This window comes from Aotus nancymaae, unplaced genomic scaffold, assembly GCF_030222135.1.
Source record: "Aotus nancymaae isolate 86718 unplaced genomic scaffold, 86718_ANA_hifiasm-v0.15.2.pri h1tg000003l, whole genome shotgun sequence".
Lineage (NCBI taxonomy): Eukaryota > Metazoa > Chordata > Mammalia > Primates > Aotidae > Aotus > Aotus nancymaae.
Genome location: NW_026988414.1, coordinates 65322756 through 65466139, shown reverse-complemented (window position 1 = coordinate 65466139; position 143384 = coordinate 65322756). Strand labels below are relative to the sequence as shown.

At 49.7% G+C, this 143384-nt stretch overlaps 1 protein-coding gene, 1 non-coding gene and 1 pseudogene across 2 annotated transcripts; 1 reads left to right on the top strand and 2 right to left on the bottom strand.

Annotated features, from left to right (window-relative positions):
* Window positions 1-2509: 2509 nt before the first annotated feature.
* On the bottom strand, window positions 2510-4839 carry LOC105716634 (mitochondrial proton/calcium exchanger protein-like; annotated as a pseudogene).
* A 26377-nt stretch (window positions 4840-31216) lies between these two features.
* On the bottom strand, window positions 31217-113825 carry SMAD6 (SMAD family member 6). Its single transcript, XM_012451376.3, has 4 exons — window positions 111936-113825; window positions 104287-104343; window positions 99827-99904; window positions 31217-33098 (listed from the first exon to the last, which is right to left on the bottom strand). Exons 1-4 carry the CDS (start codon window positions 112744-112746, stop codon window positions 32560-32562), a joined length of 1485 nt encoding a protein of 494 aa, XP_012306799.1. The 5' UTR covers window positions 112747-113825; the 3' UTR covers window positions 31217-32559.
* Window positions 113826-118421: 4596 nt separating this feature from the next.
* LOC135277265 (U6 spliceosomal RNA) lies at window positions 118422-118528 on the top strand. The gene has a single exon (XR_010344883.1). It is a non-coding gene; the product is annotated as a U6 spliceosomal RNA (small nuclear RNA).
* The last annotated feature ends 24856 nt before the right edge of the window (window positions 118529-143384 follow it).

The window sequence follows — 143384 nt, the reverse complement described above, 5'->3', positions numbered from 1 at the left end:
TAGCCAGGGAGTATTTGAAGCACTTTCCACGGAATGTCTTATTTCAACCTTGTAACACCCTACCCACGAGGTAGTTACTATTATTGTCTCTACTTTACAGATGAGAGACCTAGACCTGAGATTCAGAGAGGTTAAGTGACTGAACCAAGGTCACACAGCAGGTGAGTGATGGAGTCGGGATTGTATCCCCTGTCTGTCAGGCTCCAGAGGCCCTGTTCCCTAGACAATGACTTGATCTCTGTCAGATATCAAAGCCCCCTGATGTTGCCGGGATGCCAAGGACAGCTAGCCAGTGGTCACTGTCTAAAGCCATGGAACTCTGTAGAGCTGCCCTGCTTTCTTTTTTCATTAATAGGCTTTATTTTTTAGTAACAGTTTTAGAGAATAATTAAGCAGAGAATACAAAGTTCCAGAATTAACATCTTGCATCAGTGCGGTACATTTTTTGCAATGAATGAACCAATATTGATACATATTAATTGAATTCCATAGTTTACCTTAGCGTTCCCTCTGTATGTGGTTCAGTTCTATGGGTTTTGGCAAACGTATAATGTCACGTATCCAACATTATGGTATTATAACAGAATAGTTTCACTGACCCTAAAATCCTTTTGCTTCACCTATTCATCCCTATCCCTAAACCCTGGAAATCATTAAATTTTTGAGTCCGTAGTTTTGCCTTTTCTGGAAGAGTTAAATCACACAGTATGCAGCCTTTTCAGACTGGCTTCTTTCACTTAGTAATACGCACGTGAATGGCTTCTCGGCCTTTGGCTAAGATGGATTGCGATAACATGCATTTGAGCTTCCTCCAGGTCCGTTCATGGCTTAATGCTTCATTTCTGTTTACCGCTGAATAATGTTCCATCGTAGAGGTGTACCACAGTTTATCCACTCACTTACTGAAGGACATCTTGATCGCTTCCACTTTTTGGTAATTATGGACAAAGTTGCTCTATAAACACTAGTGTGAAGGTTTTTATGTGGACATATGTTTTCAACTCAACAAGTACCTAAGAGTATAATTGCTGGATTGTGTAGTAAGAGCGTGTTTAGCTTTATAAGACACTGCCAAATTGTCTTCCAGAGTGGCTGTACCATTTTGCATTACCACCAGCAATGAAGAGAGCTTCTGCTGCTCCACATCCTGGCTAGCACGTGTTATTGTCAGTTTGGATTTTGGCCATTCTAATAGATCTGTAGTGGTATCTCACTGTTGTTTCAATTAGCATTTCCTTAGTGATAACTTATGTTGATCATCTTTTTTTTTTTTTTTTTTTTTTTTTTGAGGCAGAGTCTTGAGCTCGTTACCCAGGCTGGAGTGCAATGGAACGATCTCAGCTCACTGTCTCACTGCAACCTCCACCTCCCGGGTTCAAGCGATTCTCCTGCCTCAGCCTCCTGAGTAGCTGAGATTACAGGCATGTGCCACCATGCCTGGCTAATTTTTGTATTTTTAGTAGAGATGGGGTTTCGTCATGTTAGCCAGGCTGGTCTCAAACTCCCAACCTCGTGATCTGCCTGTCTCAGCCTCCCAAAGTGTTGGGATTACAGGTGTGAGCCACTTCACCCGGCCTCTTCTGCCATTTTAAAATTTGACTGTCTGCTTACTGTTACATTTTAAGAGTTCTTCATATATATATTTTGAGACAGGGTTTCACTCTGTCACCCAAGCTGGAGTGCAGTGTTGGTCATCACAGCTCACTGCAGCCTCTACTTCCTGAGCTCAAGCAATCCTCCTGCCTTAGCCTCCTAGAGTAGCTGAGACTACAGGCATGCACCACCATGCCCAGCTAATTTTTGTATTTTTTGTAGAGATGGGGTTTCACCATGCTGCCTAGGTTGTCTTCATATATTTTGAATACAAGTCCTTTATCAGCTATGTGTATTGCAAATATTTTCTCCCAGTCTGTGGCTTGTCTTTTCATCCTCTTAACAGTGTCTTTTGCATAACAGAGCTTTTACTTTTAATGAAGTTCAACTTAAACATTTTTTCTTTCATGGTTCACTGTTTGGGTGTTTTTTTTTCTGAAAACTCATTGCCAACCCAGAGCTACCTATATTTTCTGTTATCTTATGGAAATTTTATAGTTTTATGCTTTACATTTAGGTCTGTGATCTATTTTAAGTAACTTTCATGAAAGGTGTAAAGGTCTGTATCTATATTTTTCTTATTTTCTTTTTTATTATTTTGCATGTGGATGCCCAGTCATTCCAGCACCATTTGTTGAAAAGACTATTTTTTTCTCCATTAAATTACCTTTGGTCCCTTGTCAAAGATCAGTCGACTTGACTGTATTTACATGGGTCTATTTCTGGGCCCTCTATTCTGTTCCATTGACCTATTCATCTATACTTTCATGAATATCACACTGTCTTCATTACTGCAGTGAGTTTTGAAGTCAAGTACTGTCACAAGTCCTCTGACTTCTTTTTCAGTAATTGTGTTGGCTATTCTGTTAATATCAAAAATAATTCACTGAGATTTTAATTGGGGTTGCACTGAGTCTATAGAACAAATTGGGAAGAGTGATCTAATGATATTAAATTTTCCTATCTATGAACATGGAATATCTCTCCATTTTCTTTTGTCTTTTCCTTTTTCTTAATGGAAGCCTCTCACTTATTTCAGACAAAGTATTAGACTTGCCATTAAGAATTACCTCAAAGTGATCACTATTACAGTCATTACCACAAAAGCTAGTGAAGCAGGATGGAGGCAGATACTGCAGAGCCACCAACATGTCCCAGAGCCAAGACCAGCCCTAATTCTTCACTTCTGTAGACTCTTTCTCAGCCTTTCCCTTGGCCTTCTTCTTCTCCTCCACCTTCTCCTTCTTTTCCAGCATTGCTACAATCTCAGGCACCTGACTGGTAGAGATATAAACATCTTCTTTGTGCACCAGTTCAATCACCTTAATGAGACTGTCAATGTTGAGCTTGCCATCCTTATTTTTATCCAGTGTTGAGGCCAAGCTTATCAGTTTGTTTTCTGGAATGTTCTTAATTTGCTTCATGTTGCTGATGAGCTCAGTGATACTGATGACTTTCTCCCCTACTACCCCTGAGCCCTCTGCCTGGCCCAGCTTGCCAGGCCTCTGATCCATCTCCAGCCTGTGCAATCAAGCAGTCTATCCACCAGATAATCTGCTGAACTCTCTTTGTCAGTCCCTTGCTGGCTTTAGATTTTTCCATGTATTTTTCTTTGCTGGTCTCAACTTCCTTCTTGATCTCTTGCAAGTCATCACTATAGTCCTGGACATCCTCCTTCAGCAGCTCCAACTCCTCCTTCTCCTTGGTTAGGGACTTCTTTTGCTCCTTCAGTTTAGAACAGGCATCGTTAAGCACATCTATTTCTTCTTTAGTCATTTCCTCTTCCTTCAAGACCTCCAGCACAGGGACAGTGTTCTTCAGGGCCTCTGAGGTCAGGATCACATCAGGCACTTCTGGCTGCTGGTCAGCCACTGGCCTCTCAGAGGTGGCTTCTTCCACTTCCTTTATTTCTTGGGATAGCTTCTGCAGCTCCTTCTCCCTGTGCTCCTGCAGGATGGCTGCCTCCTCCTGTAATGTGGCCTCCAATTTCACTTTATTGTCCACCTGCTCACCCTCAACCTTGGCCACTTTCACCTGAGCTCTCTTCACCACTATCTCCAGAAGAGTCTGCAAGGTGGATTTGAGCTGGTCAGCAGGAGAGAGGGTGTCTGGGAGGCACATAGCTCGGGACAATAAGAGCAGTGATGTGGGGACCTCTTGATGCAAATGCAGGTCCAGCCACTGCTTCAGCTGGCTCCTCAGATGATTTTCCAAGACCTCGAGGGCCTGCATCCCTCAAGCTCTACCTGCCAAGAGCAATTCCTTGATATTCAGGCTGTCTACCCCTTCCTCAGCAATCAGCTTGTTGTTGGCCTTTATAAACCTCAACCTCATGGTAAGCTGGCAGCATAGGAAGTTATTGATACCTATGGCCTGGAGATCCAGCAGCTCACACAATGCCACCCTCTGCTGGCAGGTGAGGTTATCCAGGGTCAGCTCACCCTCAAATAATTTGGAAAAACGCATGATTTCTTTCTTTGTTGCTAGGTCTTTCCTGTTTCTTGGATCTTCTGGAAAAACAAGGAAAAGTCTTTGGCAGTGCTCCCCGCCATAGCTGCTCCTTGATGGACTGGGTCTCAAATGTGGACAGCAACGTGTTGGGAAAGACTTTCGCTGCAATGGGCAACAGGAACTCCATGAAAGACACCACCACGAAGATCAGGAGCAGGACCCCTAGAAAGAGGTCAGCATAGACCCCGGCAAACTGCCTGTGCTCCCAGCTGGTCAGCGTGTGGCCACTGAGAATCCTCCAGAGCGTGCATGCGGCGACCCTGGTGTGATCCAGAGAAGGCGAAAGTCCTGGTAATAGTGCTTCAGCCCGTCCAGGACCCTCCACCCCACAGTTCTCACCAGCACCTCTGCAGCGGGGCTTACGTGGGTCTGCCTTCCTCCAGCTTCCTGTTCTTGTCCTTGGGGGCTTGACTACGGAGTCGTTGCCAAGATGGGGAGATGAATGCCAGCAGCGCGCAGGAAGGTCCTGAGGTCCCGTGACCACCAAACATGGCGTCGCCGTAGCCACTGTGTGCCAGCGCTCCGGCCTCACGGGGCAACCGCTGAGGTGACGGCCTCTGAAGGAAGGTACACCGGGTAGGCGGGGATGCAGCAGTCAAATGGAACATTCACGCGGCTTGTCAGCCCGGTGATGTTGGTCCAACGGAGACCTGGTGCACGATCCCCCAGGTTACCCCTCAGGGCAGCGACGAGGGCCGCCCGGCCCTGACAGCTCCTCAGTAAGATGGCTGCCATGGGCCACCTGCAGCAGCTTCCTCCTCCTCCTCCTCTTCTTGCTCCTCTGAGGCTCCTGGGCCTATGTTGTGCATCAACTTGGCTCGCAAGGATGGCTGACAAAGGCTGTGGACCAAAAAAAACTCCAGGACCCGGCATCAAAGGCAGCCAAGCCACTCACAGACTTCCGGGGGCGAGGTGGGCAGAACAGGGACGGGGAGGGGCGACCAGGTTGCCGTTCCCACTGGGCACTTCCGCTCCTGCGCACTCCAGTTCTTTAGGTGGTTGATCTTTCATTAGTTTTATCATTTCCTTGTGTAGCTCCTGTAGACATTTTGTCAGATTTATACCTAAATAATTCTTTTTCTTTTTTTTCCTTTTTTTTTTTTTAGTAAGTGTTACTGCATTTTTAACGTCAAATTATAGTTGTTCATAGCTGGTATGTATGAAAGCAATGGACTTCTGCATATTAACTTTTTTTTTTTTTTTTTTTTTTTTTTTTTGCAGATGGAGTCTCTCTTTGTCGCCCAGGCTGGAGTGCAATGGTACAATCTCAGCTCACTGCAACCTCCACCTCCCGGGTTCCAGTGATCCTCCTGCCTCAGCCTCTTGAGTAGCTGGGATTCCAGGCACACATCACCATGCCTGGCTAATTTTTGTATTTTTAGTAGAGACGAGGTTCTGCTGTGTTGGCCAGGCTGGTTTCAAACTCCTGACCTCAAACCCACCTCGGCCTCCCAAAGTGCTGGGATTACAGGCATAAGCCACCATGCCCAGCCTGAGTTTTTATTTTAATTTTACTAGAGCTGAACTGTGTTTAAGGTTTGCTATGGCTGTCGGTGCCAAAGGCTTTAGTTTCCTCTAATTTCCTTGGTTGGTAATTTTCTCCATGGTTAACTTTGGGTTTCCCTAAGAACTCCTTCTTAAAGAGTCTGTCTTACAGCTGTTTCAGTTGTAATTCATTGTTATGATACTGAAGACCTGTTGTGGTGGTGGAAATATGATGCTGGGGAGAGAAGGCATTCTATCCTCTTATTATTAAATCTTAGTTTTTTTAGTTGGCCTGAGCCCCTGGGCTTTGACCTTCAGAAGTATTTTTTGGCCCCATTAATTTTTCCCTTCTCCTTAAGTGAGACAGACTTAAGGCTGGAGGGGAGGCCTTGGGTCGTCTAACCCCAATCAGGGGAACCAGTCAGACAAGGCTCTGGTAAAGCAGTTTCTCTGGAGGGCTGGCCTTTGTTACTGGGAAAGCTCTGGGGGTATTTCAAGATGGTTATTTGCCTCTTTCTGTCTGGAATGAAGTTTTGTTTTGTTTTTCTCTGATCTTCCCAGTGTCAGTCTGGTGGGGTTCCTGGAGGTAAAACCCACTTAAGTATTGAAGGGAGACCTACAACTAGGCCCCCAGAAGTTTTAAATTTACAAATAAGTCATTTTTAATTTCCAGAAATTCATCAAAATTACCAACACTTCAAGTGTTCCCAACAGTTCCTGGTTTCTGCTTCAAGTAAGCCCTGATCTTGACTGTATTCACTCATCTCCCCAGATTTCAGAGTGGCAGTTTGCCCTGTGACCTTAATTCTCTGATGAGGATTAAGAAACATTGTTGACTTTCAGTTTGTTCAACTTAATTCATGATGTGAGGATGGGCCTGACAACTTCCAAACGCTTTATACATCAGAGCTGAAACCAGAAGTACCCCCTGCTGGCGTTTTAACATATCTGCCAAAGACCTGCCTCCCAGTCATGGGACAGAGGGACAGAAAACTGCAGGGGAAGCAAAGCCAGGAGGAGCCAAACCCATGATAGGTCCATTCAGTAGACCTGTCCCACTGCCCTGCACAAAGGAGGCCCAACCAGGGGAAACCAAGACCCTAGGGAAGGAGCCATAAGCTTCATGCACCAGATCTCTCAGACTCCCCGTTCCTCTGCCAGCCCTGGCCTCTGGATCCCCCTCTGGGGCTTGGGTTGTTTTGCAGTGGAGGAGGAAGCATAGGGCACATGAGGGTGGCTGAGGTTAAGCCGGCCAGGCAGACCCCACCAAGCATGAGCTCCACCCCTCACTAACTGCAATACCTTGGCTTGGTCACTGCCTTTCTGGGGCCTCAGTCCTCATCTGTAGGATTATAAAATAACAGCACTATCCTGGTATAACTGTGGCAGGGAGGAAAATGCCTGGCACTGAGCCTGGCACACCTCAGTGTCATACAAACACATTTCCTTCTTTCCCCTTTAGGAGTCACCTCCAATCCAGTATCCCTGCCTTCGCACCGCTTTTCCTGACTCCTCCCATGTCAGCACCACCTTCCCTTCATCCCACCCAGCCCAAGGGCCACCCAGAGGAGGGAAAGATGGAAGGCTGACAGCAAGTGGCAAATGTTAATGGTGTTATGTGCCAACCATTCTTCTAAGCATGCTGTGTGTATTTGCTTAGATATATGCACCAAAGGAAGGTATGATCTAGAAAAACTGTTACCACTATACTACAGAAAAGGAAAATCAAGGTGCAGAGAAGTTTAGCAACTTCCAAGATCACAGTCAGTAAGTGGCAGAGCCTGGGTTAGAACCCAGAACCCATGTTTTAGGAAGAGACATAAAGGAAGTGAAGATCCTCCACCCTGGGAAGTGGCGACTCAGCAGGGTGAGAGCATCCCACTCGCTGTACTAGTTTGGCTGTGGGGTTTTAAGGGCTGGAGGCTTCCTTCAGTGACCTCAACTTCCTGGGTTAACTGAGGGGATGCTTGTGCCAGTGAGGAAGGCAGAGCCCCTGTGGAGCTGGACTGAGCATGGTGCAGATGCCAGATCCCCGTTGTCCTGTAGTGGGATGGGGTCAGGAATCTGCCGGCGTACCTGACCCAGGACTTCTTGAACTTGAATGTGCCCACAAATCCCTGGGGATTTTATTAACATGCAGATTCAGATTCAGCAAGTCCCAAGTTGGGCCCATGATTCTGCCTTTTTTTTTTTTTTTTTTTTTAAATCTGAGGCAGAGTCTCACTTTGTCACCAGGCTGGAGGGCAATGGCATGATCTCAGCTCACTGCAACCTCTGCCTCCCAGGTTCAAGCAATTCTCCTGCCTCAGCTTCCCAAGTAGCTGGGACTACAGGTGTGCTCCACCATGCCCAGCTAATTTTTGTATTGTTTTTTTTAGTAGAGACGGGGTTTCACCATCTTGGCCAGGATGGTCTCGATCTCTTGACCTCGTGATCCACCCGCCTCGAACTCCCAAAGTGCTGGGATTACAGGCGTCAGCCACCCTGCCCAGCTGATTCTGCATTTCTAATAGGCTCTAATGCATTGTTGATGCTGCTGCTACCGGGACCACATTTGGAGAAACAGTTCTCTGTGGGACCCTGTATCTCTCACAGGCCTCACTTCCTTCACTTGTCTTCTGGCTTCTCTCACTCCGCTTGCCTGATTTTCCAGTTCTGAAGCGATCGTTCTCCCCACTGCTGCACCTCTCAGGTGGCAGGACAGCTTCTCAAGGGCATTTTAAGAAACGTTACCCTGGGAATGGCCAGCCAGATGCCATACTAGTTAGCCAACATGGACCAATCTATGAGCTAGGCCTAGTACCATCCATCACTTCTGAGATCCCAGAACTGTGGCTTCTGGTGAAAAAGCAGCATTTATATCACCTGTAAAATGGAGAAATAATCATAGAACCTGAACTCAATAGGTTGGCTTGAGGATTAAACGAGTCAACATATGCAAAGCCGTCAGCTCAGTACCTGACACACAGTGAGCACTGCTTACGCCTTAGATCTCACTTTGCTGAATGACTCTTTAGCAGATGTGGGTTTGATGTTGGCCCGCAGATGACTGCATGCAGTCGTCCTCAAACTTGAGCATGCATCAGAATTGCCTGGAGGGCTTGTTAAATACGAATCGCTGAACTGCACCCCAAGGTTTCCGATTTAGTAGGTCTGTAGTAGGGAGCTGAGGATTTGCACTTCTATCAAGTTCCCAGGTGTTGCTGATGCTGGCCCAGGGACCAACTTTGAGAACCTCTGATCTAGGAGCAACTCCTGCCCCTGCCCTACAAGGAGCCTGAAGGCCAGCGCTGGCAGTGCTGGGCCAGGTCACACCCAGAGTTAGAAGCCCTACCAGCCAGGTGCCCTGGGCTCCAAGGACACCAGAGAGGGGCTTGTCTGAGGCCCGAGGTCCCTCCACAGGCCTCTCCTGCAGGCCCCCTGCCTCCTTCCTGGCCCAGTGCCCTGGCCCTGGGAAGGCCCCTCCGCCCAGCTTTGTTTGCATTCCTGGAGCCTGCGTCAGCCTGGGCAGTGGGCGTGTCCATACGGGCTGGCCTGGAACAGCTCTGATGGCTGGTCCTGCACTCCAGGCCTTCTGGGCTGGGGCCACAGTGGCCATGCAGGGCTCACTTTGCAGGCTGGTGACTCATGCTTCCTCCCGGATTCCGGGAAATGCCTTCCTGCTGCTGCTGCTGCTGCTGCTTTTTTCTTGTTTAATGAGAAGTTCTCTGCAGACTTCCATGACAACCTCAGGATGGGGAGGCAGGGGGAGGAGGAGACCAAATCTGTTCCCAAGAGGGGCCCCAAGAATTCCCATCTCTCTCACACATGCGCACATGCTCCCACCCTGTTGCCAGCCCCGGCCTGAGCCCCCAACCCACCATGGTGCTTTGGTCCAGGAGGGCCAGCCCCAGAAATGCTTGCTTTTATTAAAAAGGAATGGCCTCACAAAGGCACAACTGTAGGAAAGGTTGTAATTTGCCCAAATAAAACTTAATTTGATCCATGAAATAGCTGTGGTTTATTGTGTAATAGATGTGCTATGTGTTTCAATTTAATAGAAGCCAATATAATAGGGGGCCAGTGGGGACCTCCAGAGGCCCACCTCTTCCCCTACTCACAGTAGGGCCACACAGCCCACCCCAATGTTGAGACCCTCCACCAGGAGAGGATGGAGAAGGGCTGGCCATAGACCTCTGGCCCAGACCACGGAGGCTCGTGGGAGAGACAGCCTGGGGACAGAATGAGTGCGAGCACTTGAAGGGGAAAAAAAAGAGGAAAGAAATGAGAACCACCCTTTTTCCAAAGCAAGGCTGCGGGTGTGTGAGTCTGAGGAGGGGGCCGTGGGGGCTGAGTCACTTTCCTGTCCACTGCTGGAATTTGGAGGGGGGGCGCCTCTGCTAGGGGCTGTGGGAGAAAGAAGCGTGGGTCTGTCAACATACAGGAAGTGTACGAGGAAGAGTATGCTGAAGAGTGTGGCGAGTATGTTGAGGGGATCCCTTTGAAGAAGCCTTCAGCGACGGTTCCTGGGGTGGTGGGCAGCTGCTCCGGTCCCCAGAGCCTGTGTGTACAGCCTGTGCTCAGGCTCAGAGCAAAGGTAGTACAAGCCAGGGGTAGGAGAAAGACAGGAATGGGGCTCAGTCAGGTCTGGTGAGGCTCCCAGAGATGGTCCCATCCAGCATCCCCTGCCCCCAGCCCACCCTGGTGGTGCGGACTGAGGCCTGGAGAGGATGAGTGAACGAGCTCAGCTGGCCCTCCTCCCATACATTCTTAGTACGCACTTAGATCAGGGACCGGGGTAGGGTGGGATGCCAGGCTGGCTTTACAGGACCCACCTCCAGGAGTGCGGAGCCACTGACAGAGAGCAGCAGGGGAAGGGACAGCAGGTGTGGCTCTAAGCATGTCATGTGCATCATCTCATTTAATCCTCATGACAACACACTATGGTAGGTATTGGTGGCCCCATTTTTCAGCTGAGGAAATTGAGGCTGGGGCAGTGGCTTGTCCAAAAATCACAGTGACCCCTCAACCCTCTGCTGCCTCTTGTGAGCAGAGACAGTATCTACTCCATCCCCCCGTCCTTCTGGATTCTGGGACTCTGACCCCTACATGTAAGTTACTCCTCATTCATTCTTCCCATTGGGTGCTTTTCTTAAAAAGGCCTTTATGTGGCTCACTATAACCTTGGGCAAACTTCTGAGCCTCAGTTTTCTGATTCGTAAAATGAGAATTGCATGCATCTCACAAGGGCTATTCTAAAGGTTAAATGAGATACCACAAGAAAAGCACCTTAGCCAGGGCTTGGCATTCAGTAGGTACTCACAGGTACTCATTAAATTCATCTGTTTCTAACAACCCCCATTGAGAATATCATAAGCCAGGTAAGTTCTGGATGTTAATTTGAGAGGGAGAATAACGGGGATTTGAATTCTAACGCTGCCATTTACTCACCAAGTATTGGAACAGGATCTCACCTTACCTCTCTGAATCTCAGTTTCATCATCTGTAAAATAGGCATAACATTACCCATCACAGGGATGATGGGACAATTAAATGAGATAATGGATGCCACATAAAAGGTGTTCAATAGGCCGGGCGCGGTGGCTCACGTCTGTAATCCCAGAACTTTGGGAGGCCGAGGCGGGCAGATCACCTGAGGTTGGGAGCTTGAGACCAGCCTGACCAACATGGAGAAACCCTGACTCTACTAAAAATACAAAAATTAGCCAGGCGTGGTGGCACATGCCTGTAATCCCAGCTACTGGGGAGGCTGAGGCAGGAGAATTCACTCGAACCCAGGAGTCGGAGGTTGCGGTGAGCCAAGATCATGCGACTGCCCTCCAGCCCGGGCAACAGAGTGAGACTCCATCTCAAAAAAAAAAATGGTGTTCAATAAACAACAGTTGTTCTTCATCATCATTACTGCTTTCTGAATGCTATTCTGTGGGCTGGCCTCCAGGGCCGATGACCAGCGTGTCTAGTGTGATGTTCCCCCCTTAATCTTGCGCGTGTTGGCTCCTCTCACGAGTCTGTGTGTGAGCTGGGGTTTCTGTCCTGAGGCTGAGAGAACCCTCGGTGTCCTGTCTGCCCCAGAAACAAATCACACATGAATTCAATGACTGAAGGAACGGAAAGCAGTTACCCTGGAAGCATTTGCAGGACACAGTCTTCTCTTTTGTTCTTCCAAGGAAATGCCACCGCACTGCCAAACCCACTGTTGGGCTGAGAAGGGCGGGTTGGGGGGCAACATGAGGGGGAGAACTTAGTCAGGGACGGCGGCAGGAAGCCTTCTCTGAAAGCCACGAGAGGTGAGATGCCCCCAGCCCTTCACGAGGACCCTGGGCTGCTCCTTTCCTCACCTGCTGCCCTGACAAATCCCACCAGTGCCCACTGGACCACAGGGAGGCCAGGAGACCCAGTTAGAAAGCTGGGCTATGACCAGATGTGGTGGCTCATGCCTATAATCCCAGCACTTTGGGAGGCCAAAGCGGGAGGATCACAAGGTCAGGAGTTCAAGACCAGTCTGGCCAATATGGTGAAACCCTGTCTCTACTAAAAATACAAAATTCACCTGGCGTGGTGGTGGGTGCCTGTAGTCCCAGCTACTTAAGAGGCTGAGGCAGTAGAATCACTTGAACTGGGAGGCGGCAGTTGCAGTGAGCCGAGATCATGCCATTGCACTTCAGCCTGTGTGACAGAGTAAGACTCCGTCTCAAAAAGAAAAAAAAAAGAAAGTTGGGCTATGGCTTGTTCATCGAAAGCTGCACACCATGGGACTTGTATGAGACTGGAGCCCTTGAAGACTGTGATTCACCCAAGGCCACAGCAGATTTGTGTGCATGTGTGTGTGCGCATGTGTGTGTGTGTCTGCACCTGCTATATCCATATGTCGAGTGATTTCCCTTCATCTCAGTACTTCACAGGGTGCTACAGGGATCAAGGGAGGCGGTCATGTGCGGAAGTCCACTATTAAATGATACAAATGTGAGGATTTATTTATTGTCTTTTAATAGAGTCAAACTTCAATTAAGCAGAGTACTGGCAGCCAGAAATGTTTAATTGAGATTTAATGGCAAATCCTTTTTGTTCAACATTTTTCGTGGAGAAACTTTTTATAATTATAATTCATAATGAAGTTTAATAGAATGAAAATGATATATGATCTGTGTAGGAAATTTCAAAAATGTGGGAAATTATAAAAGAAAAATGATACAAAAATAATTCCCAACTCCAGAACCCAGATGTATTCACTGGTTATTATTTTATACTCATATATGCAAGCATTTATATCATTAAAATCATTATTGTAAATTTGTATGCATATATATACCATTTTATTATGCCAGGGACTGAATTCAGTGCTTACTACGTTACCTATGTATATATGTATAAATGAAGTATCACATTATATACATGTATGTTTATCACCTGCTTTTTTTTTCCATTTAGCATTATGTAACGATAATTTTTCTTTTTTTTTTTTTTTTTTTGAGATGCAGTCTCTTTCTTTCGCCCAGGCTGGAGTACAGTGGCGCAATCTTGGCTCACTGCAATCCCTGCCTCTCGAGTTCGAGCAATTCTCCTGCCTTAGCCTCCCGAGTAGCTGGGATTACAGGCACTTACCATTACACCTGGCTAATTTTTGTATTAAAAATCTTGGCCAGGCTGGTCTTGAACTCCTGACCTCGTGATCCACCCACCTTGGCTTCCCAAAGTGCTGGGATTACAGGTGTGAACCACCGCGCCCGGTCTCTAATGATAATTTTTCTACATAATGAAAAATATTCTAAAACATGATATTTTTATTTGTAACAGGAATACACGTGTATGGTAAGGTAACTAGTCCAGAAAAATAGAAAGTAGAAAGAAAAAAGCCTACTTGTACTATCTCTCCTCCCATTCCCCAGACGCAAGTGCTAGTGACAATTAAGCACATGCTTAAAAGTTGCATAATATTTTGACAGATAGATGTGCCATAGTTTCTGTAATTTCCTATTATGGGACATTTAGACTGCTTCAGAATTTTTTCTGTTATAGGAAAATGAATATTTCTCAGGAAAGATCCCCAGAGGCAGCCTTGCTGGAACGAAGGGCACAAACATTTTTAAGGCTTTTGATCCAGATTGAGAAACTGATTTCCTGAAAGCAGCTGCCATTAGAGCCCCATCCGCATGGAAGGAGAACATGCTTTTTGCCCATCTCATTTTATCTCGGCCCCACTGAGCATGACTTAAAAAAAAATGCTTTGGCCCAAGTGATCAGTGAAAAACAACATCTCCCTGTTTTAATGGAATCTTTCGTTTCCTACTGAGATGAAGCATTTTTCCCACATACTTAGCCACTGAAATTTTCCCTTTTGATTTTGTTTTTATATCCATTGCTCCATTTTTTTCTCATTCTGGGTGTTAGACTTTTTTTCTTTTTGATTTGTAAGTGTTCTTTACATATTTCTTTTTATTTTCATTCTATTTATGATATGTTTTGATGTACAGAAGTTTCTAATTGTAAGTATTCAAATATACACATCTTTTCCTTTATAATTCCTTCCATTACTGCTGTGCTTAGAGAAGCCCTTCCCATCCAGAGATCAAAATCATGAACATTTTATGTTAGCTATTTTATGATTTCATTGTTTTCACATTTTGCAGTCTCATCCATCTGGAATTTATTCTGCTCTGTAGTGTGAGGTGAACATGGAGTTATTCGCTCCCCTCCCCATCTCCCTCCACCATCTCTTCCATTTCCCCAGCTCCACTTCTTAAGCAAAGCTGCCTTTCCGGGGGAGTTCTGTGAAGTGCAACAGCTCCAGGCACTGCGCCGTCACCATCTGAAGACCCCTCAGTCCTCCAGCATCACCTACATTTACCCACCATGTGCCACCGCCCTCGCCTTCTCCTGGGGACACAGATCCCAACACAATACAGTTGCCACCCTCGGGCAGCTCCCAGGCTAGGGAGACAACAGGCCTGTGAACAGACAGTCACAATAGCATGTGCGAAAGGCTGGAACAAAGGCAGGGGTCTGGGGGCTGTGGGAGCCCTCGGGGAGGACTCAGGGGTTACCTGTGCCAGGTGAGGGGAGAGCCTTTAGGGGATGCGTCCCTGAGGAAAGAACAGGTGAGCAGGAGCATTATTAAGCCAAAATAGTAAAAGAATCCAAGGCACACACCAACAGGTAACCCCAGGGGATCACAGTGACTGGGCTTGGGCGGGAGGAGACAGTTGTCACTATATGCCATTTGGTCCACTTGCATGTATCTCTTAACAAAGACATGAAATGGGGCTGGGTGTGGTGGCTCACGCCTGTAATCCCAGCACTTTGAGAGGCTGAGGCAGGCAGATCACAAGGTCAAGAGATAGACACCAGCCTGGCCAACACATGGTGAAACCCTATCTCTACTAAAAATACAAAAATTAGCTTGGCTTGGTGGCACGCGCCTGTAGTCCCAGTGACTCGGGAGGCTGAGGCAGGAGAATCGCTTGAGCCAGGAAAGTGGAGTGAACTGAGACCACACCACTGCACTCTAGCCTGGCGACAGAACGAGACTCCGTCTCAAAAAAAAAAAAAGACATGAAATGTTCACAACATCACCATCTTAAATGAACAGAAAGGAATTTCTGTTCTGCAATTCAGCAATGGAGTGGGTGAAGGGACTTCTAGGAAGAGCATAAGCCAAGGCTTGGGGTCACAAACCAGGAAGGTGTGATGGCTCAGCCTAGGCAGGGTGAGATGCTGCAGACTAGGAAGGGCCTTCCATTCCCTGGGAAGAGCTCGGACTTGGGCGGGCAGCCATGGAATGCTTTGCACCAGCATTGTCTTGGCCAGGGCTGCATTTTAGAAAGACCCATCTGACTGCATTACAGAAAGAGGAACGAAAGTCACTCCTGGGGTAAACAGAGGGACCCAGGATGAGACAGCTGTGGTGATGTCACAGAGAGACAATTATGTACTCAGGCTGCCTTTTCCAGCCTGAAGCTCCTCCTGGAAGAAGGTGAACCTGTGGACATCTGGCATTTGGTCACTTTGGGATCCTACCACGGGGAAGGATTCTGGGCCTTCTCTGCCCAGGCCCCAGCCTCAGTGTGCTTGGTTTCTCTGGCGGTGAGAGTTAGGGGGCTAGAAAAGCTGAGGAGCCCCAAAACAATTAGTCTCTGCAGCAAGAAAGATCTCAGGCCAGACCCTGACTTGGTCTCTTATTTCTTGTGAGAACTTAAACAAATGACTGAGATCCTGCCAGCCTCATTTTTCTGTATCTGCACAACACGACAAAGGGGTTAGTGTGAGTACCCAGCGTGAAGTATCCGATTAGAGAATGTATATAAGGTTCCATGTGCATGGGCTCCCGTTATGTACATGTAAAGTACAATACCACTGCTCTCAAGAGGAGGAGTGCTTTAAAAGGAGAGTCTAGGCCAGGTGTGGAGGCTCACACCTGTAATCCCAGCACTTTGAGAGGCCGAGGTAGGTGGATCACCTGAGGTCAGGAGTTTGAGACCAGCCTGGCGAACATGGCAAAACCCTATCTCTATTAAAAATACAAAAAATTAGCTGAGCATGGTGGCACGTGCCTGTAATCCCAGCTACTTGGGAGGCTGAGGCATAAGAATTGCTTGAACCTGGGAGGCAGAGGTTGCAGTGAGCCAAGGTTGCACCACTGCACTCCAGCCTGGGCAACAAGAGCGAAATTCCATCTCAAAAAAAAGAAGGCGGGTGGGGAGAGTCTAGAAGATGCACTGCTTAACTCAAAGCCATATCTGGGATTTCAGTCACAGGAAGGCAGCTCATGAGAAACCCTGGCCCAGACTCTGATCAGCCCTTTCCACTCTGCTCTGTCCATCCCAGGCCCTCTAGCAAGACTTTCATTCTCCCCTGGGCCACGCCTCAGACCACATCACTGTCCACATCAGTACCTCCCATTTTCCAAAGCGCTTTCCTGTTCCTTAGCTCATTTTCTCCTCACCACAAGACCTAAGCATGTCTTAGATCCATTTCACAGATGAGGCAATGAAGATTCCCCTATGAGGAGGGGGTGTTAGGGAACCCACCAGCCGCTCCATGCTCCCCCAGCCTTCTAAGCCTCCCAAGGGTGGTTTCCAGAACGAAGAGACATGAAATGCCACAGGACAGGGTCTGTGGGGCCCATGAAAGAATTCCAGCAGTTGGCCAAGCATGGTGGCTCACATCTGTAATCCCAGCGCTTGGGGAGGATCACCTGAGGTCAGGAGTTTGAAACCAGCCTGACCAATACGGAGAAACCCCGTCTCTACTAAAAATACAAAATTAGCCGGGTGTGGCAGTGCATGCCTGTAATCCCAGCTACTCAGGGGGCTGAGGCAGAAGAATCACTTGAACGCAGGAGGAAGAGGTTTCAGTGAGCCAAGATCACGCCACTGCACTCCAGCCTGGGCAACAAGAACAAAACTCTATCTCAAAATTTAAAAAAAAAAAAAAAAAATCGCAGCACCTTGAATGAGGGAAAACTACTGAGGCTGAACTTAGGGAGCACTGGAACTGAAGTCACGTAGACCTGGTCCCAACCCGTGCCAACACTTGGTTGTGTGACCTTAAGCAGTCGCTTGACTTCTCTGATCCTTTGCTTCTCCTCTGTAAAGCAGGCACCGTCTCCCAGAAACAGAGGCATTACTGTGAGCAGAAAACAAAAGGTCTGATGGTGCAAGAGTTATCTCTTACCTATGTAACAAATTATATGTCTTTGAAGAGACTGCCTAAAGGCAGTCGGTCCAATCTGTCCTGTTTGTCTACACCACCAATCAGGTGCCATTCATCACTCCATGGGATGATGCATGCTCCCCCCGCCTTCTACGGCGTCAGAAGAACGATGCGTGTGGGGTGGGGCAGACATCTGTAAGTGCTGACAGGCATCTCGCATGGGAGGTGCAGGAGCTGGACCATCTCATGCTATTTCCTATAACTTCTTAGTTTTTCAGTAAGGTTAAGGGAAATGGCGATCAGATAATGGTCAGAGCCGTCTGGTGGAGGATGATCAACCCAGCAGTCATTTAAATGCAAGGCACTTGCAACAGTTTGGGAGAGCTGCACCAGGTCGTCTTCCGCTGTGAGAAAGGCTCCGGGATCTAAAGTGTCCACGCCTTCCCAGGTGCTGGGGTGTTGCTTTCTTCCACCAACCCAAAAGCACCGTGTTCCATTGCAGGAGCTATAAATTCACCTTTTTTCCAGTTGTGCCTTACTTGTAACCACGCCTTTCTTTCAGAAGGGTCAGGTACAAAAGCAACAGGATATTTGTAAAAAATTTAACCAGAATTCAGTTTGAACTCCCAAGAGACCAGCATGGGCAACATGGCAAAACCCCATCTCTACAAAAATATAAAAATAAGCCCGGTGTGGTGGCATGTGCCTGTGGTCCCAGCTACTCAGGAGGCTGAGGCGGGAGGATCGCTTGAGCCTGGAAGGTCAAGGCTGCAGTGAACCTCTTGGCCAAGCTATCAACCGTAGGTTGTATCAACTAGGCTGGCCATTCAGGGGAAGTCAGAAGTACAAGGCCCAGGAATTGCTAGAGCAGAATCTCAAATTTTCCAAATGTACCTTTTTTTTTTTTTTTCTGAGACAGGGTTCTCACTCTGGTGCCCGGGCTGGAGTGCAGTGGTGCAATCCTAGCTCACAACAGCCTTGACCTCCCCCAGGCTCTCCCGAGTAGCTGGGACCACAGGCATATACCACCATGCCCAGCTAATTTTTGTATTTTTGTAGAGATGGAGTTTTGCTATGTTGCCCAAGCTGGTCTTGAAGTGATCTGCCCACCTTGGCCTCCCAAAATGCTGGGATTGCAGGCACAAGCCACCATGCCCGGTCTCAAAATTGGTCTTTATAACGCCCCTACCTTTTTCATCCTGGTCCTTATCCAGGAAGTGGCCTAGAGTAAATAATTCCTTTGTGGGGTCAGCCAGAATCAATGACCAAACTGCCTTACTCAGTTGTGTAGACTAGATGGTGAAACAGAGCCGGAAACCTCCGCCCAAGTCTTGAGGAGGTTGTTCCAACTCTCAAGGACAGTATTGGATGCCGGTGGATGGCAGGAAGCATGGAAGGTCATCGAATACCTTGATGGTCAGCCATTGTTGAGAGCTTTCTGCAATCAAACACACATTCTGTTTTTTTTTTTTTTTTTTTTTTGAGATGGAGTTTTGCTCTTGTCGCCAGGCTAAAGTGCAATGGCACAATCTCAGCTCATTGCAACCTCCGCCTCCTGGGTTCAAACGATTCTCCTGCCTCAGCCTCTCTAGTAGCTGGGATTACAGACGCCCACCACCACGCCCAGCTAATTTTTGTATTTTTAGTAGAGACGGGGTTTTACCATGTTGGTCAGGCTGCTCTCGAACTCCTGACCTCAGGCAATCCACCCACCTCGGCCTCCCAAATTGCTGGGATTACAGGCGTGAGCCACTGCACCAGGCCCAAACGCACACTCTTATCAAGCTGTAAATTGTCCAGAAAGCTGAAAACATGACACAGATAAGTTTCAAGGACTGCAGTGTTGTAGCTGGAATTGGCTGGTGAGACTGCAACAGCAACCCCAGAACCTGAAAAAGTGTCAGGAGCAGTGAGGGAGCCAACAATAGCTACCAGATGGGGCCAGCGCTCCAAGGTGGTCAATCTGCCATAAGCAGACGGAGGCCATGCCCACTGACAGACATCCAGGTCAGCTTTCGGCAGGAGTCACGAGTCTGGCTGGCAGTGGTAGAGGCATGGAGTCCTTTACTTTGTATACCTCTATGAAGTAGGGATGTTGCCATGTCTGGCAGGATGACAGGTCCAGGCAGCAATGGGAGCAGTCTGGGCAGAGCAAGCTTGCCAGTCAGTATCAGAGCACAGGCCCCTTATGATGGGCATCTACAGGAGTGACCCAGGCAATTCAGTCAGCAGCCTCAACATTTCTAGTTGGTGACCCCAAAGAGGGCTGTCTTTAATCTGCCAGTCTGTGGTTTTCCAAGTGGTAGATCAAACAACCAAGCCATGAGTTACATCCAAGAGTCAGTAAAAATATCACAAGCTTCATCAAAGGGAGTTGGCCTGAACTGTGAAAACAGCATGAAGTTCTCCTCATTTCTGGTTCCACAGAGCTGACACTGAGGTTGGACAGCCATAGCAGCCTGGTGGACACCACTGGGTTTTGGCCCAGTTGAACCATCAGTAAACCAGGTCAAGGCATTTGGGGGAACCTCTGTGGATCAGGGTCCACACTGAGCCAGCAGCTTCACTTCAGGTGGTAGAGTGGGGACTGAGATGCTGCTGGGCCAGGCAAGCTATGTTGAGTCCATCATTTCTACTGGATGAATAGAACTTGTTGGACCCTTCCCACCTTGTGAGTCATTGAATCTGAGTTGACCCACCCCAAGTGGGAATATCAGATCATCCAGTCACAAGGCCCCTGCTTAGTTAGGTGTTCAACTGCACCAAGCCCAGTAGCAAGCTAACAATTTATAAAGGAGTATAAATCATATAAAGCTTCTCCCTTGGCTGGGTGCGGTGGCTCACACCAATAATCCCAGCACTTTGGGAGGCCAAGGCGGGCAGATCATGATGTCAGGAGTTCGAGACCAGCCTGGCCAACATGGTGAAACCCCGTCTCTACTGAAAATACAAAAATTAGCTGGACACAATGGCAGGCACCTGAAATTCTGGCTACTCAGGAGACTGAGGCAGGAGAATCGTTTGAACCCAGGAGGCGGAGGTTGCAGTGAGCTGAGATCACACCATTGCACTCCAGCCTGGGCAACAGGGCAAAACTCTATCTCAAAAAAAAAAAAAAGCTTCTCCCTTTAGCCAGAAGCTTCAATCAGCAAAATCACCTGTCACTTTTAGCTTATAGCTCAAAGGGGTCGTTAGGATTGTGGGGCCCTAAAGGTATCAGCACTTCTCTGTGTATGAATTTTCCCCATTGAGAGAATCTCAATGGCCCTTATGGGACAGGGAAGCACAAGCATCTAATCTGCCAGCCATTTAAATGTAGAAGCCACAGTAGCAGTATATTGACGTGGCCCAAAGGATCATGTTAGTTTTCCTTCCCCTCAGTGAACCCTAGTCAATGTATTAGCTGAATCCAGGATCTCCTCCCACCGTGGGTAGGATGTTGATTTGGCTGCCTGTCTCCTGCAAACCCATAAAAGTTTGAGTTCTTCTCTCCAGAGTTACTGGTGTGCTTGACTGAGAGCAAACTTTAGCCCCCTTGGGAACAAGAAGACTTTAGCCCCACCCCAATCAGCTTGCTCCTTACAGCAGTTGAGGTTGGAGTAGCAGAGGAGGGAGCAATCAGAGGTGTGAAGGGAGAGAGTGCTCCGGTGCCAGTAAGCAAGGTGCATTTACTTTTGGCTTCAGCCAGCACGGTGGTTGCTCATGGCCAAACTAAGCAGTCCACTCAAAGCCCTATATTGGGACATTCTAATGTTAGCGTATTAGGACATTCTTGCATTGCTTTAAAGAAATACCTGAATATCTAAGACCAGGCAATTTATGAGGAAAGATGTTTGATTGGCTCATGGTTCTGTAGGCTAGACAGGAAACATGGGGCCGGCGTTTGCCTCGGGAAGCTTTTACTCATGCGGACGGCAAAGTGGGAGCAAGCCGGTCACATGACGAAAGCAGGAGCAAGGGGTAAGGGAGAGGTGCCAAACACTTTTAAACAACCGGGTCTCACCCACTCTCACAAAGACAGTACCAAGCCATAAGGAATCCGCCGCCAGGATCAAACACCTCCCACCAGGTCGCATCTCCAGGACTGGAGACGACAATTCAACATGAGATTTGGGCAGGGACAAATATCCAAACTGTATTAAACAGTCATCGTTGTTGACACCTCTAGCTCAGTTTTAGTGATACCTTGACTCAGCAGCCGTAGCCACATTACTTTCTGGCTGGGGCCAGGGGATTTGTGTCCATAGACCAAGTCGGGCCTGATTCGCAGACAGTGCAGCACTTGTTAAAGGAGATCACCCAAATCCAGCGCATCTGCTGCCCCAAATATAAGTAAGATCTGTTAACTTCTTATGTGGTTTCAACATAAGGACCAGGGGGATTTTCCAGGGTGGTGGGGTTGACAGCAGAAGTTTATCTAGATTTCTTTGGGTCAATTTCTCATTCTCTAATGGGTCACCATTGGTATTGCAAACCCAGCATGAAGCATTAAGAGCCCTAATACCAGCTGGGCATGGTGACTCACCTCTGTAATCCCAGCCCTTTGGGAGGCTGAGGCGGGCAGATCACCTGAGGTCAGGAATTCAAGACCAGCTTGGCCAACATGGTGAAACCCCATCTCTACTTAAAATACAGAAATTAGCCAGGTGTGGTGGCACATGCCTGTAATCCCAGCTACTCTGGAGGCTGAGGCAGGTGGATCACTTGAACCCAGGAGACAGAGGTTGCATTGAGCAGAGATCGCACCACTGCACTCCCGCCTGGGCGACAGAGTGAGACTCTGTCTCAAAAAATGAAAAAATAAAGATCCCTAATACCAACCAGTTCTTCATGTATGGTGTCCTGTAGGAGTTTGTCTGTCTCAGAGAACCCCCACAAGCAGCCAAAACTCCCATCTATTCCCTTAGAGCAGCCAGGGCTCGATGTAACAACAGCAACAGATAAACAACAAAAAAACTGAGACCTATTGCCATCATCTCCAAATGGATCTAAAGTTGGCATGGTAGAGGGCAGGAGGGGCTGAGTGTTGTCCTTCTTTCTTCACAAGTGTCATGTGCCCATCCCCTCCTCTCCCGAGTGAACCTGCCTAAGTTGTAACAACCCTCTGGTCTCTGCCCACAGCAGGAGTGAGTTTCCCTCCCTTCACGCTCTGTGTATATGGCCATCTCTGTAATTCCTATGTGAAAGGCAGTGGCACCTTCTGTCCACCCAGGAGAAAGCTTAGTGCTGCTTTGTTTCAGCAGGGGAGGGATTGAGGCTGGCCATTAGATTGGCGAGGAAGCCCAGAGAAGAGGTAACAAACACTAAGGCACTGTTTTGGCAGCTGTCTTTGAATCTACTTCCCAGTACTCAGCCTGCAACCACCTCTCCAATTCCTTCTCATTAACAAGCATTAAGATAAAATAGAGCGTCACTTATTGCCCACATGACCATACAATTTGGTCAACATGTTTGCTGCTGATTTCCATAGACTTCCCTCAAATTGCACAAATTGGCTTGTGAGACCCTCATCTTTCCTCTTCAAGAAAGCCATTTCTCTGTCAGCATCCCATCCTGATCGCCAAAACTGTCAAGAACTGTAAGCAATCTGAGATTTTAACCATTTTTTCAATAAGATAAGAAGTTAGCTCACTGCTTCATGAAAGACATGAGAAGACACAAGACTCCTGGGTCAGAGACAAAGGACTTCTTTCTGCTCCTCATGACACAGAATGAGCAGCATCATAGTTTCCCTTGTGATGCCAAGAGAGACAGGTGATACCTGCACACTCAGTGGAGGTGCCTTACAGGAGAAGAACCCTGGATTTAGGGAACCCAAATCTTTTACAGTGGGCAGTAAACATGCCTGCTCTTTGTAGCAAAGGGAGATACTATATCTTCTAATGCTTGTGGCTATCATATATCCTTGAAAAGATAGTCCAGAACAGAGGCCATCAGTGCTTCTGCTTGCAATATTTGCAGAGAGACCCATGGAGAATTGACTCTAAACACGATATGCTTTCTCCTTTGATTCCTACATGGTAGAGGATATCATCTCCATTTTACATATGAGAAAATCAAGGCCCAGAGGAAAATAAAATGCCTAAATTCACACAAACTGGAAAATGATGGAGCCAGGATTCAAATCTGTGTCCGCTTTCACTTTCTCTGAAGCTGGCCCCTCCATCATCATCAGTAGCTCAGGCATGAGGCTTGATGGAGAAGGCAGAGAAATCTCTCTGTTCAAGGATGGTTTTCATTGGCTCTGTGGACTTTAGGTGCCTAGTGTCTCCTCTCTTCCCAACCATGGGAAATTCAAGAAGAAACTTACGTCAAAGGCCTTTGGTTTCTCCTGGTCACTTGGGAGCCCACCCCCAAGGCTTAGAAACTGTCACAGAAGATGTTTGATGACATCTCCTGCTTCCTCTGGAACCTGGCCAACCGTCACCTAGCAGAGCACTCAGGCTCAGATTCAGACAGAACAAAGCTTCCCAGACGTATGGACTGACAATTCCACAATTTAAAAATCAGCATGGCTCAAGTCTGGTTCTTTTCTGCAAGCTGTGACAAGGACACCTCTCATCATGGCCAGGGTGGAGCAGGGATGCTAGATGTGGGCCCAGATGGTGCCAAGTGGCCCAGGAACCAGACCTCAGAGCCCCTGGGCCCTAGAGTGATTAAGGCTCAGGAGCCACCAGGGCAGGCCCAGTGCCACTCAGCTTTCTGGGGACCCGATGCGACTTTTGACATTCATTGATATTATATTTGGGGAAGCACAAAGCAGAGAATTCTTAAAGGGTCAAAGTAGTTGTCATCAGGGTCAGGAAGGCAAACATCCTTGCCCCATGGGTAGAGAAGGAAAGGAAATAAGGGGCCGTGGGGGAGTCACCACTTCCAAAAGCGGCTTCTAATACACACGCTCTACTTGGAAAACACCAAAATGCTGCCCATTTTAGGCAACTGAAGGAACTTGGCCAACATTGAACAGCCTATTTTGGAGGAGATTTTTTTTTCTTCTCTACAAAGACTCATGAATAGTTGAGTTTCTGTTACAATGTTAACAAAAGTGCATCTTGGACTGAGTGCATATATGCAGTGGTGTTTATGTGCGTGTTTTCCTGGGTATTCCAAAAACTCCACTTTGTTCATTGCTCAATGATGAGAAATAGAAAGCAAAACCACTTTAAAAACAAACAGTTCCAATTCACTGGTTCAAGCAGAACTGACCAAAAGAACTGTCAACAGACATAATACTTTATTTATTTAATTTTTAATTTTTTTATAATTATAGAGACAGAGTCTTACTATGTGGCACAGGCTGGCCTCAAACTCCTAGGCTCAAGTGATCCTCCCACCTCAGCTTCCCAAGTAGCCAGGACTATAGGCGCACATCACCACACCTGCCCAAATGTGATTATTTTAAAAAATTCAACAAATACTAAATGTCACTCATGATGTGCCAGGCCCTGCTTAACTACTTCACAAATATTAACTAATTTAATTTAATTTCCCTGACCACCCTATTCTTATGCCCATTTTAACAGATGAGGAAACCGAGGCTCAGAGACTGTTTTATCGTGCCTAAGTCACTTAACTCAAGGAAGAGCTGGGCCTGGAGCCCCAGAAGTTGGCTCCAAAGCCTGTGTGCTCAGCAGCTGTGGAAAGTCAAGTTCAGAAGTGCTGCCACCAGCAGGGGTGTGGGGGTAGGAACACCAGCTCTGGAAAGGGATCTGAGTGTGAGATCCAGCTCTGATACTTACCAGCTGTGTGACCTTGGCAAACTTGTTTAACTTCTCTGAGACTCATCTATAAAATGGAATAAGGATTACATGACATAATATAAACATAACAAGTATATAACAAGCCCCTCAGTAAATGATAACTGCTATTATGATCACTAAGCAAAGTAAGAGTTCTATTGCTAGCAATTGTCCCAGCTTCTCTCAGTAGGTTCAGCATGAAACTTCACCTTACCTGCCTCTCTTGGAGCATAAGACTTTTGGGTGAGGGGCAGGGGTTCTCTTGAGTTCCTGAGTTCCCCCAGAAGCCATCTGACCCAGACTTTTTTCTTTCCTTTTCTTTTTTTGGAACAGAGTTTTGCTTTTGTGTCCACGCTGGAGTGCAATGGCATGATCTCAGTTCACCACAACCTCCACCTCCTGGATTCAAGTGATTCTCCAGCCTCAGCCTCCCCAGTAGCTGGGATTATAGGCGTCCACTACCACGCCTGATAACTTTTTTGTATTTTTAGTAGAGACAGGGTTTCTCCATGTTGGTCAGGCTGGTCTCAAACTCCTGACCTAAGGTGATCTGCCCCCCTCAGCCTCCCAAAGTGCTGGGATACAGGCATGATCCATGCCCAGCCAGACTTTTTATTTGAAGGGGCAATTGAGGCCTGGGAAGGGGGAAACTCTCCCAGCATCACTTACTCAGGTCTCCCATGGTACCCCAAAGAGTCCAAGGAGGCCAAGTTGAAAAACATTTCTCCTCGGCTCAGACCATAGATTCCCAATCTCGGGCTCAGAAATCGTGGACACTTAATCTACACTCCACTAGCCCCATTGATAGTTGTTTTGAAAATGGTTAGAGAGGCTATAAGGCTGTTTCACAATCTGTGTGCCTAGTGATGATCAGCCTAGCCTGAACACCCCCTTCCCACGCCCCCCACAGCCTCCTGCAGCCCCCAAACTGGGCCAAGGTGACACACACCCTCCTCTAGGTTCTCAGGGCTGCTGGAAGTCAGGAAAGGCTCAATATCCCAGGGTGAAGGATTTAAAAACCTGTCTTCATTCGCCTTTCATTGAAAAGCATAGGGAATGCAACAATGAGAATGTGCTTAATGCCACAGGACTGCACACTTAAAAATGGTTAAAAAGGCAAATTGTATGGTATGCATGTTTTACCACAGTAAAATGTAGAAAACACAGGGAAGATGGAAACAATTCTGAAGATGGATGGGGGTGATGACTGCACAATAATATAAATGTATTTAATGTTGCTAAACCGTTCACTTAAACATGGTTAAAACGGGAAATTTTACTATATATATGTTTCACTTAAACATGGTTAAAATGGGAAATTTTAATATATATATATATATTTCACTACAATTAAAACAAAATGAAACATATGATCTGCACCCCAATGCTTCTGGCCTCTCAACTGCTTTGCTCAGGCCAGTGCTGGCTTCCCAGAAGCCTTTGCTGCATGGCTGAGGCTGGCTCTGGCAGGAGCTTCAAGTCATGCGCTGGCCTCCATCTGCTACTGCCTTACTGTGTGACCCTAGTTAGCACCCTGCCCTCTCTGGGCCTCAGTTCCGGGATAGCCATGACACTAGACGCACTCTGAGGCCTTTCCCAGTTCAGATGTTCCTTGAGTCTGTGGTTCTAATCCATCCTATGGACCCCACCCCACCTCGTCCACCTCCCACCACAAACCAGGAATTCTTTTTTTTCCTCCTGTACTTTAATAGATGCAAATAGCAATTCTTGCCACTACCCTCTCAAGAGGGTAGAATAAGATTGCGGGGCATGACCCCCCAGAACCCCAGCCTGAGGGTGGATCTTCGGGGCCTGTAGGGAGAAGCCAGCTGGGGGTTGTCATGGAGACACGTGATGCTAATAAACATAGGCCCCTCTACATGCATGCTTGGTCCCTCAGAGTTTACATAACTCGCCCACACCCACTACCTCCATGGTCTTTTCATTCCACAAACATTCAGGGAGTCCGTCCTTTGTATCTGCCACTGGGCTGGCCCATGGCCACAGGGGCAAGTAAGATATGAGACATCTCTAGCTCTCGGGAGTCTCCAGGGGAAGAAAGAGTAGACAGCGGTGTGGTCAGAGCCGGGATGGGGCAGGCTGGGAGATGGTTGAAAGGAGGGGGCAACTTGGGCAAAGGCCTGAAAGAGAGACAGAAGCAGGCAGAGAGAGATCAGTCTGGAGTGCGGTGTCTGAAGGGGGTTGTCTGGGGTTGCGATGGGGCAGAACCCGATTCCCATGGGGCCTCACTCTGAGAGGCAGGGCTACATCCTGCGGGTAGAAGGAGTCATCCGGGCACTGGGAGGAGGGGCGGGTTGGATTTGGGTACAGATCATCCCAGTGGGTGGAGGATGGAGGTGGCAGGAGAGGGGTCAGGGGAGGGACGCGACTGTGGATCATTGATTCTACTTCCCAGCTGAGGAAACAGGGGTTCACACAGGTCAGGTGACTGCCCAAGGACACCAGCAAGTTGAGGGATCCGGATCTGAGTCTTCACACTTGAGGAGTCCCCACACCAAAGCTTTGCTCACCTCCCTGAGCTGCCTTCCAGGCCCCCCGAAGTCATACCTGTGAACACCTGATGAGTGTCTATACAGGCCAGGTCTGAATGCCTGACAGGCACGAGTTCATCTAATCCTCCCAACAACCGTAGGAGGTAGATACTCTTATATTATTATTCCTCACTTTTACAGACGAGGAAACTGAGACAGAAAAGTCAAGTAACTTGCCCAAGGTCACATAGCTGCTAAGTGGCAGGGTCGGGATTAGAACAAGGCGGCTGCAGCCAGAGGCAGTTGGAGCTTTTATGTTCCTTGCAATGTGTGGGATGGGAGTTTGCAGGAGGGGACAGATGGGCAGGGAGTGAACTATGGAAGTGTGGAGCACCAGGAAGTCTCCGGAGATGAATAATGTATGTGCATGCTGTGTGACCTCAGGTCTCTCACACCCCCTCTCTGGGCCTCAGTTTTCTGAGACAAGAATCCCAAATCTCCAGGATCCCTGCTCTCTTCCCATCTGTTCCTCTCATTCCTTTGGTCAACCCCTCCATTCCTACCCTCAACATACACACCCAGAGACTAAGGCAGGGAAGGTGCCGAAGATCGGGGTGGGATACGGAATGGATGGGAGAGGAGAATATACGGACTAACCCGTCTCCAAAAACCTAGTCAATTGCAGGAATCCTCTTAGGGCATCACCTTGGTTTTGGGGGGCAGTAAGTCCTACCAATCTTGCCTCCCAGGGCCTGCAGGGACCAGGCTCCCCCCAACACTCTGCAAAGACCCAGGGCTTGTTTAGAAAGTGTCTCTGTCGGAGCCTGAGTCACCCAATCCCTGGGTGGTCTAGGGGAAACCACAAAGTTACCAGGAAGCCATGAGACTGGGAGAGGAGGGAGGACAGCAGGTCCCGCCACCGCTGAACTCAGCAGCTAGACCAACTCCCAGAACTCGGTTTCCTCATCTGTAAACTGAGGGGCTGGAACTGGACTCTCAGACCCTCAAGATGGCAGCCACAGGGCCTCTCCCTGACACTCGAGGCCACCTGAGGACCCCAGGGAAGTCCTGAGCTTCGGAGCAGGAGATAGCTTCAAGGTTGAGATCCCTGTGTCCCCAGAAATCAGTCTTTCAGGTGTGCATATTATCCCCCAAGGGACAAGGCCACTCCAACAAAGCCAATCACATCCAGGGCATGGGGAGAGCTCCAGACTGGCATTTGAGACGGGGGGGCTTGTTCCTTCCTCCACGGAGCTTGAACAAATGACCATTAATGTCATCATCAGCTTCTTTATCTGTAAGGGCTCCCAAGCAGTGAGTTAGCGTCACTAGTCATTCTTCCAAGCACATTCTTACATAGAGCAGCCGGCTATGAGCCTGCAGAGTTCAGACAGAAGGGCCAAGGCCTGAGCAGTGCAGGGCAACAGTCTGCGGAGAGAGGCACGGGGACTCCCACGTTAGGTTTGGGCCTCAGGGTTGCAATGGGAAAGGGTGTAGGAGTTTGGGCTGGCAGCAGAACCAGGAGCGTTTTCCTTGAAGGGCAGGGTAGGGCCAGTGAGGCTTAGCTCTAAGAAGCAATGTCTGCCAGGGATGGTGGCTCACACCTATAATCCTAGCACTTTGGGAGGCCCCGACCGTGGATCATCTGAGGTCAGGGAGAGGATGTGGGATCAGGAAACCTGGGTCACACTCCAACATTCCTTGATTACAGGCTTGAGGTGAGCACTTCCCTGCTCCAGGCCTCAGTTTCCTCACTAATAAAATGGGGCTGTCAACCCCTGATGATGTCAGATCATAATGATCACTTCCATATCCAGGCATTGCGGAGTGGAATGGCAAGGAGCCCCTCTCAGGAGACTGGCATTGGTGGGCACCAGGCTCAAGGGGAGCCAGGATGGGTTCAGGGCTCAGGGGACCCTGCAATGATCCTTAGGAGGCCCAGGTCTGCTCATCTCCCTGGTGAGAAACCAGCTCACCTTCCCCATTGCTCCCTAAAGATCACCCCCGCTCCTCATCTTGGTGTTTGAGACCCCCCAGCTACCTTTCCAGCCCTGGCCCTGTGTTAATAATACCACCTGGGTCAGGCGCGGTGGCTCACGCCTGTAATCCTAGCACTTTGAGAGCCTAAGGTGAGTGGATCACCTGAAATCAGGAGTTCGAGACCAGCCTGACCAATATGGTGAAATCCCATCTCTACTAAAAATACAAAAATTGGCCGGGCATGGTGGCATGCGCCTGTAATCCCAGCTACTCTGGAGGCTGAGACAGGAGAATCGCTTGAACCTGGGAGGCAGAGGTTGCAGTGAGCCAGCCTGGGCACAGAGTGAGACTCTACCTGAAAAAATAAATAAATAAAATAATAGCTGCTGTGTCCGGATGACCGAACAGGTACGGCGTGGCGTGCTTCATTCTCCCAATTCGTACCTACTTCTGAGGTGGAGACAATCTTATTCCCATCTTACAAACAGTAACACCAAAGCATGTCAAGAAGTCATTGAAGTCACTCCGAGGGGCAGAACTGGGATTTGAACTCGGGCAGCCTGGCCTCTCCTGCTTCCTGGTCTCTGCCACCCCCAAACTCTGCTCCTGTACCTTCTGCCAACCTTAGCCTGCAAGCTTGCTGCTCATTTGTCCTGTGAGGACCAGAGGTCAAAGCACTGAGCCCTCCTAGGAGGCCTCCCCGATTCCCCTCCTCGGCACTCCCACAGAAGTGGTTGCTTATTCCTTTTGGCTGTGCACCCACAAACTGCCTGTGAGCCTGAGGTGTCTCCCAGCCCTCCGCTAGACCAAGAGCTCTCTGAATACTCACTCCAGTGAGACAGACATCTCTGCTGAGTGTCTTCAGAGCAAGGCCTCAGTGCGGAGCACCCTGGCATGGCCAGCTTTGGTCAGTCCAGAAGCACCGGCATGCCTCGGTATGGGGACAGAATTACAGGGTGCGGGGGGCAGTCTATTGGTAAATAACTTTGGGAAACAAAGTTAAACGGTTTGACTTCTTGGAGGATGTGGCGGCACTCCTGGCATTCATGTCCTTGTGTGATCCCTCCCACATTGTAACAGAGATGGTTTGTATGACCAGTAAGCATGGGAGAAGTGACGGTATGTCACTTCAGAGATATAGTTACAGAAGACAGCAGCTTAGGTTGGGCATGGTGGCTCATGTCTGTAATCCCAACACTTTGTGGGGCCGAAGTGGGAGGATCACTCGAGCCCAGGAGTTCGAGACAAGCCTAGGCAACATGGTGAAATCCCATCTCTACCAAAAATACAAAAATTAGCCAGGCAGGATGGTGTGCACCTGTAGTCTCAGCTACTCAGGAGGCTGATGCAGAAGGATCATCTGAGCCCAGGGAGTCTGAGGCTGCAGTGAGTCATGATGGGGCCACTGCACTCCAGCCTGGCTGACAGAGTAAGACCTTGTCTCAAAAAAACAAAACAAAACAAAACAGAAAACCAGCAGCTTCACCCTTGCTCTGTTGATCACTTGCTCTGGGGAAGCCATGTTGCAAGGAGCCCAGTGGAGAGGCCCATGTGCAGGGATCTGAGGGATCCTGCCAGCAGCTACGTGAGCGAGCCTGGAGCAGGTCCCCCAGACCCAGTCAAGACTCAGATGACTGCAGCCCTGGCCGACAGCTTGATGGCAACCTCGCAAGAGACCCTGAGCCAGAACCACTTGGCCAAGCTGCTCCCAGATTCCTGACCTACAGAAACTGTGGGAGATAATAAATGTTAGTTATTTTAAGCTGCTAAGTTTGGGGATAATTTATTATGCAGCAAAAGATAATACATAGGACTTCTCAGAGCACTTCATATGTTAATATAAATGTCCAAGAAAAAAGATATACAATGCAACATTCCTCTTCATTATCTGGCCAAGGAGACCTTCTTTTTTTTTTTTTGAGAATATTCTTCAGAAAGCTGATCTAATGATATGGCTCTGGTCCTACAATTTGATTTAACTTCAAACCTTGATTTTGTCTCACGAGCAAGTCATTTATCCTTCCAGAACCTCAACTTTTCCCTTTTACAAAGTAGAAATAAACCATCTGCCTTTACACAAATCATTAATACAGCCCTGGATGGGCAGATTCTGAGCTATTTTTGGCTGGGGGTGGGAAATAGCCTGTCTAGGTCCTAAGAGAATCTACTCACCATAAGGCTCGAGATGGTTCTGCAAGGTAGCAGGTGGGTTCAAGGCCCATTTCAGTCTTTGTTCCCCAGGCTGTTTCCACAAAGTGGTGAGCAATAGTGTCTTCTTCAGGCCTGCTCATAGCTCAGAGATGGTGGGTGTGGGCCTGGGCCCTTCTAGGCCAGGACATGAACCTCCTCCATCAGACTGGAAGAGCTTGTCCAGGATAAAATGGCCAGTGTTTTCTCCCTTTCCCCACCCCTGTCCCTAACCGGGAGCCACACCACAGCCGTGGGCAGGAAGGAACGACAGAACCTTCTCTGGTTTACTTCAGAGTAAATGTGACTTTCCTCCCTTTTCAATTTGTTCTGTCTTTATCCAATAAAAGTAAAACTTGCAAACTGAGGTGAAGTTTTAGGGAACATGATGGGTTGGAAATCCGCTGAAACCCTAACTGCCCCTCTTCGTAAAAAGAAGACAGTTTAAAAAAAAAAAAAACTATAATGCAAATACTTTATTATCGAGTGACTGGTATTAGCTTTTTGTCTGGGCGTTAATAGCTCAAAAACCATACACCAAACCCAGGCTCTTCCACCTAGCTCTGCTGTATCATTTTTTTTTAATATATATATATATATATATATAAAGGAAAGAAGAGGAAGGAGGAAGAGAAAGAAAATATATCTGTATTGAAAGAATTATAAGCCAAAGTGCGTCTTTCCTGTTTTGTCCATATACACACATTGCACCATACATAAATAATTACATTGTAAAAATGACTCCATAATTACAAGTATAATATATATTTCCATATAATATATAAAACTTTATATTAAATCTAGGTAGATGATATCTGGGGGTTTTCGTCTGTGGGGGCTGTGTCTCTGGGCATCGGTGCGTCTTGAGGCCGGCAGGTGGCGGTGGCCGCGGCCTCCCACCTGCCCCTCTGCCGGGGCCGCCGCTATCTGGGGTTGTTGAGGAGGATCTCCAGCCAGCAGGGGCAGGAGGTGATGAACTGCCGGGAGTAGCAGGGCCCCCAGCCCTTGGCGAAGCTGATGCGGACGCTGTTGGGGTCGTAGGGGCCGTCGGCGGCCTCGGGCTCGGGCGCGTGCTGCAGGCCCGAGCGCTCGAAGTCGAACACCTTGATGGAGAAGCCGGGCGGCACCTTGCGCACGACCAGGGCACGGCCGCCGGGCACGTCCAGGGTCGGGGAGTTGACGAAGATGGGGTGCTGGCCGCGGTTGTAGGCCCACACGCCGTCGGGCTCCTTGCTGAGCAGGATGCCGAAGCCGATCTTGCTGCGCGTTCGCCGCACCGACTCGCTGCGCTGCTCCAGGTTGAGCTGGCCCAGGCAGAAGCCGCTGCCCTGAGGTAGGTCGTAGAAGATGCTGACGGCCTGGTCGTACACCGCGTAGAGGCGGCCCACGCGCGTCCGGTGCTCCCAGTACGCCACGCTGCACCAGTGGCTCGGCTTGGTGGCGTCCGGAGACATGCTGGCGTCTGCGGGACAAGCACAGGGACCGCCGCGTTATTTGGGGTGGGGAGGTGGGCGCTGCTGTCTGCACAGTGGGAGCTGGGTAAGGTTTCCAGCATCCAGTGGTCATGTGGGCACCGACTGTGTGCCAGGTTGTCCTCAGGAAATGCAGCACACAACGGGACATCTCTTTCACACACGCAACCTCACACGAAGGAAGAAACAAAGGTAATGAGCCAGAGTGCAAGCCAGAGAGTACCTGCTGTATGCTAGGTGCTGTGAACGAATAGGCATGAACCCAACATACCCTGCCCCTGACGCTTCTGCTAGCAGGAGAGAGACAACTGCCGGCACCCCTGAAGGAGGGACTGACTGTGGGGCACCCGCCGTGGACCAGGCGTGGAGCACTGTACTTCTTATTCATCACAGCACATGGGACTCACTTGGTCCTCACGATCACTCTGCAAGGATGCCGCCTTCTTCTCGTTCTACAGAGGAGGGCACCCAGCCAGGATTTGAACCCACTAGTCCAAGTCCCAACCTGACAGGGCTAGGCTACTGGGGGATAGGGAGGTTGAAATCACCACATTCGAGGACTCAAGCACAAGGAGGCAGGCTGGGGGTGGGGGATTTGCCCCAGGATCCCTTCCTGCCTGGAGCAGTGGGATTCCTGTGGTGGTCTTGTTATAAATATGACTACCTGACTGCTCCCTGCCTCAGCCTCAGCCTCCTGGCACCGTCCACCTGAGTTGGCTTTCTTGGCAGGAAATGCAGGTTGGCACCAGAACTGCAGTCACTTCTGCATGGCAGGGGAGCTGAGGGTCCCTAAATGACAAAGAAAATGGCTCCTTAAGGGCTCTGGAGATGGCCAGCAATTCTGAGGTGTGTGCTGCTCCTCTCTGGGCCTCAGTTTCCCCACTGTACAGCAAAGGGGTAGCTGTTACTGAAACCTCTTGTCACTCTGACTGGGGGCATCTGTGTGTCTGGAGGAGTTTAACAATCTTCTGAGACCAAAGTTCAGACCAGCACAGGCCAGGGTGCTCCCTGCTCTCATGTGGCCACTTCTCAGATTCTGACATCTGGCCTCTCCTTGGAGCTCACAGCTCTGAGAAGCAGGCAGGCACCCATAACTGCGCAGTGAGGTGACATGATTTGCCTGCCACACCTGCTTCCACACGGGTCCCTGGCCAGGCCTGTGCAGAGGGAGGCATTCTGCTGGAGGCTTGACAGAGCAAAGAGAGGTGCTTCATGGCTGTTTCTCCAAGGAAAACTGATCAAAGTCCAACCAAATCCCAGAGGACAACACTTCTAACAGCTTCACCTGGGGGCTTGAGTGAGGCCAGCTCTGGCTGCCTTTGCCTTTGCCTTGCCCTGGCTTTGCCCCTGCCTAGAGGCTCCAGAAGAACTGGGTGGCAGGGCCCCTGACATCCCCTTACATACTGGGAGGCCCATCCAGCCACCTGGCAGGAAGTTGTCTGCCTCAGGGGCATCCTGGAGGCTGACTGCTCTGCTGTGGCTTTGGGCTGGGCACAGGCCCCATAAGTGTGCCCCTTGCCCTGTGCCTGGTACTGAGGTCCCAAACACAGGTCCCCAAGTCTGCTGGTGATAATCCAAGTTCTCACACCAGCCCACAGCTTGGATCATTTTGCCCACAGTCTCCAGCGAGGCCTCTGATGCTTTCAGCTGATGGTCAGGAGAGGAGGAAGAGGTCCTGCATCCTGCCCTCAACTGAACTACCCCTTAGCCAGTGGGCAATAGTGACAGACACAGCTCAAACCCATGGGAGGTCATCAGGCTGCAGGCACCAGGCCAGTCTCAGCAGGGGGGCAGTTGGAAATAGCCAGACTGAGCTCCAGTCACCCCATGCCAGTGCCCCTCTCCCTACCCATCTATCTGGCATAGGTCTGGGAGCCCCCAGGGGCCAGAAAAGCAGCACTGTGCCAGCCTGGCCATGAAACTCCAGTACCCACACTGTTTACCAACCAACAAGAATTCCATGAGTGTGCCAGGTAGGGATGCAAAGAGGTGATGCCTGGAGTACGCTGGGAGACAGGACAGGCAACGGCGTTCATGAGTGCCTTCTATGAGCTACACCCCTTCTTCACAACAGCCTCGTTTCACCTCTACTAGCACCCCATTTCACAGGTGAGGAAACTGAGGCCAAGGGTACACACCAGTGAATGCTGGGGCCGCCTCAGTGCCAGGCCACATTCTGGAGGGGAGCTCTTCTCCACTCTCCAGAGGGTTCAGCCCTGGCCCCTCCCTAAAACCTGTGCACTAAGCAAGTCCCTCTTCCTCCCTAAGCATCAGTTTCCCTATCGGTAACCATGACTGCTCTCATGGTCCATGAGTCCTAGAGGTGACTTTCTACAAGCTGGGGCATCACTATGCCCACTCTTGGAGGACTCACTTTACTGTCTCACTGAGGGAGCGGTCACTGCTGCCCTCTTCACAGACAAGGCTCTGAGACAGCTGCCCAGCCACAGAGTAACAGCACTACCCTGTCCATGGAAAAAGGCAGAGTCTAGTTGGGGAAGGGCAGGGGCTCAGGGCATGGGTGGAGTGACTTTCTTTTTCCCAGCTTCTGAAAGGTTTCTGGCTGGGAAGTCTGGGAGGCTGAGGCAGGAGGGTTACTTCAGCCCAGGAGTTTAAGCCCAGCCGGGGCAACAAAGCAAGACCTCATCTCTACAAAAAAACTTTAAAAAATTAGCTGAGCCTGATGGTGTACATCTGTAGTCCCAGCTACTCGGGGAGCTGAGACAGGAGGATTGCTTGAGCCCAAGACTTTGAAGTCACAGGGAACTGTCATTGTGGCACTGCATTCCACAGAGTGAGACTTTGTCTCAAAAAAAAAAAAGAAAGGCTTTTCAGCTGGGCACGGTGGCTCACGCCTGTAATCTCAGCACTTTGGGAGGCCAAGGCAGGCAGCTCATAAGGTCAAGAGTTTGAGACCAGCCTGGCCAACATAGTGAAACCTCGTCTCTACCAAAAACACAAAATATTAGCCGGGTGTGGTGGCGGGCACCTGTAATCCCAGCTACTCAGGAGGCTGAGACAGGAGAATCGCTTGAACCCCAGAGGCAGAGGTTGCAGTGAGCAGAGATCCCAGCCTGGGCACAGAGTGAAACTCTGTCTCAAAAAAAAAAAAAAAAGAGGAAGAGGGAGAGGAGGGGAGGGGAGGAGAGGAAGCTTTTCAATTCAAGGACAGATGGGACTTCCTATCCCCTCCTCTCAGTTGCCCCCATCCCAGCCAGGTCAAACTCCCCCCGTCCCCCCACCTCAAAACCTGTGTCCCCAGCCTAGCCCCAGCACTCCTTATGGTACCCTATGACTGGGGATGAAGTCACAGAGCTGCCCTTGGGCCTTGCCTGCCCCAGCCATCCAGCTCAGGGACACCCAGGGCAGGAGCCAGGCCCCATCCCCTGCAGCTTCCTTGGTTGAACAGACTGGGTTACACATCATCAGGTCTGTGCTCCTAGCCAAGTCTCCCAAATTCAGGGAGACAGACTGCCACCTCTGGGAAGCCCTCTCTGACCTCTTCCCTCCTGGGGCACCTGAACTGCAGCTCCTTCCTTGGCCTTAACAAGTGTCTGTGATGCTGGTCACCGCCCCCGAGTTGGTCTACACTCTCTGACTAGGAAGGGATGGGTCTCCATCTATCCCAGGGCCTCGTATATCCCTAGGACACTCTCTTGGAACATGTTATTAGGTTGATGCAAACGTAATCGTGGTTTTTGTCATTGCTTTCAATGGCAAAAGTCACGATTACGTTTGCACCAACCTAATAAAAAGGAAGGAGCCAGGAAATAAAATACGCCCCAGCGCCTGCACATTGCCCTCACCCCACGGGAATCCTGCCCAGCAGGTGGACTGGTGGGCTCAGGCCCTCAGGCACTGAAGGGTGGTGGGTAAAAACTGAGGTCCCTTGTCTGATCCAGAGGGGAAGTCACCCACTCTCAGCCTCCCTATCACCCCCCCTACCCGCTCTCAGTCTCAGGACTTCAGAGCTTCAGTATCTGCCGACATTGTCTTATCCGGGAAGACCCAACACTTAGGGCTTCCACAAACCAACACGTTTTTTAACAGGGGAGTTGGGAATGACACAGGGCTACTACTGCAGCCTCGACCTCCCAGCCTCAAGCTATTCTCCCATCTCAGCCTCCCAAGTAGCTGGGACTACAGGTGCCCACCACCACACTCAGCTATTTTTTTTTTTTTTAATGCAGAGACAGGGTTTCGCCATGTTGCGCAGGCTGGTCTTGAACTCCTGGGCCCAAGCAATCTGCCTGTCTCGATCTCCCAAGTGTTGGGATGACAGGCATGAGCCACTGCACCCGGCCTACCACTGCTTTATTTTGCCACGTACAGACTTATTTTCTAACTTATTTTTATTTCTTTCACCATGGACCAATGAAAATTTAGTCTTGAGACTGACCTGTTGGGACCACGAATGGAGTCCAATAATCTGGTGCCCCAAAGACAGCACCCTGGGGGGCGTCGAAGGACTTGCCCAAGGACATACGGCAGTGGGCGGTAGACCTACGGCCAGAACCTGAGAGCCCAGAATTCTACTTTAATCCACGCTGCGTGATCCAAAAGGTTTCCCAGTGAGACCAACCTAAGGCTGCCACCACGGACTGGATGTGTGGCTATCAATCGATACACTGCTAAATGCCCCCAAGCCTCAGTCTCCCTGTTTGTAAAAGCACTGATTCATAATAAAGTGCTCCACCATTCACACATCTTTGAATTTTCTGGAAACTCCAGCAAAATCAGCTGAGTGCAGAAGGAAGGAGCTACCTTGTTCACGAGCCCCAGTGTTGGCCTTACCCTCCAGGGGCCAGGGATCTTTAGTGGGGCCAGGGGTCACGTCCCAGGGTCACCACTATGGATGGTCTCAATAGTACTGTGGTGACAAGGCCCTTTGCAAACTGCCAAGCATTGTACAAATGGTAGGGGTTAGCCCTTAGCCTGGCACCTGCGGTGGAAGAGGTGCTCAGTGAGTGACGGAATGGAAGAACAAAGCAATGAACGCCTGAATGTCTCCATTCCCTCACACACGTGCATTCAGATTTCATGTGGGGTGTCCAACACAAGCTGACATGCTCTCTGCGACACCACGAGTGAGAAGGTGGTGCCCCCCTAACCCATGGTCCCCCCTCTGTACTTCCCACAGCTGCACAGCCCCTCCTCCTACGTCTGAGTCATAAGCCTGGGCTGCCACTCAGGTGAGGGGACAGTCTCTTGCAGAAGGATCTTTTTCTCCTGGTGGCTCCTAGGTTGTGGCACCGCCATCTCCCACAGCCATCAGCCTAATTAGGAACCAGCTCTTTAATTGCAAATAAATACCAGGGAGTCAGACCCGAGTGAACAACATCAAAGATGACCGAGCTTTGACCGAAACTCCCGCTCACTGCCCCCTGCTCAGGGCCTGGCCTAGTTCCCAGCCCTGCTGGGTCCTGCTGGGAGGGTTCTGTGGGGAGGAGGAGAGGAGCTGTGTCTGGGGTGGATCTGGCAAAGTGGCACTAGGCTGGGAGGAGTCCTGCGTCCTGGCCCTGATCAGCAGGTCATCTCCCTCCTCTGGCCTCAGTCTTCTCATCCGAACAATGACATCATTACTCTCCCCAGCTCTAAATTTCCACGATTTAGTTAATGTTCCTAGGACTAGCAGCTCTAGTCCTAACCACCGAAACTCAGAAACCAGCTCAGATATCCATCAACAGAAAACCAATAAACAAAAACTAGGCACATCCAGCCAGTGGAACACTACTCACCAAGAAAAAGGAGCAAGCTACTGACACCAGCAACAAGGTGCGTGAATCTGAAGGGCATCCTGCTGAGCATGGGAAGCCAGACACAGAAGGTTCGCGGTGTATTTCCACTGAGGCAAAACTCTTGAGAAGGTAAACTAATCTACGGTGCTATAAATCATAACAGTGGCTGGGTGCAGAGGCTCATGCCTGTAATCCTAGCACTTTGGGAGGCCAAGGCGGGTGGATCACCTGAGGTCAGGAGTTTGAAACCATCCTGGCCAACATGGTGAAACCTAGTCTCCATTAAACATAGAAAAATTAGCCAGGTGTGGCAGCCCATGCCTGTAATCCCAGCTACTCGGGAGGCTGAGGCAGGAGAATCGCTTGAACTGGGAGGCAGAGGTTGCAGTGAGGCAAGATCACGCCAGTGCACTCCAGCCTGGGTGACAGAGCGAGACTCTGTCTCAAAAAAAAAAAAAAAAAAAAAAAAGCCAGGTGTGGTGGCGGGCACCTGTAATCCCAGCTACTCAGCAGGCTGAGGCAGGAGAAGAGCTAAAACCCGGGAGGCAGAAGTTGCAGTGAGCCAAGATCGTGCCATTGCACTCCAGCCTGGGCAACAAGAGTGAAACTGTCTCAAAAAAATAAATAAATAAAGCAAATCAGAACAGTGGGGAGAGGGAGATGGCTGGGAAGAAGCACAAGAGAACTTTCCAGCATGATGGAAATGTCTGATTTCTCGATTGGAACCATGGGAACTTGGGCATCTGTGCTGTAAAAAGCCACACCCTGTACACTTAAGAGCTGTGGATTTCATTTTAGGTATGATACCTTGAAAAAATTAAAAAGAAGAAAGTGGCAATGTCCTGTGGCTGTCCTAGAGTGGCCCAAGCAGTGCTCCACAGTGGCCCAGGGGACAAGCCCTGTTCCTTCCCGGTGGCACCCACATTCCTGCCACCAGAGGGTGGTGGCTGTCTGTGCCGAGGAGGAGGAGGAGGCGACTGGCCCCAACAATAGGCCTTCTCCCCTGCACAGAAATCGGTCCCTCCGTGGCTAGCATTCTTTCCTCTTGGCCTCTCTGCCCAGGGAGGGTGCTGTGAGCCCAACATGTAATTTTGTGGGGGCGCGGGGGCACCAAGAGGGCTGACTGCAGTCTGAGGGAGGCGGGGAGTGCTGAAATCCCAAGAAAAGCCTTTTGCTTCTTCGAATCAGCAGTTTTCTGTCAAAACAAAGGCCAGGAACGTTCCTGTGTGCTCCCCCGTGGACTGCATGCTCCAAGAGCCTGAGCACAAACTGCAGCCTGCTTTCTTCCGGCTTCCCGCTTTCCTTCTGGCCAGACTGCCCTGGACTCGGCCATCCCCTGCAGGAACCAGCGATGCACCCAGCTTAGACTCCAGGGTTCAAGCCATTCTCGGGAGGCTCAGCCTGAGTCCTCCAGGTCTTCGGGGGTCTGGCCGGGTGGTCCCTGCTCCTTCACCTTCCAGGTCTTTGCTGCTGCTTCACACCCACCTGGGCCACAGCAGACACCCAGGTGGCTCTCTAGGGCTCGACGGAAAGGGACCCACTCAGCCCCTCGTTAATGGGCCTGAAACAAGGGCAGACAGGCCCAGACTCCACTGAGAGCGAAGAAGCGATACTCAAAGTCTCAGAAGCCCAGAGAGGTTAAGTGACTTGCCCAGGGTCACCCAGCAAGTTGGTGGCAGGGCTGAAGAGGGGCCCAGGGCTGGCTTTTTCAATCCCCTTTGCACAGGGCTGCACTGAGGCCTCCCACCCGCCTGGAAAACTCCTTTCTTCTGTCCCGTGTCATGCCTGTGGCTTCAAGTTCCTGTCCAACCGGCAGCTTTTCATCTGTGGCTCCCAGGCCTGGGAGTAATTACGTGGCCCTGCATCTGGTTAACCTAACACCCCTTTTAAAGCCTTGTTTGCCCATTAGATAAGTAGTTTTTGTTATCAAACTTAGAGGGAAAAAGGAGTTTCCACTTAAGTCTCCTTTGTCGTTTTAAGCTACAGAAATGGCTTCAGGTTTTGCAGCAAGTCTAGAGATGCAGCATTAATTAGACGCTCTTTTTCTTTTCTTTGTGAAAGGAGGGGAAGACCAGTTCTTTATCCACCGGGCTCTGGTAGTAAAAGCAGAGAAGGAATATGTAGAGGGCCATGTTAATGGTCAACAGCTTAGAACGAGCCTCTCTGCTGAACTCTTTCCAAAAGCTGGGCCCAGCTGACAGGAGTTTCCTCTTGTTCGCTCCCACCCACCCCTCCCCACCCCCAACCTCAACTCCAGCACCTTTGGCTCCTAGAGGAAGCCTGGCTTCCAAGGGGAAGTTCCTAATCGGTCATTACATCACGGGCGGTCTGGCCACCACCGCAGCCTGCCTGCACAGGGCCCACCTCGGGGGTTCTTTTGGCGGCTGGTCTCTGCACTGGCCACCACCCTCCAGACAGCTGCTCAGCTGGTCTGCTGGGAGTGGAGGGACACCCACAAGACAGGGAGTGTGATGGGAACAGGGAGGCTGAGTGACAGCATCAGGAGGAGGGACACGGAGGAACGTGCAGTCCACATGGCTGAAGTGCACAAACAGGCCCAGAGGTAAAGTGACTTGCCAAGATCACAGTGGAAATTAGCAACCCAGCTGGGACCAGGATGTCTCCTGCATAGGGTTAAAAGCACGGACTCAAGAGCAAGGGTGCCTGGGTGTGAACCCCAGCTCTGCCACGCAGCAGCTGTGAAACCTTAGGCCTTCACCCTTCTAGGCCGCAGTTTCCTAACCTGTAACACCGGGATGCAATCAGTGGTTACTTCATCAGGGTGTCAGGATTAATTTCAAGTGTGTCAAATAATGCCTGGCTCAAAAGAGGCATTGCATCATTTATGATTACTAATATTATTACCACCGTGCAGCCTTATTTACATATGTATATAAATTATATGATAGAGTGACTCAGCCTGTATAGTTCATAAGGCTATTCATATTCGATAGTAACACCTGCAAACATAGTATCTGCCAGTGGAGTTGAGACTCAAGGGGAAGTAACAGTAGTCATGATAATATAATAAACTAGCTCACATTTAAGAAACCCTTACCAAATAACAGGCAGCATCTGAAACCCTTAAAATGCACTACCTCAACATTCATTCTCCCATCTTTTTATTTATTTATTTGTTTTTTGAGACGGAGTCCCGCTGTGTCGCCCAGGCTGGAGTGCAGTGGCACAATCTCGGCTCACTGCAACCTCTGCCTCCTGGGTTCAAGCAGTTCCCTGCCTCAGCCTCCCGAGTAGCTGGGATTACAGGCGCCTGCCACCATGCCTGGCTAATTTTTATATTTTTAGTAGAGACGGAGTTTCAGCATCTTGGCCAGGCTGGTCTTGAACTCCTGACCTCATGATCCACCGGTCTCAGCCTCCCAAAGTGTTGGGATTACAGGCGTAAGCCACTGCGCCAGCCAATTCTCCCATCTTAAGATGAGGGAGCTGAGGCCTGAAAGTCTGGAAACATATCCCAACTCCTCAGCCAGGAAGCTGCAAAGTAGTATTTGAGCTTCCATCCATCTAGGCTTAGAGGTGTGGACTCCTTGCATTACTCCTGCAGTTGCAACGTGTGCACTGCACAATCCGAGAGGACATCAGGGCAATGGCACAGACACCATGCTGTAAGAAGGCAGCCACGTCCACTCCAAGTCATCACATGGGGGTTCTGCAAAGACTGGATGTTAAAAGGGGTCCTCAGTGGTGACAGCGCTAATGACACTGCCCCCGCGACATGCTGTCCACCTTCCTAGGAGGGCAGTGGGCTTTTCAAATACCACGCCCTAACAGCTATTTCTGGCCCCCTATGCAGCCCTGTAAACACACTTTTTGGCTTTTTTTTTTTTTGAGATGGGGTTGCACTTTTGTTGCCCAGGCTGGAGTGCAATGGAGTAATCTTGGCTCATTGCAACCTCCGCCTCCTGGGTTCAAGCAATTCTTCTGCCTCAGCCTCCTAAGTAGCTGGGATTACAGGCGCGCACCACCATGCCCAGCTAATTTTGTATTTTTAGTACAGATGGGGTTTCTCCATGTTGGTCAGGCTGGTTTCGAACTCCTGACCTCAGGTGATCCTTCCACCTCAGCCTCCCAAAGTGCTGGGATCACAGGCGTGAGCCACCACACCTGGCCACTTTTTGGCTTTTAAGTGTAGTTTCTCCCGCACACTCAAACATTCTGCCCCTCTAAAATACAAAAACGAGTATTTTGTAGATGGGCCACACTCATAATAATTCATCTTGAAAAAGGCTGCTAGCCCTGGCTAGTCCCTGGGGAGTGGGAGGCTCTACACTCTTCATTCATGATCCTTTTTGAACTGTGCAAGTCCAGGAGGCAGAATCATCCCCATTCTCAGGACAGACCCAAAGTCAGAGTGCAGCACAGGAATCCTGATGGACCAGCCTGACCCTGAGCCCACTGTCTCTCCACTGGGCCCTCCTTGGTGCTGTCATATGCTCCCTGAGCTCTCTGGGGTGGTGCTCAGAGTCCCCCAGTTGCAGGAGGGGTTTAGGAGTGATCTGGGGTATCCTGACGGTCAGAGGTCACCTGGCTGGGTTGTACCCAGCCTTGAGACCGAGTGTTTTCTGCAGGCTTTTCTCTACAGAAAGGCCTTTCTTTCAGCCTCGGCGCCCCGACGGCAGCCTGCTCGGCCCCACGTCTCTGGCAGAACAAAGTGGCGGCCTGGGCTGTGATGGGTAAGGTTTCCATTCTTTCATCTCTTGCAGTACTCAAACAAATCCTGAACAGATGAACTCGTCTTGCAATGACACAAAACAAGCTTTCTTGCCCAGGTCCTAATACACAGGCCTGCTCAGTGTCTCCTCCACAGACAGTTCCCGCAGGAGCCATTAGGCCTTACCACTCCAACGGCAAGGGAGCCCACCAGAGGATGAAACCTGGGGCTGCACTCCCACAAGCATGCCTCCACCTGCCCTTCACCTGCAGCTCACCCGTCTGGCCCTGCCGAAGAGATCGTCTCCCACCTGCTAAGACTGTTCTGGGTTCCCGGGGCCCAGGCAGCATGACTTTTCTCTCCAGGTCCCGGGGCTCTGTGGTACAGGCTCCCTTCTTCACTACACTCTCTGCAGACAGCTGTAGCTGCGAAGAGCCACACGGAGGCTGGTGGCAGAGCTATCTCCTGCATCAGAGGACTCATCCCATCAGACTCTGCACCAGAAACAGTGGTGCTGCCCTCTTAAAAGAAACCCCAACAACTTAAGCCTGAAAAGGACAAGACCACCTGGTAAGCAAACAGGGAGCCCCTCAGGCCCTTGGGGAGGAAAGGAGCCCAGGTAGGGGAACTCTGGTTCCCTGTGTCCCGGAGGGAAGGAGGGTGGACAGGGAGAGCCAGGGCAAGATAAGCAGATTATAAAATCAGCCCGGGTTTTGAGAAGGAACCAGTTTCTGCAACAAAAGCCTCTGAACTTTGCTCCCATTCCAAGTCCTCTTTTGTTTTAACACAAAGTCAGACTCCGGAGTGTTTGTTTGTTTTCTTACTCAGAGACCACCTGGGGTGGGAAAGCCTTGCTTTCATTATTGCCTCTGGAAAGGTTCTAAAATAACAGTGTACAAGACAGTGAAGCTGGGTACCTCAGTTCCCAGGTGGCAGTTGTGAGATGGGAAGGGGCCCCCAAATCCTACCAGCCTGTGGGTCTGCACTGCCTATGGCCGAACTGCTGGATTCACTTTTACATTAGGCATTAAATGCCCAGTTTCTCCAACTGAACCCAACCATGATGTCCCTGGTTAATCTGAGACCATAGAGACAAAATTGGCCCTTTGGGGGTTCAGAGAGGGACAGCTTGGGCGTGCATCAGAGGTGCAGGGATGCTGGTTTGTAGCAGATGATGGCATGCTTCAAGAAAGTGCTTCTCGGCGCGGCGTGGTGGCTCACACCTGTAATCCCAGCACTTTGGGAGGCCAAGGCGGGTGGATTGCCTGAGGTCAGCAGTTCAAGACCAGCCTGGCCAACACGGTGAAACCCTATCTCTACAAAAAAGACAAAAATTAACCGGGCACCCGTTATCCCAGCTACTCGGGAGGCTGAGGCAGGAGAACTGCTTGAACCCCGGAGGTGGAGGTTGCAGTGAGCCAAGATTGCACCACTGTACCCTGGGGGACAGAGCGAGACTCCATTTCAAAAAATGTGTATTTCTCAAATACAATGTGTATTTCTCCAATACAACATTTTTTTTGGCAAACCTACTGCCTTAGACTTCTTAGACCCAATATAAAGCCATAAAAGCAAAGTACCTAAAAATTGCCCTCAATTAGCCTGTCTCAGCTCTCGGGAACAGGCACCCACACTGGTGTAGAAACGTCCCAGGGGGTAACCAGGTAAGGTACCCACAGCCCAGCACCCTCAAATGCTTGGCCTCACCATCTCCTGCCACACTCAGTGTGAATTTCATCCATCCCACTCTCTTGCTCTGGAATGCTTCCTGAGACCACAGTTGATGGAGAGGTGAACTGGTGCAAATCTTCACAGCCGTGTTACTGTGGGCAGGTGACCACATCTCTGAGAACCAGGACCAGCTACCTAATTTTGAGGGCCCAGTGAAAAATGAAAATGCAGGGCTCCTTGTTCCAAAATTATTAAGATTTTCAAAATGGTGAAAGCAGAGCATTAAGTTAAGCACAGACCCCTTCCAAGCAAGAGCCCTGAGTTACCCCATACATTGAACACCCATGGAGCAGGCCCTGCCAGGGGCTGGTTTCCTCCAGGAGATTACCTAACTCATAGGGGTTAAGGTATTTAGAGAAGGGCCTGACAACAGTAACCAGCACTCGGGTGACCATGAGTTTCCTTCCCCATTCCCCAATACTTGTCAGAAACTTGCTTGACCATCCAGACACCACTGTCACTTCCTTTGGAAAGCCCTTGGGTCTGAATCACACGCCCCTCTTCTGTGACACTCTAATTTCTGCTGTCAACAGAAGGGTATGTGTCTCCACCCAACTCATCCACCAGCAGGCTGGCCTGGGATTCAGCTGGCCTGATCTCTCCTCTCCTCTCCAAGGACCTGGTACTGTGTGGCCTAAAGGAGGTGCTCTCAGCAATGGGGAACTGAATATAAAAACTCAGAAGCTAGAAGGGGTTTTGGAAAGTCATCTGCCTCCTTTCAAACCCAGCCCCAGGTTTGAAAATGGCACTGTGGCAATATTGTTCCCATTTAACAGATGGTACTACCGATGCTCAGATGTCAGGATGTTAGGTAGGCGGGGAGAACCATTGTCCCCATTGGCTGATCCTCATGATGCAGCCTAGTTAACAGAATGACAAATGAGCTTACTATGTGTGAGGCTTGTTTTAGTGGATCAAAATAAAATAAAATCACCTAAAGCCTACAAGTCATCTTACCTGGCAATGAGGGTAGATTTAATTTCTCTGGCTTACTAAGTCTATGAAGGTAAATGGGACAGGGAACATGGCTTTGAATGGAAAAGCAAAGAATGGGGTGGAGGAGCTGGTTTTCTTATTTGCAAACTCTCAAACGCAAGCCTCATCTAACACCAGTTTGTTCTTATTTACCAACTAGTCAGAATCATGTGACCTCTGCAAGTCAAATATACCTGCCTCACTTTACACTAAAGATATAGGCTGGACGTGGTGGCTCACGCCTGTAATTCTAACACTTTGGGAGGCCAAGGTGAGAGGATCACTTGAGCCCAGAAGTTCGAGATCAGCCCTGGCAACATAGCAAGTTCCCATCTCTACAAAAAAACAAAAAATTATCCAGGCATGGTAGCATGCTCCTGTAGTCCCAGATACTCTGGAGGCTGAGGTGGGAGAATAACTTGAACCCAGGAAGCTGAAGCTGCAGTGAGCCGTGACTGCACTACTGCACTCCAGCCTGGGCAACAGAATAAGACCCTGTCTCAAAAAAAAAAAAAAAAAAAAAAAAGATGCAGCTTGGGATAATCACTCCAAAATTAAAAGTACAAAAATGGGGCACTAGATAATAATTCTTGCATTAAATCCTTTCCTTTAAAATAATCTTTTAATCCACACCTCTTTGGTGAATGCAGAGGTCTATATACTGAATTTTCTTAAAGTGAGGATTGCCTCAATAGATCTTGGGCTATTTCTGGAACAAACAGGAATGCTTTATAATTAGCAAAAGGCTAATATTGACTGGAGAGATTATTAATCCACAATTAAATACTAATATTTACTGCAGAGAATGCAGTAACACGAGACTTAAGCGTTCCCAACAAAAATGTTGCAAAATGCCCTACTGGCTTGGCAGAAGTGTATGGCTCTGCCATGGCTACCCGTCTATTCTCTGTGGCTATGCTACTGTGCAGGCAAGTTGAAGCTGCTTGATGCATCCATGCCCAAGCACCCAAGCTGCCAAGAAAGAGCTGCCTTGTTTGATCGGGGTGAAGGGTGCAGAGGAGGGAGAGACAGCCAACCAGTACATCCATCCCACCAGGCCAATAGGCAGACACAGCCCCACAGAGACCCCAGGACCCACACCTCTACCCCAAGTCCAAGACTGGTTTCCAAGGTAGGAGGAGGCCAAGCTTGGTTCCCACAGCCCATGCCAAGAAGGTAGTTCTATCCTCATAGATGGTAATAGGGGGAATATTCTTTTGAACTGTGGAAGGTTTCCCAATTCTGCAAGCCCATTCATAAATGACCTTGTTTTAGCCTATGGAATATAAAGCTCAGAGGTTTGGTGACCGCCCCATGCCCCACAAGGTTAATGACGAAGCGATCAGATGTTCCTTCCATTGCCACTGTCACCCGCCCAGCATCTTGAAGAAGGTGAGTTATTATCTCAGTAACAGTTTCGTATTTCTCAGAGTGATTCTTTAGCCTGTGTCTGGGTAAAAGCACACACTGTGTGACTAAAACCAACACAGCAAGAGTAATGAGGGCAGTGATCACAACTGTCACCAGCTTCTATTTGGTCTTCTATCCCCAAGGTTAACCTTTCAGTGAAGATGGGCATGCCATGTTTTCCATGATCCAGTTCATAACTGTAAATTTCTTCTAGAGAAGACAAGAGTCCCAGAGAGACATCTGGGCTGAACTTGATGATGGCAATGCCCAAGTGCCTTCTAGAATGGTCTCCCCCTCTGGAGGGCTGTTTGCAGCTACAGGAACCTACGTGATAGGTGGGAGGAGGGGGTGCCTTTCCTGAATCACAGGGAAGCCTTGCTGGGGTCTAGCCAGCAAGCAACTTACATGCATGGGCCCAGCAAACATTGGCAGAGATTCGCTAAGTAGGGACCTTGCTTAGGGTGCTGTAGACATCCTTTGTCATCTCTGGGTCTCCTATGGGAATCCAGTGGCTACTGAGCGCCTATGTCCACATACCCCAACTCCTTCAATGCTGAGAACAATCCTAGGAGGCAGGTATCATTTTACAGAGGAGGAAATGGAGGCTCAGGGAGATTAAACCCCCTGCCTAAGGTCACACAGCCAACAAGCCCCAATCCGAACCCAGGGCAGCCAGACTCCGCAGCCATTCTTCCTGCCATTCATTTCTCTTCACAGAGTGCGTCCTGAAAGGGGCTCAACTTCTAACCTGTACCTAGTTCCAACAGGCAGTCAGCACAGTCCCTCTCCCTGACGTCTCCCACGGGTGTGACTCGCGCCTCCTCCACGAGGCTGGCGCCTGCCCCCTGCCCCCCATTCCTTCCTCCTCCCTTCCCCATGGGCACAAATGGCCCTGCAGGACGCCAGCGTCTGCATTCCTGGAGCACATGCCCAACTCAGGCCCACTAAGGAGGATCCTGAGTAATTCAGCCCATAAATCATGGCCATTGTGAATTTCCCTTTTAGCCACAGGCAAAGTCAAACTTTTCCTTCCCCCACTGTAGTTAACCACTCTTTGTTCACTGTATCTCTTTCAGCTCCGTCTGGCTGGGGGCCAGCTCTCAATTATTAATTAATCTGGGAGGCGCAGGTTGCATTCCTGGCCACCTAACCACTTCCTCCTCAGTAGGGAACTTGCAGGCCGGGCCTTTTGAGTTACATCAAGCGTCTCACAACATCCCAGCCCTGTCTTGTGGCCACTGCTGCAAGCAAGGACATCTAAAACCAGAGTTAAAAATAACAGCAGAAAACCCGAATACCCAGAAGTCAGCCTTCCCAGCTCCATCCCATAGCACCAACCCAACCTGCATGCCCCCATCATCATAAAGCCACGATGCACCTTGGTTTCTCTTGTCTGTGAAATGGGGAGATGGGCCGGGCGCAGTGGCTCACGCCTGTAATCCCAGCACTCTGGGAGGCCGAGGTGGGCAGATCACCTGAGGTCGGGAGCTCAAGACCAGCTTGACCAACATGGTAAAACCCCGTCTCTACTAAAAATACAAAAATTAGCTGGGTGTAGTGGCGGGTGCCTGTAATCCCAGCTACTCGGGAGGCTGAGGCAGGAGAATCGCTTGAACCCGGGAGGCAGAGGTTTCAGTGAGCCAAGATTATGCCATTGCACTCCAGTCTGGGCGATGGAGTGAGACTCCATTTCAAAAACAAACAAACAAAAAAAGAAACAAAGAGATGGGGAGATGTTCCCCCATTGAGTAAGGCTGTGGTCTGTGTGTAGGAAGGGGGTATCAGCAAAATCAGCAAGCCCTCCCCTCTGGTAATTCTCACTAGCCGGAAAGGGAGACACCAAGACTTAAGCAGCAGTCCTGAGGCTGGGCCAAAGCAGGGGCTGCTTCTCCCCTTATCCACTCACTTTCTCCTCACTGGATGAAGGAAAGTGCCAAGCGGCTGGGGTAGAGGGGACAGCATGGGTGAGGGCTGCGACTCAGCCTTACTAAAGTCATTCAAGCATCTTCAGAGATAGTGAGGGAGAGGATAGAAGTATGACCCCTCTTTGCTGGGTCACATTTTCGGGAGGCCTTTGCATGGACAAACACCCCGAGACACAAAGGGACCAACCCTGGTGTGAGATGGAGCCCTATGGCGGTGAAACCCAGGGGTGAAATCTGAGCATAGTTTCTTTAATTGCTAAAAGTAATAAAGGGCTTTCCCTCCTTTTAAGTTACAAGTTAGAATGGGCACTTGATGTCAGCAACAATGCTGAACCTTTGTTGCTAGCTGGATGGAAGACAGAATGAAGCCGTGAGATCACAGAAGGACAGAAATGACAGAGGCAACCTACCATAACAAGGACAAACACTTCTGTGGTCATTGCCACCCAGTGTCCTTGTCTGCTTTTGGTCCTCTCCCTCCTCTGGACCCATACACAGCTTACGGTACGTCAACCTCACCCACAGTACCCACCGAGCTGTCAACTGTGAGCTCCAAGGACTCAGCACCTTCGGATACATAGTCTAGGAAAGGTCTTTCAATCTCATGCTTTCTGCCTTCCATGTTGTATCTGCTTTTGATGTGATAAGACAGACGACTTGGCCCCATGTCTTCACATACTCTAGGGAGGAAGAGATGCTTTTGTCTCCTGGCTTCCCTTCCCTAAATACTGAGGCTTTCGGATAAAGCACGAATCCCACCAAGATAAATCACTGTGCACATACAATAAAGTACCATTAATTAGGACTCATAAATCCAGAGTCTGTAATAATTCCGAAAGCAGCTGGGTCAAAGTTAAAAAAAAAAGTTTTGATAAACAAATGCAAAATATAAATAAGGTTCAGGAGAACTGTTTATCCTACTAGCACTGTATAAACAACTGGCATACCAATTACAAATCGCTCTTATCTGTTCTCGAAAGCAGATCTCTGCATGACCTCTAACAGGAAATATTATCCAGTTAGTATCACAGTCTACGGTATCTGGAAATCACAAAACCTGGTTTCTTAGACAGTATCCTTTCCAATCGCCCACCACCCAATCAGCCAGAATTGGTGAGGAGCCCCTGAGCTGTCAGTGTTCTTGCTCTGTGTATCTGGAAAGGAAGTCTCGTGGATGGCTGAGGCTCCCCAGCCATGCTCTGGTACTCAGGGCTGCCCGGAAAGGAGCAGCAGCCCTTGGCTCTGGCATGCCAACATGCCACCCAGTTATCTCCATGCCCATCTTTGAGAAGCAGTGTTTCCTAGGGCATCCAGCCAGGGGACCCTGCCAACACAGGCATTTCCAAACGGGCAGGGTGGGGCCCCACCCCTGAGTGGAAACCCCTCAGGCGTCAACTGCAGTAGGTGAACCAAGGACAGCCCACATTTGTGGCTTCCTTGGTGATTTCCACGTTAGCTGGGCCCCAGGTTCTCTCTCTGGGAGGAAGCAGCATTTCCAACCCTGGGAGGGACAATAATAGTAATGAAGAGGGGGTGAGGGGCCCCAGATAAGCTGGGGAGTTTGGAGTGGCAGGAAGAGGCCCTGGGTGAGGTGGTGAAGCCATCGAGTGGAGAGGGTGCGTCGGTCCTGGCCCGAGAGGGACAGACTGCAAGGCCCCAGAGAGGTGGGCAGGGGGCCAAGCTGGAAATACCAAGGGCTGCTCCAGCTTGAGGAGACTGCCCTGCCAAGTCAGGGAGGCGGCACTGACGAGAGAATGGCAGGTTCCGGCCAGGCCGGTCCCCAAGGGCACCGAGTCAGGGGCAACCGCCTGTGTCTCTGGGCACGTGGGGGCTGGAGCCATGCCAGGGAGACCCAGAGCCGCCAGTCTCCCCAGGGTGCCCCTGTCCTGGTGCTACCCTGCAGCCCACTGGCCTGAGGTCCCCTGAGGACTGCAGAGCCCCTCCAAGTGGCACGCTGACCTTGCGCAGGGAGTCAGGCCTGGCCACCAGGCTGGAAGACTGCTCTTCTCCCCTCCACCTTCTGTCTCCTAGTTCTGGAGGTGCTCGGCAGAGCTCCCCAAGCCCACCATGCAAGGGGGCCCTGCTGCTGCTTGCCTTGAGGGCGCTTTGGACAGCTTCTGGTTCAACAAGACCCTGACTGCACCCCCTGGGTAAAGGAAGCAGCCTCAGAAGGGGATCCCAAGACTGGCAGGGATCTCCCTGCTGTGTCCTTTGGGGACAACGCCTCCTTTGGAACAGGGAAGCCAGGTGTATTGGTGAACTCCTTTCTCTCTCTCTCCCTCTCTCTCTCTCTCTCTACCGACTCCTCTGCATCTTCCCCTTGGGCTTCAAAAACTGCTATCAGGTAAGACCAACAAAAACACTGCAGTTGGGTCTTGGCACTGGGCATGCACCCTGCCACCAGATGGACATTCTGCCACAGACACCATGGGTTCTGAAGCTGACCCTTCATCAACGGTACAGTTTGGTGGGAAGGATTCTTCATCTGTATGTCTGGAATCCGAGCATCCACCAGGTTCAGCCCTCTTTTCCCTCATGGCATTTACTCTAAAACTGGCAGACCCACAGAGAGCCACCTCCCAGCAGGTCTTCCTTGTTGGAGTCTGACCACCTCTACCTCCCCCAAAGCCCCTCTTCAGAGAGTGCTCCCACCCCCCCACCACACACAGAGGGCTGTCCAGGCCTTGAACACAGAGAGCTCCATCCAGAAACCCTGGAAGCAAATTCCCTGAGGGGAAAGAGCGGGTAGGATGTTTTCAAGAACCCTTCATTGTGGGTTTGGGTTTCAGCCAGCAGAAGTGCCACTGAGGTGCCAGAGAGGCGTTTCCTTGGGAGACTGGACCCCTCTCACCCGCTTGCTAAGCGCCTACTGTGTGCATGGATGCACCCACGCAGGCACACAGGAGGAACGATGGATGCTGTGGTGAGGGAGGACTGGAGGTGGAGAGAGGAGAAAATAATGCGGGAGTCCAAGGAAATCAAGGAAATTTGTTTCTGTAAACATCATTCCTTCCTGCTGGTCAGTTCCAAGTTTCTTTAGTGGGCGATACACGCGTTATTTTTTTCTCTCACATCGAAATAGCCCTCCCTCAGCCTGGAAGAAGAACACAAACATTCTTTGCTGCTGGCCTGCAGGAGGTGAGCAGTCGCCCAGGACTGAGCTGACTGCAAGCCTGGAGACATCTCAGTCTGGGAGTTCTGAGCATCACTTCCTTGCTCCCAGTTCAAAATGGACTCTGGTGTCTGAGGAATCCGCACACCACCCCAGTGGGCGATGTGACTGTCACGGGGTGAGGTGGGCATGCCACCCTTGGGTTGGCAGAAGCTCTGAAAAGTACAGGGTGCTGTGGAATGCACTGTCTAGCAGCAACGGCGTGCGTATTTCAAAGAAACCTGGAGGAAGTCAGGGGAATCTAAAGCATTCCTTGGGAATGTCTGGGCTGGAGATCGTTCGGCCTGACCTCCTCCCTTTACAGAAGAGGGAACTAAGACTCAGGGAGCAGAGATCACTCATCCAAGGTCATCCAGGAGGGTAGGGCCTTACAGCTAGGGCTGCTGCCTCCGAGGAAGGGCCCCCGTCCTAGATACCACCAGGCCCAAGGAACGGAGACAAATAATCCTAGTGAGTCCAGCCAACATGAATTATTTTTGCAAAATGGTCTGTTTATTTGTTCTTGTGGGTAGAAGGGAGAGAGTCCTTCCTCGCATTGCTGTCGGAACAACTCCCCGCCTGTGCCTGAGAAGTGACCCGCCCCGGCTGGCCAGCACCACCACCGACTCTCAGGCAAAGGATGTGCGTTGCAAAAATGGGGCAAAGTTTCCTATTCTGAAGATAACATTGTAAGACACAGGAAGTCTGAGAGCAGAGCCTGGTTTCCAGAAAGCCTCTGCACACCCGTTCACAACCCCTTGCATTGTACGGGGCTGCTAGAGATCCTGAGGCTGAGGGCGGGGCAGGAGGGACCGGGACAGTGCTAGGAAGTGACAGAAGCCACAGATCAGGTAAGAACCCAGAGAGGGGTTTTCCCGGCTCCCAGCCTCACTGGGCCTCATGGCCATGCAGACGCCCCTCTGAGTTCCAGCTTCTTCAGCTGAAAAATAAAAGGGTTAAAAGAGGCAGTGTTTCTCCTGCTGGTGTCCAGATTCCCAGGCCCCACCCCTGGAGATTCTGATTCATGGGTCCTGGGTGGAGCCCGGGAATCTATGTTTTTAACAAGATTTAGGAGGCCCCTTTTCTAACTCTGATAATGTCATGATCCCTTGAGAGGAGGGTTCAACGGCCTGGCACGGTGGGGAGGGAGCTAGCTTGCTCCAGGGAGGGATGACAGGAGCAGGAAGGAGACCAAACCGAGTTCACTTCCTAGCATGAGATGGACATGGTTGGTCCCAGTGCCAAGCCTGGGAGACTGGCCGGGAAGGCGACACTCTGGAGCCATCGCGGATGGCCGTGATGAGTATGTCTGGGTGTGTTTGAGGACAGGCCCTTGGGACAGTGTGCACCTCCCTGTGGGATTTGGAGTCAAGGCCCACAGTTCAAACCCTAGCTCTGCCACTTCCTAGCTGTTTGTCTGGGATGAATGCCTCAGCCTCTCTGGGCCTCAGGTACATGAGACCAGGAGCAGCCATGAGGATGAATCATTGGAAGGGGGCTGAAGTATTAATCGCTGACAAGTCCTTCAAGCCTGTCATGTGCCAAGCACGCCCTAGTTCTCACAACAACCCTACAACATAGATGTTCTCAATTTTCAAAGTCACCGGTGATGCGGGATTCACAAACGTCCAGTGTGACTTCTGCTCTGGCATGCAGAGAGTCTTCCCCCAATGCTGCCTTCCTTCCCTTCTCTGGATTCCACAGGCAGTCCCTAGCACCCATGACGGGCACTGCTCTGCATGGGGCACCAGGAGACCGAGACACATCTCTGCCAGCAAAGCTCCAAATCCAACAGGAAGAAAGGGCGTGACCACAAAACAGTATTATAAATGAGGGCAGCGAGGCAAGGAACAGAGAGACATCACATCCATCTAGAAAGGAAGGTTAACAATCAGGGATTTGAAGGCTGAGCGCAGTGATGGGGATGGTGGGAGGGATGCGGAGGAAAAGTGGCATTCCAGGTGTGGGGAATGGCATGGGCAGAGGCACACGGGCAGAAGACAAGGCCAGAATGGTCTCATTTGACCAGACTGCAGAACCTCATAAGGGCTAGTGAAGAACAGACCACGCAAGACCCTGATTATCTGGCCAGGATAAGCACCTGTGTTGTGGGCACAGGGATGGCAAGGTGTTGAGCAAGGAGAGCCAGGACCCAACCAGTTCCCAGGTTCAGGTATGCACACCCCAACAGAGGGCAGAGACCCTGCTCGCACTGCCTCTGGATCTCTGGATCCCACCTGGTGCTGACAAGTGGATGCGAATAATACTAGAAGACAGGTGGATTCTATGAGAGCAAACTTTAGGACTGTACAAAGCACTGAACATTCAGAGCAAAAGCTCTAAATGGTCTAAAGACCATGTTCCTGGTCTTTATTTGTGAAGCCTATTCAGAGGTAAGACAGACCACTCTAGTTTAAAAAATAAAAGGAGTGGGCCAGGCACAGTGACTCATGCCTGTAATCCCAGCACTTTGGGAGGACTAGGAGGGTGGATCACAAGGTCAGGAGTTCGAGACCAGCCTGACCAACATGGTAAAACCCTGACTGTACTAAAAACATAAAAAATTAGCAGGATGTGGTGGCACACGCCTATAATCCCAGCTACTCAGGAGGCTGAGGCAGGAGAATCACTTGAACCCAGGAGGTAGAGGCTACAATGAGCCAAGATTGCACCACTGCACTCCAACCTGGGCAACAGAGCAAGACTTCATCTCAAAAAAATAAAGAGAAAGAAAGAAAAGGAGTGAACGAAGATCCAGCAAAGTACAGTGGGACAAGCATCTATAAACATATGCATATGGAGATCATCAAATTTACTGTGCTGCATGCAATTCACAATTGCAAAAATATAGAACCAACCTAAGTGCCCATCAATCAATGAGTGGATAAAGAAAATGTGGTATTCGGAATACTACCCAGCCATAAAAAGGAATGAAATAATGTCCTTTACAGCAACTTGGATGGAGCTGGAGTCCATTATTCTAAGTGAAGTAACTCAGGAATGGATATCCAAATACTGTATGTTCTCACTTATAAGTGGGAGCTAAGCAATGAGGATGCAAAGACATACAGAATGATATAATGGACTTTGGGAATTTGGGGGTAGCAGGGAGGATGGGAGGAGGGTATATTGCTCAGGTGACAGGTGTACTAAAATCTCAGAATTCACCACTATACAATTTATCCATGTAATCAAAAACTACTTGTACCCCAAAAGCAATTGAAACAAAAAAAGTTTACTGTGTTGTTCATGAATATTTCTCTCTCTCTCTCTCTCTCTCTCTCTCTCTCTCTCTCTCTCTCTCTGTCCACTAGGTCTGTCCACTTCTGAAAGCACGATTATAAAGCCCCACTTTTCTGGGGGTTTATCAAATTCTCTTGTTTCTGTCCATTTTTGATTTAGGTATTTCAAAGATATGTTGTCAGGTGTACAAACAAACTTAATTATTATACCTTATAGATCGTTTTGGTTTGTGTATAAATAAGGAATCCGCAAAAGAGAAATTTGGCCTGCCAGCTGTTTTTATCGACTTCTGTTGGAACGTAGGCATACTCACTGTTTGATGTATTATCTATAGATGTTCTCGGGCTGCAGTGGCAGAGCCGAACTGTTGCAACAGAGACTGTGTGGCCTGCAAAGCCTAAAATGTTTACTATCTTTTTTACAGAAGTTTGCTCTGAACTCTGTAGAATATGCCTCTCAGTTCCTGCTTTTTTGCCTGGAATTTTATTACTTCCTATTAATATCACTCCTCTTACTTTCTTTTTCTTTAGCATTGACTAGTAAGGCTTCTCCCCATTCCCTTTAGTTTCAACCTTTCTCCATAATTTTGTTAAGGTGTGTCTCTTCTAGATTAGCATGTAGCTGGATGTATAAAGACAAAATATGAAAGCATTTAGCCTTTCTTTTTTTTTTGGAGATGGAGTCTCACTCTGTTGCCCAGGCACAATCTCGGCTCACTGCAACCTCCGCCTCCCAAGTTCAAGTGATTCTCCTGCCTCAGCCTCCCAAGCAGCTGGGACTACAGGCACCTGCAACCATGCCTGGCTAATTTTTGTACTTTTAGTAGAGACGGAGTTTCACCATGTTGGTCAGGCTGGTCTTGAACTCCTGACCTCAGGTGATCCGCCCACCTCAGCCTCACAAGTGCTGGGATTACAGGTGTGAGCCACCGTGCCCAGCCCCAAGAGCATTTATCTTTTAATAGATTATTTTAACACATTCATATTTATTGTTATGAGTATTTGGACCTGCCATGCTGCTCTATGTTTTTAGAAATTTATCATGTTTTGTTGTTGTTTCCATCCTGCTGAGCTTTGGAACTCCTTCTCAGGAAAAGAGTGGGATGGGGAAGAAAGAGAGGCTTCTGCTTTAGCAGTATGTTTAAATTCTATATAGAGAGAATGTCACTACACTACTTGCATAATCATGTATTATTTCATATTAATAATAAAAAAGAGTTTTCAAGAACCAAGAGTCATGAGTGTACAAGGATTTCTGTGACTAATTCTCAGGTCAGCAAAAGTTCCAGTCACACCTTCCTGCCACTGCATCCACCCACAGATACACAATGACAACAACTTTCTATCCATGGAGTAAATGTGGAGTTTGCTTTAAGGAGGGTCCAACACTCACTCCATCAGACCAACAAGAAGCTGGCCCTTCTGGGCTCTGCTGGTGGCCATGGGAAAGTGCTGTCTGAGGCAGGCACACATGCCTGAGAGCTATCCCTGCTGCCCCTAGTCAGGCCACCAGCACCACGTCTGCAGAGCCTACCATGGTGCCTAGGACGCCCAGCGCATTCCATGCCACTCTCTTCTCCTGCCAGCACTTCCTTCGAGGCTCGGTGGACATTCTGGCGTCCAGGCTGTGTGAGCAGAATGCAGTGCTCAGGGAAGCCCTGGCCAGACCCCCTCCAGGCACTGAACTGCCACCCTCGTGCCTCTGCCAGAGGAGGGGGGCCCACCTTCAGAATTCTCTTCAGCCCTCCCCAGAGTGTCAGAGCCCGGCAGGACCTCCAAGAGACTGCGGGACAAGAGCCAGAAGGGGCCAGCATCAAGGCAGAGCAGCCCCCGGCCTGGAAAGCAGGGAGACCCAGCCTGAGGGTCCCACTGGACGCCCCTCCAGAGTGAGCCTGGGTTCAGCTCTGCCTCCAGCCAGCCCACAACATCTCTGGCCTCTGCTTACTCCCCGGGGCTAATGTGTCCACTGTCTTCTGAGTCCACATGAACCCCTTTTTCTGGTGGACTCCTCCTTAAAGAAAGGGTGGCTGGAGGGGGTCCCCAAGCCAAAAGTAAAGTGGCATTTCTTGCTGTGTCTGACACCCCTAGATCCCAGCTTCACTTCTTCAGAGGCAGGCCGGGGCTGCACACCATGCCTCCTTCTGTTCCCTGGGTATCAGAGTTGGCAGATGGTGAGGATGTTTAGTGTTCCCTGGATGTCTGCTGTGTTTGCTGTGTCTCACACCAGCCCCCTCTATTAGATCCTATGGCGTTGCTGCGAGATGAGGACTATCACCTACACTACAGATGGGGAAACTGAGGCTCGGGGAGATTAAGCAATGTCCTCAGGACACAGAGCTAGTCAGCAACAGAAGCTCCCCATTGCTAACCCCAAGCCTAGGGACTCCCAGTTGGAGTTTTTCCACTGCCCACAACCATCTCAGGGAGACATGAGGCAGGACTTCCCTCCCAACATACGATCATCAGGCCCAGAGTTCCCTGTAAGGGAGGAGGAAGGAGTCCTCCCAGGGAGGAGAAACAGCCAAAACAGCCACAGGGGTAGCATCTCCCACCCCATACCCTCACCTCTGTGCAGGGACACAGCTCATGCTGCAAACCACTCTGCCCCAAATTCACTGTGTGACTTTAGGCAAGTTAATTCCCCACACTGGGCTTTGGTTTCCTCAAACCCAAGAGGATTTGGTGTCCTATCAGAAACTCTGGCGTCCCTTCTGGCCCACCAGTCCAACCTCCACTGGCAGATTCTGCCATGTGTACGGGACCCTCCCCTTTGCGGATATGTGGGACGGAGGGGAGGGCAGACAGAACGATGGAAAACAAATATTTTCAAGGGATGGGAGTAAACACCACTGTTGGCATGGCAGCGCCAGTGGAGCTGCTGAACTAGAATCCTGAAACCGTTAAAAATAGGAAAAGAAACGGTACAGTTCACATATTTTGCAAAGCTAAGTTAAATCAACATCTGCAAAAAATATCCCTGTTAAACGGAATAGCAGGATTTCATTAAGTAAATTGCAAGTTGGCAAAAATTCTGAAAGAAAGGGGAAAAGCCACGGGCTGGCCTGTAATTTAAACCTTATTTTAACTGTGACAGCATGACTGCAAAGGGCTCCGTTTCCAAACGAAAGGAAAAAAATAAAATCTAAAAAAAAAAAAATTTTTTTAAAGGGCCTCCTGCACTCTCAGGCACCCCCACTCCCAGCTTCCACGTACCCACAATATTTTCAGTAATTATAATGTTACCTAGTTTTCCCATGGATACAACAAATGAGGGACAGAGAGAAGGGGGAGGTGTGGGGAAGAAGGAGGAAAAAGTGAACACACAGACAAAGTCACCATTGTCACCTCTAATTAGGTTTTTTTTTTTTTTACCAAAATGGCTTGAAGCATAGAACTCTGGGAATCTTTTCCTTCCTCCAGGAGGTCTTTCTGTTTAACCCTACTGTGGGTTCCCCTGGCATGAAGCCCCATACAGTGGTAGGGGACAAGCCCAGCTCAGCCCAAGGAGGAGGAGACCGCCCCCTTCACTTGCTGGGATGACCCTGCTACTCACCTCGGGCAGGCTCCTCCCTCCCTCAGCCTCAGGTCCTCAGCCCTGGAATGGGGTGACAACAGTAGCCACTGCCAAGACCCTGGAGTATGAGCAGAGCAGTGCTGGTATTGCTCTGGAGGACAGGAAAGCCCTTTGTAAAACCCAGAGGACCCAAAAGTCCAGGGACAAGCTTGGGGTTCTTCCACCTGAAGCCCAGGTAAGCAGATGGCTGCAGTAGCAATTTCATGGACCTGTAAGCAATTGTGGACACAACCTTCAACACTCAAGATCCTGCCCTACACCCTCTACTGAGCACTGCACCCTCTCCCCTCACAGCTAAAACCCAGGGTTCCCTGAATCAGTCCCTGGGGTGTCATTCAAGGATGGTTCAATACCTAGATTGTGCTTCTCATAAAAGAAACTTGAGCAGAAGGGATCATCTACTTGGTTGTTAAAAAATCTGTTTTCCTATTTAGCAATGGAACACACACTCACCTCTCTCCTCTCATAAAGAATCTTACTGTTGATGGATGCAGCAAACCACCATGGCACATTTATATCTATGTAACAAACTTGTACATTCTGCACATGTACCCCAGAACTTAAAGTACAATTTTTTTAAAAAAGTGAAAAAAAAAAATCTTACTGTTAACCCTCATACCTAAAAAGATCAATGTGAAGCCAGCCTATCATGCTGGCTGGGCCTGTGAGTCCATGAGAACCTGCCTGGCACTATCCTGTGACAAACTGAAATTTTTGCTGGATCCTCAAATTGGTGGTGACTCTTCATCATGGCAGTGGCCCTTTGTACTAGGTCATGACTCCTCCTCATCACCCCTAAACCCTTATGAAGGCCTTGAAGGATAAAGATAGCACTGGAACCAATAAATAGCTTTTTTTCTCTGCATACAACTGATCTGCTGTCAGTTTCCAGAAAAAAGCAAAAATAGACTGCACGAGAGTGTGCAGTAATTTACAGGCCCAGAGAAGGTAAGGTGCTTGCCTAAGGTCACACAGCAAATAACCAGTAGAGGAGAGGATTACAGGTATGAATAAAGCGGCCTATCCCTCAGCCCCTACTGGAATCTTATCTGCTTGGTGAGGTGAGACACATAGTACCCCCAGCCCACACAGCCTCCTCTTACCTAGCACCACTACCTCTGCTGGGAGCCACAAAGCCTCATTCTGTCCTTTTCACTGTTGTCTTAAATGGACTTTTAGCTCCCATGCTGTTGGGAGCTAAAAGTTGATATGTGCCTTTCTTCTGAGCCTCAGTGAATCCATATGTAAAATGGGGATTATAATTTATCATATCTCATCCTCAGGATAGTTATAAGGATTCTGGGAGACACTCTACATAAAATGCCCAACTCTGTGCTGAACAGCTAGTTGGCACTCATTCTGCATAACCCCACAAAGTCCAGCACAGAAGGCACTCAGAGAAATCACTAAATGGAATGAAAATGAGAATAAATGAATCCTACACACCTCGTAGTATCAATGCTGAGGGACAGAAAATGGGCACACGCATTCACTGAGCTCCTGCCTGGTACCACCGGTTGTACTTCATGAGGGGCCTGGGTGGACGCTGTGTGTCCACGTGCAAGTGGAAGGTGGTCTGGGGAGGCTGTTCAGAAGGTGCAAGTATGAACCCCTGAATACTGCCAAGCTCAGTCCAGTCTTTCTGGAGCACAGGAAGAGTCTGCCCATTCCCCAGGCAGTGACACCCGGAGCTAGGCAAAGGTCTGACCTTTCTGCAAGTATAAGTTTCAGCTTGACCCCTGCCTTTAATCTGAGAGCACAAGCGAGAGGTCGGCCCACTTACTGAGAGTGGCAGAGGTTGAAGAAGTCCAGAGAATACAACCGAGTCAGGTGGAGAGACCGGAGGAATGAGAAATGTGCCCTTGTTTTTGAAGGCCAGGTAACCATAGCATCCATTTATGGAGCACTGACTATTCAATCCTGAGATGGGATTTTTACCTTTACAAAGCAGGGCAGATGAGCCCGTCACCACCCACCTACATGTCACTCACGTAGAGCTGACATCTGAACTTGAGCTCCCAGGCACCCTGTACACTGCCCTTTGGGGCCTCTGAGAGCAGGGAGTGCCAGGAAGCTGGCAAAGAAATGAAACCCAAGTCTTCCAGCTGGGGCACCCCTGAGCTAGGACCGAGGAGTCCTGGCTCCCTGTCTGGGGCTCCGCCTCAGACCTAAATCTCCAAAAGAGGTAAAGTCCTGAAAGAAGAGGAAGAAAAAAAATATAAATTTCCTCTTCAAGTTCAGTGAGGATCTTTGAGGAAGGAAGGCCTGCGTTGTGCAAGGTGGGGAGCCTGTATTAGATCCCACTGGCCCTCCTGCCATGGGAGAGGGCTAGAAGCCACAAGGGTCACTCCTAGTTCTGCCCAGTTCCTAGTATGGTGCGACTTTGACTAAGTCGCTTTCTTCTCAGAGCCTTGGTTTCTCCACCTGCAGAATGGACTCAGGCCCAGAAATAAGACCCTTACAAAAGGCCACCCAAGGGAGCTGAGGCAGGAGGAGGGATCGGGAGAAGAGATGGTGCCTTGAGCAGCAGTGCTGAGTGTTACAGGAACAAGGAGGTGCCACTGGGGCTCCTTGGAGATGGCCCAATGCAGAAGGACTCATATCTGCCCACAACTCTGTGACTGGGGTGACAGGAGGGCAGGCTGGGGTATGACAGGCTGCTGGCACTGGGATGGGCACTGGGATGTCCCGGTCCCTCCCTGGACACGCCCTTTTACAGGACCCATCACCTTTCCCACATCCCAGATCCTAAAAGTGCTGGGAGGCTCTGATCAGTCCTCAGGGGTCTTTGTGGGAAATGCTTGGGAGGCTGCAGAGAAGACGAAGGAAGACGAGGGGCTTTAAAACCTGGGCTGCGAGACCCCAAACAAGCCTTCTCCCCTCTCTGGGGCCCTTCAACTTCACCTGCAAAATGGCAATAATTAACACATAATTACAACCTTCCAAGGGTTGTATGTCACAAGAATTCAGTAAGACAGCACACTGAAAGCATGCAGCACGTGTACGCCTTTGGCAAATGCTATGACTGTCCCCCTACACCTTCTCCCTGGATGCCCCTGCTGTCCTCTGCACTAAACATCACCTCCTCTGTGAAGCCTTCCCACAGTTACCTAGACAATTCTGCTGGGTTCCTATGGCAAAATGTTCTGATCTTTATCACAGCTTTCTGTATATTTTTTTTAATTTTTAATTTTTTTAAAAGAGATAGGGACTCACTCTGCTGCCCAGGCTGGAGTAAAGTGACACAGTCATAGCTCACTGTAGCCTTGAACTTCTGGGCTCAAGCAGTCCTCCCACTTCAGCCTCCTAAGTAGCTGGGTTACAGGCATGTGCCACCACACCCAGCTAATTTTTAAATTTTTCTGTAGACACAGGGTCTCACTATGTTGCCCAGTCTGGTCTTGAACTCCCAGCCTCAGTAATCCTCCCACCTCAGCCTCCCAAAGTGCTGGGATTCAAGGTGTGAGCCACTGTACCTAGCCCTAGGTATGTATTTTTAAATTATGAGTCTGCTTTCATTAAACTGTGAGCATTTTGAGAGCAGAGGCAAGAGCTGGTAGAGTGACCCAAGACCATCTATCCTAGTGGAAGAACCCAAAACACCCTCCAAAGTCACACAGACAGCCAACGCCAGACCTGGGCTTGAACCTGAATCTTCTGAGCATGAGCCCAGGGCTCTCTCCCCTGAGACTCTCCTCCAGCAAGATCTGTAGTCTGTCAGAAAGTGGGGAGGGCCCCCACAGAGGCAAAGCTGCCAGCACTGGCCCCGGTCAAACTCACCCCAAACTGACCTACGAGATTCCCAGAGTCCTGAGAGTCCTGAGACCCAGAAAAGATTCCTGGGCCTCAATGACTCCAGCTTGAAAGTGGGCAATGCTCTTTCAACCTCCCTCAATGGTTTCCTTGAGGAGCAACTGAAAAGCTGGATTATTAACTGCCTGAAAAAAAGGGGGTGCCATTAAATGAAGGGATTTTTATTATGTTTATAAGCAACTATAATAAAACATACTTTACATAGCAGCTTCCTACGGAAGGAGTAGGAGGAAAGGCAGGCTGGCCCTCCAGGGCCCAACTCCAATCCTGGCCGTCACTAAGTCACCGTGTGACTTGGAGAAGTCACTGGTGTCTCTGAGACTGTTTCCTCTTCTCAACAAAACAAAGGTTTGGTCTGGCCAATCGCCAAAGTCCCTCCAGCTCTGACATCCTGCTCTGTGCCTGGCACTATGCAGGTGTGGCAGGGGGTAGAGCGGATAACTCAGGCGTCCAAGCTCTGGTGAGTCAAGCATCTGGCACAATGACCCACTGAAGACAGGGTGAGGACCATAGCCAGAGCATGGCCAGCCACCTCCTCCTACCACTGGCTTCACACTTTGCTTTGACCTTGACATGGGCCTGTCACATCAGGAAAGCAGTGTAGACTAGGGACTCAGGAGGCCAGAACTTTGGGTCTTAGTTCCTGTGGGCCTCAGTTTCCCATTGTGGAAGAGGCCATGATAGACCCAGCCAGCCTGCCACCTCAAAGCCTGATGGGAGGGCCATGGGAGGACATGCGCCATTGGCCAGGAAGGGAAGGGAGTGAGAATGAATAGTCCTGGGCATCCACTATGCGCTCACACCAGGCACTGTTCATAGACTACCATTCAAGGCCCACAATCCGTGGGGAAGTAGGTTCAAAAGCTTCTCCAGGGCCACTGGCTACCAAGAGGCCAAGCTGGGACTGGCCCCACCTTCAGATTCTGGAGTAGGAGGTAAAGGCTGCAGGTCTGAACCCTCTAAGCAAAGATGATCACCACCATCACCCTCTGACTTCCTGCAGAGTAAGGCTCAGCATTTTGCAAACTGCTTTTACCCAGAGAACCTCAGGCACAGGGCCTTCTCGGTATTTGTTTTCCAAAGGGCAGGGGCTTCCTGGGTGCCCCTTTCCTTAGAACAAACCACTCCTCTAGGAGACCAGGGTGGGGGATGGGGGAGTCTGGGTTACTCTCGGTCTGGCACATGGAGGCCCAGCAAACACTTCTGCGGTGCTCTGCTCACATCCTCTTGGCCCCCACCAATTCCATGCAAATGCCAACACCTGCTTTTGTCCTAGGACCCACCCTGCCTGCAAGGGGCTTGTTCTGCCTGAGTGCTGGGAAGTGCCAGGAACAGATGCGCCAGGAGTGGTGGATTAATACCCCAGCTCCCTTGCCCCTCAAAGAGGATAGCTGGGGTGAGTTCTGCATTGCTTCCCTAAGTTCCCAGCAGGATTCGGCTCCAAATGCCCACAGAAGTAGCTGGCTTGATAATGCTGCCTGCACTAGCCCCTTCTCTTCCCTTCCCAGCACTCTCCTAACTGCTGTTTCCTGGGTAAACCCCCCTGCCTCTATAAACCGTGCACTTGAATTTTTGGTGTGAGATCTGCTCCTGGGGACACTCAAACTAAGAAAACCTCCTCTTGGCACCAAATAAATTAAACCATAGCCAAGCCCAAGTCCCTCGAAAGATGGGAAGCACTGTGAGAACAAGGCTTAGGTCCTATCTGCTTTGTACCCCACACTAGGTACCAGGGCTGGGCTCAGAGGAGGTTCCCTTAAATGGGGCAAAATGAATTGGATGAGTCATTCGATGAGCATTCACTGGCCACACGGAACGTCCCTATCTTCTGAAAATACAGGACACTTGCCCTTGTCCTCAAGGTACCCCCAGTCTAACTGGGAGCTAAGATATGCAACAGTTTATGAAGACACCCACAAAGAAAAAGGGGTTTGCTACCAAGGGGGCTTTCCTAGGCATCTAGATTTGATGTCTCTGTCTTACTCAGCGGTGACTGGCCCAAGGTCACATTGCTCTGCTGTCTACCTGTAAAAACAGATTTCAAGCCATTCCAGGGCAGGGTTGCAAAAAAGCCTCCCTGTGTCCCCCACGGCAGCCCACAGGGTAAGCTGGCAATCAATACAGGGCCACTGGTTAATCTCTGAGGAAAGAACGTGTCTGTGAGGGCTGTGTGCTTCCCACGTGTACACATTAACCTCGAAGGACAAATCCTCGCCAAGGCTGGAAAACGTGCTGAGGACACATGATCTTCCCTTTCCCTCTTCAGAGCCAAATCTGATCTGTCAGTAGGCTCCACTGTCCCGGCAACTTTGAACAACTGTCCACGCATAAAGACTTGATTCCAGCACATAGAAGGGGATGCCACAGGGGTCAGGCTTCCTTGGGCAGGTATCAGCCAAGATTAGAATCACAGAGGAGTCCCTAGACCCAGGAGGATTCAGCCAGGCACCTTCCACCATGCACTGAGCTCACCGGGCTCAGGAAGTGCCCAGTGATCACTGTGTCTCTGCCCCCTAGCTTCCTAGACCTGCAAGGGCCCTCTGGAGTTTCCACTCCAGTACATTTTTTGGTTGTTTTGAGATAGGATCTCTGTCACCCAGGCTGGAGTACAGCAGAACTATCATATCTCACTGCAGCCTCCAACCTTCTGGGCTCAACTTTGCTGCCATCTCAGCCTCCTGGGTAGGTGCATGCCACCATGCCCAGCTAATTTTTGTTTCTGTTTTGCTTTTTTTTTGAGATGGAGTTTTGCTCTAGTTGTCCAGGCTGGAGTGCAATGGCATGATCTCGCCTCACAGTGACCTCCGCCTCTCAGGTTCAAGCGATTCTCCTGCCTCAGCCTCCTGAGAAGCTGGGATTATAGGCACCCACCACCATGCCCGGCTAATTTTTGTATTTTTAGTAGAAACGATGGGGTTTCACCATATTGGCCAGGCTGGTCTCGAACTCTTGGCCTCATGACTGGCCCACCTCAGTCTCCCAAAGTGCTGGGATTACCAATTTTTGTATTTTTTGTAGACATGAGGTTTTGCCATGTTGCCTAGGTTGGTCTTGAACTCCTGTGCTCAAGCAATCTGCCCACCTCAGCCTCCCAAAGTGCTGGGATTACAGGTATGAGCCACCACACCCAGCCCACTCCAGTAATTTTTAACCAAGAAGGCACGACAGAAGCTCCTGGGCAACTGACTGAATTAGCCTGGGCACTGGGCACGTGTATTGTTGACAAAGTTCTCCCGGGGCTCTAACCTGAATTCCTGATTTAACAAAAGAGAAACTGAGTCTCGGGGAGGGTGGTGACTGACCCCGGAATCCACAGCTCATATCAAGTCCTGACAAATTAAATACTCTGAAAAACACATCCCCTCTAAGTCTCTCCCTATAGCTTTAAAAGGAAACTCCCGTCGAGTCTCCTTTTCCTGATAGTCTTGGGCAAAAAAGCAAGTTAAGGAACAGCAGGGAAGGGGAACAGCCTGGAGAGGGGCAGGAGAATAGGAACTCCCTCCCCTGAAAGAGCCTTGCAACCTAATGAAGTGAAGAGAGGGAGATTCAGGTGGCAGTTCAAACGCTAACGTTTTAAAGATGAAAGTATGCAATTCAATTAAATGTTTAAATAGTGTTTTCTCATACTAAATCACTGAAACGTTTGTGCATTCCTTGAATTTCTCAGGGCACTGTTCATTTTTATTTATTGTTGTAACCCAATGCCCTTAGCTGCGTGAATGGTGCTATTTGAAGGAAACTTGTTTTGCAAAGGGGAAAGTTGTCCCAGGTCTCTTAAAAGCTTCATTATGTGCACGGTAACCAGGCTCTATTAATAATCCTGGACTATATAGGCAGGCTTACTTTCCATTTAGCATTATATTTTCCACAATTCTGTAAACAGCTCCTCCACACAAACTCTTTTGATATTTAATTCCTCCCTATTTTTTTGCCTAACCACTCTTCTCTCTGGGCCTACTCCTTATTTAAAAAAAAGGGAAGAAAGAAATCACCAAGCACACATATTTTTTCAATTAAGCCATGCTTGGTGCCAAAATATATGGATCCCACTAATAGCCATAAGTAATCTTAAGGTCTTTTCCCTAAATATTTTGATTATTTTACAAATCCCCCAAGGAATGTGCTCTTAGGGTGATTTATGGAGCCCAGGGAGGCTCATGATTGGAAGGAGGGGTCTGGCTACAATGGGGCAAGTTAGGGCATGGGAGTGGCCGTGTGCTGGGGAAGGAGAAGTGGGGTGCAAAGGGCTCTTAGGGAAGACTTTAGGCCATCTCTGCAGGGGTGAGAATGGGAAAGATTAAGGGTTCCTACGTGGGACAGATGGCTGCAGTCAGTCCTGAGGAAATGGTGGCCAGAGCAGAAGTGAACACCTGATGTCCAATAATCCCCAAGTCACTCGAATTGGCCCTGCATTCTAAGGCAGGTGTCTGGTTCAACCTCTATCAAATTTACGCTTCTCATTTTCCAATTATCCTAGGCAGGTATGACTCAGGGAGAAACTCGGAGTCGGTGTCAGAGGAAGGCTAACCTGGTATTAAAAACTACCTGTGAGAAGCAGCAATGCCAGTAGGCAGACGGGGTGGTGCTAATGCCAGGCAGGCTCTGCAATCAGCATCTCCCACCCTCCTGACCATGAAGCCCCTGACACTCTCAAGGGAACACCCAGAAGAGAAGAGGGTGAGGGCCCACAAAGAGCAGCCGGGAGGAGCAGGCTTAGTTCCCCACGGGGAAGCAGAGTCTGGCCAGAGCCTCCTGCTGACGAAGGGAGTCCGAGTCAAGGCCAGGCTCTTAGCACCGGCAGGTAAGGCGCTCATGGAGAAGGGCAGATTTGGGGGGAAGACCAGGCCTTGGCAGCCAGAGGCCCATGGCCTACCCATGCCCCACCCCGCTGGCCTGGCCATGCAAACTTGGCAAACCGTGCAACCTCTGGCCAAGCCTCATTTTCCCCACTTGTCACAAGAATTTCTGTCCTTCTGGCTGGATCCTCTCAGGGAAGATCAATTGGATCAATTAGATTAGTCGGATTATGTTTGTAAAATGAAAATCAAGTCAGAAAGAATTTTATGCATTAGTGCTATCATAGCAAGAACTGACACACTAAATGACCAAAAGCACAATACCCCAGAAAATCACTCAAACATACTCTTCTCTTATTAATACTTCAAAACATGATGAACACTTTGGAGCCCTGGATCACGCCCCCAACTCTGGAGGATTCAGTTCTTCCCCCATGGTCAACTCTGAGTTGAAGGGTCTGGGAATCCCATGGAGCAGGGGGACTTGCTGGATTCACTTGCCGGCCACTGTTAGTTCCAGTCCAGAAGCGAGCCCTCTGCACCACCTCCGCCACCTGCTGTCAAATCCAACCTCGCCCCGCCTGGTCAGCTGAGCAGTTTGATTATCACGTCCACCAAGGACACAAAATCAGCCAAAGCCAGAAGTGGCCAGGCCTCAGCTTGACAAAACTCAGAATACAAAAACCTCAGCAGTCACTGTCTCAGCCTCCCACACGCAAGAGGGTGTCCCAAAACAGCATTTTTCTCTGAACGAGTGAGTGACTTTTAATAAGCAGGTATGCACAGACTCCCCAGCCCCCACGACCAACAGCAGGACCCCCGCCCCACCCTAGTGCAAATCCAGAGAGGAACTTGGAGCCTCTGTGTCAGCAGGGGGAACAATAGGCTGAAGTCAGGGTCCTTGAGGATGTGGAACAAAGAGCTGGCTCGCAGCGGAGGGAGACCTTTAACTTCCAGACTTTAAACCACACGTCCCAGCCCACAGGCCCCACATGCCCCACATGAGAGAGGAGGAGAGCCTATGGGTCGGGCAGCCTTTTGAGGGTTCCAGCTTTGCTGGGGCCAGAAAACCCCCACTTCACAAAGGATTAATAGGACAAGAGGCACTGAAGTTGCATGGCTGCTGCGTCCCTTTCAGCAAATCTAGCATTTATCATGAAACCTTCCCTCACCTGTATCCGAGGGCTTGGGGAGGCCCCAGAAGGGATGGGCAGAGAGGCTGGTGAGCCCAGTGCCAGCCTGCTCCGTGCTCCCCACCCCCAGCACCCTCCAGCTGATTCTCAGGGAGCCTCGGCCTCTTATCAGGGACTGTCAGCCAAGCACCAGCACACATCCCCTCTGGCCATGCTTTCTGCCTGCAGCAGGCCTTTGTCTCTGACTCTCAACTGGCTGTGGGCAGTGGGGACAAGGGAGGAGTCGGGGTACCACAGGCCTTCAGGGGAAAATGGAGAAGCGGCAGGGGGCCTCCTCACTTGACACCGTGTGGTTCTCATGAAGACAGAGAAACAGAGGTGGAAAGAACTCGAAGAGCATCTACCACCCACCCGTTCACTCTGTGGGTGAGCCAGCTGAGGCCCAGAGAGGGAAAGGGACTTGTCCAAGGTCACATAGCAAGCCGGAGGCAGAGCTTGGGCTAGAGCCTAACTCTGAGTCTTATGCCAGGCCACTGCAGTCCCACATACTCTGAACAAGCAGCAGCACTTTTCTGACACTTGGTGTCCTCGTCAACAAAGTAGATTCAGTACTCAGATCACTGAAATACCAGGAAAGTCTAAGATGAGTGTTTTTGCCAAAGTAAAAGTGTCCTCCTGGAGTAGGAAGTCCTTTTCCCCTTGGCCTGTGGCGAAGGGGCGTTTAGGGAAAGGAGTAGACGGGAACAGGAGGGAGAAGACCACTGAGAGCTATTTAAAAGCCGGCCCAGGAAGCGGGGTGGGGGCAGAAGGTATGTCAGCCGGGGTGGGGGCGCTGTGAAAGAGGGGCCTGGGTGAAGGGAGAGGGTATGGGGCTCAAGGCTTAGAGGGCTCGGCTAGAGCTCCAGATTTTGAAAGCAGGATGTGTGGCTGGGGCCTCTCTTCTCTCAAATAAACAATCCACAACCTTATTCAAAATAGAGGGGCAGCCAGAGCTGGGTCACCTTATTTCCATACCTCCTGGGTGTGCCACCAGCCAGCTAGGAGGGTCCTGCTGAGAGGTTGTGGGGAGGGCAGGGTCCTGGGCTGGAAAGCAGTTACCCTCTGGCCAGAGGTCACCTGGTCATGGGCAGGCTTGCTGGACATGTAGGGCCAAATTCTGCCAACTAACCCTCTCCCAGCCCCCATCTTGACCACAGGCACCCAGATTCTTAGCAAGAACCAGAAAGGAGCCCCCAAAAACAAAGTCTAGTCCCTTAAGAAAACTGAGGTTCAGTGAGGCAATTGCCCAAGTCCCATAGGAGCGGGGGACATGAAATCAGCCCCAGACCCTCCACCCAGTGCTTCCTAGCACCTACTAGAGGGACCGACGATGCGGGCTCTGGGCAGCACGCCGGCTCATCCCACTTTCCTGCTGGGGTCTAGACCACTCCACCAACCTTCTTGGATTCTTCATAGAGCCTTTGTTCACTTGGCCAGTATTTATGACAATGACGAGGTTCCAGGCTTAGGGAGTGTAGTCGGTCACGAACAAGACTCAAACCTTACTTCAAGGAGTTCATAGTCATCTTCTGTGGGTAGCACACTGCTTTTTGCTGTTCAACAAATATCCATTGCACATCTAGTCTGCGTGGCCCTGAGCAGGTGACAGGGATGGAGGGGGATGGAGTGGACACAGTGGCCATGGCCCCACCCTCAGCCTGGACTTGGGATCCGGTGGTCTTTAAGCTGTTTGTCAGGTGTCCCGACATGCGTTATCTTCTCCCTTGAGGCACATGGAAGCCGCCTGAGGACACAGACCTGGTCTCTACTCTTCAGTCCGTTCCCAGATGGCCTGGCCCGAGGCGGGCCACACAACATTCACTCAAAAACTGGGAGTAGACTATTTGCCAAATGCCTCCCTTCCTCTGGCAGGAAGTCGCTCCCAGAGCCGTGGTTTTTGTTTTTTTCGACTCTTTCTGGGCTCGTGGTTTGGAAATAGCAAAGGGTTGTGAGTTACAGGATCCGGGCCCTCTCCTCTAGCGCTGCTGAGAGAAAACGGATACGGCCTTTCCGGAGGGCACTCTGACCTTAGATGTGTGTAGCCTTTGACCTGGCAATCCCATTTCTAAGAACATATTCTAAGGAAATCACCAATGACGTGCACAAAGACATAAGATGCTCGCCAAGTGGCCATGTTTTATGATTTTATGATAGTTTTTTTTTTTTTTTTGAAAAAGGCACTGCAGCCACCTAAATATCTAGCCCTGGGGGATTGGTTAAGGAAATATGGCACAACCATGACATGGAATACTAAGCAGCCATGAAAAATCAGACTATGTGTTGAATTGAGGACGTGGCTTCAGTATTGCCAAGAGAAAAGAGCTACAAAACAGCTATATGAACTTTTTCATTTGGCTACATGGAGACCATTTCTACTTTCCATATTTTGCTAAGAAAGAGGATGACACGAAAAATAACATCCAGATTATTTTAAGAATAATAATTATTTTATTTTAGGGTGATTTAAGGGTAATTTGATTTTCCTTTGTGCTTTTCTTGTTTTCTAAATGATCTGCATGAATCATGTATTTAAAAAAAAATGAAAGAGCAAATGCTATTGAGGTAGAGTTTGGGCCCACCCCTTCACTAACTGGCTGGATGAACAAGCCATGTAATGTCTTTGAGAGCCTCTTTTCTGTATAATGAGGGCATCAGTGATGATGACAGCTAGGAGGATTATACCTGTACCCGTGTGGGCATACATGATCTCATTCACATTCACAAAAGCCTTTTCAGGTATATACCCATTTTACAGATGCAGAAACTGACTCCATGCCAACCCAGAGGCCCCTGCTCACGATTCAAGCCCAGCCACTCCAAGAGAATGCAGTCCAAGTCAGCCTTGTGAGACTGGCTCGTTGGGAGTGCCCTGGGAAATAACTACTCAGTCCAGAACCACCCTCTTTCTTAGAAAGAAAACTGCCACTCTCTCACTGCAAACTGCAGAAAGCTCTAAGGATCCCACCAGGAACAAGGCACTGGAGGGCCTCTGGCTGGTGGGAGTGTCCATCCGTTCACTCCACCTTCCCTGGGCAGCTACCACATCAAGAGTAGGGTGCCACATGGCAGGACAGGGCTATAAAGGCCCTGTTATTTGACAGAGGGGGAAATTGAGGCCCACAGAGGGAACGGTCACATGGTCAAGGCATGGACCGTCACCATATGCTAACCGTGGGAGGGCAGCTGTTCTGGAATGCCGGACTCAAGGTGGGGGACTCCAGGGAAAAGATTTCCGGGCTGAAGATTCAGGGAAGAACCCAGTAAGAGCACTCAAACCCAGAAACAAAGCCAGGCCTCAGGCCAGGGAGCACAGCAGGCAGTCCAAGCAAAGGGAACGGCCACCAACCTGACTTCCTTCCCTGATTTCCCTCCCTGGCTTCCTTAACGACAGCTCGGGGCCCGGGAATGGGTGCTGACTGTGGACAGGGTCAGAAATGCTGGCGGTGACCCTGAGAGCCGCGAGCTTCACTATGAGGAGGCACATAGCCAATCAGTCACTCCTTCCCAAAAAAGGGGTCAACTGTGACTGAATCCCATTTTCAGATCTACCAATTACTATTCAGAGGGGCTGGCTGGACCCCATGGGACCTCAGGACCACAAACATTGGGGCTGCAGATAATCTTGTATAGAGTTTCACTGCCAGGAAGATCCAAGGGGGAGTGTCCTGGCCAAGACCACCAGACATACCCTCAGCCAGGGCAGGAGCATTGGGCAAAAGCCTATCCCTTTCACTAACAAGGTGGAATGAAAGGACCTTGTCCCACCCCAAGACTGTGACCCTCACAAAGACCTGTCTGTTAGGGTTGAAGCTTCCAGGTACCCCAAGTTGCTCTGAGGGAAACCAGACATTGGTGGGATTATGACAACCAGAGTCTCAGCACCTGGCAGCCAGAGGAAGGGCACATGCTCAGGACAGTGAGGGGATGCTGACTCCGTGAGAGGTGGGCTGAGAAAGTGGAGAGGGGGTTCTCCAGGGTGCAGGGCCACCACTGTACTACCTGCGTTGTGGCTGTGAGATGCTCAAACTGCCACAAGAATTTCATATGCTGAGGCTTAAAGGGTCCACTAGCTCTGAGTAAGTGACTGCCCTGCTCACAGGGTGTGGGGCACTGGGGACCGAGAAAGGCAGCAAGACCTCTGCTGCCCTAGAACGCTGTAGGGAAACAGGGTCATCTCTCCCCCAGTCTGGCTTCCTCCTCTCAGAAACTTCTCATCTTAACTCATAAGGGGCCTGAAAACCTGATTCTGTCACCAGGAAACCCCAACCAGGAGAGCGGGGAACACAAGGGTCCAAGTCAATGCCTCAGGACACGCACTTGAAGAGCTGCCCAGAGGGACCAGCGGCAACTGGAATCCCAGGGCATTTGAATGAGGGAGTGGTGACAGCTGCAGAACGCTGCAAATATACTAAAAACTACTGAACTGTGGACTTCAAAATAGAGTTCTGTGAATTTAATCTCCATTTTTTCAATTGCCCCAGACGTGCACACTCAGAGGCCCTACCCTAGAGATTCTGATTAGTGAGTCTGAGCCTGGGAACCTGCATTTAACATGTGCTGCAAGGGATGATGGTTCCCCATCAGGGCTGAAAACGCCCAACCTCAGGACCCTAGTTTCCATATAACATTGGATCTATAAGTTATATGTCCTCCCTCCCAACCTCCTCCTCATTTTACAGATGGGGAAACTGAGGCCAGGAGCAGGAAAAGGTACCAAAATTCCTGCAGGAGCCTAACAAAATACAAACAATTCTTCCCTAATTAAGAGCAGGGTCTGCTACAGAGGGTTCCTCTGAGGCAAAGCCCCTCAGCCATCCACCTCATGGCCCAATCTTCTGGCAGGTGAGGGAGGGTTGAGGAGGGACAGGGATGGCCTTCCTTGTCTGGCTGCCCTGAACAGAGAGCTGCTTACAGGGAAAAGGCATCCACCATCTCCCCACCTGGGCCCAAAGAAACCAGAAGGCCAGAGGAGATGGAGATTTTTTTTTTTATTATTGTTATTTTTTAAACACGAATTATTTCCAGCCGGAAGGCAGAGGGATGAGGGCCATTGGAGGCCTCCGGCCGCCGGCACCCAGCCAGCCTCGTAAATGTCTGGCAGCTGGAGAGAGACTCAGCTCATTGCTATCGAAATGAGCTCGTTCCTGCTAATTTCCCTGGCTCACCAACTGATGCACCCAGTGTGTTCCCAAATCTCCAAAGATATATCCTAAGCCAGACTCCAGGGATCTGAGAAAGTCATGAGGTGTAGGTGGGAACTTCAGGTGGCCTCAGTTTCCCCAACCAAAGTGCGGGCAGAAGAAAAGGGAGCAAAGATTGTTCACTCAACTGTAGTTGAGTCAACTATAGTTCTGGTCAACCTTTACCCACTGGGCTGCTCATCCCTGTGGGTGAAAGGGGAGATGGCAGGGTAACAGTCCCACCGCTGACACTCAGAATAACCCCCATCCCTTATCAAGCACTCAACATGTCCCTGGCACAGTACTCGGCACCTGGCACATAATCTCTTTTTGTTTTCGCAAGAACCAGGCAAATGGTCCATTATTATCACCCTTGTTTTACAGAAGAAACACCAAAACTCAGAGAGGTTGAGGAATTTGCCTAAGGTCACACAGCTAGTGAATGGCAAAGTGTTGCTCTAAAGCCAAACTCTGCAAAGAAATCAAGAAAAAGAGGGCAAACGTGGCAGGGATGATCCCACCATGCCATCTGGGCAGCATGTACTAAGGATCAGACTCTCGGGAGTTCAGAGAGGATGGCAAACACCCACTGGCCACCCCAAGCTGGATGACCAGAGAAGGCTTCCTGAAAGAGCCTTCGATTCATGTCCAGGGCTGCAGAAGCTCAAAGAGGGGAATGGATAACGCTGGATGTCCAAGGACCGGGCAGGATGTAGCACAGCCAGCAGTGCACAGAGGACTGCCAGGGTGAGAGTGCCACAGCCTGCAATGTGGGCAGACCCCACCTCCCAGCCAGGGCTCCCTCTCCCACCTGGGAGGCCAGGTGTCCAACTCACAAGCTAAGAAGTAAGTCAGCCTAGCAGATCCATAGGCCAGAATAGAACGCAGCCATCAAAAACAATGTTTATGAAGGATGTTAATGACACGGGAAAATATTTATGTAATGCTGAGGAGACAAGGCAGGACATAAAACTGTATTTTTTAACAGAACAGCCAGGTGCAGTGGTGTGTTCCTGTGGTCCCAGCTACCCGGAAGGCTGAGGTGGATGGAGCACTGGAGCCGAGTTTGAAGCTACCCTGGGCAATGAAGCGAGCCAATTTCTTAAAAAACTAATTTTTTTTTTCTTAAATTTAAACAGAATACAGGAAAATGTTAACAGTAACTATCTCTGGACAGTCAGATTATGGGAATTCCCTCCCTGCATCTCTTTGCACTTTTCTCTGCCTTCCAAGTTTTCCCTAACAAGTCACACGCTTCTTGCAAAACAAAAGCAAATAGGTATATTTAAAGCAAACCACAAAGATGCTACTGTCAGCTCCCCACACACCTTCTGCACCCCTTACCAAGCGCTCTTAACAATGCACACCTGCAGTCCCTGAGCAGCTCTGACCTGCCTGCCTGCCCACCGCTCCATGGGGGACAGGAGCGGCTCTGTGCTGGGAATGAGAAGGCCTGGGTAAGGCTCCCTCTCTAGAGCCCTGGGACGATGGACACATAGTGCCAGACATGCACTGGTCACCTCTAGTGTCCAAAGGCTACAGGGTAGAACAGTCCGCACCTGGGTTCTATTTGCAACCAGATGAGGGCCTTAGTTACCCTCCATTGATACAGGACCCAGAGAAGAACGCCTGTGAATGCACTGCAGTGGCTCGAAGATGCCACCTAAACAGTCTCGGCCTCCACCATCCATGACCTTGCTCCAAATAAATGCCCTCAAACTGCCAAAGCGTCCCTCCTCACTCCTACAGTTCAGTTCACCCAGCTGAACCCGCTCTCTGGCCCCAGATGCAGCCACTTCCACACCCACCCTGCCGCTTGGAGGCGAATTCATGGCGGACACACTCCCTGGACAAAGCAGGGTTCTTCGTAGACATTTGGAAGCCTGGGTGCAACATGGAAAAGTGCTTACTATGATGTAAGGTGAGGAGGACAGAGAGGAAAATGTTATCTTCTCTGCCACTGGGCTGTGATCTAGTGGAAATATGTGCGTAAGACAAGAAACTGAAGGACAGAGGAAACTGGGCATGGCGGTTGTGGAACAGGCAATATTTTTCTATTTTCCAAACTTCCTGGAGGATCGTGACACTCCTCTCACAGCCCCCTGCAATGTTCACGGTGACATGAATAGATCCATGTATGACAGCAGCACGCACGCACATCCCTGGGGTCCTGTTCGGAGCCGAGCCTGGAGCGTGCGCCCTCTTGAACATCTCCAGCTGTGCCTCACCATCCTCCACCTCACCATCCTGCCTCGTACAGCCTTCCCTGGCTCCATGGGCCTCTCTGTCCTGGGACTGCCTGCCCCACAACCATGGGAGCTTCCCACAGGCAGGGGGCTGTTTTCTTCATCTGTGTCGCCAGCTATTGATATAAAATAGCCTCTCGGAACTGGGCATGGTGGCTCACGCCTGTAATCCCAGCACTTTGGGAGGCCAAGGAGGGCGGATTGCCTGAGATCAGGAGTTTGAGACCAGCCTGGCTAACATGGCGAAACCCCATCTCTACTAAAAATAGAAAAATTAGCCGGGGGTGGTGGCACACGCCTGTAGTCCCAGCTACTCAGGAGGCAGGAGAATCGGTTGAACCCAGGAGGCGGAGGTTGCAGTGAGCCAAGATCGCACCACTGCACTTCAGCCTGGGCGACAGAGCAAGACTCTGTCTCAAAAAAAAAGCCTCTTGGTGTACATTTTCCACAGGATAAAATATGAGGCTTTATAAAGCCATTCTCCTTTTGCCAGATTCAGAGTTCTGTGGATAAATGGTGGTGATAGCACAGCAATGTAAACGTACTTGACGCCACTGAACTGAACGCTCAAACATAGTCCAGACAGTCAACCATATCACAATTTCTAAAAAGCCTTTCTATTATTGCCATTGAGCAGGTACCCCGGGGCTCCCTCTCCTAACCAGGGTCCTCACTCCCTCTCCTCCTCCCTTGCCATATTTCAGAAGGGAGGAGGCAGCACTCCTCACTTCCATGTTTATCCAGAGTGAAGTTCTGGAAAGCAGAGGCTCAGCTCCTCGTCGCTGGGGCTTGGGTCCCGGGCTCTGGGTTTGCCACTGGGGCCTTTTTCCACCTCCCAAGCCCTGAAGCTGGAACTGCATGACTTCCTGGCTCACTTGCTTTTTTTTTCCTTTTTCTCTAAAGTTGTTATAAACCTGTTTACCTTTGGGCTGCAAAGGGCCAATGCTCCAGGCAAACAGAATTTATGTGCCAAGCAGGAAGAGGAGTAGGGGGAAAGGGGGATCCCTCCAGGGCCAATAGGGTGAGGAGGAAAGATGGGACCTCACGCCCCCAACAAAATCCTTCCTCCTTCTTTCAACACCCATGTGCCAAGTGCCTACACCATGCCAGGCACTGCCTTCGGATGTGGAGAAGTACTGAGCGAGCAGTGAAGTGGGTGAGCCGACCCTTGCTCACTTCTGCTAGCAGAGTGCTACTCCTGAAGCCTGTGCCATGACTCAATGAAGGATGGGGTGACTAGCTCTGCTGTGGGGTCAGGGCAGACTCCAGAGAGAGGTGATGTACGTGGGACCTTCAGAAGGAACAGGAGGAGCCAGCCAGATGAGCAAAACCAGCCTGACAAGGGCATTCCAAGTAGAGGGACTGGCAAAGGCTGTGAAGGAGCCTAGCATGCAGGCAGTTTGGGGCAGAGCCCGTGAGCCAGGCTGAACCTGGGCCTGCTGGAGGCAGGGACCCGGCAGGATGCTGAAAGGAGAGGTGATACAAGCTCCTCCGGAGACCTGTGCTCCCTGCCCTCCCCCTGGGTTTATTCCTTCCCAAATTCATGAACAATGAGAGCTGGCAGCCCAGGCCAGTGATCCTCGGCCCTGGGTGCATGTTACACTCACCTGCAGTTTTAAAAGGAAATTGAGGGGGAAGGAGAGTGTGTCTAACAGGGACCCTGATGTAATTGGTCTGGAACCACATTAAGAATCCAGAAAGAGGCCAGGCATGGTGGCTCATGCCTGTAATCCCAACACTTTGGGAGGCCAAGGCGGGTGGATCACGAGGGTCAGGAGGTCGAGACCAGCCTGATCAACATGGTGAAACCCCATCTCTACTAAAAATACAAAAATTTGCCAGGCCCAGGCTAATTTTGGTGGCGCCCAGGCATCAATATGTTTCCAAAGCTGCCCAGATGATCCTCATGGGCTCTGCTGTCAGGCAGCACCCTCTGAGGCCCTGGTGAGAGAATGCCCTCAAAACCCTTTTGTTAGTGCTGTACCCAGCAGGGGTGAAAGACATAAGCTTCAGGGTCAGCTCCACCTCACTATGAATCTTAGCTCCACCACTTATAAGATGTGTGACCTAGGTAGTGTTATCAGGCAAAACACAGGACACCCAGTTAAAAATCTGAGTTCCCGATAAACAGCAAATAACTTTTCAGCATGCATATGTCCCCAGTATTGTATGGGACACACTATGCTAAAACTCACATTAAACTTTTTTCATTGTTCTGAAATTCCAATATACAAGGGCATCCTGTATTTTTATTTGCTAAATCTGGCCGCCCGACACCTAGAGCTGGTCCTTTAACTTTCCCGGGTCTCGCTTTCCCCATTTGTCTCGGTGAGATCACCGAGATGGAGACAGGCAGCAAGACGCTTGGCATAGAGCCAGCCCTCGGTGGGTGGCTTTGCTTCCTTCCTCTTCAGAACTTTGTTCTAGTAGAGGGTTATTTTTTAGGAAAAACTTCAAGCATACACCAAAAGTGAAAGAATAGTAACAATAAACCCCCATGCACCCATGTCGCGGATGCTGTGACACGTCCTGTCCAGGTCCTCTTTACCTCTAGCTACTGGGAATTTTGGGGTAATGGCTCACAGAGGTCCGTTTATCGCGAGAATTGTCCTGGGTCAGGCAATGATGCTCACCTCCAGCATGGGGTGTGTGTATGTGTGTGCGTGCACACACGTGTGCCTGTCTGCCTGTAGCCAATGACCAACCGACATGGGAGCCAAGGTCTGGGCCCCATACCTCAAGGTGTGACCACTCGGAGGGGCAGTTCCCTCTCCATGTCCCCATGGGATCAGGCTGAGCTGGACTCCAGCTGAGACCACATTCTTGCTGCCCTATCCTGCTCCCTTCACTCCTTTCTTCTGAAAACACGCCCCCCAATAAACTATGTGCATCTAAATCCCATCTCAGGCTGTGCTTCTAAGAACCCAACCTGAACTACCTCTCACCAAGATTCAACAGTTATCAGAGTTGTGCCACACTTGCTTCATCTAGCCCCTTTTATTTGGTGTCTTACTTGTTTGTTTTGGCTGAAGTATGTAATTTCCCCCTACATCCTTCAGGACGCATCTCTAAAAAAATAAAGGCAGTTAAGTTTTGACTTCCTTCCCTGGTTTCCCTCCCAAAGGAGAAGGCTCTTGTTGGGGAAAGAGTCATAACTCCCAGCAGTGCCAAGGGACAGAGGCCAGAGGCCAAATAGGCGGGCACCTGGCCATCCACTCTGGCTCCCACCTAGCCCTGGACTATGGCATGGCCAGCAGGCCATGGTCACCTCAGGTCCCACCTCTTTTGTGTGGACCAAGGGCTCTGGGATGGCATCCTGGCATCCTCATGATGACGCTGCCAGGGCCTGAGTTTCTCTCTATCCTAAAAGCAGGGGATGGCGTGAAAAGGCCAAGCTGGCTGTGGCTATCCTGCTGGCCACAGCCCCTACGCATCCTTCTGCTGGGATCCTGGGCAGTCCTACCCACTGGGTGACAGAGCCACGAGGGGCCACACTCTACCCTGCCACGGAGCATGCTATGGCAGAGGCAGCATGGAAGGCACAACAGCTTTTATAATATGGGAAAATACACATAACATAAAACTTATACCATCTTAACTGTTTTAACGTGCACAGTTCCGTGGCATAAGTACATTCACACTGTTGTACAACCATCATCCTATCTAGTTCCAGAGCTTTGCCATCATCCTAAATGGAAACTGTCTACCTAATAAACAGTCACCTCTGTCACATCAGCTTTTGAGTTCAGGAAAAATTTGGGTTCGCATTACAGCTCTTTCACTTGTGATCTGTGTGACTCTGGTAAGTAAGTGAAACCTCTCTGAGCCTCAGTTTCTTTATCTGTAAAATGAAATTGCTTACAGGGCGTCATAAAAGTCAAAGCTAAAGGGTAGAAAGTACTTAGAGCTGCCCCCGGCAGGATTAAATAAAGACCAGGCTAGGGCCTCTCTGACTGAAGAGGTTCCTCCCCTCCCTCGACCTGCCTGCAGTGATCAAGGGAGAGGAGGCTGCTTCCCTCTCCCAGAGGCAGGGCGAATGGAATGAGCATGAATGCGTTCCAGTGTTTTCCCCTAGCCATGCCCAGAACCCAGTTCCAAACCAAAGAGTTACAAAGGCCCTTAAACTCCACACTCAGTACCTCGGGGTGAGGTCAGCCAAAACTCGCATTTCCAAGCACAGTGCTTTTCTGCTCTGAAAACAGCCAAATGTGAACTGGCCACTCCTGAGGGTCAGAGCTCCGGGAAGAGCCTTGGGCCTCCCGGCTGCAGGCACTGATAGCTGCCTCCTCTCCCTCCCTCCCAGCTGTGGAGTCGCCTCCTAGTCACCATGCTGGGTTGCCTTTCCCAGTCCAAATCAAAAGTGCAAGACCCCAGGCTGGGCACAGGAGACCTGTCCTCTCATCAGCCACTGTGCAACCGCAGGCAAATGCCCTGCCCTCTCAGTTCTGTGAAATGAAGAAAGGGTTCCCATGACAAGGATTCAGCTCTCTCCAAATCTCCCATCCTGCAGTTGATGTGAACATCAGTGCCCAGGCAGGATGGGACCTCATCAGGTCTTTGAATCCAGTTTTCTCCATTGCCTTCCATTTTACATACAAGAAACACACACAAAGGCCAACGCAACTTGCCCAAAATGTCACATTTGTTTCTGGGAATCCAGAAGAAATAAATTCTTCACTTTGCAACCCTTCCCCTGAAACAAGGCACTCAACACCAAGCATCCAAGCTGTGAAAGTCCTATGCATATATGGTCAGGATGTAAAAATCAATTACGTTTCTATATACGAGCAATAAATAACTGGAGAATGTTTAAAAGTAACATTGACAATAACACCAAGAAACATGAACTGCATAAGTACAATTTTAACAATAATGTGCAAGATCTGTATATTGAAAACTACGAATCACTGATGAGAAAAAACAGACCTAAATATATGGAGAGATACATTATGTTCATTGACTGTAAGAACCAATATTGTCAAAATGACAATGATGCCCAAATTCATCAATAGATTCAATGCAATCCCAATCAAAATCCTAGCAGACTTTTTTTTATAGAAATCAACAGCGAATTCTAAAATTTATATAAACATGCAAATGCCTAGAATAGCCAAAACAACTTTGAAAAAGTCAAAAGACTCACATGACCTGATTTCAAAACTTACTATAATAAGCTTCAGCAATCAAGACAGTGCAGGATTGGTAAAAGGACAGACACATAGACAATGGAACAAAATTAAGAATCCAGAAAGAGGCCAGGTGCGGTGGCTCACGCCTGTAATCCCAGCACTTTGAGAAGCTGAGGTGGGCAGATCACGCGGTCAAGAGTTCGAGACCAGCCTGATCAACATGGTGAAACCCTATCTCTACTAAAAACACAAAAAGCATTTTTTGGTATTATTACCAAAAATACCACGGTGGTGCACGCCTGTAGTCTCAGATACTCAGGAGGCATAGGCAACAGAATCTCTAGAACCCAAGAGGCAGAGGTTGCAGTGAGCCAAGACTGCACCACTGTGCTCCAGCCTGGGTGACAGAGTGAGACTCCGTCTCAAAAAAAAAAAAAAAAGAACCACACATATATGATCAACTCTTTGAGACAAAGTTAATTCAAAAAGAAAAAAGGAGTCTTTTAACAAATGATACTATAATAGAACCTCTATATGTTAAAAAAAAAAAAAAAAAAAAAACAGAACCTAGACTCATATTTACACCTTACACAAAAATTAACTCAACAAGGATTATAAACCTAAAACTATAAAACTTCTAGAAGAAAACATAAAAAAAATGATGTCCTTGGGTTTGGCAGAGTTCTTCATATAACTGACATAAAAAGCATGAAAAGAAATAACTGATAAATTGAATTTCAGCAAAATTAAAACCTTCAAAAAACTTCATTTAAAAAAAGACAAGCCACAGACTGGGAGGAAATACTTGCAAAACACATATATTTTAAATGGCTGCTAACTAGAATATGTAAAGAACCCTCGGAATTCAATAATAAGAAAAAAACCAATATTTAAAAATCAGACAAGTGAGATGGCTCACACCTGCAATTCCAGTACCATGGGAGGCCAAGAGAGGAGGATCACTTGAGGCCAAGAGTTTGAGACCAGCCTGAGCAACATAGCAAGACTCTGTCTCTAAAAATATATATAAAATACAATAAAACTTAGCCAGCACAGTGGCACACAGCTGTCCCAGGTAGCTTGTAGTCCCAGCTACTTGGGACTCTGAGACATGAGGATCACTTGAGCCCAGGAATTCAAGGTTACAGTGAGCTATGGCTGCACCACTGTACTCCAGCCTGGGTGACAGGGTAAGACCCTGTCTCTTTTTGGGGAGAAGGGGAAGTGCAAAGATTTGAACAGACACTAAGATATACAGATGGTAAGTCAGCACATGAAAAGATGTTCAACATAACTCATCATTAGGAATGTGATTTAAAACCTCAGTGAGGCCACTCACAGTGGCTCATGTGTGTAATCCCAGCACTTTGGGTGGCTGAGGTGGGCGGATCACCTGAAGCCAGAAGTTCAAGACTAGCCTGGCCAACATGGTAAAACCTCACCTCTACAAAAAATACAAAAATTAGCTGGGCATGATGGCGCATACCTGCAGTCCCAACTACTCAAGAGGCTGAGGCACAGGAATCACTTGAACCTGGGAGGCAGAGGTTGCAGTGAGCCATGATGACACCACTGCATGAGCCATGATGACACCACTGCACTCTAGTCTAGGTGATGGCACAAGACCGTCTCAAAAAAAAAAAAAAAAAACAATGAGATACCGATACCACCACTTATCTATTAGAATAACTCAAATAAAAACAAACGGATCATATCAAGTGCTGGTGAGGATGTGGAGTAACTAGAATTCTCATACACTGTTGTTGGGATTGCAAAATGGTACAACCACTTTGGAAAACAGTGCCTGTTGGAAAGTTAAATGTACTTTCAACCACATACCCAGCAATCCTACTCCTAGGTGTTTATTCAAGTGAACTAAAAACCACGTTCACACAAAAACCTGAACACAAATGTCTGTAGCCAAAAAAACTGGAAATAACCCAAATGTCCATCCAAGCAACAACACAGAAAAATCTCAAAGCAGTATACTGAGTTTTTTAAAAAAGGTACAAAAGGTTACTTGCTGTATGATTACATTTGGAAGACAGTCCGGAAAATGCAAAACTATAGAGACAGAAATCAGATAGATGAGTGCCAACAGCTGGGGGCTGGGGTCGGGGCTGACTATAAAGACTCACCAAGGAACTTTCAAGGATAATGGAAATGTTCTCTATCTCGATTGTGCAATAATTATAACTACAAAAATTCATACAATAGTACACTTTCACAACCTTTTATCGTATGTAGATTATACCTTAATAAACCAAAACCAAAACAACAAACTCGACGCAGCCTCATGAGGGCTCCTTGTTTCTCCGCTCAGTCTCTGAGCTCACTGATAGAATGTGACGATCATTCTGGCCCAGAAAATAAAGTGACTCATCCAAGGACACAAGCTCGGAAGGCAGGCAGGCCTGGGCTCCAAACCCAGCTCTGCCATTTACCAGCTTGGTGCCCCTGGGCAAATTACCTCTTCCCTCTGAGCCTCAGTTTTCTCATCTGTCAAGTGGAGATAAATTACAATAGAACTCATCTTGTTAGTAGGACTAAATAAGCTTAAGGAATAAGGAATAGCACAGGGTCTGTCACCTATTTTGTACTCACATTTTAGCTGCTGTTATTACTACGTCTACGGCTGTTGTCATTATTACTATGAAAAAGCCAGGACTGGCCCAGTGCGGTAGCTCACGCCTGTAATCCCAGCATTTTGGGAGGCTAAGGTGGATCACCTGAGGTCAGGAGTCTCAAGACCAGCCTGACCAACATGGTGAAACTCCATCTCTACTAAAAATACAAAATTAGTCGGGCATGGTGGCACATGCTTGTAATCCCAGCTCTTTGGGAGGCTGAGGCAGGAGAATCACTTGAACTCGGGAGGCGGAGGTTGCAGTGAGCTGAGACAGCGCCACTGCACTCTAGCCTAGGCAACAGAGCGAAACTCCATCGAAAGAAAAGAAAAGAAAAGGAAAGGAAAGAAAGAAAGAAAAAAGAAAATAAAAGAAAAGAAAGAAAGAAAGAAAGAAAAAGAAAGAATGAAAGAAAGAAAAGAGAGAAAGAGAAAGAAAGAAAGAGCTGACTCGTGGGGAATGACTCCACACCGTGTCCTCCTGCATGAAGTGGGCCATGCCAGGCACCAGGGCCACCAGTTTTCTGGTTACAACCCCAAGATGCAAATACAGGCCAAGGTCCTGCCCAAAAGTCACTCATAGTCTGGCTGGGACAGCAGATAAATTCAATGCACTACGAGGGAGCAATATAGAGATGAAAGCCACTGAAGGTTCAGAAGAGAGAGGCCATTGTGGGCTGTGCAATCCCTGAAGGCTTCCTGGAAAACGAAGGCTTTTCATGAGCCTTCCGGTCAAATCAGATGTAACTAAATCAAAGGAGAGGAGCTCTCAGGAAGGGAGGAACCAGAAAATCCCTCTACCCAACTTCTCCCGCACAGCCCAGCCCATCCCTCCATCCATCCCTGGCAAAAGGCAGTGGGCAGTCTGCATCCTTGGCATTTTCTTCGAAGGAACAGCCCTGCACAAGGGGAGGTGCAGGCGTGACAACAGAGAATCCGGACACCATGCGTCAGCAGGGCACCCACATGTGTCCCCGCATCTGGGCAGGGGGATCTGATGGAGGGCTGGTCTGGGATCTCGGGCTTTAACTCCCGCCCCACCCTTTTTTTCCATGGACCTGAATTTGGGTTTGTCTGGGGAGTGTTTTCTTAAGCCCAAGTGTTTTTCCTGCAGCCTGGGCCCACCCCCTCCCCGCCCCTTCTGCGGGCCCAGGCCCTCCTCTGGAGCAGCGAAATGCTGACTGGCCGGCCCGCGGGGCCGCCTTTGATGCACACCACCCTCCAGACTTCAATGTCGCTGTGTGCACGGCCCCTTTAATAAGTTATTTCCGTGGAAAACCCTGGTAACTCGGTCGTGAATCAAGCCTATAAACACCTCAAACCCATCAAAGCACCCAAGAAAGAGAGGGGGCGGGCCAAGGAAGAAAATCCCTTACGGTAACTCACACAGTGCTCCCTCAGAAGGGCCCGGGAGTCCATGCTGTCAGAGGGGCCCCGCGCCCCCTCGCCTGGGGCCCAGCCAGCCGGCTGAAAACACCACGCTGTCACCCTGAAATCCAAGGATCCAGAGACCCAAAGGACACTGCCCGTCTGTGTGTCCTGGGGACAATCCTGACCCAACTCCCAGCAAGATTTACAGCCCAGAGAGGCAGACCCGGCCGGCTGCTCGGGGTACAGGAATGTAATGTTTTGGCTACCGGTGAAAGGCCCAGTTTATTGGAAACACACTTCTTTTCCAATGTTTAGTTTCCTTTCACTCTTTTCTCCTTTTTGTTTTTCCCAGAGTGCACTGCCCAGGGCCTTAGGAAAGGACGTTAAGGAGCTCAAAATCCTGCCTCGGGGTGCCGGGAGTTCAGGGGGACAGGACTCAGTTTTGTTGAGTAGCAGGATGGCCACCACCTCAGTGTGGGCAGAGGTCCTGGACCCAGAGAGGGGAGACCCTGCTCTAGGCCGAGCTCTGTCACTTGGGAGTTGGGGACCAAGCACAGGCGATACCCCTCTCAGGACACCCCCGTCTGTAAGGGAGTGAATGACCCAAATCTCCCCCACAGGGGCTTCTGACTAAAATGCTGTGGTCTTGGAACACAGTCTGGCACAGTATCTAACAAGGCTGAGCACGCATATCATGTATAGCTCAGCAATCCCACTCCCAGGTATGTACCCAAGAGAAGGATGATCTTGTGTCCTCAAAAAGGCTGGTACAAGATATTGATCGTAACATCATGGGTAGGAACCAAAAGTCGGGCACTATCAGTAACTGGGAACCATTGGTAATAGAATGGATGCGTTAGACTAGTAGAATCACGGTTCATTCCCACAGAAAATTATCCAGCTATAAGAATGAGCAATCGGCAATACACACAGCAATACAGATGAGGCCAGGTGCGGTGGCTCACTCCTATAATCCCAGCACTTTGGGAAGTCAAGGCAGGCAGATCACAAGGTCAGGAGTTCGAGACCAGCCTGACCAATATGGTGAAACCCCAACTCTACTAAAAATACAAAAAATTAGCCAGGTGTGGTGGTGCGTGCCTGTAATCCCAGCTACTCAGGAGGCTGAGGCAGGAGAATTGCTTGAACCTGGGAGGCAGAGGTTGCAGTAAGCCGAGATCACATCATTGCACTCCAGCCTGGGCAACAAAATGAGACTCCATTTCAAAACAAACAAACAAAAAAAACAAAAACAAAAATAACATGGATGAACCCCATGAATATTGTGTTGAGCTAAAGAACCTATATTCCAAAAAGCCCACCGGATATGCCTCTGTATGCATCGGGTTCAAAAACCAGAAAACTAGACAATGGGGTTGGAAGTCAGGATAGAGCTGAAGTACCCCTGGGGAGTAGAGAGTGGGGAGTGGCTGAAAGGGGACATGAGAGGGGGCTTTTGAGGTCCTGGTCTGTTGCTTCATCTGGGCTTTGGTGACACAAGGATGCTCACTTCGTGAAAATCGTTCATATGTGACATCTGCACTTTTCTGCATGTATTATGCATTGGTAAAAAGTTTACGTTAAAAAACAAAAAAAATTCTACACTTTGGGGCCGTACAAACCCATTCACTAAGCCCACAGTCATCTATCTATCAGTCAAAAGTATTTCTGGGACACCCATCCGTGACTGACCACAGATAGAAGGCCAGCCCTCTCTCTCCCTGTGGGCGTCAATCCTTACTGCCCTACCAGGATCGCTCCCCATTCCCAGAACAAGTGTCCTCACATCTTCCTGCTTTTGCCCAACAGTCCCCTCAGCTGCAATGCCCTTTCCCTGCTGAAGCCTGGTGAAACCCTCCACCTTCAAACCCAGCCCTGACCCCAGCCTCCCTGGCAGCTGATCTGGGCAGCAGCTTCCTCCCAGTCCACGCTACCCACTGAAAAAACAGCATCTATGGCCGGGGACGGTGGCTCACGCCTGTAATCTCAGGAGTTTGGGAGGCCAAGCCAGGTGGATCACTTGAAGCCAGGAGTTCGAGACCAGCCTGGCCAACATGGTGAAACCCTGTCTCTACTAAAAATACAAAAATTAGCCAGGCATGGTGGTGCACACCTGTAGTCCCAGCTACTCTGGAGGCTAAGGGAGGGGAATCCCTTGAACTTGGGAGGCGAAAGTTGCAGTTAGCTAAGATAGCGCCACTGCACTACAGTCTGATGACAGAGTGAGACTCTGCCTAAGAAAGAAAGAAAAGAAAGAAAGAAAAAGAAAGAAGGAAAGAAAGAGCATTTGCCCTGCCTCCCTAGGAGGCACTTTTCCCCTAGTCTTTTCTATTAGATTCTAAGTTTGCTGAGAATGCCCAGTCTCCTGGGTATTTTCTCCTTCTCACAATCCCATCCCTCAAGCTAACACTTGATTACCAATTCACTGAATTACCATTCACTGAAAATTACACATGTGCCAGGTACACCGTGCCACATATTGTCATTGTGATCTCTGTGACCTCCTACAAGCTGGTGCTGAGCCCACCTTTCAGGAGAGGAAATGCAGGCTGCAAAGGGAAGCAAAGTGACGTTGATAGCAAGTCTGCCTAGCCCCAAAGCCTGAGCTTTCAGCCTCTGCCTTCCCCTAGCATCCCCTGGTCATCCCTACCCCTCATTCCACACCCCATTGCAAGGTCTGGAAGCAGGCCTTGGCAGAGCTGTGTCTTCCTTTCTTCCTTCTTTCCCTCCTTCCTTCCTTTCCTCTTTCCCTCCCTCCTTCCTTCCTTCTTTCCCTCCCTCCCTCCTTCCTTCCTTTCTTCTTCTCATTTTTAGACACGAGGTCTCGCTGTGTTGCCCAGGCTGGAGTGCAGTGGCTATTCAAAGGAGAGATCCCACTACTGATCAGCACGGGAGTTTTAACCTGTTCTGTTTCTGACCTGGGCCAGTTCACCCCTCCTTAGGCAACCTGGTGGTCCCCCGCTCCCGGGAGGTCACCATATTGATGCCAAACTTAGTGTGGACACCTGACCAGCATAACGCACTACATCCCAGAACTCCTGGGCTCAAGCGATCCTCCCACATCAGCCTCCCAAGTAGCTGGGACTACAGGCATGCGCCACTGCGCCCGGCTCTTTATTTTTTAGTAAAACTCTTCAGACCCAAGGGAGGCATCAGGGCAAGGGTGTATCAGGGCTCAGGTGGGGCTGGCTCCAGCTTTCCTGAACAATCACAGAGAATCTACCTGCCTGCACAAGATAGGATGACAACATCTGCTTGGAGGAGTTGGTCACAAATGTCACTTTAACTGACCACCAGACTCAGTGTGCTCATCTAAAAACTGGAAGTTACAACACCTGTCCCACCAGGTTGTGGCGAGAATGGAATGCGTAAGCACCCAGTGACCCTGAGAGGGATGGTCAGAGGTAACCTCCTTGTACAGCTAACCCCCAGAACACAGATCATAGCTATAGACCAGAGCCAGCATAGCTCACAAAAGAACAGCCTGTTTCAAGCTGCCACATATGCTTATGCCCAGAAGTAATCAGGCACCGGTTGGGGGCTCCCATACAGAAAGGACTCCTGCCTTGAGGGGAAGATGGTCTGGGTGCTCTGCGATCCTCCCAGGTCCATCTAGATTTGTGTTCTTAGCCAAGACTGCGCCTTAAAATTGCCTGGGGAATTTTAAAAAATCCCAATGCCCAGTCCAGCCCCAACCCTTTTTGAAAAGGGGTCTGAGCTTTTCCAAAACTCTTCAGGGGACTAATGTGCAAAGAGGGTGGAGAACCCATGAGTTGGACCAACTGACCCATATACACATGAACAAGCCCACATGGAAGTAGTTTGAGGCCACCAAGAAACAGGGAACAGTCAGGACTCGGAGCTGAGCCTCCTGGCCCCTAGGTAGAGGTGGTGCTACCTCTAGACTCAGGGGAAACCCCTGGGCTCCCTCTGACCTTCACCCTGTGAGGGAGAAGGCAGCTGAGACAGCTGGGCAGCCAGGTGCTTGGAGACAGGGTCTGCCTTCTGAAGAGCCTGGGCCCTCTCTCCACTCTCCTCGGCTCCTCCCTCGGTCAAACAGCAGAGGAGGCCCCAGAGATTTCATCACCTTGGGCCTGAGACAGACAATCCCGGCTGAGAGAGTCTGGGGGTGTGGAGAAGGCTTGGCCTCTCTGTGCAATCTGTCTGTTTTATTTTGAACCCTTGGAGGGGAGGAAGGGACAGTGGACCCCTCTGTGAATCACAAACATAACCCCAACATCTACTACACACCAGGCTCTGCCCTCAGAGCCAAGCACCCCAAGCCTCATTCCCATAATCTGCCCTTGGGGAACAGCCTGGAATGCCCATTTTGGAAACAGTGTCTCCTCTTCCCCAGTGATCCCGGGGTGGGGTACAGCAGTGGGGGTAAGAGGCCTAGGAATGACCCTGCACATCCCTCGGGCCCAGCAGCCTCCTCCAGGGCTGAACCTGAGGTCCAGAGTGGACATGTGGTTTGCAGACCACAGAGCCAGACACATTCCCTGGTGACAGGGCCAGGGACATTTTCCGTGAATGTCCTATATAAGGCAGTGGTCAGGAGGACTGAGGAAGGTGAGTGAAGGGGTGACAGGTGGGGGAGATCAGTCCTGGGACACCAGGGCACACACACCCTGATGGGCTGGCGTGGCCACCTGTCTGCAGCAATGCCTTCTGGGTGCACCATTTCGCCTCATTTCTCCAAGGAGGCTGGAGCCAGACAGCTGTACCCACTCCAACCCCTCTCCCAATTCTCCCCACACTGACCACGTCTGCCCAGCAAAGCCCCTCACCTTAGCTGCCTCCCATGGCTGCTGAGGAGCCAAATGGTGCCCCGACCCTCCCAATTTCAGCCTGTGTGACGGAGCTGGCCTCCCCTCCTTCTTCCCCACCTGGCATTGAAGGCCTCCCAGCCCAGCTTCTCTCAGCTCTGTCCAGCACCGGCACTATCCCGGACAACTCAAAGAGATCAAAATGACTGCCAGGACCCTATCTCTGAGCTCCCACCTCTCCTTTTCAAGATCAATTAAAGTCTTGGGAATGATTCACCTTGCAGTCTAGGATGGTGGCTTTGATGTCCGCTCCAGACATGAGACCTCTGTTTTTCCAAATCTAGAAACTGCTACCAAATGGTGAGGACAGGGGCCCTCCCCGGAGCCAGAGCAGCCCCTGCTTTGCAGAGATGCCAGCCCCAGGGTCTTACCCTCTCTGGCAGGGGTGCCAGGCCCTGACTGGGGGGCACGAGGAAACGGCCCACGAATATCAGGAATTCCTTCCACAAAGGACAACTGGAAAAGCAATGCACCTCTGCTTCCCTTGGCAGCCAAGGGCCATGGAGGAAAAATGTTTAATATAAAAACATCTGACAAAGTGCCTTCAGGATACATTTTCTGCATCAAAGAAGTAGCTCTTGGCAACAGTCACTCTACCCTGACAAGGAAACTTTCGAGCGCAGTTCCCGATTGTTACAGACGCCCGGGGAAAGCATGCCAGTGGGGATGGGAGGAGGGGGACCATGGAGCCCGGCAGGCAGATGGTTGTGATTAGGCTGGACGCAACCAAGTACATTTTCTGGAATTTCAGGTCTCCTCAGACAACCTGCTGGTTCCCCTGATGATGCAGGCCACCAGTGTACAGTGAGGGGTAGGGGCCATCTGCAGCCAGCCCTGGACAGGCACTTGACACCCCACCTCGCCAGCAGCCTCCCCTCAGAAGCCCACCCACCTGCCATCTCACTGGTCATTCATTTATCCATTCAGTAACCAGCCAATGAGCAGAGCCGGTGGGGGGCTCAAGTGATCATTGTTCATGCTCAATCTCAGGTACTATGGGACACAGACGCCCCAGAAGCTCAAGAACTGTGTTTGCATCCTGAATCTTCCAGGGCTAGCAAGCATCCCTCATCAGACACTGAGGAACCCAACAAGCGCCAGACTGCCTGGGTTCTAATCCCAGCTCTATTGCTTTCTAGCTAGGTGACCTTGGGCAAGTTACTTAACCTCTCTGAGCCTGTTATTTCTTCCTTTAATTTGGCCAATGAAAGTGCCTTCCTCAGAGGGTTGTAGGGAATAGTCCATGAATAAATGTATTTACAGTCCTTAGAATACCTGGCACAGAGCACTGCGTTAGCTGTGATTATTAAATATGTGTGATGATCTTTGTCTTTATGCTCTCTCTCTGGATCTCTTTGTCCCAGGCAAAAATTCATTCATTTGTTCATTTATTCCACAATGACTCCCTGCTGTGAGCTAGGTACAGTACTAGAAGCCGGATGAGGTCCTTCAGGACCAAGTATATCCCACGGTTCCCTGGTCTCCGTGACCATGATCCCTCTGTTCCAGCTCATTCCTCTAGTGTTCAGGACAACCACTCTGGATTCATCTTTCCCCATTCCTCCATCTCTCGCATATTTACCTTCTAGCCACAAACTCTCAGAACATATGGCATTCGATGCATGCCTCCTTGCTTTTGCACAAGCTGTTCTTCCTACTTGAAAGGATATCTATAGCCTGTTGTCCTCTTGGTGAATTCTTAGTCATTCTACAAAACCCAACTCAGAATCACCTTCTCTGTCAAAGTGAATATCCCCTGAACACCCCATCCCCACCCCAACAGAGTCCCCGGTTTTGAGCACATCTCGAGGGCAGCACTTAGCATGATGAGTCACCACAGTTTGTTTGCTGTCTGCCTCTCCTCTAGACCAACAGCTCTTAGAGGGTAAGGCCCAGTCTTTCTCCATTTTGTATCGTCTGCCACTGGCATGCAGGAGATTATTTTTCCCCTTTTTTATAGTAGATTCTTCTTTTTTATTTTTTAATTTTTTTCTTCTTGATTCATTTTTTTAGAGGCAGGGACTTGTTCTGTTGCTCAGGTTGGATCAGAGTGCAGTGGTGCTCACTATAGCCTCCAACTCCTGAGCTCAAGTGATCCTCCCATCTCAATGGCTGGGACTACAGATGTGTGCCACCATGGCCAGCTAATTTTTGAATTTTTTTAAGAGGCAGGGACTTGCTATGTTGGCCCTGGCTGGTCTCAAACTCCCAGGCTCAAGCAATCCTCCTACCTCAGCCACACAAGCACAAGCTACCATGCTTGGCTGCAGTAGGTCCTGAATAATAAATGTTCAATACATTGACTTGTCATTCAAAAGCCCACACTCAGGAAACACAATAGCCCTGAGGTCCTTTGTCTGAGGCCAATGGGAGTCTAAAAGCTCTGTTACCACTGCTGAGTCAGTTGCCCACTCTGGACATTCCAAATATACCCCCACCACAGTCCCCAAGCTTTAGTGCCTTGGGATAGAGGGGTGGAGGGCCAAAACACTGATCCCCTCCCTCCTCATGACTTTGTCCCATGCCACCATTGTGCTTTTGAACAATGATAGGAGAAGCTAAGATGCCCCAGGCCAGAAGCCCTAGCTCTATGACTACTCCCCATCCCAAGGCCTGGGAGCTGGTACTTATAGCCTGCAACACATCAGCACCAAGGAGCTCCTGAGATCAATGACCCAGTGGACCCAATATACAGCTGAGCGAACTGAGACTAGAGAGGCGAAGAATTTGCCTGAGGTCACACAGCAGGGAATGGGTACAGCTAAGCCTAGAACCCACTCTAGCACACTGCCTACCACCCCGCATTGCTTCTTGGCAGACACGGGTTGGCTGGGCCCTCCTTCAGCTGCCTGTTCCCCCGGGACTGCTCTAGTCACTCCATCACTCCTGCTGACCGCCCCTGACACCTCTACCTCAGCCCAGGAAGAATGGGTACTGTGAGATACTCACGAGGAGTTAGGAAGGGAAGGCATTTTTTTTTCTCCCTTTGCTTGGTCAAAGCTAGAAAGACACATGGCAGGGGCTTGATGTGAGTAGTAAATACTGTCCGTTTGGAACTGGAGCTGAATGCCCCTTCTCCCCCACCCATTTCTGAGTGGGAAATGGCAGGCTGGTGCTGGCCAGAATCGGTGTCAGTCTGGCAACCTGTCCACCGCCTCTAGGCTGGAGCCTGACCCCTGGGGATACGAAGAGTGGGCATAGGTCACATCAGAGGGCCATCTCTTAAACCCATGGGGACCAGGCCAGGTTCAAGTCTGATTGTTTCAGGGCACCATTCACCCCAGATGAAATGCCCTTCCTGCTCTCCAAAACCTAAAGAAATGTTCTTTTCAGCTAAAATGTATCGTATCACCTGCCCTCCGGCTTTCTCTTTGAAACCACTCTGCATACAGTGCCCCAGACTCACAGGCAATGAGCATGTCATGTGACAGGCTTTAGCATCATCATGTGACAGCAACGTTCTGCAGGCCCTATCGGTCAGGTGTGATCACCCCATGAAAATTCACTGAGCTGGGCACTTATATGTGCACTCTGCATATTTAGGAAAAAGTTAAAATCTTTCCCAGGTCCTGGCCTCTACCCATCTCATCTCCTACCAACATCTGGAGCTTTGCTTCCCAGTCCCTTGAAACTCCTTTGGTTTCTCAACATCAAGCTCTTTTCACACCTCCAGGTCTTTGCACTTGCTATTATTCTTTCTACCTGAATGCTCCAAATCCTGTCTTTTTGACTTCCATTCACATTCTTTAAAACCCAACGTGGATACTGCCTCTTCCAGGAAGTCTTCCTGAGCTACCTCCCTACCATGCCAAGAGTTGATCACTAATCCCTTCTTCCTCTGGACTGCCTGTTGTCACTGTGTCTTTACCTACCTGTGAATACCTTGAGGGCAGAAGTAAAGTAACTTTTATCTCTGAACCCCTAGCCCTATGCACAGTGCCTGGAACATTGCAATGGCCACCCCCAGCACATACAGTGTGCCAGGCCTTGGCTGACTCAAAGGCATCATTTCATTTAACCCTCACCACTAGGAATACATTGTTATATCATCCCCATTTTACAGGTGAGAAAACTGAGGGACAAAGCAGCTGAGTGGTTCTCCCAAGGTCATGCAACTAATAGATGGCAGGCTCAAGGCTTGATCACTGGGCCCATGGGTGCAGAGCCCATGCCCTTCGGCCCAAACAGCTATCGAGACTCAGAACACATTGAATGGGCTGAACCGCACGCCTCGGAACACAGAACTCTAGAGTCTGTTACATGAGGGTGTTGAACGAGAACACACTTGGTCCCTGTAATCAAGAAAGCAGCAGGAAATGACACTGCATACACACACTCCTCTCCCAGCTTCAGTAGGCACCGACGATGACACCAGACGGGACCGACCCCAAGTGACTCCTGAAATGGCCAAATGGCAGGCACAGTCCTATCAAGTGGTGGGTGGGTAAGCAGTATGGACCCACCTAGGTTGCAACCCTAGGTGGGTCCACACTGCTATGCTTGCTGTGTGGCTCTGAGCCAGTCTCCCAACCTCCCTGAGCCTCTGTTCCCAAACTCTGCCACCTTACACAATGCAACAATCTACAGCATGATCTGTGCCCTCAAGGAGGGGGGATGGAGGAAAGACACCTCCATCCAGCTCAGCCCCCAACTCTCCATGTAGTCTAACGTGGCTCTCTTCCTTCCCTGGGAATTCTCCTTTCTAATCTGAGGGGCCGGCTCTCAATAACACAGCTCTAAAGACACCCACACATGCTGTGAGTACTGAGATCCCAGGCACACACGGCCAAGGTACCAGAAAGGACTGCCCAATCTCAGTGATGGGCAGCGTATACGTGCCCTACATATAGCTGGACACTGTGACTACCCAGCTCCCACCCTGAGGGCTCTGCCCCGTGTTCCACAACAAGCATCCCCGCCCCCTTCCCCGCGCCAGACCCTGCCAGGGGCAAAGTATCTCATTTAACCCTCACCATTAGGGATATGTTGTTATTATCATCCTCATTTTACAGGTGAGAGAAAACTGAGGGGCAGGGTGCTTAATAAAGCACTTGAATGGTCACCTTACGGGTTCTAGAATAAGACAGTACAGGGCAGCCACTGTCCTAAGGAAGCTTGTCCGGTGCCCTGTCCCCAGCCCCGCAGCATGGAGTCAGGCAGGCCTGGGTGCTTCAGCAGCCCCACCACGTCAGGCTCCCGCTAAGTGACTCAGAGCTCACCCAGCCTGGCCTGGCCAGGGCTCCTTCCCTCACCCAAGGCTTAAAGCTCCTTATGACATGTTCATTGTTTTTCTAGGCTGGAGTCAGAGATGCTGAGAGAACCCTGCCCTCTGCCACCAGCCTTTCTCAGAATTGCCATTCCTTCATCCTGCAATCCTGAGATTTACGGCATGTTCTACTTTAAAGTTGGAAAAAAAAAAAAAGTTTGCCTACCAGCCACTCACACCTTAGTATGAATTTATTTAACTAACTTCTCTTCTTTTTCTCCCCAAACTAAACTGAAATCAAGCAAATGGAAGAGGAATAGAAATACTGCTGAGAAGAGGACAGCCTGACAGAGGCCTTGGACAGGCAGGGGACAGCACCCCAGGCCCTGAAAGGACTCCAAAAGTTCTAGGCTTTTAATTTTTCCCAAATCCCATCGAAGACTCCAGGTGTAAGGTCTTTGGATTTGGTAAAAGCTCTGCATTCTAGCCTTCCTCCACCACCCCTCTCCCCAGTGACCTTGGTGAAGCCACTTGCCCCCTCTACACTGTTTAGTGGAGATCACGTATCCAAATTGGGAGCTCACATAGAGATCAAATGAAGGTTTTCCATCAACTACTCAGCAGAGAGCTGAAGCAAGTGTGTCTCCTTTCCTGCGGCCCCTCGCCCTGCCCACTCAAGCATCCTTGACTGCCCAGGCCTGGGACTAAGCCTCAGGAGCCCCACCATTCCCCTAAGTGGCCTCAACAACAGGACAGGGAAGTAAAGCAGAGACCATGGAGCTGGATAAAACACACAGAGTCCCAGGCCCAGCACTGAGATTGCCATCGTGTGAGACAAACAAGGGCAGTCTCCATCCTGGGGCTGCAGACACCCCGTTTGGGGATGACGTCCATCCCAGGACACCGAGGGTGACAAGGCTCTTGGGATCGGCAGACCCCCAGAACACAGGGAGATGGAGGGCCAGGCAGCCAAGTGGTGTGATCTCTGGGTGGTCCGCAGGTTTGTCCAGTGGTGGCCTGGAAGGGCATGGAGCCGCCCTGCACTCTTGCTAGGCCCCTCATTCCTTTCCCCGGTAGTTAAATCAGGACAGGTGCCCCCAGGCTCCTTGTGATCATTTTACTTTGCTCCTGCCGGGTCTAGTTTGGGGAAGGGGACAAGGACACTTGTTGTGGAATGCTGGGCAGGGCCCTCAGGGTGGGAGCTGGGCAGTCACACTGTCGAGGCTCACATTCCAACACTGCCACTTACATTATGGGCAGTTGGTCCAGCAATGAACCTCAGTTTCCTCCTCTATGAAATGGGGAGAATCACACCTGTCTCACTGGGTCATGGAAAGGAATCACTGAAATGGAGAATGCTGGAGCTTAGCAAAGTGCCTGACACATAGTGAGTGTCGATAAATGTCAACTGCTGTCATCATCAGCACCATCATCGTTTATCCTTAGACATCAAATACCCTGGCCTGGCCCAACATATTGTGCCTACCTCTGCCCCTTACCTTTCTGACTTCACCTCCAGCCCTGCCCTCCCACACAACCTTGCATTCCATCTTGCAGGATGATTCATGCCTTCACCACCCACCAAGACCTGTCACCCCCAGGCCATTTCCCTCCCTGAATATGTCCTCCAGTGTGACAGCCAGCACACCCCCATGTCTGTGGGCTCCCAGTAGGCAGGCGGGCAGCTTAACCCACAGGACCCTCAGATCCTCATAGCACAGAGCAAGCTGGGAAAGCTAACAGTGGGCCCTCAGGAGAGGGGGGGACATTCCATGCATGGCATCTCTGGAAGGGACTGGGAGGACACAAAGGGAAACACTCCACTCAAATACTGAGGCCACCCAGAACTCAGACCAAAGTCCTTCAAGACCTCACTCAATGTCCTTGGCATAGGAAATCCCCAATTTCTTCCCCAAATCCTTCCACCCCTTAGAATTCTAAGGCATTGGATACATTTCCAACATAGTCCTTTTGCACTGTCAAGAGTAGCTGGGACCCTCTCACTAACCAGTACCAGAGACTGCTCTGGGATATCCGGGCAGAAATCTCAGAAACAGGCCCAGTGAGGCCCAAAGGCAACAAAACGAATGGCCTAGGGGTCTCTAGAGACCTCCCAGCCTCCAGATTGAGGGAGGGGCCTTCTGTCAGTGCTCGGGGGTCTGGTCCTTCTAGCCTGAGCCACACCAGGCCCCCTCTGGAATGGCTGGGATCAAATAAGACTATATGTGCAAACACCTTAAAACTGCAAGGTGTGTGCGTGTGCGCACGCGCGCACACACACACACACCCCACGGACTTTCTGACATTAACAATTGGGAGAAAGAGGATGTCAAAAAATTACCCATCTGTCCAGACAACCAATGCCAATGCAATCCATCTGAATCACATATACTCTGAGGGCTGGCAGTGACATAAAATCATAAACTCAGAAATACTTTTAAGCTCCTTGCTTCAAAATTATATGTGGCTTTCATTCACATGGGTGCAGAGGAAAAAGAAAGGATTGAAATTTTAACTTGTGTGCATCTGGTTGGTCTTTGAGGGAAAGAAATTAGAGAAGGAAGTACCCTAATTGGGTGGGCCACTAGAGACCAGAAGGCATTCAGGAGTAAGATCCAGAAGACCTGGACCCCAGTACCACCTGGACCCCAGCATCACCTGGACCCCAGTACCAGGTTGCCCACTGTGGAACCCTGTGTGGCAAGTCACATTCCTGCTTCTACTTCCAGACTCTCTATCTTTGCAACAACCTACTCTTGTGAGCTCCCATGCCTCGGTGAGAAGAGAATGGATGGGCGAAGGCTCTGGGCTGGGGAAATCCCCAGGCAGCCATGAGCAGCCAGAGCTGCATCATCCTTAGAGTTGCAGAGAGTCTACATCAAGAATGACAGAACTTTACAGGAAATACATTTATCAAAGGTGCATTTGGCCCTTGCAGAAAAGTGGGGGACAAACAGTGATGAGGAGCACAGACCCTGGAGGCAAATAGCCTGTGGTTGTTCCTGGAGAATGCACATAAAGGGGGCTGAGTGGAGTGTCGGGCCATAGCATACCAATAAACGGCTATGATGACTGTGACTGCTACCATGCATGGATGTGGGCAAGGGAAGAATGGCTCAAATGGAGACACGCAGCCATCCAGCCATACCCACTAGGGATGCAGCCCCAGCCTGAGGGGCTGTCAGTCCCAGCCAGCACACCCCCAGGCCACAAGCCTACCAGCCATGCTCCCAAAGGGCCCCACAGACCTTGCCCCTGGCCCTCGATATCCCCAGTCCAACACCAGTCTCTCATTTCTCAAGGAAAGTTTGATTTAGGTATTCCTCCAGATATGGGGGTCCCTACAACCAGCTTCTCACTGCAGGGGCTAGAGGACTCCAAACCAGGGTTCCCTCGGCTTCTATCCCAGCCTCCGCTGCTCAGGGGGAGACACAGAAATCACTGGCCTTTGCCAAACTCCTCACTTGCCAGATCCTCCCTGCAAGTTCATTCAACCAGCTTCATTTCCCCCAATCTTCTAACCCTTCACATCAGTCCCTCCCCCAGAGTGGGGACAGGAGGAAGATAAACGTGTAACATAACCACTTTGCTGCCTCTCGCAGCTGGGGGAAGAGGATCCCTTGCTAAAATGAGAGATGGAGAGCTGTGCTGGGCTTTTATCATTTCCAAGAGAGACAAGATAGAGACAACTGGTTAAAACGTGGTAGACAGGTGCTTTAAGAGTTATCTTCAGGTTTCACTCACACGAACCGTTCTTAACCCGAAGAACACCAGCGAGTGAAACACTGGCAATCTTCCCATCCAAAGATTGGAGGAGAAGGAAACAAAAAGAAGAGGGGAAGTCAACAAGTCTCCCACCAAGCCCCCTCCGCAGCTGTCCCCTTTGATAAATTTCAACACCACAGCAATGTACAAGAAGAAAAACTGCCGACCTGAGAATTCACCCGGAGCAGTGATGAGGGAGTTGGTGGCCTCTGTTTCAGTGTAAGACAATGTGGAATCGGACAGATCTGTGGGAGGAAAGAAAAAGAGAACTTAGTTGGCCGTGAGGCAGCGCGCTCTTTCTGCTTCTTTCTCATGCATCTGTGTATGTGTGCACGTGTGTGGATATGTGTGCTTGCAAAGGGCAGCATGTCCCTCCCGACTTTCCGATGTCACCCTGTAACCCCTTCTCAGGATCATCCCAGACCAGACCAGCCAGCCCGGGAGCTCTTCTGGAAAATGCTGGCTAGTGAAGCTGGTACCTGAAAACATTGCAATTGCCCTGACCACAGAAATAGCCCAAGTTCAGGGGACAGAGCAAGTAGCAACTTGGAGCCTCGTGGGTAAGGTTAAATTAAGCCCCTAAACAATTCATAGTCGCTATTCTTAATTACAACCATTAAAATTCTTGAAGCTGTTCCTTCTTGCTTCCTTCCTTCCTTTCTTCCTTCTTTCCTTCCTCCCTCCCGCTGGAGCTGGGGAAACTTTTAACAAGTCACCAGCCGTCCTCACTCTGTCCTGCTTACACCCCTCTAATTAAGGGCTCAAGCGTTTGCTCCCCAGATTAACTTTGTTTTTTCTCTCCCCTCCCCCACTCCCTGACATCCAAACCTGCTCACAGAGCAACTTTCAAAGCCTGGACTGTTTTCTCAAGGCGTTCTTCTTTTTTAAGTAGTTTTAATTACTTCATATGTACATTGTTGGTTTTCCTCTGTCTGCAGTACAGTTAGATGAGAATGAGAAATTCTTTTGCACATTTTCTCTAGAACACTGAGCTGCTAGTTTGGCAAGTCAATGGCTTTTGGGACAGGTAGACTTGGAAAATTTTTCCTGGGCCTGTGCCTCTGCTACCAGCAATGGGTGTTGTCCCCGTTAAGGGACAGGCCTGTCCAGGCGTTAGATGGCCTACAGCAAACTCATCTTCTCACCCAGCACAACCCAGGACTGGCTCGGGTGGCCCCACCTGACCCCACCTGGCCTGGCAGAGCTACTCCAGGCAAGGGATTCCTGGGATGAAACCGTTTGCCTAGGCCCTCACTAGCTAGAATTCCATTTGATCCTGCAGGAATTTTTTTCCTTTTACCACATGGCTTGGGGAGCCGGAAGATAAAACATTAACCAATTTGGCCTTTTTTTCCCCCCTCTCTCGTTTCCCACTTGCCAGATGCTGACTGGGTGTTCTGGGTTTTATTTTGTTTTTTTGCTCTCATGTGATCACAGAGGCTTAGAAGTGAACTGGCTTTTTGTTTACAAAAAGCAACAATGCAAGGAAGAGAAATTATTTCCCAAAAAATAACCTGGGACTATTGATCAGGGAATGAAAAAGTTATCTGCTGGTAAAACAAGTTAGGAGAAAAATAAGGACACACAGAAAAATCTTTAAAACAAACAAACAAACAAAATACCCTCAATGCTCAAGTGGGAACTTCTTAAAAGAGTTTTGCTTTTGATACCTAATGTTCCCAAAGTGCTCTGTGCCCAGAGCCCCGCTGCCACTTCTCATGTGAAGCAGCAACATCACAAGCCGAGTCCTATTTCTCAGTTAACTGCCTTACAGCCAACACAGACAGCATTGTGAGGTTTCCAGAAGAGTGGGAACGACAGGCGGTTTCCACCTTTCACAGCTGGTAAGTCCCTATCACGCCCTTGCCAAACCCTCACATCTAGTGTTTCTAGTGAGGCCCTGGACAATGTCTCAATGGCTGCTGTGCAAAAGAATGTTCCCAGCCTCCATCACTGCTCAAGCCTCGAGGATGAAGAGCTCCCTCTGCAAGCTGGAGCCCCAGGTTCAGGGCCCCACCTCCACTATTAGTCAAGCAACATCAGGGCTCACCAGCTTTCACTATAAAGGGCCAGAGGTTAATATTTTCAGCTGTGTGAACTATACACTCTCTTCTGCAACCACACAACTCTGCCGCAGCCATGGACAAAATGGAAATGAACAAGCCTGGCTGTGTACCAGTCAAACTCCACTTCCAGACACCAAAATTGGAATTTCAAGTCATTTTCAAGTGTCACAAAATAGTATGCTTCTTTTGATTTTTTGTTTAACAACTTCAAAAATAAAAGCCATTCTTAGTTTGCAAGGCATATAAAAACAGGTGGTGGGCTGAGCCGTTTGACCACCGGTAAGTGTCACTTCCTCTTTCTGGGCCTCAGTTGTTTCCTTTGTAAAATCATGGGAACAACTGTTGGTTTCCACACGGTCACTCTGCAGGGCTGGAGAGTGTCCTGATTTTTGCTGCTTTATCACAGGCTGACTGACAAACATTCAGGGCGATGATGCTTGACATTCAAACTGAGGTGCTAGGAACTTTCACTAAGAACTTTTGAGGGTTTTCTTCTCTAATGGAACTGTGGATCTTGTAAGCAACTAGTGCAATTATGCTGACTTAGAAAATGCTGAGACAGGCCTACGAGGGAAGGACAGCAAGCCACGGACCTGAGTGGGGGCTGCTCTGAGTTTGTGCCTCAACCCTGCCATTCATTAGCTAGGCACCTCCTCACCCTCAGTCAGCCTGATGCCTCATCTCTTATGTGACAAGGTCCCACCAGAGAAGCTCTCCAGTTCCCCAGAGAACTAAGGCTCCCCCATGCATGGGACAATCCTACTTCTGGAACAAACAATAGGGTGGCCACCATGGTTTGGCAGCCGACTCCCACACCCTGGTGGGACAGCCTCTGCCCACCTAGCCTGAGAAGGTCACACTCCTGAAGGGGCTGGTGAGCATGTCTGACTTCACAGCGGGTGAGGGGTCTGGAAGGAAAACTGGGGCAGATGCCTGAGCATCTCCAACACTAAGAAGTGACCTCCCAGATGATGCTGACATGCTACTGGGAGGAGGCCCTTACCAAAAACCAAACACAACCCAGTAAAAGCGGTCACTTGGTGGAAAGTTTCAGCATCGTTGCCACGCCATCTGACTTTTAAAGCTCGAGTCCCATGGGAAGTGCTGGGGCCACACAGTTGCTCTCTTGGTACTGTCAAGGCCAAACTAACTTGCCCCGTGATCAAGATTCTACAGACTCCATCGCTTCTCTGCCTCAGAACCCATGCTCTGAACTCCCACTAGAGGAAAGTAATCTCCACTTTTATTTTCTTTCTTTTAGAGATGGGGTCTTGCTCTGTCACCCAGACTGAAGGGCAGTGCCACAATCATACCTCACTGCAGCCTCGAACTCCTGGGCTTAAGTGATCCTCCCACCTCAGCCTCCTAAGTAGCTAGGATTACAGGCCTGAGCCACAACATCCAGCTAATTTTTGCATGTTTTATAGAGATGGGTCTTGCTATGTTGCCCAGGCTGGTCTGAAACCCCTGGCTTCAAGAAATTCTCCCATCTTAGCCTCCTAAAATGCTGGGATTACAGGCATGAGCCATCGTTTCCAGCCACAATCTCTACTTTTTTTTTTTTTGAGACAAGAGTTTCACTCACTCTGTAGCCCAGACTGCAGTGCAGTGGCGTGACCTCAGCTCACTGCAACCTCTGCCTCCCGGGTTCAAGCAATTCTCCTGCCTCGGCCTCCCAAGTAGCTGGGATTACAGCTACTTGGGACCATGTGCACCACCATGCCTGACTAATTTTTGTATTTTTAGTAGAGACGGGGTTTCACCATTTGGCCAGCCTGGTCTCAAACTCCTAACCTCAAGTGATTTGCCCACCTCAGCCTCTCAAAGTGCTGGGATTACAGGTGTGAGCCAACAATCTCTACTTTCGAAACCACTTGCATCTACCCCAGAATATGGGCTGATCATCTAGGCTCAAGGTTTTACAGAAAACACGTTCTGCCTCTGAATGGGAGTTGTCTAAAATTACATTACCAAGTCCACTAAACTCACCTAGGGGACAGTGCACGCCAGGGGCTTTGCGTATCAATATACATTCCTTTCTAACACTCCAATTGCTGTTTCTGCTCAAGTGAACATCTTGACTTAAAAAGGGGGAAAATATACAGCTCCTCTCAACAAAGACTTCATGCCCAACCTATTTGTCATACAACTAATTAATACACACTAAAGGAGAATAACCCAAGGCTGGGGGTGGCCCGAGAGAGACAGAAGAGGCACAGAAATACCAACCCACCTCCAATGAGATGCTTAAGTCAAAACCCATTCATCTCCGACAGGCCCATGTTTAAAGGTCACAGAGAGGTTAATGATGAGCCGTGGAATTCTGAGATGTAAATAGCCTGCTGCAGAAGCTGGGTCTGCTTTGGCCCAACTGTGGGAGTGTCTGTATAACTTCACCCCACTTCAACCAGCCCGGCTTCCACCCCTCCCCTCCAGCCCTCCAGCCCGGAAGCTGGACAGACCCTAGGCTGAAGGGGAGCCAGTGAGGGACACACCTCTGCAAGGGGAGGAAGGAGGTGAGGGACACACCTCTGCAAGGGGAGGAAGGAAGGCACACTTACCCAGTGGCTTGTACTCGTCGCGAGGAGACAGCCGAGAATAGGGAGGTGGCGGAGATTCTGGAAGACAGGAGACAGCATGTCACTGCCAGGGTGGGGGAACTCATACCTCAGGTTCTACATGCTTTTAATTATTGGTTTCCTCCAATAATAAACTCAGCCTCCAGGAAGTCCTCCCTCCCCGCTTTGTCCCACCTCCTCTGCTGCCCAAATCCCCTCAACAGTTAAAGCCACAGGCTTGGGGTGCAGACGGATATGGGCTCAATCCCAGCTCTGCCAGCTTTGGCTGTGTGACCTCAAGCAAGTTACTTCGCCTCTCTGAGCCTGTTTCCTCAGCTCTAAAATGAGGATAATAATCATCTAGACCTCCCAGGTTTGCTGGGATAATGTACATAAAATGCTTAGTGCAGCTCTTGGCACTGTTGAAAAACACCTCCATAAACAGTAACTGTTATTACTTTAACAAGAGAAACGTGAGTGCAGGAGAAGTCAGAGCCAGGACTGCCAGATAAAATACCGAATGCTCAGTTACATTTGAATTTTGGATCAACATGGCATCATTTTGTAGTATGACTGTGCCCCTTTCAATACTGGGGGCGTACGTATACTAAAATATGGTGTGTTGTTTATCGGACACTCAAATTTAACTGGGCATCCTGCATTTTATTTGCTAAATTTGGCAAGCCAAGTCAGAGCCAAGTGTGAGTGCAAAGACTCAGACACAGAAACTCATGTCCAAACAAGCTGCATTAGAGCTGGCATTCCTAGGTGCAGGGGAGGACAGCGGAAAGGGTTAGGACCCAAAAGGCCAAACCCAGCTATGTCAACAGGAGGCCTTAAGCCAGTCACTTCCAGCTCCTGGCCTCAGTCTCCCCTTTTGCAAAGGACAGGGGTGAAACACAAGCTCTCTACAGCTTGGACACTACGATTCCTTATTGTCTATGATATTTTTCTTTGGGTTTCCTTTCATTTGCCTAAAATACTCCTCCTTAAAAACATATACTTTGCCTTCAGAAGAATTCCTTAGCTTCTTGCTTTACGGGAAGTAACAATTTGCTAAACTAAGTAACAATTTGCATGAATGAAATGACCCTTCATTTTCTGTAAATGAAACTAAACACAATCAAATCGCAAACTAAAACAAACTCTCAGTGGTAATAAACTGGTAATAACTATTATTAGGCGGGTATCAGTAATGACACAAGGGGTAATAAGTGTTTTTCGCAATTGTAATAGGGCACAATTAGTTGTAGGAGCATTTGTTTTGCTCCATACACCCAGTGAGGCTTCTCCTCTTCCCCACCCTGGCTTTTCCAGCTCCTAGTTACTTCCAACAAAGTGAAGGCTCTGAGGTTTAGAAACAGAGACTTTCTGTGGACAGATGTTAGGGAGAAGGAAACACGAATCACAGAGCAGCCTCTAAAAGAGCCGTGAACGTTTCCTCGGTGCCTACCTTGTATCCCACTCCATGCCAATCACTTTCCATTTTATTTATTGTATTTTATTGTTTTAGACCTCAGGTACAGAGTAGTTAATCATGCTCATCAGGCACCTATTTTTATATCAACCTTTCTTAAAAAAAACAAAAAATAAATGAGATGGCATTATTATCCCCATTTTAGAGATGAGAAAACTGGTTTGCGCATGTCCCCTGAGCCAGTCATGGTGGAGCTGGGATGCCAGTCCAGGCCTGACTCTGCTCTGCCACCTGCTGAGATGAATCAAGAGATGCCCTGTCTTACACCCCTTCATCCCCACTGGGTCTGGGACACCACCTGCTCACAACGTGCTCACTAAATATGGACAAAGACAACTGGGATGAGGATAACGGTAAAGGTGAATGCACCTGTGGACAAAGACGTGCAGGAGGAGGACCTAGGGGGCCCTCAGGCCTAGAGGCCAGCCTTGAGTGAAGAGCAGCCTCTCAGAACAAGACGCAGGGTATAGGAAGGGCTGGAGTTCCACGATAAAAGAGAATTGAGGCCAGTGCTCCCACCGTACAGAGGAGGAGACTGCAGCCCGGCGAGCGGAAGTGACTCCCTCAGGAGTCAGGTACTGAGCCAGAACCAAAGCCAGGTCTCTGACCTCCATGCCCTTTCCGCAATCCCCATGAGCTTATCAGAAAGCCTGCAATTCCTTAGGGTTACTTGTGCAAAAATCTGATTGGCTAAGGCCCAGGCCACACATGGCATGGAGCTCTGGACATCCACCCCCCAGATTTGTCCCCAAAGGTGAAACTTGACAACAATGGGCAGTAGTGGCTGGAGTCAAGCCTCTGTAACCAATGCCAGCATCTCTTCCAGGGGCTGCTTAACTGGAGCTCAAAAGGTGAAAGGCAGGAAGGGCTCATGAACTCCCACCTGGAAGAGCTACCTGGGCCTTGAGTTGTGACACTCACTACCCACGGCCATAGCTGAGTTGGGAGTTCCAATGTTGTGAGATAGAAAGAAAATCCATGAACCTGAACCATGAGACATGCCAGCTAATGGAGCACTGCAAAGCTTTCAGGAGGGACCTCACTAGGCTCCCACTATTGGCTCTGGCAAAATGGTTCACACACAACTGTTTAGCAACTGCAGAGACTGAAAGCTAATAATGAGATTCCATGATTCGAAAAAAGTATGAAGGCTTTAGACTCCACCCCACAACACAAGGATTTAGAGTGTCAGAGACAGAAGGGGCCTTGGGGTTCACCCAACTCAACTCCTTCGTTTTACTGATAGGAAAACTAAGGTCCCACTTGGTGAAGGACCTGCCCAAAAGGCCACACATGAAGGTAGCTGCAGGTGTAATGGGGGTATAGGAGAGACCAGCTGGAGACCAGTATCAGATAACCCTTTCCAAAAATTGAGATATAATTCACATACCCTAAGATTCATCCTTTTAAAATATACCATTCGGTGGTTTTTAGTATATTCACAGTGTTGTGCAACCATCAACCACAATCTAAACACATTTTTTTCATCACAAAAAGAAACACCATCCTCATTAGAAGTCACTTCCTAGACCCCAACCCCAAAACCCTGGGCAACCACTAACCTACTTTCATCTCTATGGGTTTGCCCATTTCTGGATATTTCATTTAAACGGAATCATACAATATATGGCCTTTGTGGCTGGCTGCTTCTTTCATGTGGCGCAAAGTCATCATGGTTCATCCATGTGTAGCATGTTTCGGTACTGTCCATCATTCTTTTTCATGGCATGTCCATTCTTTGGATGTACCATATTCCGTTTACCCATTCATCAGCTAATGGACATTTGGGTTGCTTCCTCTCTTTGGCTGTTACAAATAATGTGCTATGAACACTACTGGGTAAGAATCAGCTGCCACTCCCACAAGGCTGCGCCTCATGGACCTGGACTGACGGAGCCCCAGGACGTTACCTCAGGTGGACAAGGTGGGCACTCAGGTGGGACACATGGTGGGTGAGACCAAAGGTCAGAAGAGAAACTGAGCTGCCACCAAGCCCTCTGTCCACTCCCCTTTTAGAAGTTGTCTTAGTACTTTTAGAAGTTGTGTTGATTTTAAAATAACCAATATGCTCTAAATTTTAACAGGAGACCTTTTAGAGCACCACTTCTTTCACCTGGCAAAGAGAAAACGAAAAGAGAGGGAGACAGAAAGACATCAGAAACTCCAACTCCCTTGGACACCCAGCCTGAGGCATCCACTTTAGGAATCTCCTCCAACTTCCTTCAGAAGCAGGAGCAGTCAGCCAGGGGCCAGTGCGCCAGAAGGTTCAGCTCAGCCCAGGCAGCCTCTGGTTAGACCCCGGGGGGTACTTAGCCTTTTGGGATCTAGACCTAAATTCTAAAGCCAGAAAAGAGTTCACAGCCTCTCCCAGTGCCTGGCAAAGTTTCAGTTTGGGACATTTACCTTCCACCCCCATCTTTGCAGCTCAGCATCTTGCTTAGGAAAAGATCCACATGCCTCCCGAGTTGCCAAGTTTCCCCCCTCCCAAAGAGGGGCTGTGGGTGGGGAGGGGGCCTCCTGAGTGCCCCTCCTTCCTGCCCCCAGAACCTGAAGACTCAACCCTAAGCCCCATGATGGGAGACGCAGAAAAGGAGCTCCTGGCACTTTAAGGCCGGCTGAGCCTAATTGCCCAGATTCCCCTGGCAGCCAGATAAACAGCGCAGCCGGCTGGCGCCAGCAAGAGGCAAACTGCACATTATCACCCCTTCCTCACCTCCAGGAGGAGCTAGGAGGAGCAGACAAGCAGGGCTAGGGGCCGCTGAGCTGGGCAGGGCGGGGGCTTGGAAGCCCAACTTGAAATTGATCTCATTTCAAAGGGATAATGCCAGGCCAAATAAAAGGAAAACTTTCTAGCCCATTCTAATTCCTATAGTCCTGGCCTGGGAACCCTGTGTTTTCCTAGGCGGCCTCCTCCAGTCGTTTAGAAGTTCTCTCTCTCGCTCTGTCTCTCTTCCCCGGGCGCAATTTGGATAATAGTAATTTACAGAATATAATTACAGAAAAAAAAGTGGGGAAGCAAAGAGCAGGAGATTTATTCCGAAGTTAATGGATACTTTCAGGAGAAAGGAGCTCTATAAACACAGGTTAGAGCTGTGATTAAAGTATTTCTCCACATTTCCGTCCACATAGGCACCCACCGAGCTCAGCGAACTGGCTTTTCCTGGGACAGAAAGACACCCAAGGGGGAGGCAGAGCTGGGCCTGACTCCCACGGGCTGAGAGGTCAGGAGGCCCCCAGCCCATGCCCAGCAGAGGCAGGTCCCCTGCTGAGGACCCCAGTTTCTGAGACCAGCCTGGAGCAGAGCAGGGGAGGGGAAGGAGGCCTCTGTGGCCTGGCATCTGCACATCGGCCCTCAGGGATTCCCTCCAACCCCTTACTTTAGAGATGGGAAAAGAAGCCCAAAGGGGAAATTTGCCCCAAGGCTCCAAAGCAAGTTGACCCGGGTGGGCTCTGAACAGCAGGTGTCCACACTGCCAATGAGGGGTCTCCTGTCACTGGGGCTCCCTGCGGTGGCCGGTGGAGGTGAGGGGGAGGGGTATGACTGCTGCCAGGTGGGAGTCCCCCTTTGCCAGTGTTCCAGCGTACTTTGCTCGATAGCTGTGTGTGCGCGCCTGCCTGCCCGGTGCCCCGGCCCTCTCTCCAGAGCCCTGGAAGGAGCAGTCGCCTTATCAGGACGCGCACGGCTGAGCCCCAGCTATGCGCCCGCCCAGTTACGGGAGCCAGGCTGGCGGCCAGGCGGCGGGGGCGGGGTGGGCAGCCCAGGGCTCCCCCAGCTCTCAGGCCAACAGCAAAAGGGTCAACCCGGCACATACTGGAAACTCTTCCCTGGTCATCGGTCCTCCCAGCTGTCCCCAGGGTGGCTGAATGGGGGCCCCAGAGGCTAGCAGCTAGCAAAGAAGCAGGGGAGGAGACTCGGGGTGCTGCAGTCCCCCCGCAACAGCGCCTCCTTCTGGGAGAAAGAGAAGAATCAAGTCCTAAGGCTTAGTTCAGATTTAGATGAGGAGAACTTTCCCAGAGCCACCCCCACTGACCACAACAGTGGCTGACAGGGGAGGTAACTCATCCAAAGTCAAGCTGCAGGTTACTAGCTGGGCAGAGCCTAGGACTAGGTCCATAGTTAAGAACCACTCTACTCCAGCTTGCCAGGTATCCCTTGACCTGTACCTGTCCAAGACCACCAAATGCAAACCAACACCCACGCCAACTCCTAGTCCAAGGAGTAGTAGCAGGAGTGGTCCTGTCCATTGTCTCCAACTTTTTCACTCCTCCCCTCCCTGCCCACCCACCTGAGTGTGCCTGGCACCTTGACTCTGAGCTGGCAGGCTCCCTTCTCCTCTGACCCATCCTCCAAGGCCCTGCTCCAGGTTGGAGCTGCAGAGCTCCTGCAGGTGATCCTATTACATACACACCCATAGCCTTCTGGTAGTTCAGACCCACAGACCTGGCCCTGCACACTTCCCTTCTTCCCCCATCTCTTCCCCATAAATCCCCCATCTCTTCCCCATAAATCCCCCATGGGATTATGTTTCTTGAGGGCACAGATCCTACTCATATTTCCACTCTGCCAGCCACAGCACCCAGCACAGTGCCTGGCCCAGAGTAGTTGCTCAATGAACATTTGTTGACACACTGAAGTGGCGAGAGAGAAAAACACCTGCCAGGGGCTTCTACAAGAGTGGAATGGGCCCACTTAAAAAAAGAAAAAGATGACCAGGAACAAGACAGCCAACCACAAATAGGGTCTCCTTTCCCAGAGGCAGGGAGGAAGCAGAGTTCGAAGAGGAGAGAAAGCCACTTTCAGGGAAGCTGTCGGGAAGGGGAAAAGAGTCCATAGAAAGCCTGGCATGAGCCACAGGTCAGAGACTGCTCATAGCTCCTGAACTGGGCCTGGAGTGACCAGGAGGGGAGTAGGGTGCCTGATCAACACGGCTCCTCCATCAATGCCCTCTATTCAGGAAGCATCACTGAGGAAAAACCTCCTTTCCTCTCCAGAAACTACTCCACATGCAAACAAGGCACCTGGGACAAATGCACGATCCCAGGCCCACCTTCCCCTTCCAAAGTGAGAGTCGGGAGACCTACAATCTGACCTTCTATGTGCTCCCAACCTGGGTGCTGACTCTCTCCAGGGAAGCCAGAATGGAGGGACCCAGAGCCCTCCAGGACTCAATAGCCTGTGACTCCCTGACAGTCCCACCCCTGCAAAACCCCAGTGCCACCTAATGGATTCCCATATATCCCTCAGAGGCTAGCTACAAGCTAACATGTGTGTTCCCCGCAGGGCAGAGTTCAGAGCAAGGTAAATGCAAGCTCCTGGCCTGCTGGGGCTACCGCCTGTCTGGACCTGAGCACCAGGGCCTGGCCAGGTGAGCAACGCTGAGGGTGGGGTGTGTGCAGGGAATCTCAAGAGGAGAACAAAGAAGGAGGACAGTGCTCAGAGGTCATCAAGTATCTGGCTTCTTCATCTACTCATGGATGCCTGCAAGACCCTCAACGCTATACAAAAGCTGAACATACGAGAAGGAGAATGGAAGATCCTGGCACTTGACACCCAAGGGATGTGGGGAATAATAGCATGTGGGAAATAAAGAGAGTGCTCTTTACTCCAGAGGCTACCCTGCAAAGCTTTGTCCAAAGTATACAAAGGCATTAGTGAGATATTTGATGAACACTTGATTGTAGCTATGATTTGTGTACACCCAATTTCACAACTTACAGCTACTTGGACATAGAAAAGCATAATATGGGTATGGGGACATGCCTACAAATGCTAGAAGCCTGGGCACAGTCTGGGGCAGATTCTGGAATAGGGGTAGGAGGAGACAGCACCTACTTCTTTGACCTCTCGTTGGCCTGCCCTCTGCTTTCCCTGCCTGTGAAGTTGGAGTCTACATCATGTCCCTGAAACTGCACAGAGAAAACTACGACGTGCACCCTTTTAAGTTTACTGGAGCCTCGAGATAAAGTTGCCACTTCATGTGTGTGCTGCGACACCCACTCCCCTGGGCCGGGCTGAGACGCCTCCCCTGGGGGCTCCCACGCTCCAAGGACACCCGGGGGAGCACCCGCAGCTGCGCCGACCCGCAGTGTCACAGTTAGAGAGAAGGGCAAGGAAGGGGACAGGGAGGAGGAGCCGGAGACTCGCCCCCCTCCCCGGCCGGCGCATCGTGCTCACCTGGCCCGCAGAGCCGGCTGAAGTGGTAGGGGTTGCAGCACACAGTAGGGCCGTCGGCGGCGGCGGCGAAGCTGTGGCAGCCGCACAGGGGTTTCAGCTCCACGGCGTGCTGCAGGTCGGGCCAGCGGAAGAGGCGGCCGAGCAGCAGCTGCGGCGGCGCGGGCTGGCCGCCCAGGCGGAGGTCGGCGCGCGGCACCAGCACGCAGCCGCCCAGCACGCCGCCGCGGGACTCCACCGCCTCCAGCAGCGTGTCCAGCGAGCGCTCCTTGAGCCGCTTCAGCAGCGAGTACGTGACCGTTTCGAGTTCCTGCTCCAGCAGCAGCAGCCGTGAGCGCGCTTCGCGACTCCGCCCGCTGCCCGCCGGCTCCAGGGCCGCCCCGGCCAGGGGGTCGCTGGCGTCCCGGGGAGCGCCAGCGGCGTCCCGCTCCGAAAAGAGACAGCAGGTCACCGTCTCGCAGTCACTCTCGGGCAGCCAGCCCGGGCCTCCCGGCTCCGCCACGTCCAGCAGGGAGCTCCCAGCGCCGGCCCCTGGCTCCGACAAGGGCCTGGGGGAGCCCCCTGCGCGCCGGCGCCTCCCCGCGCTCTGGGCGCCTCGCTGTCCCACTGCGTCCCGGGGCCGCCCCGGGTCTACCGGGCGGACTTCGGAGCGGCCGCAGCCTCCGCCCTCTCGTGCCCGCGGGGCCGCCTCAGCTCGGCTGCCCAAGCTCCCATCCTCGTCGCCGCCGCCGCCGCTGCCGCCTTCCTCCCGGTCGGGGACCACACGACTTCGCCAAAGTCGCCGCACCAGCCCCGAGCGTTTGGACCTGAACATACGATATCCTTTGGCGCCAGGGGTGGGGGGGAGGCGGTCTCCAGTTACCAGGGGTCCGTTCCCTCAGCGAGGCGCCGGCTGCGCGGGTCGCAGCCCCACATGAAGCTCCGCCGCGGAGCGCCGTGCAGACCGCGCACAGCCTGTCGTCGAAGGGGCGCCGCAGGGCTGCAACATGAGGGAGCTCGCCGAGGCGGGACGGCCGGGAACACGCGCACGCCGAGCCGCAGTCCGCGCGCGGCCAGCGGCTACATGCACCGCAGCGGCGGGGCTGCTCAACAACTCCAGCCCCCGCGCTTTAGGGGGGCTGCAGGCGGCGCGCCGCCAGAAAGACCCCACATGGGCCGGCGAGCCTTCAAAAGTTGCGCGGCTGGTCCATGAGCACAAAGCGCTCGCGCCGAACTCCCAAATGTGTATGGAAAGCCCTGCCTTTTAAACCCAAGCGCTTAACTATATGGGCTTTTCCTGCAGGATCCGAAAGGCAGGCTTGTTGATACCCCCAGCTCCCTTCTTACGCCCTGCAAAAAGAAAAAAAGAAAAAAAAAAAGGAAATCCCAAACAAAACCTAAATCCCTGGATTTGCATGCACGAAAGGCCAACTCCGTCTCAGGTCCCAGGCGCTAGATGCACTTGGAGCGAGTTTCTCCTGGACGCGGGTGTCAGCACATGAGTGGAAGCTGTAAAAATCCCAAAGAGCTGCTGGGATCCTTAATTTAAAATGCAATCCACCGAGGCAGAGGTCGCAGCCCGCCCCACGCTGCGCTCGGACGCTCGGGGCGCGGAGGCTGCCGAGGTCGCCCCTCCTCCCCCCTCCACAAAAGTGTCTCCCAGTGGCCCCGGGGTCCCAGCGAGGTCTGGCGAGGCAGCGCCCGGCGGCTCTTTCTCTCGGCTCGGCTCCCTCGATCGCTCCCCCGCTCGGCTCTCTCTCTCTTTTTTGTTCTCCTCAAACGCACACTGAGGGCCCCCGGAGGAGCGCCGCGGAGTCATTGGCTGCCTCCCATCATATGCCAGTCTAGACACTTTGGCGGCTCCGCGGCGCTGATTGTTGCGCAAACAAGGTTTCAAGTTTCTTAACTCTTAAAGGAGAACACGTCCCATTGCAGGGCCCGAGGCTCCAAGGGGCCGGCTCCCGGGGCGGGCGGAGCTCGGGCCCCCGCCCCACACACCGCCCCGGCACCCCCGCCCCAGGCCTGACAGCACCCGCGGCCCGCTTTCTGATTTGCGTTGCGCCCCGGGCACGGATGCGAGCGAGCACACACACGCGCGCGGACACACACGCACATACACACAGGGTTACACAAACCACGGGCAAGCGCGCGAGGGCTCGGCGGACGCTCTGAGACTCGGACGCAAACGGGGCGCTTTGCCTATCCCTGGCTTGTGCACAAGCTTACAAACACAGTTTGCACTTTAAAGTCCCAAACCCCCATCTCAGGGCAGGCTAATAAAAATGAGTGTGCTTGTGTGTTTGTGTGTGCCTTCCTGGGCTGAGCCTCTGAGGAGCAGGGGGCGGCTGATATGTTGGGGTAGCGGATCTTCCGTGACTGCACGAAAGGCTTCACGCTCCTTACACAAAGTCGGAGGTCTCTCTGCCGGGCCAAACTGGGTGCTCAGGACGCTTTGCGCACGGTGGCTCCAGGCTCGCCCGGAGTAGGGAGATGGAGAGGGTGGGGTAGAGGCGGGGAGTGTCTACTCGCTGGCTCCTCTCGGTCGCCCCGGCCCTCCCTCGGAGCGAGGCGGGCCGCTGGCCGGCCGGGCCCCCTTCAGACTGGATGCTTCCTCTCCCTTCCCCAGTTTACTCTCCGCACCTCAGAGATGGCTGTGGGTGAGGGATCACGCTTTCCCTGGCGAGGTTTCCACGCAAAAATAGGGGTGGGCTGCGGGAGGGATCGGGGGCGCGGCGGCAGCAGCCTGACGCCTGGCGCGGGAAGGGTTAAGGCCGCTCCTGCCCCTGGAGCCGGCGCGGCGGGGTACCTCCTCGGGCGCGCTCGCTCGTCCGAGGGTGGCAAAAGTTCAAGCTTGTAAAGTCGGGATTGGTCCCGCGCGGAGGGGAAAGAAGGCCTGGGCCCCCCTCCCCCCCCGGGCGCTGCGCCGATTGGCCAGACTGCGGGGCCGGCACCGCCCTCTCCCCCCGCGTGCGGCGGCCCCACCCACGGCGCGGCGCCCCGCCCCTTTCCGGGCAGGAGCCTGGCCGCGCGCTGAATGAAAGAAATTCCGCTACTCTCATTGGCCGGGGGCTAGGCGCCATTCCCCGGCCTTGGCCTCGGGGCGCTGGCGAGCGGGTCTCCCTCAAGGGTGGCCACGCTTGGGGCTGGCCTGGGGAGTGTGCGGCGGTGCGAGCCCCCGGCCGGGCCCTGAGTCTGTCTGCGCTAGGGGAAGAGTGGTATTTGCAAGGAGGATTCAGAACCATTTGCTGAGCTTTACCTGAAGCCAGGTACTGTTCGCGCTGCGCTCTCTGGAAGTGGCAGTTGTTCCCCGAATGAAAGATCGGACTCAGAAACTTCCTCACACCCATCTCCTACTACTTTGGCCAAATTAAATTAGCCGTCCTAGCCTCACTTTCTTATTTGAAACCGCGGATGAGGATGCCTGCCCTTCGTGCTTCACAGAACCATAAAGTTCCCAGGAGATAGTGCAGGTTAAATGCACAAATCGCAAGCGAACAGTAGGATGATTTTTCACAAGTAAACACACGTGATTTCACCAACACCCAAAAACCAGCGTGACCTGCACCCCAGAAGCCCGTCTTGTGTAAGTCACTTTTCGCTTTGGGGAAATTAATGCATCTTAAAATACAAAGAGAAACTCAATGTATTTTCTTTTATCCATATGTCTGCTCTTTGAGTGTGGATTACACTAATAATAGTTCATGCTTATTGAGTCGTTACTATGAGTAAAGTAATGTTCCAGGATTTAGCTAATTCTCACAACACTTAACATAGATACTATTATTATTAATGTATAAGCACTGAACATAGTTACTATTATTTATCTACACTTACAGATGAGGAAAACTGAGGCACAGGAACGCACTCATGTAACTTGCCAGTAAAACAAGGATGGCATTGACAATGCTAACATGCTAAAACCAGAGGGGCATGAACCAGCACGCCTGCTCATCCTGGCTGGAAGTGGTGTGTAGGTCTGTGTTGCCAGATTACACTCTTCAAGAAGGGATTTCCAAACAGGCCCCACCTGCTGAATCAAACTGTCAGAGGTTGAGGTCCCCAGACTACAACATTTTAGAGATAGGTATGGCTGTTACTACCATTTTATTTTATTTTATTTTATTTTGAGACAGAGTCTTTCTCTGTCCCCCATCTGGAGTGCAGCGGTGTGATCTCGGCTCACTGCAGTCTCCGCCTCCCGGGCTCAAGTGATTCTCGTGCCTCAGCCTCCCAAGTAGCTGCAACTACAGGCTTGCACCACCATGCCTGGCTAATTCTTGTATTTGTAGTAGAGATGGGGTTTCACCATGTTGGCCAGTCTGGTCTCGAACTCCTAACCTGAAGTGATCCACCCGCCTCTGCCTCACAAAGTGCTGGTATTATAGGCGAGAGAGTTACCACCATTTTGTAGATAAGGACGCTGAAGCACAAAGGCTTGCACAAAGTAATTTGCACAAAAGCTTGCACAAAGTAACTTGTAGTTACTGGCAGAGGCCGGATTAAAACCCAGACAGTTTGGCTGAAGAAGGGGTGTGCTTGTGTAATGGGAAGCAAAGGAAATGGGCCGGCAGGAAGAAGGATTACCAGCAGGTAACCTGCAGGACCTCCCCTGAGGGCAGGGACTTGTGTGCTTCCACAGATGCTCAGCACAGAGCCCTAGGGGCTCCCTTCCCCCAGCTTCCACCCCCATGGCTCTCTGAGGTAACATGGCCTCCCAATCTGCAGAGTTCCTGGAGGAGCGCCCTGAGAGATGCCCCAGTAGCCTCAGACCAAGGAGAGACTGCAACAGTGACCTTTCTCAGGAGACCTCCCTTCTTTGCTGGGCAGTAATGGGCAAAATCTGGCATCATCTCTTGCTCACTGGGAGACGTGGCATCGTTCCTGATGTCCTCAAGAATGATGCTGAATGAAGCTCACTGAAACAGAGTCTGATGGGCCTAAATTCAGTACTGACCCGCCTTGGGATTTTCATCTGTGAAGTGGAAATAAGAATCATGCTGGAGGCCGGCCGCAGTGGCTCATGCCTGTAATCCCAGCACTTTGGGAGGCCAAGGTGGGCAGATCACGAGGTCAGGAGATCGAGACCATCCTGGCTAACATGGTGAAACCCCATCTCTACTAAAAATACAAAAAATTAGCCAGTCGTGGTGGCACATGCCTGTAGTCCCAGCTACTCAGGAGACTGAGGCAAGAAAATCGCTTGAACCTGGGAGGCGGAGGTTGCAGTGAGCCGAGATTGTGCCACTGTACTCCAGCCTGGGTGACAAAGCAGGACTCCATCTCAAAAAACAATCATGATGGAGGTGGTTGACAAAATTAAGTGACAAGAGGACCTAGAAGCAGCCCTTGTTACAGGACCACTGCATCTGAGTGAAGATAATGTCAGGAAGGGAAGGGCAGTGGCAGTCCTGCTGTCCTTGGATTCCTAGGGCCCTTCCAGCCTAGTGCCTGGCACGCGTTGTGACCACTAGAGGGTGTGTGTGGCAGGGCCCAGCAGGGCAGGGCTAAGCTACAGCTTAAAAACACCCTCCCCCGAGGCTGCCAGACCGCAGAGCAAGCTCCAAATCCCTAGGGATGTAGGGAAAAGAGAGGAAAGGAAGAAGGGAGGGTCCCTGATGCTTATCCACAGGTCTCTGTACCCAAGTTACTCACAAAATAACTCACAAGTAACTCTGACTCCCTCAGATTCAAATCTGCCCCCACTCTGTTATTCCAGTATTTTCCCCAAAGCACTCTATGCTTCCCCTTTACTGGGCTTGTCCCATTTCAAAACCATACACTCTTTTATCTGTTCTCCTCTACCTTTGGGATGTAAGCTCCACAAGGGATGGTGAAAGTAGCAGGTCCAGGCCACCTACAGCAATGTGGAGGCAATAGAGTCAGAAACAGGCCATTTGATGCTATTCTGTCTGTACCATTGAAAAGCTAAATCACATAAGACAGGTCTTGCCCCATTTATTCTTCCTGGTCCCTACTTCAATGCCTGTCACATAGTGGGCACTCAATAAATATTTGTAGGGTGGTTGAAATAAAATCCCTCACTTAACTCCATACTTAACCCTGTGCCAAGCACATCAGTAGCTCATCAAATCCCCCAAACAACACAGTGAAGGAGGTATTATTCTTCCTAGACCCATATTTTTAAAGAAGGAAACAGAGAGGTTAAGTAATTTGTTGCAGATCACACAGTGAGTAGGTAGTAGAGTCAAGACTTGAACCCATAACTGCTTGAGATGTGTGTGCACCTTCTTAATACCTAGTCCTAGAAAAGAAAACCAGTCCCTTGCCCTTGGGAAATGTCCCTCATTACTGGAAAGGCACAAGGCATGAAACAGCAGAAATCATGGAAGGGAAAAGTTACGTGTGGTTGGTGGGAAAGGGGCAGTATTTAGGAGCTACCACTTATGAACAGAGACACCACAGAGGGGATCTGAGCCACCTCTCGCTATAGGCAGGTGGTTTGGCAGGGAGACTGAGTCATCATGACCCACTTCATAAGAGACTGATGGAGTGCTCGCTTCGGCAGCACATATACTAAAATTGGAACGATACAGAGAAGATTAGCATGGCCCCTGCGCAAGGATGACACGCAAATTCGTGAAGCGTTCCATATTTTTATTCTGTTCAATCAAAAAAAAAAAAAGAGAGACTGATGGATAAACCTGGGTCTCATTTATTAACTTTGGAGGCCCAAATTTTATAGACTAACTACAGGCCCAAGTGGCTAAGTGGCATTCTCTCCCCCTTTGGAAGGTAAATCTGCTTGGTCAACATAGCCCCAAACGGGAGACAACCTTGAGCAGTGGTAAACAACCCTTCCAAAGCTCTGACGAATGCTCTGGACCCTCTGCCTTGGAAGATGCACATGTGAATGAATGGAACTTTGTGTTCATTCATTTAACACATAATTACTGAGCTCCTACTGAGTGTCAGGCCCTCTTCTAGGTGCTACCAATCCTGCAGTAAGCAGAACACAAAAATTCCTCAATTCAAGGAGTCTAAGGGGAAGATCACAACAAAATAACCAGGTACCCAGTGTATTGTAAGGTAAAGGTGCAAGGTCAAAAATAAAGCAGAGAAGAAGAGAGAGGAGTGTTAGGAGCAGGCAGGTTGCGGTTTAGAGAAAGTGGTCAGGGAAGGCTTCCCTGAGAAGGTGACATTTGAGCTAGGTCTTGATGGTGAGGGTAGAGCAAGAAGGAAGCTAGTTATGATGCTCTCTGGGGGAAGAACGTCACAGGCACAGAGAATGGCAAGTGCAAGGGCCCTGAAACAGGAGCAGACCTGGCACGTTCCAGGATCATCAAAAGAGTGATGCGATCGGAGTAATACTGGGGGCAGGTTGTAGGTTTGCATAGGCTGTAGTTGGGTCTTTGGCTTGTCATCTGAGTGACTTGGGAGCCCCTGGAGGTTCCGAACAGAGAAGGAACAGAATTTCCCTCTGTTTCAACAGGCTGCCTTGAACTGCCTTGTGAACTGACTGCAAGGGGGCAGTGGGAGCAGAGCTGGGTAGGAGGCTGTGGCCGTGGTCCAGGCCAGAGGCCATGGTGGCTTGGACCAGGGTGGGAGCAGTGGATGTGGGGGAGCAGCAGTTGGATCCTGGACATTTTATATATCCTGAGGATACAGCCAGCATGGTTTGCTGTCATATCTTTGAAAGTATAAAAGAACATCTGATGCTGGGTGCAGTGGCTCACCTCTATAATTCTAGTACTTTGGGAGGTCGAGGTGGGCAGATCACCTGAGGTCAGGAGTTCAAGACCAGCCTAGCCAACATAGCGAAACCCCGTCTCTACTACAAGTACAAAAATTAGCTGGCATCATGGCGAGCACTTGTAATCCCAGCTACTCAGGAGGCTGAGGCAGGAGAATCGCTTGAACCCAGGAGGCAGAGGTTGCAGTGAGCAGAGATCACGTCACTGCACTCCAGCCTGGGTAACAAGAGCGAGATTCCATCTCAAAAAAAAAAAGAACATCTGAACAGTATACTCATGTCATTGATGCTTTATCTTTTACTGGTAATAGTAATGATAACATTAGGAGGTCGTTTTGAAGATCAAAATGCTTAGTGCAGTGTCTGGCACCTAGTAAGTGCTCAATTTAAAGTAGTTTTTATTAGTGAAATGAGCATGGAATCAGTCACTAGCAAGTTAAGCCACTGAACTAATAGCAACCCTGCAAACGATTTAACCTCTGTGACCCTCAGTTCCCTTGCCTGTAAAATGGACCCACTTGACCAAGGTGGAAATTAAATGAATAAAGTTCTGGCACACTGTAGGACTCAGCAGCTCAATAAGCTGATTAATGGGCTTACTAAGCATAAGTACCTACCTCATTTGGTCATTGTGAGAGTTGATTGAGATAATATGTGCAAAGCATTTGGAGCTGCCACTGTTATTCCGCTCCTTGTGTACCCATAGGGGAGGGCAATGCCCTGGACATTATCAGCTTTCAAAAGTATTGCATGGATGAATGAATGAATGGAGGCATGAATGAGCAAAGTGCAGTGAGTTTCATGGTTGTTAAAAGGAATGGAGGCAGTTGCACAGAGGCCAGGGTGAGAACTGTGAGCCTGCATTACGTGGATCCATCCTCCTCAAACTGGACTGATGTGGAGCCTTTTGGAATCAAGGGATTTTTCTGGAGCACTTATTTTATTCACAGTGTTAGAGAAATTTACTTATTTGTTTATTTATTTCATTTTATTTTTTTTGACATGGAGTTTCGCTTTTGTCACCCAGGCTGGAGTGCAATGGAATGATCTCAGGTTACTGCAACCTCCGCCTCCCAGGTTCAAGTGATTCTCCTGCCTCAGCCTCCCAAGTAGCTGGGATTACAGGTGCCTCCACCACACCCAACTAAGTTTTTGTATTTTTAGTAGAGACAGCGTTTTACCATGTGGGCCAGGCTGGTCTCGAACTCCTGACCTCAGGTGATCCACTGGCCTCCGCCTCCTGAAATTCTGGGATTACAGATGTGAGCCACCACGCCCAGCCCAGAACTTTTTATATTACATTTGTAATATATTTGATCTTTAATATTAAAGCTAACCCAGATATATCAGGGAATAGAATGCACAATTCTCATGAGTTCTAAACAGATGAGAAACTTTCTTTTTTTTTTGAGAGTGTCATTCTTTCACCCAGGCTGGAGTGCAGTGGCACAATCTGAGCTCACTGCAACCTCTGCCTCCTGGGTTCAAGCGATTATCCTGCCTCAGCTTCCTGAGTAACTAGGATTACAGGTGCCAGCCACCACACCCAGCTGATTTTTGTATTTTTAGTAGAGACGGGATTTCACTATGTTGGTTAGGCTGGTCTCGAACTCCTGGTCTCACAATACACCCACCTCAGCCTCCCAAAGTGCTGGGATTAGAGGCCTGAGCCACCGCTCCCAGCCTGAGATGGGAGACTTCTCATCAAGCATGTCACGGTCACTATGAGCAGCATCAGACCCTGACCTCAGACTGATCGCAGACCTGACCCCAGCCCTCCTGGAGGAGGCTCACTCTTCCAACCTTCAGGGAATTATAGAAGCCCTCATTTGAGAAATGATAGCCAGGGATGTGCCACATTTTGGTGCTTGGCTATAATTCAACAGAGCATTTCTACTGGGCACTTACTAGGGGCATTTAGTGCAAGGAGCCCTGCCCTTCAGTCACTAGGAGTTTATTTGAAGATATGTCTGCATTCAATCACTCTTCTATAACATGGCCAGAGACAGCCTTCTAGCAGTCCTCTCTGACTATCAGGCTTCCGGATTGAGAAAGCTCTAGTAAATCCCCATGGCTAACCAGCTAAAGAGTAACCTCCCAGCCCTGTTAGGAGCAGGTCTCACTTCATCTCCCCCACCCCGCTCCACTCCTGAATCCTGAACAAGAGAAGGCTGCTCTCTGGAAAACCCCAAAGGGCCCCACCTGCTCTCTGATATCCCAGACTTTGCACTTGCTGGTTCATCTGCCTGGAATGTCCTTCCTCCCATTCCTCAGAGCAAACTTTTCCCCCTTTCTCCCCAGTGACTAGCCCAAAGCTATCTTCCTTGCACTGCCCTGACATTTTACATTCCTACTTCCCAGGGCTGGAGAGGATTTGTCCACATTGAAGAGACCCTCAAGAGCAAAGCCTGAGTCCTCCTCATCTCTGCACCTCCTAACCCAGCACCCAGGAGGTGCTCCCTTTTAGGGATAGGAGGCGGATCTTAACTTTTGATAGAAGTAGCCAAACTGGGTACCCCAGAGAAATTCTACCAATTTTCCCTCCCTGCAGCAATACCCACACGTCGACCCTGCAATTCCAGTTTATACATATACCATACAGATGTGCTTGCATATGAGTGAAATGATACATGTATATGGTCATGTATTGTATAAATGAAAGGGGGGAGTTAGGCTCCATAAGGTTACTTTATAGCAAAAGGAAAGAGATTGGAAACAACCTTAACTTTATCAATACAAGATAAAGAAATTAGTACTAGTTAAATTATGGTATATCATCCAGCTGTTGAAAAAGAAGGAGGGAGCCTCCCCGCCCCGTATAAAAAGATAACACAGGCTGTGCACGGTGGCTCACGCCTGTAATCCCAGCACTGTGGGAGGCTGAGGCCGGCAAATCACCTGAGGTCAGGAGTTCAAGACCAGCCTGGCCAACATGGTGAAACCCCATCTCTACCCAAAATACAAAAATTAGCTGGGCGTGGTGGCTCATGCCTGTAATCTCAGCTACTCGGGAGGCTGAAGCAGGAGAATTGCTTGAACCCAGGAAGCGGAGGTTGCAGTGAGCCGAGATTGCACCGTTGCACTCCATCCTGGGTGACAAGAGTGAAACTCCATCTTGAAAGAAAAAAAGAAGATCAAGACATTAACTAACAATGACGTGTACAGTGTGCTACAATTTGCATGAAATTTTTAAACGCATATATGCTTGTATGTACATAAATGTTGGAAAGATACATGATAAGCTGGTGTAAATGGTTGCTTCTGGGGAAGGAAACCAGAAGGCTAGAAAGCTGGGTGAATTAACTCTTCAACCCATACACACCTGGTTTTTGGTTTACTTGCTTGTTTTTATTCTATTAAATAGATAATACTTGAACTTGGTACAAAATATAAGCAACACCAAAGATTCAATACAAAAGGGGCCTCCCTCTCTCTCCCGCCCTTGGCCTTCTTGGTGTATATCCTACAGTACTTCCTGAGTGTTTGTACCATGAGCTGAACTACCCATTCAAAAACAATTAAGTCAGGGCCAGGCATGGTGGCTCATGCCTGTAATCCCAGCATTTGGGGAGGCCAAGGCAGGCAGATCACGAGGTCAGGAGTTCAAGACTAGGCTGGCCAACAGAATGAAATCCTGTTTCTACTAAAAATACAAAAATCAGCCAGGTCTGGTGGCTGTAGTCCCAGCTACTTGGGAGGCTAAGGCAGGAGAATTTCTTGAACCTGGGAGGCAGACGTTGCAGTGAGCCGAGACCTGGTCACTGCACTCCAACCTGGGTGACAGAGTGAGACTTCTCCTCAAAAAAAAAAAAAAAAAAAAAAAAAAATTGAATTAGAGCCAGGTACACTGGTAGTCCCAGCTACTTGGGAAGCTGAGACACAAGGATTGCTTAAAGCCAGGAGTTTGAGGCTAAAATGTGTTCTGATCATGCTTTGAATAACCACTGCACCCCCCAGAGCCTGGCAACATAGTGAGACCATGTCTCAAACACACACACACACACACACACATTCAAATATTTTAAAATAATAAATATGTTATTAAAATATTAAATATTTGTTGAAGAAAGGAAGAAATCAACAAAAGAATTGTTGATAAATCATCAAGTACATGAAACAGTTCAGTAACCTACAAAGCGGAACACTAAGTGACAAATGAAACGACAAACACAAGAAGAGATCTAAGTAAGAAGTGACGACAGTCGGAGCTTGCATCCTGTCTTGTCTTGCTTTTAGTTTCCTGTGTGTACGTTTTCTCTTCCTAGCCAGACCAGGGCAGGCTTTATGCTCTTATTTACTTCCCAGAGTGAGGCGTACAGAAAGTATGTAATAAACATTCCTTGCTTAATTCCCACTAGCCTGAGCCACGCTCTGGGAAGGGCTGAGGGACACAGTCTCCAGTACCCTCCAGGCCATTATGACTTCCATGGACCTTGGACACTGTCTCCACAGGCCCCTTCTCCCATACAATTTTTAAAAAATAGTGTATTGGCATCAAGATAAATGAAATCCAGGCTGGACTTATTGTTATATATTTATTACTATTATTATTATTATTGTTTTAAAGAAAATTAAAATGAGCCGAGCGTGGTGGCTCACGCCTGTAATCCCAACACTTTGGGAGGCCAAGGTGGGCAGATCACGAGGTCAGGAGATCGAGACTATCCTGGCTAACACAGTGAAACCCTGTCTCTACTAAAACACACACACACACACACACACACACACACACACCCCAACAAAATTAGCTGGGTGTGGTGGCACGTGCCTATAGTCCCAGCCACTGGGGAGGCTGAGGCAGGAGAATCTCTTGAACCCAGGAACTGGAGGTTGCGGTGAGCCGAGGTCACGTCACTGCACTCTAGCCTGGGTGACAGAGAAAAATTAAAATGAAAACATTTTGTAGGCCCCCTAAAATATTATCGGCCCTAGGCCTTGGACTTGCTGTACCTAATGGATAAGTGGGCCCTGGGCCTGTACCTTGGGCATGACTGGCATTCAGTAAACAAGTACTGCTTCTAGGAGCAGCCTGGCTCAGAGAAATACACATTGGCTTTAGAATCATAAAGACCTGGATTTGATCCCAGCTCCAGCACTTACCCTCTGGGCCACGGTAAAGCAATCACTAAGGCTTCCTGAGCTCAGAATCCTCCCTGTTAAAATGCAGGGCTGTCCTGAGGATTAGAAATAATGTATGATGCTTAATAAACACCCATTACTACTGGTTGATCTGTCCCCAGAATGGAAGGGGTGCACTGGAGGTGGGCCAGGTACGTGGTTGGCATGGAGAACACTGACCACAGCCAGGAGTCCTGGCCCCTTCAGAAGGAGAGGCGGAAGTAGTGGTAGGAGGTGGCCTTCTCTTAGTATAAGTCTGGAGCAGATAAGGAAAGATTAAAATTCAGAATCAAGTCTCTGCTCAGCGGTTCTCAGCTTTGGCTGTGTATTAGAGGCACCTGGGTGTTTTTTTAAAAAAAACTACTAAAGCACAATCCCCGCCCCAAACCGATTTAATTGGGGCCCAAGTGTGTTGATTGGTTATTTTTGCTTTTTTAGCTCCCCAAGGTGATACTAGTATGGGACAGGATTCAAGATCTCCATGGCTGTACCTGTAGATGGAAAGGGTGAGCTGGGGGGTGATCTGTCTTGCCTAGCAAACAACTTCTCACCTCAGTAACATCTAAGAGCATGAATTCTTGGTGGCTTCCAGGAGTGGATTGAAAGTGGGCAAACATCAGTTGCAGGAAGCCCTTCCAAGACCCTGTACCAACAAAGTATTCTTTGTTTGTTTGTTTGTTTGTTTTTTGAGATGGAGTTTTGCTCTTATTGCCCAGGCTGGAGTGCAATGGCACAATCTTGGCTCATGGCAACCTCTGCCTCCCAAGTTCCAGCGATTCTCCTGCCTCAGCCTCCCAAGTAGCTGGGATTACAGGCATGTACCACCACGCCCGGCTAATTTTGTATTTTTAGTAGAGATGAGTTTTCTCCATCTTGGACAGGCTGGTCTTGAACTCCTGACCTCAGGTGATCCGCCCGCCTCGGCCTCCCAAAGTGCTGGGATTACAGGCATGAGCCACCGTGCCCAGCCCAAAGTATTATTTTCTTAAAGACAGCTTCCCAAATTGCAGTTTCAGGCTGCATCCAGCCTGAATCCACCCCTGCTGGTGCTGTTTTTAACCCAAAACCTTGCTAAGCCCCCAGATAAAAGAGACCAGAGCATGCCCCACCCACTCCCAACAGGGGAGTAACTAAGAAGAAACAGAACTTATCCCAGCAAGCAATGGGTGGGTTTCTGCAAGGGTGGACTGCAGACTCCTCTACCTGAAGTCCTAGGTGTAACTAATCTATTGACTCCTGGGCCATCCCAGGCCCACTGAATCAGCATCTCTGGGTTAGGCCAGAGGCTGCATTTTTTACCTGCTCCTGAGGGGATTCTTACACACAGTAACATTTTTGAGTTAAGAAAGGATATACATTTCAATCTGGAAAAAGGTTAAATGTTAGATACATATGTAAGAAAATCATCAAGGTTTACACGTAAGATGTATGCTTTACACACCTGACTCAAAAGACAAAAGAGAATCTACCTGTCACGAGTCTACAGCTTTGGGAAGGAGAATCAGGGAAGGCTGCCTGGAAGAGGAGATCTTTGAGCTGGGGCTAGATGGGCAGAGAAACAGGGAACAGAGCAGAGGGAGTTGTGAGGTCCAAGAAGAAGAGACTCTTGTAGCAATAGCAGTGGAGAAGCGGAGTGGAAATGGAGGGAGGGTTGGTTCTGAGGCCTTGTCAGGTAGCTGCCTCATCCCCACCCAGGAGCAGGGTGTCCTCAGGGGACCAGGGGCTGTGTGGTCAGCAAAGGTAGCCCATGTAAACTCCCAACTTGCCTGCAAGTGCATCCAGGTCATTCTCCCCAACAAGACAGCATTGTTTGGGGTTCCAATGCAGGGCAAGAAAAACAGAGAGCCCAATTGTCCCTGTCATCATGGGTATATAATTTATAATAATGTCAGCTATTAAAGGATTTTTAGTAATTAACTGACAGTGGTGTGCTATTTCACTGCATTTTTGCCTGCCATAATGATCTTGAACTTTGCAAGGCAGTTTTGAACTTGCTCAAAATAAGCCCTGAATACAAAGAAGGGTGAGATAATTCCAAATGAGGGGTAAGAGGGGTTGGACAAAACGGGGCTGTCCTCCTCCCAGGAAGAGGGATGCACTGTGCACAGCCAGCGAGGCTGAGGCCCCCTGTCTTCCCAGGGAGCTACCCACCCAGTAAAGTGCATGTCAGACCAGAATGGTCACTAAAGCAAGTCAGCTGTTTCATGATAAGGTGATAAGTTGCATATTTTCCTTTTTTTTTTTGAGACAGAGTCTTACTCTGTCACCCAAGCTGGAGTGAAGTGGCACGATTTTGGCCCACTGCAACCTCTGCCTCCCAGGTTCCAGCGATTCTCCTGCCTCAGCCTCCGAAGTAGCTGGGATTACAGGCATGCGCCACCACACCCAGCTAATTTTTTGTATTTTTTATTAGAGATGGTGTTTCACCATATTAGCCAGGCTGGTCTCAAACTCCTGACCTTGTGATCTGCCTGCCTTGGCCTCCCAAAGTGCTGGGATTACAGGCGTGAGCCACTGCACCCAGCCCTTTTTTTTTTTTTTTTTTTTGAGGCAGGGTCTCACTCTGTTGCCCAGGCTGGAGTGCAGTGGCACAGTCTCAGCTCATTACAACCTCCACCTCCTGGGTTCGAGCGATTCTCCTGCCTCAGCCTCCCAAGTAGCTGGGACTACAGAAGCGTGCCACCACGCCCAGCTAATTTTTGTATTTTTAGCAACAGGGTTTCACCCTGTTGGCCAGGCTGGTCTTGAATTCCTGACCTTGTGATCCACCCACCTTGGCCTCCCACAGTGCTGGGATTACAGGTGTGAGCCACCGCACCCGGCCAAGTTGCATATTTTCAACGCACCTCGTTTGCATGATACATAGCTAGGAATATTTTTCCCTTCCCCAAAGAAATATGCGTCCTTTTTTTGCTTTTCCTGAAATATATGACTCTCTTGGTGTATCTTTTGCTCTTTTGATTTTTAATAGAGACATAAGAATAGGAAATATTTCTTTCTCCTCTTAGTTTCACTTAAAAAAAAAAAAAAGCGGGGCCAGGCGCGGTGGCTCACGCCTCCAATCCTAGCACTTTGAGAGGCCGAGGTGGGTGGATCACCTGAGGTCAGGAGTTCAAGACCAGCCTGGCCATCAGGGTGAAACCCCATCTTATAAAAAAAAAAAGCCAACATAAGCCCAAAGATGAATAGTCACCAACACTGAGTACTAGAAAGGTATTAAACCATGGAGGCATCTGTGGCAGATCAGTGAACTCAGGCCCAGTGTTAGTGAAGCATCTGTTTCTCCACAATCAGGACTGCAGGCCCAAGGCAGAGACAACCTTAACTGACAATCTCAATTCTCCTCTTTCTCTTTAGCAGCAGAATGATCATTCTTCTTTAGGCTTTTTTTAACTGGGCAAATTTTGTCCTGGAGAAAAAGACTACCTAGGCCTGAGCACAGTCACATGACTACCCCCAGTCTCTCCCTTGCACTTACTGTAGCCATGTGACTATTTCTGGCCAATAAGATGTAAATCAAGTCAGCTGGGGGCTTGCTGCAGAAATGGAGATTCTCATTGTCCCATTTCTCTGTGAAGTCAAGAGAATTCAGGTGAGAGGAGGTATGCGCGTTCTCCCTCCATGGACTTTGGGCAGAATACTGTAGCATCTCTTTGGCTTTATAGGACTTTCCCAGAGGTAGCTTCTTGGAAATGGGATTTGTGGGAAAGGTCTAGTTACCATGTCTGGAAAGAGGGAGATATTCTGTAACACTGGAAATAAATTGGTGGGATTTCAAAAAAAAAAAAAGATGTAACTCGAAGCATTGTATGAGACTTCTGGAAAGACTGCATCAAGGCTGCTGAGTCAGACAAGAAGCACCCTTTTTTTTGCCTTCAACCTTTCCTTCTTTGGCCTAGGTTATAGATGTGATGGCTGGAACCCTGGAAGTCATGATGGATTTTGAAGCAACCTTTGAGATAAAAGCCATACACCCCAGCACCTCGGGAGGTCAAGAGTTCGAGACCAGCCTGACCAACATGGAGAAACTCCGTTTCTACAAAAAATACAAAATTAGCTGGGCATGGCGGCACATGCCTGTAATCCTAGCTACCTGGGAGCCTGTAGCAGGAGAATCGCTTGAACCCAGGAGGTGGAGGTCATGGTGAGCTGAGATCACGCCATTGCACTCCAGCCTGGGCAACAAGAGGGAAACTTCGTCTCAAAAAAAAAAAAAAGAAAAGAAAAGAAAAAAAAAGCCATACGCTGAAGATGGAAGAACAGAGAGAAGAGCTAAGTCCCTGATGGCTTTTTGAGTCTTCCATGCCAGGCCTGAGCTGTCTATTAATTTTCCAACTTCTTTTATGTGAGAAAGAAGCATCCATCTCATTTAAGCTGCACTATTTTGAGTTTTTCTGTTATAATTGGCCCAACTTAATCCATGTCAAAGTAACCAGGCTCAGTGCAATGGACTGAAGTTTTGTGTGCCTGCAAAACTCATTCACTGAAACCTAATCACCAATGTGATGATATCAGGAGGTGGGGCATTGGGGGTGATTTGGTCACAAGGGTAGAGCCCTCTTGAATGGAATTAGTGACCTTATAAAGGAGGCTCCAGAGACCTCCCTCCACCTTCTGCCATGTAAGGACACAGCAAAAAGACAGCCATCTATGAACCAGGAAGGACCTCACCAGATACCACATCTGCTGGTGCCTTGATCTTGGACTTCCCAGATCTGTGAGAAATCAATTTCTGTTGATTATAAACCACCTGGTCTATGGTATTTTTACGGTAGCACCCTGAACGGACTAAGATACTCACTGTCACCTCATAGTCCAAATTTCAAACCTAGCCAGGTATACAGATTTGTAGATGACATATGATGATGTCATAAATGTTAGAAACCACATAAAAATATTTAAAACACTGAGGAGCCCAAACAAACCATGTCTGTGAGCTGCATTCAGCCCAAGTGGCCCTCTGGCCTATACCACAGATGGTGGTAATTAGTCCTATTGAAAACAGCCAGTCCTGTCATTTTTGTAAGGATTATACTTCTCCATCCACTTGAACTTAAGTGTGACCATATAACTTGTTTTGACCAATGAAATATGAGCAGAAGGGATATAAGACGTTTCTGAGCAGAAAATTTCTGAACCAGTGTGGGGTTTGCCACATCTTCTTTTCTCTGCTGCCGCCATCATGAAAGCATGTCAACATGGAGCTTCCTTAAGCTGGATCTTCAAGTAACTTGGAAGAACAGAGCACCCTGATAACCTGCCTTATAGTGCATAAACAAGAAATAAACATGTTTGTTAGAAAGCCGCTGGGATTGGAGGGATGTTTGTTACCGCAGCATTACCTAGCCTCTCCTGACTCACCTGCCATCATGCACCCTGGATGTCGATCACTGGAACTGTACAAAACCCTCCTTCGGCTTTTTCTCGGTGGCTGAAATTTCCCCCTTTCTAGCCCTCCTACTCATTCCTTTTTCCATGTATTCTTTCACTGTTTCACACATTCATATATCAGACGCATAGGGGGCATCTTCTAGGTGGCAAGTCAAGCCACTGCTCTCAGGGAGCTCACGTGCCTCCTCTGATTGGGTGATCTTTTCTTATGGATCCTTGTGGACGCTTCCCAGCCTCCCTCAACCAACCCAGCCATGGATGGGGAACAGAGTGGGTGGGGTGGAGTCCTTTGAGGACAGCCTCTCAGGATCAGGATTTGTGTCAGGGTTGGGGTTTTTGTTTTGTTTGTTTTGAGACAGATTTTTGCTCTTGTTGCCCAGGCTGGAATGCAATGGCGCCATCTCTGCTCACTGCAACCTCCACCTCCTGGGTTCAAGCAATTCTCCTGCCTCAGTCTCCCAAGTAGCTGGGATTACAGGCATGTGCCACCATGCCTGGCTAATTTTTTATATTTTAGTAGAGACGGGGTTTCACCATATTGGTCAGGCTGGTCTCGAACTCCTGACCTCAGGTGATCCACCCGCCTTGGCCTCCTAAAGTAATGGGATTACAGGCGTGAGCCATTGCACCCAGTCGGGTTTTTGTTGTTGTTATTTAATTCAACCCTTACCACCTCTAGTGAGAAAACCAATGCACAGAGAGGTTAACTAACTTGCCCAGTGTCACACCGTTAGGAAGCAGTAGCCCTAGGCTTGAAGCCAGTTCTGACAATTCGCCAGGCCTGCGCTCCCTCTCCACTGGGGTCAGTACCATACTCAAACACCATTGGTAGCTCTGGGGCAGCACAGCAGGTAAATGAACAGGCTCTGGAGCCAGACTGCCTGGGGTCAAAGCCCAGCTCTGCCCTCTCATACCTGTATTACTGTAGACAAATTAACCTCAGTTTCCTCATCTGTAAAATGGAGATAATACTAGAGTCTATTTGAGCCAATATAAACAAGGTACTTAGAATGGTATTTGGCACATAGTATATGTCCAATGAATTTTAGCTATTAACACTATTATTATCTTTATGCCTCATGAATGAATGATTTTGTCAGATTTCTTGTCCAGCTGACTTCTAGTAGAGAGAAGGATATTGAAAGAATGGGATGCTAGAAGGATATGCTTTGAAAATATTACTTATCTCTGAAACTCACAATAAATTAGTTCAGGTAATTAGTGTAAGATCCTGCTGTACAGATAAGAAAAATGAATCTCAGAGGCTAGTTTCCTGACCCACATCATTTTTTTTTTTTTAACCATACAAAACAGGTAAAGGTCTTTATTGGTCAGATACTACTGCCTGGGCAAGCGGTGGTGTGAGAGGTACAGAACACTGTATGGAATTGTTGGGGAATTGTGAGTTGGGGAACACTGCTATGGAATCTAAACCTACTGTGACATTAGATGAGAACGACTTGTTCCTTACAGAGGAGAGAACCATCTCTCAGACTGTAATATACCATTGCCACTTAACACAGCATATAGATATATGCACAGATGGATAGATTATCATTATTTATTACAAATAAACCGCAGTTTCACATCTCTCAAAAATGGATCCAGTTTTCACACGGATGTTCAGATTCTGAATGTACAAGAAAGGGTCATGTGTTTCTTGACTTCGTCCATGCAAAGCTTATACGTATATCACTAAGTACTTTAAAAAATAGCATGGTCTCCTTTTGAGCAAATCTGTTTAGATTTAGGATTAGTAAAACAGAGAGACTCAGAACCAGATCTGTCTGTCTTCAGCTCTGGAGGAGTTTCCATGACATGACTTAGATGGAGAAGAGTCCAGTGGTCTTGGGAACATGCTAGGCCAGGGAAACCCCCAGAAGACTAGGGGTGCAGTCATTTGACAATGGCCACCTTTTGGGACTCCACCGTGGGCAAGGTGGGCATGGCAAATCCATCATACCAGCTGCCGATGCCAACCGACTTTCTCTGATGAGCCAAGTGTGGTTCTTGTGACAGCACCTTCCTCTCCTATTTCCATCTGACTCTCTCTAAAGACCCCAAGCGATGGCCAGCCTTCCTTGAGCTTGCTCTGATATCTGGATATAAGCAAGTCCTGCAAAACCTGGATGGGGGAAAATACAACAGCACTGAAGTTGGGGAGTCCATGCTGAAAAATAGGGGCCTACTCACTTGCCCCATGTGGGGAGGCTGTGCTAATGATGCATGTCCAGACTGGGTGGGACCCACTTTACCCTTTAGCTGATGGGCAGGGAAATGAAGGCTGAGAACCTGGGTCTCTGTGACTGCACCACACCTCTCAGGAAGGTGGGCATTGGGAATGAGTCTCCTACCTCTGCTCTCTCTCCCAACCATCCCAGAGACTCAGATTTCTCCTCAGTTTCTCCTAAGTTTAGAGAAGAACACCCCATGACCTACTTCTGTCTCTTTATTTTGTCACAGATTGAAAAAGGATTTGAAATTCTCACTGAATCTGATGCGGTTAGTGCAAAACTGTGGTCGGCAGAAGAAACAGGAGGGTTTGACCCGCACTCTGTGGAAGCTAAGAGAGCTTGCACAGGGGCTTGAACTTGGTGGATGGCAGGTCCATTAGGATGCTTTGGTGCTTTTGATTGGGTAAAAAATTTTAAAAGAAGGCTTTAGGCTGCAAGTAACAGGAAATCCAACTCAAAGTGGTTCAAACAATAAGAATCTTTATTATTTCATTTAAAAAAAACCCTGGATGTAGGACAGGTCAAGAAGCTCCACGAAGTTATCAAGAGCCTAGTTCTTCCTATCTCTTTGTGTTTCCATCCTCAGTGGGTCAGTTTTGCCTCTGCTGGTTTCCCTCACAGTTGCAAAATGGCTGCTGCAGTTCCAGGCATTGCATCAGACACATTGAAGAACATCTCTCTTGCTGTTTTCTTCCTAAGAGTAAAAAACTTTTATCCAGAAACTCCCTACCAGGTTTTTCCTCAAATCTCATTTGCCAGAACAGGGTCATCAACTGACACAGGTGAAAGGAATTTCATGTGTTATGCGGCTCCTTCTGTGTGCCCCTCCCCTTCTCCACCCTCTCTGTGTCCTGCAAGGCTGATGTGTCTGAGCCGCATCTACAGGCAACCTTGCTGTCTGACTTCAAGGTGGACTTAGCCAATGGGGAATACCAAAGAAGTCCTCACAGAACGGGAAGAGGGAGAAGTCAAAGTGTTTGTTCTCCTGGTGGCCTCCTTGCTGGGTTGCCATAATCCTCTGTATTTTCCACCAAAGGCCACAGCTTCCATCAGGCAGCACTCTCCATACTCTGCCCTCCTCTGGTTCCAGTTCCTGCTCCCTCCCTTGCCTTCTCAGACCTAGGAGAAGTAAGCTCCCCGTCATTGCCAGCCCCAGGCTACTTTAACATCCCTTGATGCAATTCTCAAACCCTTCCCACAGTTTTGCAAATAATCCTTTGTCCAGATACCTCAGTTACTCAGCCAGAAGGTGCTATTCTCTAAACTTCCTCAAACCTGATCAATACACTGGGCTGGGACAGAGCTCCCTTTGCAGTCTTGAATCACTGTCTCTTGGGCCTCTTCCCAGGTCTCTTTAGCACTTAACCCTCAGTCCACCAAATAGCATGCATCTTCCTATCCCCCATCATGACTTCTCCATCTCTGCCAATAGCACCTCCAACCATACAGTATCTCAGGGTCACAACCTGGGTGTCAACTTCCACTCTCCCACTGCCCTGCCCCCTATTCCACACAGAATAGGATCTATTGGTTCCACTTCTAACTCTCTCTACACCTCAATCCTCTACTCTATTTCAGCCCTCCATCACTGCTCATCTGCCTCATGACAGCAGCCTTCTAAGTGATTCCTCTGCTTGTGATTCATGCCACTTTCTGGTGCTGCAAGAAACTTCTTTAACCACAGCTTTGATTATGATTTTATCCTGCTCAAAAACTTGCCCCATTCCAAATGCTGTAATCCGTCATCAAAGCCCTCCACGCTTAGCCCCCTACCCAGCTTCCTGGTTTCAGTTCCTGCTACACGAGTAACCCTCTGGCTATACAGGTAAAATAAAATTATTGCTGGGTAAAATCATCACCCCAAAACTCAGTGGCCTAAAATAACAACTTCTGTTATTGCCCAGTTCTGCTGATCTGGGCCAGGCTTCACTCACTCACGTGTCTCAAGCAACTGACAGCAGGCTGGTCTAGGGTGCCTCACTCACTTGCCTGGTGGTTGTCGGGTGTTGGCTGGGTGAAAGGAAGTGACTAGGCCATTTGTCACTCATCATCCAGCAGACTAGCCTAGAGGTGTATTAGTTATCTATTGCTGTGTAACAAATTAGACTGCTAAAAAATAATACACATTTATTATCTCACAGTTTCTGTGGGTCAGGAATTCAAGTGCGGCTGAGTTGCGTACTCTGGCTTAGCCTCTCTCACAAGGCTACAGTCAAGATATCAGATGGGGAGAATCTGTTTCCAAGTTAACTTATGTGCCTTTTGGTAGCTCTCAGGTCCTCACTGGTTGTTGGGGAGAGACATCATCTCCTTGCCATTTGAGCTTCTCCATAAATGAAAACTGTGGACCCCCTCAGCAAGGGAACAAAAAAGGGACAACAAGATGGATGTCACACAGACTTTTAAAACCCAATATTAAGGACCGGTGCAGTGGCTCATGCCTGTAATTCCAGCACTTGGGGAGGCCAAGGCAGGCAGATCACCTGAGGTTGGGAGTTTGAGGTGCAGCCTGCCAACATGGAGAAACCCCATCTCTACTAAAATTACAAAAAAAAATTAGTCAGGCATGGTGGCACATGCCTGTAATCCCAGCTACTCAGAAGGCTGAGGCAGGAGAATTCACTTGAACCCAGAAGGCGGAGGTTGCAATGAGCTGAGATCGCACCATTGCACTCTAGCCTGGGCAACAAGAATGAAACTCCATCTCAAAAATAAAAAATTAAAATAAAACCCCGTATCAGAAGAGTCAACCCATTGCTTTAACAGTATTCTATTGGTGAGAAGCAAGTCTCTAGGTCCAGCCCATACTAAATGGGAGAGGATCACACAAGGAGTTCACACCAGGAGCCATTTTCAAGGCTGCTGGTCACACCGGGCTTGATCTTAGGCTGTAGCAGTGTTCCGCCTAAGAACAGCAAGAGTGAGTGCAAAAGTATGCAAAGTCTTCTGAGGCCCAAGCTTAGAATTTGCATATGATTAGCCAAGGCAAGTCATAGGGCTTAACCCAGATTCAAGATGTGAAGAAATAGACTCTTACCTCTTGATGGGAAGAGTTGCCAAGTTACATTGCAAAGGGGCATAGGTACTGGCAGGCATGGGGAATTATGTCCATTTCTGCAAAGAACCACATGAGCTTTCCCAAGTGTTGCCCTGAAATGCCTTGTGCTTTCAAGCCCACAGCCTTGTTTTTTTTTTTTAGATGGAGTCTTGTGCTGTCACCCAGCCAGGCTGGAGTGCAATGGCATGATAGCTCACTGCAACCTCCGCCTCCCGGGTTCAAGAGATTCTCCTGCCTCAGCCTCCTAAGTAGCCAGGATTACCTGCCACCACACCTGGCTAATTTTTGTATTTTTAGTAGAGACAGGGTTTCACTATATTGCCCAGGTGGGTCTTGAATTCCTGACCTCAAATGATCTGCCCGCCTCAGTCTCCCAAAATGCTGAGATTATAGGCGTGAGCCACTGCGCCTGGCTGCCCACAGGACTTTGAAGGCTCAGTTTCTACCTCCTGTGCTGTCCTGCCCCACCTCTGCCTGTGACCATCCTGCCAGTCTTCAAGGACCAACTCACACTCTGCATCACTTTCCTTTTTCTCCCGTAACAAATTACTATGAACTTAGTGGTTTCAAACAACACATATTTATTATCTTTCTTACAGTTCTGGGAGTCTGAAGTCCAAAATGGGTGTCACCAGGTTAAAATCAGAGCATTGGCAGGGCCGCATGCCTTTCAGGAGGCTCTAGGAGAGAATTCGTTTTCTTGCCTTGTCCAGCTTCCAGAGGCAGCCTGCATTCCTTGGGTTGTGGCCCCTTCCTCCAATTCAAAGACGTGAATGGCTGGCAGAGACTGTCTCACTCATATCACTCTGGCATTGACTCTTCTGCCTCCCTCTGCCACTTATAAGGACCCTTGTGATTACACACATCCCCACCAGATAACCCAAGATAATTTCCCCCATCTCAAAGTCAGCTCATTAGCAACCTTAATTCTACCTGCAACCTTAATTCTATCTGCAACCTTAATTTCCCTTTGCTATGTAACCTAACACATTCACAGGCTTCAGGGATTAAGACATGACATCTTCAGGGAGCCATTATTCTGCCCACCACCCTACCTCACTCCCAACCCCTTAGTGCCCTGTAAACAATAATGCCAGAAGCATTTATTGAGCACTTACTAGGTGCCTGCCATTGTGCCCAGAGCTTCTTCCCAGAAGGTCTCTTTGACCTTTGAATGATCTCATCCATTCCTCACAGCCCTATGGAGAGGTTTTTTGTAAGTGTTCTCATTTTACAAACTCAAAGAAGTAACCCCTCCAAGGTCACATAGTGAGTAAGGGCTGGATATAAGAATTTGAACTCAAGTCTGCCCAACTCTGAAGCCAGAGTCCCAACCACTTGCTCATGCTGCCTCCTTTGAGGATACCCTGATCCCTTCTATTAGAAGTCACCCCTCTTCTGTGCTCCCATAACTGAGTAATTGGGCCTTTCTTTTAACAGACAATCATCTGAAGTTTCCATTTTGGACAGGCCACCTCCCCAGTGCCTCTGTCAAAGTAGTCATAGTACTTCTTTAATGCAAATCTCCTATGTGCCAGATCTTTCACATAAAACATCTCATCCTCTCTGCTAAGGCAGGTGCTGTTTCCACTTTCCAGTGGAGAAAACTGCGATATACAGAGTTCTGATTCTGCCACAGCATTCATTAGTGTCAGTGCTGGGAGTAGGATGCAGGTGTACTTCCAAAGCCCTTCTGTGCTAGGCCACCTCCTGCAGCTGTAAATACCCATGACCTTGGAACATGGAGTAGAAATACATCACAAGCTTGCCTCAAGATGGTTGTGCAGCACATTGGTTACGGTGGGGATTCTGGAGCCATGCTGCTTGGGTTCAAATCCCAGCCCTTCCATTTTCTGTTTGTGTGACTTTAGGCAAGCTACTTAACCCATGTGTGACTCAATTTCCTCATCTGGAAAATGAATATAATGATAGCACCTATCTCCTAAGGGCTGTTGCAAAGATTAAATGAGTTAACATACCTTAAGTGGCCAGGCGCCGTGGCTCACACCTATAATCCCAGCACTTTGGGAAGCCAAGGTGGGTGGATCACCTCATGTCAGGAGTTCAAGACCAGCCTGGCCAGCATGGTGAAGCCCCATCTCTACTAAAAATACAAAAATTAGCTGGGCATGGTGGCACACACCTGTAGTGCCAGCTACTTGGGAAGCTGAGGCAGGAGAGTCATTTGAACTCAGGAGGCAGAGGTTGCAGTGAGCAGAGATCATGCACTGCACTCCACCTGGGTAACAGAGCAAGAATCTGTCTCAAAAAAACAAAACAAAACAAGCAAACAAACAACAACAACAAAAAAATATATATATATGTATATATGAAGTGTCTCTGCAGTCATGCCACATGGTAAGTACTCAAAAGTGTTAGCTATGAATGTGAGTTGGCCTGGTCAGCTGAGGGTCACTCAGGTCCCCTGCCCTATCCCAGTTTGCTGGGCATTTCCCTTCTGTGAAACATTACCCCAGAGAGTATGAATGGAAGGCCATCTGGAAGACCCACAAAGATAAATGTTGAGAAAATACTTTGTAAACTGTAGAGTGCTGTAACCATGTTGGCTATTAATGATCTAAAGTACTTGACAATCAGGCTGGGAAACCTGAATCCCCCTGGAGGATGCATTTCAGGCCTCCTCAGTATCAGCCCCAGGGAAACAGAGGGCCGCAGCTGTCATACTGCGTCCTCCCCACCCATCTCCGCCACTCCCTCCCCCAGTCCATCCTGGGGTGGCCGAGGCTGCAGGAATGTGATGGTATCTCCACAAACAGACAGTCTGTTCCCAGAGGAGACAGGGCTGCCCCTGGGAGGCCCGACTCTCCCCAGACTCGGCCCCAGTAAACACAAGGCTCTGTCCTCTTTATCAGCTTTGCTCTGCAGCAGCGGAGACAGTCTGCCTGATGGGGAGTCACTGCAGAGCGATAAGCCGCTAGGCCTCTTGTTGGCCATCCTCCTGGGGCCACAGCCCAGCTGCCTGGGAATAAGAATCTTCAGGCTGGCCTGGCTTGGGGCCTGAACAACCTCCAGGGACTGGGAGGCTAAGAGCCGGGAGACTGGCTGTCTGTACCCCCCAAGGATGAAGGAAGCAAAGACCGAGAGTTGTGTCAAGGGGCCAGGGGACACAGTCTGCATGGCCCCCAATTGCTCTTAAAGACATGTGAATCTGTTCATTACATTGCTTTGCAAGATACCTTTATCATCATCCTCATTATCTTTACATATTGATGATGCTTTTACTAAGTCCTCCCCTTACTGGATGATTAATGCATGTAAAGCACTTCCCACTGGGCCTGGGGAGGGCTCAGTGAAAGTCAGCTAGCAATAGGAGCAGTGTCCTGGTGTCCTTGTCATCATTCTGGTGGTATGGGCAACCCCCAGTTTTCTTTTTTTTTTTTGAGACGGAGTCTCGCTCTATCACCAGGCTGGAGTGCAGTGGCGTGATCTCGGCTTACTGCAATCTCTGCCTCCTGGATTCAAGTGATTCTCCTGCCTCAGACTCCCAAGTAGCTGGGATTATGGGCATGCACCACCGCACCTGGCTAATTTTGTATTTTTTGTAGAGACAGGTTTTCTCCATGTTGGTCAGGCTGGTCTCGAACTCCCAACCTCAGGTGATCTGCCCGCCTCAGCCTCCCAAAGTGTTGAGATTACAGGGGTGAGCCACTGGGCCCAGCCCTCCAGTTTCTTATAAATCATATTAGCTAATGTTTATGTGGGAGAGTCATGCCAATTATGGCTTCAGTTTCTCAAGTCCCTGGAGTTGGGGAGTACTGGAGTGAACAGTGTCCTATTTGATAGAGCTCGAAACTGAAGGGCCTAGAGAGGTGAAGAGGCTCGCCCAAGGCTGTACAGCCAGGACGTGGGACCAGCTGGGAAGAGCCCCAAGTCCTTAAACTCAAAGTCTGCGGCTTTTTTTCTTTTTCCTATTCTGAGCATTGCCTACTGTTGACCAACCAGTGAGGAGCCTGGAGTGAGTCACTGGTCCTGTCCTGGACCCTTTCTGGAGTCAGGGAGGGGACAGAGAAAGATCCTTGGTGTTAGGAATTTGCTGACAGCACGTTGGAAAACAACCAGTGACTTCTGTGAACCCACAGGATGAGCACTTGGCCAGGAATCCAACAGCTCTGGGTTCTAATCCCAACTCTGCTGCTGTCAGGCTGGTGACCTGGGACTGAACAGCTACCCTGATCTGTGCTTAGTCCCAAGATCCTTATTTCCTCATCTTGTAAAATAAATCACTTCCTCTGCCTTGGCCATCTCCAAGAGTTACTGGGTGAATTAAATGAAGCGATACATGGTCAAACCTCTTGGTGGGGATCTCCGGAGTAGAACCATCTTCTCTTCCTGAACAATTGATTTTCAAACCCCTGACCACCACGGAGGGTGCTCAGATGCTTCCTCTTCCAGGAAGCACCAGCTCAGATGCTCCCTCTTCCAGGAAACCCTCTCTGGTCTTCCAGCTCAGCACAACCACAGCCTCCTCAGAGCTGTCATATCTCTTGTGGGGTACCCTCTGCCTTGCATGGAGTCAAAATTGAGAACTGATTTCTGGTGGCATCCCCCGATTCCAGAATAGAGTCTAGCACACATTACATGTTTAATAAAGTGAATGAGTGACAGAGCGAATGAATGAACTGCTGAAGGGAAAGAGCCTCTCCATCCCCCTTCTCTGTCTAACAGAAGGCTTAGAGAGCAAGTCTCCCCTCCTGTTTGGGCAACTGGCACTGAGTGGCAGTTCTTCCTGATTACAACTTCCTTCCATTGCCACCTCCTACACTTGACTCCAGATCATCAGGGACTTCCTGGGGCCCCCGGGATTCTATCCTGACTCCCTGGCCTATTATTTGAAGCCCTTCCCAGCCAGCCCTCTTCTCTGGCCCCTGGTCCCATGAGCACTCTCTGGTCCTGGACCTTGCTCTCATTCTCCAACGTTCGGAGAAACATGTCTGTTCTCACCAAGCCTGCAATCCAGCCACCACTGCAGGCTTGCCTTTGCCTCCTCCCTTCTAAATGCCCTCTACACAGCTAGGTACTTTTCCCTAGCCAAGACACTTCCACGTGGCCTTCAGTTCTCACAGATGGATCCACCAGCACCTCCCCCAACCTCCAAATGTGTCCTCTGACTATTCCCTCCCTAACATCAATAGGCTGTGGATCTCAGGGTGGCAGAGGGAGGAGATGGGCACTGAGTTAGAATTTGGGGCATGCTGAATGGCCTCCAAAATGTCTCAGGCTTTCTCAGGCCATATCTTTCTCCCTGTCCCTGTTGGACTATTTCCATCTCCACCACCCCATCCACATCAGATCCTCCAGCCGCCCCTCCAGAATAGAGGGGTGTGTCTGCAGCCTGGCTGCCATCTGCCCCAAAAACTCACCCTATCACCACCATAGCCACAAATACTTCCTGTGTGCCTACTATGTGCCAGGTACTGTTCTAGATGCTGGAGACACAGCTGTGAACAAAGCAGACATGGTGGCTTCCCTCATGGAGCTTTCATTCTAATGTCAGAAATGAGGAAAACAGATAATAAAACAAAATAAGTGAGTAAAACACACAGCATTTTAAGTTAGTTTGAGTATAGGTAACTTTGCTGCCTTTGACAATAAATGCAGTGGGGCATGGTGGCTCACACCTGTAATCCTAACACTTTGGATGCTGAGGCAGGAAGATTGCTTGAGTTCAGGAGTTTGAGACCAGCCTGGGCAACATAGCGAGACCTCCTTCACTACAAAAATCAATAAAAAATTAGCTGGGCATGGTGGTGCATGCCTGTGGTCCCTGTTACTAGGAAGGCTGAGGTGGGAGGATCGCTTGCACCTGGGAGGTCAAGACTGCAGTGAGCCATGGTCACGCTACTGCAGTCCAGCCTGAACAACAGAGCAAGACACTGTCCAAACAAAACAAAACAAAGAAGTGCGTTGGCTAGAAATAGATAAATAAAGCAGGAGTGGGTTTAGGGAGTGTGGGATGAAGTTGCTATTAATTTATTTAGAGACAGGGTCTCACTCTGTTGCCCAGGATGGAGTAGAGGGGCACAATCACTGCTCACTGCAGCCTTGACCTCCTTGGGCTCAAGTGATCCTCCCACCTCTGCCTCCCAAGTAGCTGGGACCACAGGCACGCACCACAATACTCAGCTAATTTTTGTATTTCTTGGAGAGATGGAGTTTCACCATGCTGCCCAAGCTGGTCTCAAAGTCCTGGGCTCAAGTGATCCCCTTCCCTTGGCCTCTCAAAGTGCTGAGATTACAGAATGAGTCACAGTGCCCAGTCTGAAAGTTGCTATTTAAATGGGGTGGCCAAGTGGGCCTTGTTGAGAAGGTGCTCAAAAAGTTAGAGTAGGCAAGAGAGTGGGCCTTGAGGATCCTGGGGGAAGAGCATTTCAAGCAGAGGGAATAGCTAGTGCAAAGGCCCCTGTTTGAGTTTGTGTGTTCTCTCATCTGTACACCCATATTTTTCAGCCCTTTATTTGGCCTTTGTCAGAGTTCCAGAGTGTTAGAGGAAGTTTTTCACTTGGCCTCCTAACTTGCTGCACCAGGAGCTCCTTGGGGCAGAGACCCTGTAATGGTCAACTTCACAGTCAACACACACCCCACCCAAACATGTCTAGACACACAGAGAGACACACACACACCCTAGACTCACACACTCACGTCCAGACATACACACCCAGACTCGCACAGAGACCCTCATGCTGTGGCCAAAAGAGAAGGCCTGAACTATTGTCTCCCGAGAGGGACTGAATGAAGAGTAAATAATAATTAGGTGTGCCCAGCCCCGTCTAGTTTACAGAAATCCCTCTTGTGTCTACTCTTGGAGCCTAAGAACTGGGTAGTTATTAAAGTGAGTCTCTGAAAGACCAAGGTGAACAGGCTGGTTATTGGTATGCGCAATACTGGAACCTGGCTTTTCTGATTATGCTCCAATTTGTGTTCATTTTTTAAAAAAATAGGTCGGATGTGAACACAGAACAAATTTCAAAATGTCCTTAGAGGGAAGTGTCCCTCCCCACGCCACCCCAGCACCTGGCTCCCGCCATAGAGTCTGAGTGCACATACCAGTTTGTTTCTCCTTTACCTAAATGAAGACCTAGGCTCTCTTCTCTCTTCAAAGAGATTCTGCTTTGCAAATACATTTGACAGAATAAAAACAGGCCAGGAGCCTCTGGTCTGGAAGCACATCCTCTTTGCTCCTAGTACCCAGGCTGTCTGGGGCCAGGCTTGGCATCCATTTGGTTTCTCTAAAACCACAAGCCTTTTGGATCTAGGACACAGCCGCTGTATGTCCCACGTAGAAGTCCCTGGGGAAGATCCACTGATCACAAGGAGCCTGCTGTCCTCAGAGGGAGGAGATGGGGACCAAGGAAGAAGTGGGAAGAAGCAAGAAGGGGTTTGAAAGGGGGAAACCAGACACTTTAGAGGAAACCACACTTTCTAGAGTTTTTTTAAAATGAGGACCCCATTGAATTGCTTCTCTTTCTTTTTTCTATTTTTTTGAGACGCAGCCTTTCTGTCACCCAGGCTGGAGTGCAGTGGCACAATCTTGGCTCACTGCAACTTCCACCTCCTGCGTTCAAAAAATTCTCTTGCCTCAGCCTCCCAAGTAACTGGGACTACAGGCACATGCCACCACATCCAGCTAATTTTTGTATTTTTAGTAGATACAGGGTTTCACTATGTTGGCCAGGTTGGTCTTGAACTACTGACTCCGTGATCCACCCACCTCAGCCTTCCAAAGTGCTGGGGTTACAGGTGTAAGCCACTGCACCAGCCTCTATTTTCTTTTTTCTTTCTTTCTTTCTTTCTTTTTTTTTTTTATACAGAGTTTCGCTCTGTTGCCCAGGCTGGAGTAAAGTGGCATGATCTCAGCTCACTGCAAACTCCAACTCCCAGGTTCAAGCAATTCTGCTGCCTCAGCCACCTGAGTAGCTAGGATTATAGGCCTTTGCCACCAT

Excerpts from the sequence above, each read along its gene's own strand:
- SMAD6 (XM_012451376.3), bottom strand. The coding sequence starts at position 112,746 with ATGTTCAGGTCCAAACGCTCGGGGCTGGTGCGGCGACTTTGGCGAAGT. Across the intron at positions 104,344-111,935 it reads CAGCCGGCTCTGCGGGCCAG|AATCTCCGCCACCTCCCTAT; the intron begins GTGAGCACGATG and ends CCTGTCTTCCAG. Across the intron at positions 33,099-99,826 it reads TGCTCCGGGTGAATTCTCAG|ACGCCAGCATGTCTCCGGAC; the intron begins GTCGGCAGTTTT and ends CTTGTCCCGCAG.